Source organism: Embiotoca jacksoni, unplaced genomic scaffold (assembly GCF_022577435.1).
Source record: "Embiotoca jacksoni isolate LCO1_2020_lvr unplaced genomic scaffold, fEmbJac1.0.p SCAF_14, whole genome shotgun sequence".
Classification (NCBI taxonomy): domain Eukaryota; kingdom Metazoa; phylum Chordata; class Actinopteri; family Embiotocidae; genus Embiotoca; species Embiotoca jacksoni.
This window is the reverse complement of record NW_027185274.1, coordinates 13,603,739-13,727,122: the sequence shown is the minus strand read 5'-3', so window position 1 is coordinate 13,727,122 and position 123,384 is coordinate 13,603,739. Positions and strand designations below refer to the sequence as shown.

The window sequence follows — 123,384 nt, the reverse complement described above, 5'->3', positions numbered from 1 at the left end:
CAGCAAAAATATCGAGGAAGAAAACTGAAAAAGGCCATTTTACAGGATTTCTTTTCTGTTCTGATTTTGAAGGAGATGATTGTTTATATAAGATAGCATGGATTTATGTCTTTTAAACCTAAACGGCTACAATTGGGATAGAAAAGTTAACTCAACACAGGGAAACACTTGGATTGATGGGCTTCTGAAATCTAAGCATGCTAAAAAATATGGTCCTGTCTCATTAATACATGTTTGATAAAGGCAGAGGTCAGGGGTGAAACCACTGCAGGCAGTCTTGGGGATGGGGGTGGGATGTCGAGGGTGGTCTATGAATAGATTGCACCTGCAGCTTAGCTGGCCTGACTCCAACATAAAGTGCCTGCATACTTTAAAATTATATAAAATAAAATGTAAAATGCTGCCGGGAATAGCCATTGGCTGCCAAGTGAGTTTCAGACATTGTACCTCCGGGCTAACTCGGTTTTGTCGTCTGTGACTTGGAGTGAATGGTGCTGGCTCAGAGCAACCTGACCCTACTGGAGTCTAGGCCACTCGGAGGTAGACGGGCAGAGGAGAGAAACCCAATCAGCCCCCTCCTTTCTGCTTCACAAAGTAGGCTACAGAGACGGAGGGAAGTGAGAGAGATGAGAGTGAAGAGGAGAGAAATACTGATTGGCTGGAAGGAAAAGAGTTTGTGAAGAGGACATAATGTATATAGGAGTTCAATGCAACTCAATCTGCTGCACCTCAGGTGTGCATCAGAGGGAGAGTGAAGCGGCAGAGATGTAAATGTGTCAGCTGTCAGGCAGACATAAACAGACAAGTGCTGTCTTTTACCACCAGCTGTATGTTCAGGGCCACTTAACCTCTTTTTACATGCAGTGTCCCAACCACAGGCTTAGCATCAATAAGTAAACAACCACTCTGCTGCTCACTCTGCATGTTCAGTAATTATACCCAACAATTGGAAGAAGAAAAAAAACTGACACCAGATCCAATGGAAACTGTTCCTTGTCAGACTGCATGCTAAATTTTAATGCCATTTCACTTTCAGTGAAACCTCAAACGCAAGTTTTGTTTTCTTCTGTGCGCTGAAGTCAGTGCAATACACTCTTCTCACAAATATCGGAGTTTCTGTCTACATTTCTTCATCTGCCACTGGCTGTATATGCATTCCTTTTAAGTTTCCTATTGAATCCAACCTTTTGATTAATGATGACATGTGTAAATCCATACTTCTCTGTAGCTTCTTTATGCGGAACCACTGTACAGCTAAGTATAGTGACAGACATCCCAAAACTAACTTTACCCTGGACATACGGATGTTACTGTTTGCACTTACAGAAAAAGATCATTAACTACTGCAGGCAAAACTCCATGGTACAAAATACCAAGGGTCACTTTTGATATGGCTTGGTAGTAAAATTATGTAAAAAAAAAAAAAAAAAGAGTTTCTAAAATTGCTTTAGTTTACCCACACACCATCTGACTATAATGTAGCATAAAACATTATATTGTTCAGCCCTACTTCTAAAGTCAGAGGGATATATAACTAAATGAAAAAAACTCTTCCATTTACCTTGTGGTTATTCATATAAACAAAATCAGTCTTTCCAGACTTAGGTGCCAACAGCTTGGTAAAATACTCTGGATGGGGGGATCGATTATGGACATACAAAATACAGAGTCGTCAATAAAGACTCAAAGCACAGAGGAGAACAGTGCTTCAGGGTAAACACAGTGGAGACGGTCTGAAACAGAAAGACCAAACAGACCCGTGGCAGTGATGATGAGAGCATCGAGGCTCCATCAGATGTAAACAAACCACTCACATTTAGATTCATTTTGCAACTTCGTTCTGACCCCTCTGACACGAAAAGAAGAAAAAAAAAAAAATCAATAATCCCCAAAAATGCTGCTTTTGGAGTCTGTCCTTTGATTTCAGCCTTTCCGAGTTAAAAAATATATTTAAACTCCTACTCCATGAAGCCTTTGCATGTACACTATGTGTTTCTCTTACTATAACTGACATACAAAGAAAAAAAAATACCACAACTGTAAATACCTCATTTATACAGTAAGAAATGTATCTAAGAAGGAAATATTTTCAAATAACCAAGCTGTAAACATTAACAGCACTGGCCTTGTGTCTCTGATGGTGGAGGGAGATGACAGATTGACCTGAAGCCAATTTTTGACAACGTAGTGTCACAAATTGTACACAGCTGTTGCGCTTGACGGAAATGATGACCGCAAACTTACCATACATCACCTGGCAATCTTAGTTTGGTCATTTTACTCAAATATGAATGTGTTTTTGCACTCCCTGTAGAGGACACACAACCGTAGCAACACTAACATCAGGACAGAAGATGAAGAAAAGTATAATCATGAATTTTGGACATTAACAAAATTTTATTTAAATGTTATACATAAAACTTTAGTTTTTGTTTGTTTTTTTAATTCAGCTAAACAAATATTTATATATTGTATATTTTATAAAAAAAAAAAAAAAGAAGAAACATTTCAAACATTTTTAAATATTAATATTTCTTATTTACAATTCAAAACAGTACAGGAAATAATAACAGTAACAATGCAATTTCAATTATAAAAATGTTACAAAACATACTTTTTTTTTTTTGTTTGTTCCCATTTGAAAATTGGCAAGCTGATTTTTCCAGAATGTTAGCAAGGATACAAAGTAGCAATGTGGAGCTGCTCTACATTCAAACAAGAACTGGAGGTGCGTTCAACTCCTCAGATTCTTGGCTAATTAAGACCTGTATCCAAATATTTTTCTTTTTCACATTAAGCTGTCTTGAAAGACATCTTTAGATAGTTTGGAGTACAATGATATTCCACAGGAAATTTTTTTTTTTTTTAAAAACTGTATCTAAAATGCACCAGAAAGCTTTATATTACATACCTGTATATAGCTGAACGCACCTCGAGCTCAGTAAGGTCACTGTTCTCTAAAGGGTCAGGGTTGTGGAGAGAAGGCGCATGTTGTTGTGTGTTTGCGTGCCCGTGCACTGTATGTATTTAATAGTGAGTGTCTGTGTCAGTATGTAAGCTGCTGAATCAGTGGGCAGGGAAAGGGGATTTTTTTTTTTTTTTTTTTTTACGACAACCAAAACAAACAGTAGCTAACAGTCCAGCAGCCTGGCCTCTACTGTAGACGGTCAAAGTTCCACGACAGGACTACAGACTACCACAACCACAGTCTACACACTTCTTCCCTTGTTTTCTCTACACTCTTCATCAGTCACAGTTCCACTAGCCCGCTGCTCCCTGCAGCAAGAAAATATAAACTACAGTCAGAAACAAGCAAATGAGCCCCTTTGAGGCTCTCGCTGACACTTAGGATTTCTGGCGAGTCTATTGGCCGTTCAGTAGGTGCTGTGCCGTTCCGTTCCTGGTTGTCTTGTGTGAGGAATCTGCACAAGAGTAAGAATAAAAAGCTGGCATTGGAACAGGAAAATGCAAATGAAAGGAAGTATCAAGACTGGCACTTTGTCTCCTGAGAAGGCAGGGATATCAGGGGAAGTGAGGTGAGTAGCAAGGTGGCAAGATGTCTTTTGTAAAGGAATTTGATGGCATGACATACCAGTCTTAGAGAGAGTGGACAGAGAGCTGTTAGACAAAGAGGAGGTACTGATGGCAAGAACACGTTTTTGAAGCTGCAATGAGAGAAAAGGTTGGAAAAGAAGTAGAGAAAAGTATGCAGTTGTAACAGAAACCCATGAAAATGCAAAATGCCTCATTAAATAATGCGTAGGAAAAGATGATGCTCAGTACGCCATGCATCTGAACTGGAAAAAAAACAAAAGCCACAGTATGGTAAAAGGGTCTGGACACTCAGTGGTCATTGCATAGAGAGACCTGTTCATTCATGATGGCAGACAGCTCGGTCAGCATGTCCCGGTAGTGAGCTCTCATCTCCTCCTGGTACTCCAGCTGGTCCTCCTTAATCAGTCGCTCATTCACATCCAAAGCCTGACCACAGGCTTCTGCAAACTGCCTGCAGAGGGCAAATAAAGTTTGGCTTATTGTAGTGTGCTGATTATTACCTCCCCCGGGTAGGTTATGTCTTCAGCTTGGTTTGTGTAATCTTTTGTCAGCAGGATTACGGAATAACTACCGGCCCTATTTTCATGAAACTTGGTGTAACGGTGTAGCACTGGCCGAGGAAGAAACAATTGCATTTTGGAGCAGATCGAAAGGACGGTGCAGATCCAAGTTATTTTTCATCGCGTGATAGGGCATTTGGCCTACTTAATGCCATGCATGTTAAAATCCAGCAGATGGCAGTAAAGTTCGATAGAACAAAACACAGGTCGTTATGGAAATACCACGACCCTGTATCACAATCCACATTCACCGGTACCAGTGATCCTCTGAGATACACCTGTAGTTGCTCAAACTGAATACAGCAAGCAGGGGTTCATAAGGAGTCAGTATTGCTAAAATAGTGACATCGCCGCAACTGTAAATATGTCCAGACATGTATAGTGGATTAAAGTCGGATATCATAGAAATGTGAATCATATCTTTATAACCGCCCATTAATGATCTGGGTAAGGAACACTATCACATCTTTTATGTTCCAACAATGCTTTGCCATTGATTTAACATAAAGATATATAATATAAACAGTATCATAATATTGTTTTGTACACTTTGTCACTTCAGTACATTTTAATTATTAAGTATGCTTTAGCCTGCTGTAAGTGACTTCTATTGTCCCCAGAGCACTAATTCAATGCAAAATACAGAGCTAATATCTAGTGCAAGGAGAAAAATCCACAACACTTTGCACTGACTTGTGCAGTAAAGTCCTACCTGAAGATCTCCTTCAGAAGTTTGACCTGGTTGTCTGGGTATTTCTTCGCATTCTTCTCCTCCAGAAATGCCCTGGCATAAGCCATAGGCCCTGCATTCACCTGGGTGGGGATGATCGGGTGAGACAAAACCAAGCAAAGCACCTAAATTCACACGTGCACCTGTATTGAGGAGGAATTCCCCCACCTTGACGCTGACACTGCCCTGCAGTTTCAGCTGCAGCCGGATCATGTCCACCTCCTCCATGTTGCAGAGCTGGTTGAGCTCAGACACTTTACGTGACATCTCATCAATGGCTACTTCAATCGGATTCATTTCTGTGCTCTGCTGCTCCACCACCTGGATGCGCTTTTTCAAATAAGGGAAGCTGGAGGTCGCTGAAGACAGACAAATAAAAACCCGCTGGTCAGAATCTCTTACAGTTTCCCCCCAGTCTGTTCACTGAGAACAAAACTATCAAAGCACAGAAACATGCTCACTGGTCAGTATGGTGCGTCTCTTGCATTGTTCCTCCACATCTCCGTGTTTCTTTCCAGACAGAGTGAACGGCGTCTCAAACACAAAGCGGTTGATGTTGTGATGTCTCTCAAAATCGGTCCTTTTGTCCTGCTGTTCCTTCTCGTCAAAGTAGGGCACCACGTATGTCACCTGAATGTAGGCAAACTTGGGGTCCAGGTCTTTAGGGTTGACCTGTTTTTAAATAAGTGTTAAGAGAATATTTTTTTTATACGCCCACAAAGCACTGACTCACCAACATCTGAAATAATAACAAGCAAGTCATTTGACCTTATTGGAGTCCTGGATCATCTTGACGTTATCAGCTCCAAACTTGTCTGAGTAGAGTTTGAGTAATCTCTGGGAGATTTCTGACAGCCCCGTCAGCTTCGGCTCTTTGTAGATGAACTCTTTGCTCTCCTCCTCCTCAAAGAAACCCTATCAGGACACACACACATGCACACACTAATTAGCAAAGCCTGTTATACGTATAGGTTGGTGTTTGTGTCTATATGGAAGTTCAATGTTTAGGTTGTGTTGCTTTTGCTGTCACTCTGATTTTATGTTGTGGTTTCTTGAATCACTGGTGGTGCGTATACAGACGATAAAACACATCATGTCATTGTGTTAGAACACCTCGGCACTAACAGGGTGTCAGTGTTAAGTTTTGGATGGGAGAGGTCATTTTCACAACAGCACAGGAGTCAAATGTCAAAGGTGAATGAGGTTTATTAAAGTGTATCTTCCTGTCCACAGTGGATCTTTGACATCAGCACTCCTGAATGCTTAGGGAGGGAACAACTTCACCTTTGGGCATTATGGGAAGTAAAAATGGACCACAGCAAGCTTGAGAAAAACCCTACAACGGGTAAGATCGGCAGATGTTAATAGTGGTAGAAGGAGAAGAGAGGTAAAAGTGGTTAGCACTGAGGAAAATGTAAAATCAAAAACATACAAAACTTACCGCAATCTTGATTTAGAATATAACAAAAAGGAAGAAAAGAGCAGACAGAGAAATTAAAGAGACTGACTCGGTCAAAAAAAATCTGGCCTCCTTATCTTTCCATCTCTACGTATCACTGACAAGACGCTGTAGTTTTCTTGATTTGATATTCTCATTATCATCTTTTTGAAACCCGTTCTTCACCTCAGCGTCCTGAAATGTCTGCGCTGAAATATTATCTGCTCATTAACGAATGAGAAACTGTGACAAGAATCCAGGTTCTTAAAAACCAAGGCCGAAGTGCACAGATAAAGCCAGAGATTTAAAGATACACCAGGACAAAAACTCATTTCTTGTTAAATATTACGCTTTTGCCATTTCTAAGGAGCTAATTATCCCAAATTACCAAATAAATCTGACTATGCAGACAGATTTATTTGCTAAAGTTCAGATTTTCTCACAATGAGACTTGGTAGTATGTTTAACCAAAGTAACCACAGTATCATTTGCCAAAAGGGAAACGAGTTTCTTTGGCTTTGTTTTGAAAAAAAGCATAAAAATCCCACATATAAGTTGATATTTTGAACTTGGTCCTTAATTTTGACCAATACAGTTGCATTTATTGTGTAATATCATACAGGCTAGTGGAGTTTCAAATCCATCTGTCAGCTGCGTAGTTACAGTGACTGTTTTTTTCTATATCTTGGGGTGTGTGTGTGTGTGGGTGTGTGGGTGTGTGCGCGCGCGCGCGTGTGTGTGTGTGTGTGTGTGGGTGTTTAGGTGAGTCCATTTAACCGTGTAGTGTGCGCTAATTGTCCCTCACCTGTCCATAGAAAGCTACGCGGTAGTAGCGACCGAACAGCCGCTTTTCCGAGTTCACCACCTCAGTCACCTTCAGATAGGAGCGGTGGATGTCGTAGTACAGCTCTGACAGCCTCTGTGCGTGAACACGAGCACACAAGTTCAAACTCATTCAAGCTCATAATGTGCACGCCTTCACACAGAAAGAGCAGCAGGGCATCAGTTACCTTAAAATCTCTCCGCTTTTCAAAGACGACAATCACAGGTTTGTTGATGTCCGCAATGAGCTCGTATCGCTCCGATTTCCACAGATAGTCCACACACAGCACCAGCTGTTCCACCAGGGTGTCCTACACAGCACAGTGGGATCACAAAACCTTCACACTCGGCATGACACGATCACATCCCACCATCTTCTCCAACCGGCAACAATGGTCACAATCATAAAATGCTACTAAGTTTATGGTTTAGTTCAGCATGAAAATCTAACACTGACCTCAGTATATGGCGTATCTTGTGTTCCAGCGTCTTCCTTCATGGCGCCCTCCTCCTTCACATTTGGGCTGATGCACATAAAGGCTGCCCAGCCCATGGAGAAGGAGGCTAGGGTTTCAAACAAGTGGAAGTGATATCAGCGTGTGTAATTCAAAAGATAAACCTGCACATGTTCTTGTTCTGTTCAGCTTGTAACATACAGATGCGTGAAATGCATCTAACACAGATAGTCTTGTATGAAAATACAAGACGTTTTTACAGTCAAACATTCCATTTTTGCAGACTCGAGAAGAAAAAAAAAAACATCAAATGTGAGTGTGCTTTATATCAAACCTCAGGGACGCTGAGCATCTTATCCAGTGAAACTTGTGTGAACAAAAAAAGTAACCGGACACAAACTCATCATCGAGGCAAGAACGGATGTCCTCAAAACATGAAACTGCACAATACACGGTGTAGAAAAGTGGTTAAAGTCTGAACCAGACCTCGACAACCTGACGTTCCTTCGATCCAAATCATATCCGCCTCTAAAGATCATCACCTTCCACCCAATTCCAAAAAATTCAAAGAAATATCACTGCACACCCATTATCGCCCGCACTCCCTTGTCTCTCCATCCGCATACGTACTGAACTCCCAACCCCACCACCCAGTAGGCCCCAGGCGCACACACTCACTGTCTTGATCTCGGGAGGTAGTTAGTAAGGAGCTACATTTAAAGACAGGGCTTTCTTCAGGGGACACACTGGACATCCTGGCCTTGTCAGCTCTCCAGTAGCCTGTTTGGTAAGGAGGGGAGGAGGAGCAGGTTTTACAAAGTTCACGTCCACTTGCCTGCTATGCTCAAGGACAAGGCTCACAAATCAGCGGAGCTACTGGCACGCTTTACTAGCTATCGGCCCACAGGTTCAGTGGCTAAAGCGCATGCGAAAGGACGCCAGACACATACAGTGAAAGATAGACACGTGCAGCAGTTTAGATGAGGAAACATGCGCACAAACAAACAAATAGGAAAACATGCAGCACAGAAAAAGGTGTGGACACCAGTCTCGTGGGAATCCATCTTCATTCCCCATGAGTTCCTCATCAATCTCAAACCAGACAAAGTCACACTCAGGTCACCAACATTTTTACTTTTAGGCATAAACATCCACCAATCATGATTGTATGAAGGAATAATGCTTGTATGTTACAATGACTGTGTTAGCAGAGAGAGAAGGGTTTTCTGATTGACAGAGAGCTCTGATTGGACCAAAAGAAGTTACGATGTCTGCAGAGATGCACGAACTAACAGCAGTTTCATAGCACTGCATTTGCACAGGTGTTTGCGCATATACATACACGCACGAACCATGCTGCAAAAAGCCTGTGAAGTGAAAGCAGCAGAAAGCGTGCACGAACCTCTCCTCTTCAGTGATTCAGCAATCAGGGCTGAGATGTGGATGTAGCACATAGCAGCCTATAGGAAACACACAGACAAACAACCATTCATTTTAAATCTTAAAGACATTTGTGAAAGTTGTGACGTAAGAGCACCAAAAAAAAAAAAAAAGTACAAAACATTTTTATAACCTCCGAGAGATCGCCGTTGCGGACGTGAACCTTGGCCATGCTCTCCAGCCAGGTGCGTCGAAGCTCAGGCGTGCTGGCGTACGAGTTGGCCAAACTGTACTGCAGATCCACCAGCATCTCCGCATCCTTCTCGTGCTCCTTCATTTGGGCTGTGGCCATCAGAACCGTCCTGATCCGTTTGGTCAGGTCCTTCACTTCAGCAGGAAATGGAGTGTTCTGTAGAAAATTCATTCAAGAAATTATGAAAGAGAAATAAAACACCACTACGCAGTATACTACACATCATAATCATTGACCTTGAGTGGTGCATCTCCGTTGGCAAAGTTATTGATGATTGCCAGAGACTGTTGAAACCTCGAGCCTCCAATTCCAGCATCTGCTATTAACTGACTCACTGCTTTAATAACCTGCAGAGAGAAGCGAAAGGGTCAGTGCAGTTGGACAAAGCACACGAAACAGGCATTTACTTGCACCCCTAAAGATTGGGTCTCACTGACCTGCAGATGTGAGCGGACTATAGACTTGCCCTTTGTAAACTCAAAGTTTTTTCTCATGACAAAGTACAGCAGGGCAGCTGCCTCCATCTGGGTGGAGCTGGATCGGTGGTTACAGCACTTGAGGATCTCGTAGCACAGACAGCCACACAGGTCTGCCTTACCCTGGAAGAACGCATTGGGAAACTACAGAAAGAGAGGAAGATGAAAACCGACATAAGAAAAACAATCGGAGTCCTCACTCAGATGGTATATGTTTAAATGAACTTTGCAGGACCTTTTGTACAAAAAGTCTGAGGGCGGCAAAGATGTGTCGTAGAGTAGCAGTTGATTGGTTGATCTGAAAGAAGAGCAAGTAGGTGTCCAGCACCTTCTTCATCAATGTGTTCTGTCCATCATCCAGCAGCATCTGCTTCTGCATGTAGGAAGAAAAATAAAGCAGAAAACATATTTTACTGTGACATTCTCAACAGGCAACTTTCTTTAAACGGTTTCAGGCAAACAGTACTTTATACATCAAAGTAGAAACAGATTATTCCAGCCACCAGGTGGCAGTAAATGATAACTGGCTTGACTGATGTGCCTTAAATGTGTGCATGATTAATGCTGCGATTTTTCCTGGAGCTGAAACAAATGTGTCAGTTGGACAAAAAAGTGTGAGGATTTGTTTTGTGTATTAACATGATGGTGGCAGATATGAGAATGCTGCTATTTTTTTTTTTGTGTGTGTTTATTATCAAGAAGCAGAAACAAAAATATGATTTCAAAACTCCCTGTTTATTCTTACAGTCAAATATACAACTTTATAATTTGATTTTGATTAAAAAAAAACAACTTTTGGTGTGCTACATATCTTCCAAAATAAAGGTACAAAAGTCATAACTGATTTGTTTGCAATTATATGTCAACGTGAAATCTGAGAACTGAGCTCAGGTCACAGATTTGGCAAAATAAAATGATTATTGATATAACATTCTACAATATTTAAAGGTTTCACATGTTAAGTGTCGAAGCTACAATATATGTAATTCTGTGCATAACAACGTAAAATGGATTCTCATTCACAAAAAAGTAGATGGAAAATAGCGTAGCTATATAACATTAAATGGAGTTTAGAACTTTACTTAATACAGGTAAACAAGGAAATAATCACTGACCTTGTGATGGTGAATAAAGAGCTCTAGTACATCCAGCACAGTGAGTGCCACTTCTGTGGACAAGTTTGCCTCGATGTCTGTAGGACTCAGTGTGTCCCCATCCTGAATACTTCCATCTAGAAACAGAACCAGATGTGAATTCATGCAATCCAAATAAGACACCTCACTGTCTCCTCGGTCAGTGTGTGTGTGTGTTACCTGTGTCCATCATCTGCAGCAGCTTGGGGTTGGTGAGGGCATTCTTGCCCCGGATGATGGGCATGGTCTGGGAGCGAGCATGTCGGTGACCTTCACCTCCAGATGCCATCCTGGAGGCAACAGCAAGGGTCAGCAGTATATATCGATCCCAGAGCTCACGCGTTTGATTTGTCACTTGTTTAAATTACAGCAAATGTGGTACTAAACCTTTGGACAATTCCATTGAATTTGTAATACAAAACTGGGTAGGCCAACAATCTCTACAGATTGTGCACACTTTAGTAGGCAGGTAAATATAAAGAGTATCCATGTCCCAATGCCTTGCTGCTATCAGGAGACTATTAAGTAATGAGATTACGGAGACAAAGACTGGCAAATCACACAGAACACTGCAGGTATGAGGAGGGGCATGCTGAGAACACAGTTGCAGTTCACATGGAAACGAAGTGGTCACATAAATGATGAATATACACAGGACAAAAATGTGTTTATCTTCTCTGATCTAACTCCAAGTGTTCTCATTGTTATTTATAGTGACGCCTGTGTTTAAAAAATGTGGCAGTTACTGCCGTTAAAAAAAAGAAGCTTTGAGCCAATCACCAGACTTCATTGGCTTAAGAACACTTTGTGACCAAAGACTCCGTGTCTTCAGATTAACTGTGTCATCATGGCTGAGGTGTTTCCTGGTGGAGGGTGATTACCATTGTGGGAAGAGGCTTGAGGGTTGAGAGGGGTGGTTAGAGCCCTTCAGGGTGCCATTGGCATGGGTTGACTGGGCCAGCTTTACTGCCGCGGCTAGCTTCCTGTTCACAAGCCAACCACATCAGAGCTAACATTAGTTAGTTTAGTTAAGACCATCATTGTTTTAGTGTTCATCATTATTAGGAAGTTATCCAAACTGAGAGCAGTTTGAGCATGGCAGCAATCGATACAAAATTAACTTCTAGCTTGAATGTAAACACTTTGCAAAGCAGTACTATTTTTGCACTTTTGTGACCTGGTTACAAATTTATAGCAGCTGGGTCACATTGTATGCTGGAAAGGCCGAATGAAATGCTGAGAGCATACAAGATCTCCAATTTGACCTTGGTGTGATGAGAGCGGCAGAAAAAAGATCAAACGGCTCGCAGAGAGAGGAAAGTCAGCCAGATGGAAAGGTTAGAGGCACAGCAGAGTCGATGGTTTTAGTTTGCCATTAGTGAATATTGTGTAAATGTTATATCAACTCTAGGTAGAGTGCTAATGGGGAGCAGAGGCTGGGACTTGGCATTAATGTAAAACAGTGGACAGCATGGGAATTAAAATGTATTGATGTGATGAAGCTGCATGTCAGTTAAGCTGCAGCACAAATCAGCTTAGTAACTGGATCCCAAAAAACAGATGTTCGACATATCATATTCTTTTGAAGCTTAAATGAAGTGCGATTGGAAGCCAAGTCAAGTAAAGCAAATGGTGCCTTGGCCAGACAAAAGAAAGAAGACACAACTACCGTGTAAGCCAATCAACACAACAGCATCAGATCCTTTTAAGGAAACTCAAAGAAGCCAAGCAGCAGGTGGAGACCAGCCAATCGCCATGGGGACGGAAGGTTACAAGGTCGACATGCAACATCAGTGAGGAAAATATGGTAAAAGATGTAAAAAGCAAGCAAAACATGCATCTATTTTCATTTGTGTCAACACAGAAAGGGTTACTTGATGCAACAGAACATCAATAAATGTGCAGTCACAGTGACAATCCATTAACAGGAGCGGCACGTAGAGGGAGGGTGGGGGGGGGCATGCATTGTGATGGAGCCGACAACAGCAAGGTCGAACATGGAGAAAACGTTACAACTAATTGTTAACTTGTTTGTATGATGTACTTGTGTATATTGCCCACGTGTATATGTGTCTCCTCACTACAGCCCACAATATGGCAAGTTAAGGAAGTGAGGCTCCCTGAACTAACTGGGACAGCAACAAAGGAATGTCTAGAATTAAACTGCAGAATCGCTGGTTAAATCAAAGTCCCTAAAAAAACTCAATCAGCTTCTTACTAGCAGCAATGGCATAAACAGAAAAACTGATTTGGTTATTTTACAAAAGACATTTCTGTATTTTTGCTTTTCTCTTCTCACTGATCTAAAAAAAAATAAATGGGCAGGGCTCAATTAGAAACCTGCAATGTCATGTACATCCATACACCAATCACAATTTAGCAACATTTGAACCCAACTGATGACAACTTATGTTGCCGGTTCAAACACACACATTCACACACTCCCGATGAGCCCTATTAGTAGTTTTTTTTTTAAAACTCTTTTATTATTGCTTTAATAAAGAATATTCAATATTACGAAGAAATATTGAGCATGTTTTCAGGGGATTCAATGACTGATTTGTTGTCTGACACACTGGCTGACTATCTCCCTAACTTGCTGGATGAATACTCACTGCTGGTGTATTTCATCGCTCCTGAATTTCAGTGGGTGCCCGCACTGCCTCAGCCAGGCATCAAAGAGCTAACAGACAGAGACGCTGAGACAGACACAGGCGTAAGACTGTGAATCCCCCCAGGCCCGGTATTACAGACGAATGTTAAGTAGCTAGCAGCCCCAGACAGGCTCAACTACGTCTGAGAGCCCTGGCTACAGTAGGCTTCCAGCTATCTTTATTCAGTTAATGCCTCCATACACAGTAAAGCAGTGTGTTCTCCCAGCCTTTTGTTGGCTTACATCTCAGCATCCTATTGCTGAAAGGAAAAAAAGGGCTAATTTAATTAGCTGGGAGGAACCAGAAGATGGAAGACTCTAGCAGTGCCAATGGCTCAGCTCCAGTAAGAGCACGCACACGCACACACACACACACACACACACACACACACACACGATAACAACCCCCATCCTGTGCTTGCCAACTACTACAGTACAATATCCAGCAGTGATTCTCTCTTAACAACAAGATCCAGGAGTTTCACCTCCCCCCTCTCTTCCTTTTCTGCCCTCCTTTACCTCCATCCCTCTTGAAGCTCATCCCCGAGTGTGCACACGCATGCAGAACACATATTAGTATTTCTGCCTGACTGTGTTTGATTCATCTGTTTGTGTGGTTGTTTTTTTTTTACATGCCTGTGTGTGGCTGCATTTACACATGTGTGCATCCATGTGTGAGCATGATTATATGAATTATGTATCAGTGGGTGGGGGTGGGGGTGCAGCAACCTTTGGCTGTATGTTGAGTTAATAAGCTGTTTCCATATCCGCAGCGTTATAACAAATGCATCTGAATAACACCTGGTCCTTCTCTTTGACGGGGAAAGCAGTGAGGGGCACGGACTCACCTGGCTATGTGGCGCTTTCCAAGGAACCTGAAGTGCTGAAGACACAGCCTGAGGTAACAGACAATTTAAAAATATCATAAGCATCAGTTAGACTGTTTTTATGTATTTTGTAAGATTAAAACACAGGGTACATGAAGTGCATGTGATCAAACGGAGTTGCACCAGAACAGTCTAGATGCTGACACAAACTGGAAACTAACTGGAAAGTTACTGCACTCCTCGGTGGACAGGGAGCTCTCATTGGAACGACAGTCTGTTTTTCTTCTCTCTCTCTTGCTGTGTCATTACTTTTCTCTGTTCCCTTCTGGCCATCTTCCATTTTCCTGTCCTCTCATTTGCCTGTCCTCATCCTTGACTGTTGAAGTTTTTTTTTGTCTCTCTAAGTAACACTAATCAACTTAATAGGACCTGTGGTAATACTGTGCAGTGAAGAAAATAGGGGTCTTACTCCAGAATGTTAAAGAAGTCGGAGATCTCCTGGTGGATGGCCCGGTGCCAGTAGGACACCAGCACATCTGGAAATAGACAGCAAAGAATATCATGTCACACACCAGAGCAGACATCTGCCCAGAGGGGCTTTGATAGAGTCAGTTTTACACTGAGATGCTAAAGGAGTGATTCAAATAGACCATGCTTGAGCCTGAAAGAAAGTGCACATATCTGTATCAAAATAGTTAAACAAAAAAAGAAAAGAAAAGTAGGCTTCTATGCATCTTGGGAAACCCTCATAAACACTGATATAATAGTAAATAGAATAAATCCTAAATAGCATTTCCACCACAGTTTAACTGGACTGGACTGTGTAGATCCTGTGTATGAATATCAGTAAAATGTAATTTCTCACCTTCAGATATGGTTTTCATGATGTGTAAAAAACACATGAGGAGACTGCGGGTCTCTGCCTGGTCCAACTTGTCACAGCGAGAACCGAAGCCAATCAGGGACTGGGGCCGGGCAAACTAAGGACAAACATCCAGACAGATAAAGAAATACAAATTATAGTTATCAGGGTTATGGCTTCTGCTGTGGACATTGAGGTTTTCTCTATATGTATTAATGTGAATTTGTGGGTCTCGGGGAAAGTTAGATTTAACGGGTATTTTATAAGATCATATGGTATCTTCAGATGAAATTTTACAACCTTTAGGCCAGCAAATCAGGTTTTTGGAATTCCAAGCGCAAATTGTATTTCAGACCAAGTGGAAAAGGTTTGGAAACATCATGTATACCTCTATGTTGGGAAACTCCATTTCCAGAAAATATGGCCAGACGGCTAACTCTATTAATGAAATATGAGAAATCTAAATAATTTAAGATTAGGTAAAATTATCTAGTGGTGGTGTTGGTGATGGGGGTTGTTGGAGGTACTGATGGCTGACAAACTTCATAGCCATTTTATTGCTTGTCTTGCCTTGTTTAAATATATCAGTGATGGCATTCCTAAACTGGTAAAAGAGCAGTGTGTAAAGTTAATTTGTCCACCATATTTTTTTCTGCCCTCTTCTTTCAGAAATAAATATATATTATCAAATCTATTATTAATGCCTCACACTCCTCCTTTGCCACTGACCATGTGCAGTGTGTCAAACACAAGGTACACAGTTGTGTTTTCTAATTCCTTTCCTTCTCTCACCTTCTCACATCCATCCATCTTCTCACTGTTCCTGTCACTGTTGCTAGGGTTGGAGTCCACGCTGATCAGAGAACCTCGAGAGTCAGCCTGGTTACCCGTAGCAACTGCAAAGGATGAGAAGGCTGGTGGTGGGGGAGGAAGGGTGTCAGCATCAACGTCCTTATTCACACGTTTTTACTTTATATATAGACTAACCAAAACAAAAATATGAACACACACATCACACAGAGCTACCTGTAATGGAGTTGAGTACTTCTTTGGAAAAGGAGGCATCCACAGAGTTGCCATGGCGAATGACAGGAATCCCCCCTCCAGCCACTCCTCCCCCAACACTGAGGTCATCTCGAGAGCCCTGGTGGGGGTGCAAACAGGGGTGCACATGGAAGGAAAGGGAAATGCTTTTTGTTTAGCCTGAGTCTTTTATACTTCTGTCTGTCACATCTATTGGTTATAAGATTTTATTAAGAAGCTTGCAAAAAGATTGCAACAATATTTTCAGCATTCAAAATGACAGGGTTAAGTTCTAAATTGAGTTTAGCAGAATACCCATGCAGAAAACCAATTATTGCAATTGCAAATAATATTAAAATCCCTCATCTTGATTCTTACTTGGTCACTAGAAGTGAAGTAGATGGGGAAGAAGTCCCGGAGGAAGAATCGAGGCATGTTGTCCAGGATCAGGCCGTACAGAGGCAGGTAGAGCGACGCAATTCTTGCTTGCTTCTCCTGGAAAAGTTAATTACACGGACATCACGATTAGTCTCATTACAACGTTTGTGCAGATTCTTTTATCAGACAGTAGCGTGTAAATCAACACCTCCTTTGATAAATAAAGCAAGTACATATTTTTTATGTTTGCAAAGTTTGAATGTTGTTGTTCTTAAAATGAAAAGTGCCTCTGGTGATCACCCCAGTGTAAAAACATGAGACTGAAGTAATTCATTATTAAATGGTCTGTACTTGTATAGCGCTTTATCACCTTTTGGTCTCAAAGTGCTTTAACATGGTTTTCCCATTCACACACTAATGAGACAGATCACCATGCAAGGTGCTGCCATCAGGAGCACATTCACACACTGATGGTACACCATTGGGAGCAACTTAGGGTTCAGTGTCTTGCTCAAGGACGCTTAGGCATGTGGGCAGAAGGAGCTGGGGATTGAGCCACCAACCTTCTGATTAGTGTGCAACCCACTCTACCGTCTGAGCCACAGCCTCCCTATGAAACAGAACTTAAATTTCCTGACTTCGGCAAAACTTTCAAATAAAGTTGTGCTTACAATGTGTTGCTGGAGAGGTTATCAATATATCTAAGAAGCTTTATTTGATCATCTATATTTGTGTTTTTTACTGTCTTTGAACACTTCATAACAGAAAAAACATAATGTAGATACATAATAATAACAATAAACTTTACCATAATAACAAAGATTCAGGGACTTAACCTGGGAATTTCACAGCAGATCTTCTCGGACAGAAAAGGCTTGGTCACTTTTTACATATTGTAATAACTCATATATCCTTCTAAGAACATTTTCACATCATCATTTCCCTGTTTTCCATTTTATTTCCAGATTGCACACATTTGGAGTTTTGACTCAGATTTGAACAGACCTAGTTTTGGCTGAGACTTCAGTCCTGCTGTTTGTTGTGGTTGGCAGTATTTGGTGCTGTTTAACAGAGGGCAGATTATTAACTTGATCTGTTCCAGAAACTTCCCAGCATTTATTAAGAAATCCTCACTGTTGCTTGCAGCTGCTATGAACAGTCACATGTCAGTCCTTATGTGCTTGCATGAGTCACAATGGAAGAATTTCTACTGTGCGCTGATGACTCATTGTTCACGGCTTTTAGTTTTCTCCCATATAAACATATGTTCTGTCTACCTTGGTGGCATAGCGCGCATCCAGAGAGTGCTTGGCCATCAGGGTCTTCAGGGTGGCCAAGGCCAGGTGTCTCAGGTCCTGCTCATCCTGGAGGGCCAGCCCCAGTTCCCGTAGCAACAGGCCAGTCAGAAAGTGTTTTCTGCAGAACTCTCCGGTCAGGTTGTACTCAGGCACTGACACTGAGGAGAGACACCATAAAGGATTCACACTTTAAATTAACTGAGCTGTGCAAAATTTTAATAACGCTAAGGCCAATATTTGCTTTCTGCCAGGGAGATAATTCATCCATTTCTAAACAGAAATATGGTTACAGTGAACAAATAATGTGAAAAGCCAAACATTCAATGAGTTTCATCATCGTCATACCACTGCAGCACATTGAACACCACAGAGAAATGAGTGAACATATTTACCATGAGTACTTTGTGGCTCTGGGGATGCATGGTCTGACATGGACAAATAAAGTAAGAAAAAATGACAGAACGAGTAAGATAGAGTGACAGACTGTTAATACACAAATGAGAGTGAGAGCTACTTGATGTATGACAGTTACCACATTAACACTGGTGTCACTGAACCACAGGGAAGGACTTGGACTCTTACCTGTGATGCGAGCGGAGGGTAGAGGCAGGCTGAGAGGGATGTAGTGTTCGTGGTTACACACTTCTCTCAAGAATTCAAATTTCAGCTCACACAAGATCTATCAGTCACACACAAAAATAAATAAAAAAATCCATATTATTACATTGTATATAGGTATGTAGTTGTAAACTTCAAATATGGTAAAGGGCTTTTCAATTATATTTGTCTTTACGATGAATCTTTACTATGTTTTTACCTTGCTGTCAGTAGCAGTGATCATGTTAATGTAGTTGCTGATCAGTTTGAACGTGAAGCCTCGATCCGTCAGAGTAAAGCAGCGCTGCAACCAGACAGACAGACGCCGTACAATTACAGACAAGACTCAGCATCAGTTAAAAAAAAGTGAGGGAGACAGACCATTGAAGAAAGACTTAGGAATCAATGGGGAACGGTTTGTGTTTGCAGAATATTGATACAGTTTGTATTGACCTCTCCTTGAGCAACATGCAGTCAGCTTAATAGCACATTAATGTGGGTTCCCTACTGTCTGCTGAAATGTCACTGGGGTCCAGAGCATCATTTCTTTTTTTAGAAATGCTTGTTTATTACTATAGATGGATGGATCCAATAGGTCCAAGACTGTCCCCATTGCGTGCATATGAAGCGCAGCACAGTGATGTGAATGGAGCAGGGGGAAGCAATAGCTTCTGTGAGGAAGTATTCCAAGTTTCCTTGCTTGATCTTCATCAGCACTTGAGTTACATGTGTTTTTGTGACCACTGCTACATGCGTATAAGCGATTACACCATGAACTTGAGCAGAGAGAGCACTTCCAATTTCGTGTCAAACTTGGGAAAAGGGGAAAAAGGGAGCCTTGAAATGCTTTAGGAAATCCACAGCAATGAAGCAATGAGCCTGGAGAAGTGTTTTCAGTGACGTTTTCATTTCAACAAAACATCACTGCCCAAGATTGAAGAGGGTGTGTCAGGTCATTATTGCAATCGTGTGGGGTTTCTTTAACATTCACGGCGTTGTGCACAAATCCGTCGCCCAGGGTTAGACTGTCAACACAGACTTTAACTACGACATTCTGAAGCGTGAGGGATCGCCCTCGTAATCTAAATCCATAAGACAAGAAATATTTTGCTCCCACCTTGACGAAAGCTGCCACAGCTAAGTTGGCACTGCGTGTTTCTTCCCCCAGGTCTTTGTTCTTCCAGAAGATGTGTTCGGACACTGTCTCCACCAGGGTCTCCAAACGGCTCAGGTAGGATGAGGGGAAACGCTGGGGCCTCGGAAGCTGTATGAACAACAGTATAACACAGTTGTGCACCAAATCCCAGGAACATTAAAGAGTGCAAAGGAAGTGTACTTAACCAAGAACACGAGGTTACAAAATAATAACACCTTACCTTCACTTTGTCAGAGTCAACCAAATGTTGGGCCATGGATTTGACAATGAGCTCAAAGAAGAACCAGGAGAACTGAAACAGGGAGAGGTCAAAGCAAGGTCATTCTTGTTTCAATATTTTGTTTGTAATTAAGACTTTTTTACTCTTTTCTCTTCAACCTTTGAGATGTGAACAAGCTCCATATCATTCATTTGGAAAAAAAGAAAGATTTCCCATTTTAGAATAAATCAATTTAGGAGAGAGACAAACCTTCAGGACATTCCTCACTGCGGCCTGCTCATTGCTCTTCAGGTCGAAGGTCATTCCCTTAGCCAGCTCCTCGTGAACCGTCCTGAAGCCATGGGCTTCTGACTTGAACACGTACTAAGGACAGAGAAGGAACAAGGATGCAGAAGTAGTCATTCAAAGGTGCACTTATATATAGGGCTAAACCTCAGTTTTTTTTTCAATATTGATTTATCTTTTTTTAATGATTTTATTTTTAGGAATTATCTGACTTTGACTGGAGAGCAACAAAATTAAGATGAGTGGAAAGGAGGGGGGGGAGAAAAGATAAGGAACTGCAGGCAACATAGCTGCAACAATTAGTTAATAAGAAAAATGTTATTTTGATAATTAATTAATTAATTGAAATTGTTTTCAAGAGAAAATGCCAAAACAATGTGCAAAACAAGGTTCTCAAATATGTGAATTTTTCTTGTGTTATTTGTCTTACATTATAATAAATTGAATATTTTTGGTTTATGGACAGTTTGACAAACAAAACAACATTTTAATGCTTTTTTATGTTTTGTTGACAAAACAATTCTTTGATTAGTTGATAAAATATCTCAGATTAAAAGATAATGAAAATAATCAGTATTATTTTTTCTTGATTAGTTGACTATTTACCTTGTTTACAAAAATCTTAAAATGTCTTGTTCTTTCTAACCACAAGATGAATTTATTACATTTAAACACAGAAAAGCAGAAAATCCTCACAACTAGGATAGTGGAACAAGTTTTTCTAGAAAAAGAACTTAAAAAACATAGAGATCAAAATCAATTTTCTTCAATTAATCGATTAATTGTCTCACTGCCAATGTGTGCTAATACACACATTCACAAATACAGTAGGAGCCTGTGAACCAAAAACACAAACCGCAACCTGATATAAGGCAAATACAATATTTTTCCACTTGGCTAATCAAGTAATAAAAAACTACAACATTAATCAATCATAGGATTGTACTCAATTCATGCTCCAGTAAATGAATACACACATGCTCACACACACACACACACTCAGCAGTTTAAATTGGACACCACTCGTACTGAACATCATGCCAATCTGTTGCTATGGCAACCGTGGTTCCTTTTACTGTGCTAGTCCTCTTACCTCCCACCCTTCCTCTCTGCCACTACCTCTTCAAACTCGGCAGTTTTCCTTCGCTGTGGCCAACATGAAACAGGTCTCGTGGTTCCTCAAGCTCTCTTCTCTAATTCTCTCACTGATTTTCCTAAACAAACATGCCTTGTGTTTCTGATGGAGCGAGCTGAATGTCCTAGTTTGCCTCCTACTCAATCAACCTTTCTTCTTCTTCTCTCCCTCTTTTTATGTGTGTTAGCACAGCGTTCTGGGCACATGGACCTAGACACGCTTCTGTTGGTCCAAACACACAAATATACACACAGGCAAACACATACAGCCCCCTTTTTCTGTTTTCTTTCTCTCTACAAATGATACTGCTTGTGCATGGAGGATTCCACTCCTTTGTGGAAAACAACAACCTTCAAAATTATTATATGATATTTCTCAGTACACACACAAAATCCAAGGATTACTGCACACAACACACACCACCCTCGATTTTACCTTGATAAAGGATTGCAGGTAGTGATCCAGATTTTCCTCATGACACTTGGCAACAATGTGGACTAGCACTCTGCAGACACAGAACAAAGAAAGTATCGATCAAAAACTGTCAGACACCTTTTCTCTCTTTGTTTCTCTTCAATAGCTGGAAGAACTTGTTTTTAGATAAGCCTGGCTTATTCATACAAGAACCAAAACGTCAAATACCAGCAATTAAAACTGTCATTTTCAAACACTACGTGCTTTTTCTTGCTGTGTGTTTTACCACATGTATTGATCCAGAATACTGATGTACATTTGTTGAGGACCCCTGTAGTACCACTGCCTACCTGGTGGTGGCAGTAGTGACCTCATCGTTGTCATTCTGAGTGAGAACCTTGAACAGCTGGTTGAAGAGCACTGGCAGGAATCTGACCATCACTGGGATTTTCTCCATACTGAGGAGACCCTGGAAAAGAGTGTAAAAGAAGCAGAGGAGGAGAAGGAGGAGGATGAGGAGGTGGAGAAGACTGAGATTGAAAAGGGTAAATAAAAACCCATGTAGAGGCTGAAAAAAGCCTGAAACAGTGTTGCATTGACATGTGTTTAGTAGTCAATGTCCTGGTTTTTGTCTCAGTCACAATTAGTGAGATTTGAAGAGATGTAGTGGCTTTTCTCTGACCTTCAGGCAGTTGAGGAAGTTGGAGGTAGGAGGCTGAGAGAGGTCCAGCTCTCTCTTCTGGCACTGCTGGAAGAATCGGTTCAGGTGGAGGTCCTGGCAAAGAGAGAAGGATCTATGAAAAACTGCTTGAATCTGCAAGATCACTTAGTGGACTGGCTCCTTTTTAAGTGACAGTTAATGCTGGAATGTGAACTTCAATACTTCACAACTATGTTATTGAGTGGTTCAGTCTCAGCCTTATCTCAAACACTTGAAAGGGTTTAAACTTCAAAAACAACAACAACACAAAATAACCACAGAGTTCATACTTTTTTTGTTTAAAGTTTTTTTTAGGAGGACAATTGTGCAAATGAGGCTGAATGAAGCAATTCTTCCTTGCTAGTGTACAAAAACACCTGCACAGGTGAGCAGTGCACACTTGAATTTTTCATTCATGGTTGTAGAAAGTTTGTTGGAACACAAAACCCACCTGTGATACCAAGAGAAGATATTAATATCTATTGATATGTTTTGAGCATCTTTTGTTTGAACATTATTGTGTGTACATGATACAAAATCATATTCTTATAATTCTACATTTTCTGTGCTAAACGGTTACTGTATTTCAACATGCATCTAAAATAATTTAATGTTATTTTCAAATGACATATCTGACTGTGTGGCGGCGCAGTGGTTAGCATTGTCGCCTCACAGCAAAAAGGCTCCAGGTTCAAATCCGGACCTGGGCCTCTCTATGGGGAGTTTGCATGTTCTCTCTGTGCCTGCGTGGGTTCTCTCCAGGTGCTCTGGCTTCCTCCCACCATCCAAAGACATGTGTCTCAGGTTAATTGGTGGTTCTACAAATTACCCTTAGGTGTGAATGGTCTTTGTTTCCATCTGTCTCTATTATTATTATAGATAATAATATATATAGATTATAATTATAGATAATGTCATGGATATCTGACTGTACATGTAACTTTTCTGTAAAGACATTTGATATTTTCACATTTCCTCTATAAATGTGTTTGACTTGATTTGTCTTTATTTAATTAATTTAGTAGCAATTGAAACTAAAACCTAGCCACTGATCTGATTTAGACCCACCAGCCAATCAAGAGATTGCTGTGCAGGACTCCAAACATCCTCTGCTGGCAAACTGTAAACAGACACAGTCCATTTCCTTTATTTCATGTATACACAAGAAGACGCTACTACACTATCCACTAATGCTGTGCATCTTGGGCTCACATTGCATTGGTTTGCAAGCTGCATAATTCGTTTAGTGATATCTAATGGTTATTTTATGTCCATTTTAGAATTACACACAGGCAGGCCCCATTCAATATTATTCTGTAGGCAAAAGCTGAGATCAGACAGCTGAGAAAAGGAAAATGGCTGGCAATTTCACTTTGAGTTGAAGTGTTCCTTTGAGGCCGAGACCGTGACAGGGCGTGTTATCGTTCTGGCTCATTTTACAATAATTTAGTGGGTGAAACTGTAGGTAGAAACCCATTCATTAATTTTCTACTTCACTCATATTGTTCAGGGTCATGTGGGGCTATCACAGAATTCACAAGTCAAAAGATGAGGCATACTTTGAACACAGAAAACAGTTCATCACAGTATCAGTAAGCCAGTAAAAAAATGAAACCTCAGAAACCCAAATGATGGTCTGACCTGAGTGTACACTGTGGAGACGACATTGGTGGAAACTTTGAAGATAGCTTTTCCTCCATCGACCCATTTCACATCTGCTCCATTCTGTAAGAAGGGAAGACAGCATGAGCATGTTTTCACACCAACTCATTTAATCACATGCTGTAATGAGTAATTTCCTTCATCTCTCAAAAATTCCTGTTTTTATTGTTCAGTAGGATTTGGGATAGTTTCACGCTCCTCTCCCACTCTCCTCCTCAACCTCACCTTGCTGTTGCTGGCTTCCTTGATGGCCAGGTATCCAGGCGGCAGGTTACAAGAGACAGAGATGCTGAACTCCTGAGATGTCACACGGCCTTCTTTGAGGAGAGGCAGCCAAGAATACCCCACTAAAGAAAAACACCCATGTAAAATACAAAAATACTGAATATTGGAAAATGGCAAACACAAAATAACCTGGCTTGAGATCTGTTATTGTCAAGTGGGGGTAAAGTCAAGAACATTTACTCGGGTACTGTACTTAGGTGCAATTTAGAGGTACTTGTACTGTATTTGAGCATTTCCATTTGATGCTACTTTATATTTCAGCACACTTCAGCTACTTTATATATCAGTTAGAGAAACCAAACTAGGACTTTTACTTTAATCTTTTAACTACATTTTGCTGCTAATACGTCTGTACTTTTAACAAAGTAGGATTTTTCATTCAGCACTACTTGAAATTACTGTATTGGTACTTTTAATAAAATATAGGATCTAAATACTTCTTCCACTATTGCCACCATCTCACCTGGGGTCTCCAGGGTCTCTTTCCTCTTGGCATTTGTCTTTGCATTGATGTCACAGGTGACATGGTAAAAGGAGAAAAGAAGATGGTGCTTTTCATGGAGTTGGGTAGGAAGCTCAATCTTCACCTGAGGACACAAAAGCATTTCATGGGTTATATGTGTTGTAGTTTGTTGTAATTTGGCATGAACACATATTCTTGCTAAAGGCAGGGAAAGCTAAAGGTGAGCCACTTCCAGATTCTACTTATTTCTATGTGATGACTCTTCAAATTCTTTTCCAACCCCGGTCCTCACCTCATCATAGAAGTCGGGATTCTGAGAGTGATGAAGGACTGTGGAGCAGGCTGCTGCGGTGAATACTGGTCCTCCTGGCTTGCCATAGATGCACTGCAAAAACATCAGTTTCCCATGATATAGAAAGCTTAGCCGGAGAAAGACTGACTCATATAAAAGCCAATAAATGTCCCATCAGCATGTTTTTGGATAACTTTCTACCTTTAAGGGTTTGGCAACCTCTTCATCTGAGCTGCGGAACTCCACATACACTGCAAGGTTACGAGCCTGTGAACAAGAGGGCCATTGTAATATTAAATGACTCGACATGCACAAAAAAACTGTACAATAAAAATATATGAAGTGCATAAAAATCAAGGGGAATGCTGTAAATCATCTTACAATTGATTTTTTTTTTTTCTCAGTTCAGTTTTACTGATGCACATGGCACATTTAAATTCAACAATAGTTGACCAAACTGCTGAACAACTTTACATATCAAAACAATCAGATGAATTTGAAACATTTAAGCAAATCAAAGACAAAATAAGGGATTACAAAAATTTTTTGAATGAACTTTAAGTTAGGTTTCTATTAAATTATACTAAATCTTTAGTGTCATACCTTGGCAAAGCTCTTCTGACTGTCATACTTCAGGTGTTTAGGGTAGACATAGATGTGGTTTCTGTAGACGCGGTGTGGCTGAGTGAACTTGGTGGTGTCCTGGACAAACTCCTCCACCTCCACCGTGGGCTGTTGTTTGCTCAGCTCCTCAAAGGGCTTCACCGGCACATAGGAGGACGTCATGCAGTCTGACAGAGAGTTTCAAACACGTGTCACAGTAGCGAAGGTAAAGCAGAAAGACAGCGGATTGGGAACATGGATGAACAGCGACAGAGAAGACGTATTGGCTGAACAGCGGACATACTAGGATGCTCCAATGGAACATAGTCCATTGCGACGTCCACTGTCCCAGGAATGGTTTGCAGTTTGCTGGTCTTCTCAGCCCTGCAAAAGTTTGAATAAAATGTTTTAAGAAATGAGCATCTTATCTGAGAGAAGTGTACACGACCGACTTTGCAGGTAAAACCATCTTACCTCCTGTACTCAGACACCAGCTTAATCAGGTCATCTGTGGAAATCTTGTTGCTCTCCTGTTTGAAAAGAGGTGAGAAACGAGACTCTCGGTCCAGTGCCCCATGGTTGTCCTTAAACACTGGCCTGTAATAAAAAAGAGACAATAGAAAAAGAGACATAGAAACCACCAATGTTGGATAAGATTAAATCCCAGGAGGATAACCCTGTGGAGACATTTTTAAGTGTTGTGGAAGCAGAGCCTTTAAGCACGGTCACTGACCTGACGGACCAAGCAAACGGCATGCGGTACTTTCCCAATTTACTGCAAAACTGTTTGTTGGATTTCAAAATCTTCTGAACAATCTGTTTAGGACACAAGTAGAGAAAGGTGGACGGAGAGAAACATTAACAAGAAGCCACAGCTGACATGCTTGAATCAAGTGGGATGTCATCAGCCCTAAATTCCAGCTGATGTAGGAGTGTCAAGAGTGACAAACTAAACAGAGGTTGTTTAATACAACTCTGACAGCAGGTCTCATGTCTGGTGATTCACTTAGCCTTTTAAACAAAGACCACATGGAGCCCTGCCAGTGGGGGAAGCCAGGAAATGTCTTGGATTGCATCTTGGAAAAACCTCATTTCTGAACTATCTGACCTGACTGGCATTCATTGATGAAGATAAACTCTGAGCTTACAGGAAAACCATTTTGCAAATGTCACACTAAACTATTTTATTAGATTAAGCCATTTTTCTTACAATAAATGCCTTAACAGCCAGTTTAATGGGCCATTTCCCCTGCCTGCTCTGAGATAGGACACTTTAAAGGCTTTAGCTCTATTTTGTTGATCAATGATGAATAAAAAACAAGAATAGATGTAAATACTGAGGAAAAGCAGTCACAGCAGTAAGAAGGATTTTAGAAGATGACTTTCTGACCTTGCTGGAGTCTGTATTCTTGATATAAGGCTCGGTGCCACAAGTAATATTTCCCATCAGCACCTTTTCCACTCTTGCCACCATCACTATGTCTGTATGAGGGTTGGTCACTGAGAAAATTGCCTGCATGGACACCATTGGAGAGGCATAGAAGAGTGAGTCCACATGTTAAAATAGGGATGGAATGAGAGCATACATCACTTGACTGCATCTATGAAACATCCTGTACCTGTTTGGGAAAGCAGAGCCAGTGCTCCAGGTCCAGGCTGAGATAACAGTCACCTGGCTTCCTCTCAGCAGGGGAGCACAAGCCATTCTCCTGACCTCCAACCCCCAGACCAGGAGCCCCCGTTCCATTACTGCAGCCTCCGAGCATCTGATGCACCACCTCATGGTTGAGGTCCACGTGGAAGTCTGCGGACACTTTTCTCCCTTCTCGTACATCCAGCAGAGCCAGCGACACAAAGAAGGGTTCAATCTAGTGGAGCATAATCAGCATGGTCATTGTCAGCAAATGTACAGATACATACAGTAAAAATTATTTCCTTTAGATGTAAAAGTTACATAGCTTCACTTCACAAATATCAAAGGAATAATGCAAACGTCGGTGATGAGGCATGTTAAATGTCTAAATAATTGTCTAAGAGAGTAAGAGGTAAATGTTTCTTATCCTCACATTAGTGAGCGGTCCAGTTTCACTCTCGTTGACACAGCCCTGGAGCATGAGGTTGAGGGATCGACAAGTTACCATAAACCTTCTGCCCAGCTTCTCCTCGAACGGACGTACTGGTGTGTTTTCAGTGGATGAATGTTCAGTCCGAGGGCTCCTCAGAACCTGTGATTGGTGAAACACAGTTTGCGTGGACGCATGCTTTATTTTATTTTTATTTCAAGGAGAAATATTTAACAATGAAGGAGATCTGGTTAAAAGTGCAGCATAAACTGCACACAAACACCATAAAGTACAGCTTTACATGAAGTCAAAATTGGATTTAAATAGGTCAAATGTAAAACAAAGTACAAAATTGAAAAAAGAAAATCTATCATCACACATACTGTATATACCTGGAGGTGTGTGGCTAAACTTTTTATACTTACAGGAGTGTCAGGATCAAGGGAGAACAGATTCAACCGCTCCTCTCTTCTAGCTGAGCGAATTCCCTCATCTGTCTCTGAGATATACTACAGGAAACAGGAAAAATGGCAGGAAAACAGAAAGACACCGGCAGTCAAAGACTCAGTACAAATAATAAATAGCTTAATGTCTATTAAGTCGAGTGATATCAGTGAAAATAGAGAGGTTTTTCCGGACAACTGACATTTGTGTATGTGCATGTGTTAAATAGAAATGTGCATGTTCTGACTTTCACGTTTCTAGTGTGTTCTGCTGACTTGAACTTTAAGATAGCCTGTGGAGTTTTCATGTAAACAAAGACAGTTACATTTATTTTCAGTGTTTCTCACAAAAAAATGCCTCGTGGGCTTTTTTGAGGCCTGAAAAAACATGACAAATGAATTTTTTGCTCATAAAATATTTGCAAAGCTGAACTTTTGAATATCTTGAAACCAGCATTGTCAAATCCATGTTTACACTGACTAACAGACCTATTCTTTCTGTTCTGTTTCTGAAGTTTTTCTATGCTTCGGTATAAATTACCATCATCAGTTGTTGATTGGTGGGAACACAAAATCATTGAGCGGCATGCTCAGTGTACGTGGAAACGTACATGTACATGTATGCTTGTGACAGTGCAGCATGAAATACAAATAACTTTGGACCTAATAAGGAAAACATTGCTTCATATGTTTGAAAAACATGGTAGCAAACCTTTGCGAGCTCCGGATTGATGCCGTTCTCTGTAGTCTCTTCATTTTCCTGCAAACAGCAGTCACTCAGCGACAGGTCAAACACATCTGGAGAGAGAACACACATAATCAGGACTCCTGGGAGCGGCTTCTATTTATGAGTGATTGTCATCGTTAGGTGGATGGGGAGGTTTATCTAAGCAGTCCAGTTTATGTTAAAGGCCAAATAACATTTTCTAAAGCGGAACATTAAATACACACTAAGCAGAGTCTGCAGACATATATCCATCTCAGAATAAAAATATGGCTCCATTTGTGGTGTTCATGGATAATAAAGCAGACAGACTTCTGTAGAAATATATCCTTCATGTTGCCTGGAGCAATTCTTCCCAAAGGCCATGCTGAACCAAATGGCTCATTAATGGTAGGTCACCACACACCCGCAGCCTGATTTAGAGGCATGCTAACAGACCACAGAGGCATGAAGGCTGAGGCTATTACATCATTCCTTCACGTTTGACTGGGTCCATTTTCAATGCTCTATCAGTGTGTTATGTTATGTTACAGGCTGTGGACGCATGCCAAACCTCTCACAGAGCTGGCACACAAGGTTTTTTAATAACTACTTTTGATGCTCTAAGGTGGAGTCACTGTTTGGTGTCAAGTCTCATTTCCTGAAAGGGATGTTATGGACTGAGCCCCAACTCTGCAGAAATTCCCTGTTAAGGCCATGGCAAAATGACAAATATTATTTATAGTTCGAGTTAGTCAGACAGAGAAGTAACAGCTACATTTTTGCTGACAGTGGGTGTATACCTCTCTTAAGGGCACCATGATTTAACCATACGCTGGAAAATATATGCAAAAATCTCTTTTTGTCTCTTTTAAATACCTCTTTCTCCTCTAAATTACCATTTGTGTTTCCATCCCCTTTTCCGTTTCCAACTGTTTTTCAGCTCCCTCACTCTACATCCATCGTAGGTAGACTTTGTGTAAGTACAAAAACAGATCTCACTCTCACCCTGCCGATGCTCTGTGAGGTCCAGGCTCTTGCGGTCTGGAGCGGGCCCGTCGTGGGGACTGATCTGTAAGATGCGTGTCAATGTGCTAATCCAGTCCTCCATGTCCTGCTCACTCTCCGCGGCCAGCACAAAGTACGTAACCTCGTTCATCTTCAGCTCAAAGGCATGTTTCCTCAGGCGGTTATTCTTTAGGGGACGAATGGATGGATAGGATAACATGATAACAGTCAGATTTTGTATTCTTTGTGATCATGCCTAGAGCTACATTTTCCAGTAGAGCAACTATACAAAAAAAACCTGTGTCTCAGTAAAACGATAAAAGAGCAGGTTTTATTTTCTGACTATTGATTAAAAAGGCTCTGATGCAGGTCTTTGGACATAAAAGCATAGATTAGACTACTTTATTACAATGGATTAAAGTGTGCAGATGTGTTTTATCTATATTCTTGCAGCCTTTTCATATCTTGCATACATAGACACATACACAGTATATATAGCTACATCTGAAAAAAAATGTACATTACACTGTATGGTCTACAACAAGTATGGTGTTGTATTGCGTCCTTTCTTATATGAATGCTTTAAAACCCACCTGTACCACACCTGTGCACGAATCAAGGAAGATGCACCCTTTGGGTTCCTTTGATATTTTTTCATCTTTGTAGAAGTTCATGATGTAGGAGTTATCTGTCAGCTGCGTGAGCTGGAAATACCTCCTTTTGAATGACTGCACAGATAGAAATACAGTTCAAATACATTAACCTGGCTTAATGAACAAGCTATGGGTAACTAATCATTTAACTAATCACAAAAAGACAATTATTCTACAACTATTTTGGGTTTATTGGAAAGTTTAGAATGAACTATGAACAATAATGCAAGCACTCTTTTAGCTTAATTTAGCTTAAGATTTCTGGTTAAAAATATGTCACAAGTTCAAACAGAGTTTAACAGGTCAGAGAGCAAAGTGAGAACATGGGAAGACCTGCGGACAAGGTTTAAAACCAAGACAGAAGAACTGTGTGCGTGTTCGTGCGTGTGCGTGCGTGCGTAAAGGGAAAGCATCAGACATTTCCTCACCCGAACAGTGATACTATTGTTGACGGTGCTGTTAAAATTCCCTTTGTAAAGCCAGCCCGACCGAAACACACCAATCCCCGCCCCTCCTCCTCCTCCTCCACCACCGCCTCCTCCCCCTCCCCCTTTGGACGAGGACAGAGAGGTGGTATCCTGTAAAACAAATATGGCCGGTTATAGATGCATTAGCTTCCCATTCATCCCTCTGACACACAGGGGCAGATGACTTTGTCGACTCAAATGTAATTTATGAACAATGTCCCGCTGACCTGTAATGAACTAACTGATCCTGCAAAGTATATTTTAACAGCTTTAAGGCTGCAGTAAACCAATTGAAACACGAGGCCCAAGATGTATCCAGTATGTAATGCATTCACTCTGAAAGGCATTTGACAGAAGATGGTCATTACTGACCTCATCCTTGTCCATATCTTCATGGTCAATCTCAAAAGAATGGGATGGCAGCTTCTCTGCCTTGTACAGCTTCCTGTAAAGGAATGGAGCAAGACGTTGAGAAGATGTGGATATCTGAAAATTAAATACACTGATGGAAAGAGAAAATGATTTCTGGAATTCAATTAATGCATTTAATTAATCAATTAATCCATTTGGGTAGAGCAAACGACTGTGGGTGGCTGACTCTGCTGCATCGCTCTCTGTCAGGAGTCAACAATAGGTAGTCCTTGCTCGCTCCCGCTCCACTGATTTCAAAGGCTGTCCCATCTTTGTGTGTGAGCCACGTGATGAAATGCCTTTGTGTGTGTGTGCTGTGAGCTGCAGACGGCAAGGCTGCAGTCTGTGGAGGATAACACTGGAACCGCCCTCTGCTAAAAGTCACAGTCATAAAAGCTGTCTGAGAAAATCCCTTGTTGGACTATGTTTAGCAAAATTCTGGTGACTGTGATGGCTACTGGCTACTGATACAGGAATGCCAATACTGGCCTCCACCAATTAAGGTCGCTCCACTCAAATCACAGCGGTGACAACCACACGTATACATCAACTGTATATTCTGATTGCATCATGATTTCATGAATGCATTTTACTTAAGCTTGTACTGTAAATCTTTGAGCATAGAGTTAATGTTTGGTTAGCTTGTTAGCTCTGTAAACACGCCATACAATAGCCGTGTTTCCCACATCCAAGATGAGAGGACAAGTGAACTTTATGGGATGATATTTTAGCAGTATTGTGCTCTAACTTGTGTTCAAGCAGCGTCTTACTTTATAGTTCATCCTGGATGTCATTTCAGAGGTCATGTGAACTGACAGAAAGAATACAGTGGCAACCCAGGGGACAGCAGAGGGACATTCCTGCGGCTGAGAACGGTAACTGCAGGGCTGCTCCGGGTCAGTCTCACTGGGACTGACAAAAACTACGCTTGACTGACTGACAGCTTTGAATAAATGACTCACTGATTGAATTGATGTCTGACTGGATGACGGATATTCAAAGAAAAGATAGAGGGAGCACTGAAAGTCAATATTTCTGAGTGGGACTCCCTCCCTCTCCAGCTCCAGCTTCTCCTTCACTCAACACCGGCCACCTTCTGGCTCTTGTCAATGACCTTGGTGTAATAAATTGCGGTCATTCTTGATGTTAACAGCTACTTATGAGTCTGAGTGTTCATGAGGAAAAATACAGCACATCATTAGTCAAGTCACCAAGTCAAACAAACCTGAGTCCACGTTTTGAATTTCTACAACATAAAATATAAAGTAATGCAGAGAATAATGACGCTATAGATTAATAGAACTTTGCTTCATTGTAGTTAATTAAGAATCCATGAACAGAAAAGTAAAGACATATATATAAGATCCTACAGGGCTGGGTATCCCTTTTCATTTTCCACACTAGTAGGGCCAACATTACAACGGTACGGTGTTTCCAATACTTAACTTTGATTGACTTTAATTTTTTATTTCACAAATAGAAGCCAGGTTCTTAAATGTTATCCAAACAAAGGAAGCCCTTACAGAAAAACCACATGAATTCCACATGTGCAAAAATTCATTTGACTACATGTGATCCTGCAAGTGTGAAACATGTATTTTTGCCCATGGGAAACATGTGGTTTTGGAACATTTTCAGGGTGTAATGTATGAAGTCCGTGTAGATTCCTTTGCCACATATTTTCCTCATGTTATCATATGTTGCAACATGTGCTAAACATGTGTCATACATGTGATCACATGTGTCCCATGTGGAAAACATAGGAAACGTGTGTTTTCTTTTTCTGTAAGGGAGTTCTACAAAGTCTTTGCCTGAATTTGCACAAACACATTTCAGCTGGTGCCCTCACAAAGGTTTGATATAGCCATATAAAATCTATGAGAAGGTTCAGGTTAATACAGTGAACAGTGTTTTACCTGGGCAGCAGACGGTAGTCTCCAGCGTAGTCATCATACTTGAACTGGACCACATTTAGCTCAGAGTTGTAATACTTGCAGGCCTGGAAGAGAGGATGAGGATTAAGTTTAAAATATTAACTGTCCAAAATGATGGTCCCTCTGGGAAACGCAGACCTGGAGCAGCTGAAATATTTACAGATCATGAAGATCGCTACACTACTCTGTACAGTCAGAGACCTAGTTATTGATGTGCAGGCTGGGAGTCACCATTAAATTATTTAAATTATAAAAGGAACTGAATTAAGACTCTGTCCCCGGGGAATCTGCAAATAAAGATATCTTTACATCTCTAGAGGTGACTTGTCAGGTTGAAATAGGAGCCTCACAGGCCGTGTACAGTGCACTGGAAGTCACAGTAGGGCACTTTCACATCCTGTCTGCTCCTTCAATGGCGTGTTACTATTCTCATTAATTCATATGTCTGGAAAGATCTTGAGCTCTTTTCAGCAATGTCACAACTTATAAGCAGACCACTGTTATCAGACACAGCATCAACCCTTAGACAGGACAGCAGGCACAAATAAACGCAGACGGAGTCAGACAGCCATACTAGTCTCCAGTGAGCTGTGACGGTATACTGTCTGGGGAGTTTCCGTCTACTCGGATATTACTCTTGGCTGATGGCTGGTCGGTCTGAAATGAGCCCTGATATGCACACACATCTGCTTTATTTTAGAAGCACAGTGAAACCGCTCCACTGCTATCAGCATGTCCTTAATTAAGAACAGCTTAAACTGACAGAACCAACCACCACCAACCGAAGCCTTGGTGATTCCAAAGCACACAGGCTTCAGTTAAATCCTGCACAACCGAGCACACGAGTGTGTCAAATACACTCGCACACACTCACACCTTACCTGTCTGACCAGCAGACATTCAGCCTGTAGTTCTGCCCCCTCAGGAACAGTTGACTTGAGAGTCCGTCTCTCCTGAGGCACCGTGGATACCTGGAGGGATGAAGGGATAGACGAGGGGTTGTTACCATGACAACAAGTCAATAGAAAGTGTTTTAGAGCTGAGGTGACCCAGCTTGCCTGAAATAAAGAAAACCTCACAAACATACTATAAAATTACTACATGCAATCAAAAGGTGCTATATCATGTAGGGAATCCTGTATGTAAGGAGTGTTGGGCTTCCTACCGCTGCTAAACCTTATGTGCTGTGGGAAACACTGATAACTGTTAATATGAAATCCTCTATCCATCCCTCAATTGACTATCTAAGCCAATTACTCTGTTCAGGGCAACATAATAAAAAAATCCTGGCAGATGGAAATTAAACAAAAAAAAGAATAAACCACAAAAGAAACATTATGTGGTATGATTTGATGACTATCTAAACAATGTGAATCATGTGGTATAGCCTTCAGACACACTGGACATCAATCCAACTGTCAAGTCAAGTAAATATTATTGTGACAGCCAATTCTCAAATCTGCCTCAAGTTTACAGGACACAGACTTTTAATCTCCAGACTCTCAATTCAGATGAGGCAAAACTCCCCTTCCAAAAAACACCCAAAATAACACCTCAAAGAGAAAAAGAGGCAGGATTCCCCCTTTAGGATGCAAAACTGAACAGATTTTGGTCTGACGTGTTAGGCAGCACACTCCACCTTCATCAGCATTAAAACACCAAATATCTTGTGGATGAATTTTGTTCATCTCTAAACTTGGTGAATACAAAGCATTACCTCTGTTCTCAGGGGGGCTAATGAGGCACTAAGTCCTTATTTATTCTTTTAATTTGCCACCTATCTGTGCAGTATATGAAGCAACACACACACAGCAACAGATCTATTTGTCACTGTGAGCATATTATCCCGCTGATGTTAGCATTTAGCTTGAAGCACCAGTGTGCTGACAGTATAGCAGTCTTTGTGGGACTCCCTGTACTAATATATTGCTTACATATTACCTCTTCCTGAGCCATGGATGATATAAAAGGATATGCAAAAAGCTCTCCAGTATATTAATGTAATATGCAGTCATTCCCTCTTCTTGAATTTGTTTCTGGCCAGTTTTATTGCCATGAATATGAATAATTCAAGTCAGATCTCTTCACATATATTCCCTTTTTCAGTGCTGATTGGAACCACAACTAATAACCTAACCTATGAATCATGCAGCTTTAATTATAAAAATTATATTTTATGATCCATAAAACAGAAAATCTACATTCAATCTTTCGGATGGACATCCATCCTGAGAAGGAAATACAGGAAATCCCTCCAATATGATTGTGCAGCACGGGAATGAAAAACCAGTCAGCACTAAAGGCATGAACAGAGACAGACTTTGATTTACAACTCGCCCAATCAGCTGACCACAGCACTGAGTTCACTAACCAACTGGCAAAGAAGCGGCTCTAGTATATGCCTTTAATGCATTAATGATACTCTGCCAAGCCACTTTCACTTACAAGTATGGCTACAGACTATCGGCTGCAGACAAAGAAAATCAGAGGAGATTGTCTTGTGGGCAGACGGAGGTGAGCACCAGCAGTCATGCATTAAAGCTGCAGCTCTGGGGTCCACCAGCATATGAATCCCTTTACCACAAGCAGCCAGTTAGGCCATTTTAATGTGCAGTGGATCTGCGTCGGCAGTAACGCATTAGCACAGTAATGACGGTACTAATGAACAAAGAGCTAAAGGGAGCCGGAGAGAATAAATCATTGACCGTAATGAAAATACTGTAATGCTCAACATGCATTATTAGTGTGAATAAATGTGCCATGCTGGGGTAAAAGGTGGTACATATCACAGTATGTTATTATCACATTAACAGCTGACACTTTGGCATCACTATAGTAAACAAAGATCGATTGTGGATGAGTTTTGAAGTCTTGCCGGAGCTCTAGTTCAAGTCATAACTGACACAGAAATCCAATTGCTGCTTTAAACCTAAAATGTTATGACTGTTGTGGAGGGACTGCACAGAAAGTCAGGGAAATGTCATTTAAAGGTCAAGTCAGTTAAAACTGAAATGACAGTTTGGTTCATCATCATCATCATCTGGGTAATTGACAGTCAATTAAACATTAAGCTATTTATTAAGTATGACACTGAATATTTGCTTGTAAGAATTACTCCTTTTGTCTCATCACTTTAAATTAAATGTCTTTTTTTTTTATTTTTATTGATGGTTAAACAAAATAAAATATTTTTAGACATCATATGAAGACGTCTCCTGGTTTCAACGCTGATAATTATTAGGGCCCGAGCGCCGATGGTGCGAAGTCCTATTGTTTTTCGTAAAACTGTTCCTCTTCTTCTTCTTACGAAAAGTGATTTGCCTTTTTGGAGGTTTTATCATATTCAAAAACTCATGAAAGTGGATACACATATGTCTCCCGGCGAAAAATTTCGTATTCTAGTGGAGTCGCAAGTGGGCGCGGCCAAATGGCTCGAGAGCGCCCCCTAAAGAGATGCCCCGGCGGCCACATTTACCTAAATTCACAAAATCCGGCGGACACGTGTATCACACCTAGACTCACAAAAAAGTTACATTGCACCATTACGTCAACTCGACAGGAAGTCCACCATTTTGAATTTAGTTCCCATTTTGGGCGATTCTGACACGTACTTTGTCGAACTCCTCCTAGGGATTTTGTTGCACCGACTTGAATTTAGTTTCTATGGATAGATAACATGTTTGGGATTAAATCTTATCAAAATAATTCGTTTTCGTCGATGCCTGTGCCCGTAAAGAGGCGGCCATTTTGAGCGTCTCGCCATGAAACTACGAGTTGCTTTAAATCTTATGTACATGGACCGACCTTCTCCAAACATCACGGGTATGATAACAGCCCCGCCCTGAAGACACCTGTGGGGTAATATTCGCTCATAGCGCCCCCTGTTGGCCACTGGAAATGACAAAAATAGCAACTTTAAGCGGGGATACGCGGTCCCTCACGCGCTGCACGTCGGGGAGACGGCTTCGGGGAGGCGGCAGGAGTGCGAGGGCCCATATATCACTGCTTGCAGTTTTAATCTTGCAGTCTTTAGACTGTCGCTGGTTTAGCACCGGGGACCTTTGATGCATGTCATTTTCCTCTTTCTGTGCTCTCATTGTCTATCATCTCTACGCTAACAAAGACCTAAAAAAAATCTTTAAAAAAGATATAATCAAGCACTGGTGATTTAAGCTCAAAAGCTACGGGAATTGGTATCTGGTGTACTTAGTCAATCAATCAAAATAAATTGATACATAACTCCATAATGAGAATTCTATAGAATGAATTTGTGCGACAAAACTTTATGAAAAAGATCACTCCAGACAACCAAAAACCAGGGTTCAGATTTGAAAGTTTTTGTTCTGACTGCATTGACCACTAAAGTATCACATCACCACACACAGACGCACATGCACACACATACTTACTGCAAAATCATTGTCAGGGAATAGGAGCAGGTCTCGGAGAGGGTCTTCCTTCAACTCATCGCCCAGTTCAGAGATGACAGCCTCATAGTCAAGAGGATCGATTAGCTTAGGCTTCTCCTGCTGCAAATGGAAACACAAATATTTGATCAGTGAGGTGGGCACCACATCACAATATGGCACGAAAGGTACTTAAAGCTGGCCTGGTGCAAATGATTTTTAGATTGGGATATTTAGATTCACCAAACTAAAGTTTAAAAAAATTAATGTGCTGTAATTTAGGCATCAAACAGGCATCAGTATTAAACATCTTCACATCCCAAACAAATGCCTACTTCAAACTATTTTTATTTCATACCTCATTTATAATCAGACAGGGTTAAAGCAGAGAAAGGTGCCCTTTACTATTTTGTCCCCCTGGTGTTTGAGAACCACTCCCTGTGATGGCATCAAGACTTTACTAACAGAAGTCTGAATGAAAGAGAATCCTACAAAATATATGCTGCATTAAAGCAGCAACTATCACAGTAAGTTCATCCTAACCAACACTTAATGACATGTGGTAACAGAAAATGTAAAATAGTCATGATCATGACATTTCCTGTGGGTCACCATGACATCATGGGAACCTAAAAAAGTTGTACAGGAAGCTGAGGTGAGAAACTGACACACCCCACCGAGCAATACATATGTGACATTACAGGAAAAAGAGTGAAGACTCTTAGATGCTTACAATAGGACAGTTTCATTTCATCTGACACACAAACAAACAAATTCTCATTCAGTACACATGTACATCAACAAGCCCAAAATATACTGACATTTTTTTTATAAGCAAATATGAAAATGTTACATAATTGACTCGCCACTTGACAGTCTTTTCTATATATGACAGCTTGCTTGCACACACTCTTCTCAGTACCTTTTTTTAAATGCGTACATATAAACCACAAAACGAGAACCTGTAAAGTAAAACTGCACATCAGACAAAACAATCCATTCCCGTCTAACTTTTTCTTTCCTTGAGGAGATTAAAAACTTTGTTGAAGGATTATGTAAGAGGTCGGTTAGTCACACAAAAGTCAACATTTTAAACATGTTCACGATAGGTGACAAATTACTTCTATCACTCAGGAGAGAAACAGAGCAGCAACAGCAGAAAAATGAGAGCTGGATGAGGCTGTAGTCAGAAGGTGGAGGAAGTAATGATCTCTGGTTTGGTTCCCCCACATCGTGCAACCCAGGGCTTTTACCCACCACAGTTACCAAAACAGTCACAACAGGCCTCTTACTGGCACACAACCAAGAGAGAGCGCGGGGAGAAAACGGCCAGAATCAAACTCAACAAAACGTGACACACGCCTTATGACAACCCTCTGCCTCAGTATTGAGCTTACTAGTTGTATTGTACACGTTTAACATTCACTCTCGTGCAGAATTAAAAGTTAGCACACTTTATATTCCTTCCACACAGACTGTATTTCCATAGTGATCATCTAGAGCTGAGGTTTCTCGCTTTTTGTTCCTCGTTTCTGTTCAGTCAAACTTGTAAAGCAGTTTTAAAAACCATCTTTTTCAATAATAGGTAATGCGGAAACAGTTAGTCGATTAATTGATTAAATGTCAACTATTATAATACTTAACCTTTTGAATCAATAAAACTCTAATTTTGTCACATTGAATTGACAAAAAAAATTCAATAAATTTGAAAAAAAACCTCTTGATTAGCAACAAGGCAGGTAGATTAGGCCTGAGGTTTTCATATGTACAACATTGTGACTACTTTGACCTGTATGATATCAGAGTAATTGTGAGAAAATAAGAAGTCTGCCCCCTCCCCCCACATAACCATCATAAACACTGTATAAAGATGTAAGTCACTGATAGTAAACTACAGCCATGTAATAGTCATTATATACTAAATGAGAGAGAAGCACAAATTCAACGTTTTACCAGACAACAGACAATAGCATACAAATACATACAATACTCAGCCGGGTGAAAGCCGATCGCACTCGTTTGCTCTTTACTTTCTTCCTGAAGGTGATTTTGCTCCTGAAGCTCATTGCCAGCAGAATAAGGTGCCCACGTTACAGCTAAACTAAATTAAACGAGAACTATACCAAACACACAAAGCAGACATGTGCTCTTTCAGAAGCAGAACTAACACTAAGTCGGTTTATGAGTGCGTTTCAGCACACGTGGATGTAGAGGAAGTTGATGTTTGCTGTCCCACACACACAAAACCAACCACACACACACACACACACACACACACACACACACACACACACACACACACACACACACAGCAAAAAAAAAAAAAAAAAAAAATCCCCGGCAATGATATCCACCATCCAGTTTCTACACATCACATTCAAACGTTTTATATTGGTGATATCTCAAAGATAACGTGAGCTTCCAGAAGAACACCTTTTTAAAACCTCGATATTACTAATAGTACAAACAGAAAGCCCTTTTTACAGTTAAGCACTATCATTCACTTACACACAACACACAACCAAAGTCCAACTCTCTTCATATTACCTTCTTCTTTCCAAAATCAAGAGCTTAAAATCAGACCACTCATGCGCAAAAACATGCAAACAGATTTGAACACTCACGCAAACTAACAACTTCCTGTTCCGCAGCCAGTCTGTATCCTGACATGGGACTGTCTGCAAACCAATGAACAAATAAAACATGTATGTGAATATAAATATTTAAAAAATACAGGATAAAACCATACAAAGATGCTAAGTGATACATGTTCCCATTGAAATACATTAAAAAAAAACATGATTAATAATACAGAGGCAATTACATGTTTTTCTGCAAACACAGACAGACGCTCACTTCCCTAGATTAACCCTCAGAGCAGAACAGAGATCTGAACAAGAGGAAACAACTTCTGATGATACAACAAACTTATATTCCTATTATTTTAAGTTCCTCCACAAAACACACTCCTGTTGATTTTGCAAATGTCATTTTTCAGTGCTGTCCGTGCCACAAATTGTAGGGACAGAGGGAGAAATCTCAGGTATGTATCTGGAAACTTGGGCACATAAATACAAAACTCCTGCATGGAAAGGTACCGCTGATCATACGCGTTGATTTAGTCAGCACTTCTCTAACGCTGTATCACCTCTGCAGTTTCAAAACACTTCACAGTTTGCCTCCCACTCAACTACTCACAGACACACATTCACACACCAATGGTGACAGTTACTTGGGGTTCACTGTCTTTCACTTCGGCATGTGGACAGAAGGATCCGGGGATTGAACCAACAACCTTATGATTAGTGGGCAACACACTCATCTGGGCCACAGATACGGAAAAGTAGAATTGTACAATGATAATCTTTTTAACGTTTGGCTGTAATTCATATAGCAGAATAAAACCAATGGCAGTTGATGTTGGTCAAGCGACATGAAGTAACAGCCACGTTTGAAGTTACAGAGCAAAGACACGTCAGATGCAAATGTGCGAAAATCAAAGGTGTCAAATGCAAAAATGGGTTATTCGTTTGACTTTGAGCTTGCATCTTGTTAGGCAACCTTGTGTGGTGAATTTAAAAAATAAGTGGAGATACCAAGTCTTATGAATGTAACTGTGATGTTCACAAGAGAGTGAAACAACATGGCCCTGTAATCCTACCAGGACAGGAGGCTTTCAAACGAAGCATTCATCTGCTGTATGTTTTCCTAATTCAATAACCGTTAATACGTCTTTGATGTTTGTTTTTTTATCCGAAACAGTGAATCATAATTATGCTCTTAACAATGCACTCTTGAAAGTCTATTTACCGTCTGCAGCAATAAGCAGCAGCAGTTGAACCGCCTGCCTCTTCTTTCACTCTTTCCTTCCCTCCATCCTTCCTCTGTTCTCCACCAGCTGCCTCAGCTGGCTCCGTCCCTCTCTTCCTCTCCGCTATAGCTTCCTCGTCTCATCAAACATCCTCAGCAGCCTTTATTTCTTTTTCCCTTTGATTCTCTCTCCGTCTCCCTTGTTCGGCTCACCCTATGAAACATCCCTTTTAACATCTCTCTTTAGGTCTCCTGCTCCCGTTGTTTCTCTCTCCCTCCCTCTTAGCAGGGGTGAGGTAGAGTGGGTGTTGATGTTGGTAAACTACAGCTGTATGAAGGGCACAAGTAGAGCGCTAGACTGGCGGCTCACAGCATGGCTTACCTCCGGTATAACTGTGAGAGAAGGCGTAGGACAAGGGGAGTGCTGGAAATTAGTCAGAAGAAGAAAGAAGAGAAGAATCTATGTTGGGAAATGATCAAGGTAGGCTAAAAAGACAGAGTCACAGAGGCCTCATAGGTTTCATCACTGTGCATATTATGTACACAAGCTGGTCTGTGTCATTCTCAGGCAGAGATTTGAGGGCTCATCATCCTGTTAAGGGAAAGATGAGAGGAATGTGTGTCAAAAACAGAGAGGTGGGAGTGAGGAAGAAAAGAAGCAGTGTATTTGATTGATAGGGAGTAAGAGAGGGAGACAGAGAGGGACAGAGACAGCTGCTGAGACAGCAGAGAGGAGCAGAACCCAGACAGAAGCCATCTGCTTTAGATCATTAGAGCAATACAGGGTCTGGTAGGAGACACGGTGGGACTAATGGGGACTCACACTTCTGAGAGAAGTCACTCTGATGAAAAACAGTGTTTGCCGTTTCTTTCGAGGCAATTTGATGTGTTGAGTTGGTGGGCCAGTGAACCTTTTTTTCCCAAGTCTGGCCTTCTTCCGAAACTCACACTACACTTTTTTTTTTCGGCCTGTCCATTCAGCTGTGTGAAGAGCAGTCTGCAAACCATAAGCAGAGCTGCTTGCACAGAGTGACATTTCACAAATTCTCACACCTTGTCAGCGGCTAATTATCCCCTCAGGAGGACTGGACTGTTGAATATCAAAGTACTGACAGTGGCTCAGGAGAGAGTGGAGGAATTGCAGGCTTTCCTGACCACAGTGTGAGAGGCAGGCTGACAGAGAGTGGCGAGCATGGAGGAAGAGATGAAGGGAGGTGAGTGGAAGGAGGTACACTTTTTACTTATATGAGGTGTGAACAAAAAGGTTTGAGACGGTTTCTGTTGCACACAAACAGAACACAGCACAGTAATGCACATGGAGCTGGGGGAGGCAATAACTTTTGCGAGTTATCTATGTCCCTTGATCAACATTATCACCTGAGTTACACATGTTTTTGTAACCACTGATCCGTGCGCATTTGTGATTTCACAATGGACCTGAAATTTTAGCAGAGAGCAGACGTGAAAATTTGTCCCAAACTCAGGAAATGGGCAACTGACACCCTTGTAATGCTTCAAAAAGACCTATGGCAGTGAAGCAGTGAGCGGGCATGGTGTTTTGAGAGGCATTCCAGTTTTAAGAGAAGAAGAACGTCACTGTGAAAGACTGAAGAAGGTACCCCTCACAGGTAGCACAACCAAGAGCATGCTTCTAGTTTTCTTTTAACATTTGTGCAGTTGGGCACTGTAAACTCATCCCCCATAGTTGGACTGTCAACACAGAGTTCTACTTTGACATCTGAGGCATTTGAGTTGGACTTGGACGTCCTAATATCAAATAATCTGACTCCTCTAATGGGTGTCTAATGTAACTGTATGTAATAAAACCTTTTGAAAAGTAAGACCCCGACATCTGTGTAAATCACCATGAGGGAATCACACATTGGTTTGCCGTCTTATAATTGAGCAGCAGAAACCTGCTGTTGTTACTAATTTAAAGGAAGAAAAACTTTGCCTACATTACATTTTTATTACAGTGGTACGCTGTAGTCTTTCAACTGTAAAAGTTTCAGAAAGATTTATGCTTTAGCAAAGGTGTAGGCAGTGATGAATCTCTTACTGTGACTTGGAAACATCGCATGCTAAAATAGTTTCAAGCAGTACCTGGCCTGAATAGATCAGCTGATGCATTTATACCTACAGTACAAGAATCTGCAGGCTAACAAGATTTTGGATGTGTAAAACTATCATGACTGTTTACAACAGAGACCAAAAAAATGGGCACCAGAAGAGAAAGGATTTATGGAGGGAAAGAAAGAAAGGGGAAACAGAAGGGGCGACTGTAAAGATCCCCCCACTGCCAAAACTCCAACATTTTTTCCACAGGGTTTACAGAAACCAGGACCTTTCTGGGAATAAAATAATCTGGCCAAGACGAGTTGATTTAGATACCAAACAGATGGCTGACATGCAGCCCTGAACTGAAAAGAAGTCAGTAAGTAGAAACACACATGTACTTTCATGTAATTCATTCATCAATTCCCCAAACCAGTCATTCTTTCATGCATTCATTCACCATCTCATCCCCCATCTCTATAATGGTTCTGTTTAAATGGCTATTTTTATCATCTCCTCTGTAGGCCATATGCAGAGAAAGCAGATTTTTTTTTCCCACAGAAACTAGATTCCTCATGTCTGACCCCACCATCCCCCTCTACTCTCCTCCTTCCATTTCCGTCCTTCTGCCTCTCAGCTGTGAGGGGGAACAAGCAGGCCTCAATCAATGATCATACATCCACCTCAGCAGCAAAGAGACAGTAGAGAAAGGCGGCAGCAAAGAAGTTGGACAAGGAAAGTCAAAAATGTAGCAAAAACACAAAAAGGCAGAATTGAGTTCACATCAAAATGTAATGCCGCTGTGCACAACACCAACAGACTTTAGTCTCCACTACCTGCTCAAACATGCATTCAGCAGTTAATGGAAAGTTTGGAGGTGCAGTTGTGCTGGTTACCATTACAATGATGGTCAGAGGTGAGGTGGTAGTGGTGTAACCCTCTAGGGTGGGCGTGGCAGCATCCAGTGACATCTGGTCCTGTCGCGAACACATGTGACCGCAGTCGGCTCCGCCCACTGAGCGTAGGAGCAGGACCACGCTGGCCGAGCAACCCATAATCCAACCCCGCAGTAGACGCCCGGTCCGGCCCGATCAAGTCCAGCAGTATAGGCTTCACCAACTGAGGTTCCTTTTTACGTCTGAGCTCAGCAGTCTGCTCTGATGACACAGTTGAGTTCAGCCCCTGGTCCAGCCAGTGGTGCTGTGCTCTGTTCAAGCCCAAAGCAATAACTAAAGGTCCATCCTACCCTCTGTGTCCTGCCTCACCTTCCCCTCCACTTCTACCCGTCCTGATCTGCAAGCTTTATCTGTTCTTGCTGAACTGCTCTGCTCCAGTCTGCAGATCCTAATGTTGCTGTTGCTGAGCTTACACACTGGCAGCCTTACATGTCTCTCTCTCTTTCCCTCTTCCTCCAATACACACACACACGCGCACACACACATTGACTGCAGCTGCATGGTTCAGCCCAGCCCAGCTCATCCAACAAATCACAGTCTGTAAGAGCTGTCAGCTGACCAGAACCAGCTGCTGCACACACAAACCTACATAATATTTCTGACTTTCATTCTGGTGCTCTATCTCTCTCCTTTTTTCTCCCAATTACAGCAATCCTTTCAAGTCCAAGAGATCTGCTGGCTGAGTTTGTGCTATTGCGGTTTATGCACTGAAGACAGGACCTAAAGTGCAGACATACCACACTGCGGCTGATTGTGCAAAGTAAACTGTTGCTCTTTTAAAGAAAGGGCGATTGTGGTCTGTGTTTATGGATATGCATGGGATTGCAGCAGTAAATTCTGCGTAATGTTCCCGAGTGGAGGCTGGCAGAGAGTGAGGCTCGAGGGAGAGTGTTGGGGAGTGGTGAGAAACTATTGAACCGAAAGTGGATGGAAAGTGGGGAGTGGGTGGCTTTGCAAATGAAGCATGCATGTGGAGTTTAGGGACTGCAGAACTAACATGTGAAATTCCCCTTCCTTCAGATGAGCTCATAGACAGCCAGTGATAGGACTGAAGTATTACAGGTCTAAAATTCCATTATATCACTTTTGATGTCAGCGACAATCACTTGTACCACTCAAATGTTTTACTCATGTTACCATAACATCTGGTCTTGCTTTATTCTTCACGTTCCATTTTCACTAAGTGTGTGGCTGAACTGAAAGAAATGTGTATTCTCTGAAGAAAATAGTTTTCATATGTTTTACAGCAATTTGAAATTCTTCTTATTATAACATCCCCTTTGTTTTCCCTGCCAGTTGTCCTTGCTGAACCAGAAGTAGACCAAAAAAACTGCAAAATATATATATATATATATATATATATATATATATATATATATATTTTCGGTTACTGGGGCCAAACATTTATATTATGAAGAAAAGGTGGAGCTGAGATGGGGTTAACAAGAGCAACAAGCCGACTGTGACAGACAGAGACACCCGTTAGACAAACACTGCCCGAAAAATGCTTCCGTTAGCTACATTTTCTCAGTGCAACAATGATTCTCAAAATAATCATGGACACACACATTAGAGGAAGTGAAAATGACTTCAGACACTGTAGAAATATGAATAATAATTTAATAATTCACTGATTGTGTTAAGATACAGAAGCTAAATGATTTTACATTGACTTCCACTGGTGTTCATGGACCATCCACTGTCTTAAACCATCCTGTCTCTGCTCTTTTGGGTACATATGACAAAATAAGACATAAGAGTAGGTTACAACCACAAAAGGAGCAGAAGGAGTGGACACTAGTACAAAGAGTTATGGTGAAGGCAATATGTATATGAAGTCATAAAGTGCTGGATAAATGTAGGGGTGTATGTATTTGTGAAATAACTTTGCAAGTTACTGTATTTTTATGTTTTATTCAGAAGACTCCCCGAGTTGGACAAAGGATTTGAAACAACTGAATTTAGCTATAAATGGTAATACGATATATTTCCAAATGTTTATTTAGAGAAGAAAAAAAAACAGTTTAAAAAAATGAATATTTCATGACACTATAATATCAACTAAATTAAAAATGTTGCATATGTAGAACATCCCTGGATTAAAAAGAGATAGTTACCCACACTATGGGTCTTATGGGAGCTTTTTTTTTTTTTTTTACACATTTTACTGATAATACATTAAAATGTCATTGTGTATCTATTCAGAGACACATAATGTATAGGTCCAGACATGTGCACACTCTTAGTTCCCTGCAGAGAGTAGGAGGTAACCATGGTGATGTTGTTAGGTCATGATTAAGGTCATTAGTGTCCATGTCAGTAGCAGAAAATCACACCCACATAGATGATCATTATTAAAATGCTTTACAAAGCTAAATATAAACAGCACAACACACACAAACACAGAGGAAGACATACAAAAGCGTGCACATGTGGAATTACAAGTCCTCTCCCACACAGTGTCCAAATATTAACGTGCCCCACTCAGTAGTAGATGACAGTGCATACGTCTTGTGCAACGCACAAAGTGGAGAGAAAGGGAAACATTAACCGCACCCACCAACACTTCCAAATCCACCGCCTCTCTCCGAGGGCTCCTCAGTGCAACATGCCTTATAGCAGCAGCTATTACACACAGAAACCACAGAGATGGGCTTTGTTTGTATGCCAGGCCTCCACAATGGTCTTGTCATGCAAATATGCCCACACAAACATGCCCTCTGGTTGCCAGCAAAGTCCCCATGTCATAAAGCTGCCTTCATGTTGTACTCTCATTCACTCCACCTGCCTTCACACCGTTTGCAAACACAGGTATCATTTATACCGGTTGCTCCAGGTAAGTTTTCATTCATTAACTCGTGCTGTGCAATTATCCTTAACAGAGGCTAAGAAGATGGTATACTTTATAAAAATGCAATTTGATTGATGATGTTATTTCCTGAATTTTCTTTTTATCGATATGCCAACATTTACATCTCGGCCAAGTGAAAAACCTTTTGGCAAGATTTGTTGTGTTTTTCACACGATTTTCATGCATGTAGCACGTTACATATTATGTCATCATGCTCGGATGAAGTCTGAACACACCACATTCATGCTTTCTCACATGATGTTCTGCCATTTAAAATGAAAAAAAGCCCAAACAACTTTCTTAACGAAAACTTCCAATTAAAAAAATAATTACATATCAATTCATGTTTAGGATAGTAGTAAGACATGAATGCACCTATACAATAAAGCATTAGGGTGTGTGTGTGTGTGTGTGTGTGTGTGTGTGTGTGTGTGTGTGTGTGTGCGCGTGCGAGTGTGCACCTTTGGTATTGTTTGTCCAGTACGCCTGAGAACATGTGTGCTTGTCCTGCTTGTGCTTGTGTGTGACCGGGGTTAAGCTGAACCTCTTCAAAGGATGACATCATTGGGGTGTATAGGGCATTGTGCTGCCATCATTTGCGGAGTTAATGTTTTCCAGCTGTAGAGCCTCAGTCTCTACTATTCCTCTGTTCCTTGGAAGAACTGCTGCTCTGCTAAACAATACTAAAGGCGACAAATTAGCAGTTTTGTACAGTAGACATGCAGGAGGTTTGATGCAAATGAGTATGTTGAATATGCATGAGGGTTAACTATTTAGGCAAAAGACAAACATAAGCTATTTTACTGACTTCAAATACTTCAGCCAACTAGGCCAAGTTGGAAACCACGGTCCATTAAAAGTGCTGCACACTGCTTTGTAAGCAGTTAGCTCTGCTATAGTTAGGCTCCCTGTAGAGCTGGAGGCTGACTCATGGCAGCGGCGTTTGATGTGGTGCAGAGCTCCACTGAGTTTACTTGGGAAAACACTCCCCTGTTGCCATGGTGACCACAACAGGAAGGATGCTGACACTCAATGGTGCTGGGGCTCTCAGCAGACTACGTTTTGGCCCCTGGCACTCACAGAGCAGCAAGAGGAACACGGGGTCAACCTCTTTCTGGCTGCACTACCCCCTTATTCTCACACAGCACGCACACATAGTGTTTCTCTCTGACGTGCTGCAAATATGGAGAAAATTCATAGACTGCACTAAAGAAACGGTTGCAAAGACCTGTCTATTTTTTCTAACACTATCACATCAAGTTTGATGCTGATAGTGTGTCGACATCTTCCTGATCTGCTGTTCTCAGTAAAACCTCAGTGTGCGGATGCTTCACCACAACACCGCTCGCAAACAGGAAGGAATAGGTCTGAACTGTGCATGTTTGTTACCTGATGTATTTCTCGATGATGTTTAAGGTGGCTGTATGAATGTATTGCGTCACCCTGCTGCATCTCATGTGTTACGTTTGATTTTGTCTCTGCCCTTTCTGCCTCTTCTACCTACAGGGTAAAATCAGAAGTCTCCTTGCGGAGTTGCAAAACTACTGAACAATTCACACGAGAATCCAAATCACGATTTTGAATACAAGTAATCAGTCATGAGATGATGTGATGGATCAGACTGTAAACAAGAGAGGAAGACGGTGTGTAATGTCTGACCGAGTTTATTTGGCTATTTGAAGGAGGAGGTAATAGGAGGAAGTGAGTTCAGAGCTACAGCACACTGCCAATGCCATCTAGTGCTGAGAAGTCAACACAGCAGCCTGTGTGGACGGTGAGGGAGTGTCTTACAACGTGCCAGTCTCCCCTCATCTCTGTGTCGCTATTGCTCCCACTGCCACGTCTTTAATGAATGACCTCCAGGAGGCGCTCTGTGCCAGAGATACTATCTGGTCCACTGGCAGCTGGTTTGTTTAGAAAAGGAAGCTATTAAAATGTCTTTAACTGAGAACTAAGGTCCCGAGGCAGGAGGGATGTTGGGGGAGGGGGCAAGAGAGAGGAGATGAGAGTACGGTAGAGGGGCAGTTGATGAGGGGTAACTGCTGGGAAGGTGGAGCATTGTTAAAAATTTCCATTCATACTCTCCAAAGAACTTTTCTTTAGTATTTTCACTTTTCTACCTATCTTTGTGACAAACACAAATCTTAGTTTGTATAATGTGGACAGACCACTTTCATGATAACAGGAAATCTGCATTTAAGGGTTACTTCAGTTTTGACGAAGGAGAGCCTTTAAAATGTATGAATCAGTGGGAGAGTAATTGGAAGCAGACACTACAACATTACTAAATGACTAAATCTTCACCGAAACCGTACGTAAAGAGGGGAGTGCTTTTGATTCTTTTTTTGTAGTTCATAGCAGTTTTAGTGCATAATTTATGAAATGTAACTGGTGTGCCGTACATCACAGAGGCGTTTTAACATGAGAGGATGCTCAGAGAAACAGTTTCCCCGAGGTGGTAAGACACCCTCATCTTGTCTAGCAAGTAGAGATTATTAGCCAAACTCATTAAATGTATGGTATTTGCTGTGCAGCACCTTCAAGAGTTCTACATTGTGGTGTTGCGGGTGTTTTATTGTTCCTTTACGAGTGAACCACACCTTTGAGATGGGGCTTAATAGCGGTACCAGTAACAGCAATAAAACAGCAGAGCAGCTACCACCTGTCCACCTGACTCCCACATTCATCAACCTGCATCATAACAGAAAAATCTGGCCTGTGAGACATGAAAAGCAGAGTACTATTGTGCAGCCATGCAGTAAAAGCAGCAGAAACACACACAGCTACTGTCACAGAGCGGCTGCCTCATTAATTCACTCTCCCACGTGGCATCTCTCCACGTCTCCCTGCTGTTCTCCCCCCCGCGCACACACACACACACACACACACACACACACACACACACACACACACACACACACACACACACACACGCACGCACCACTCCTCCTGTGCCATCTCAGGCCTCAGCGATCGAACACAGACCGCCGAGGTCACCGACTTCCTATACGCTCTGCAATAAATATTTACGATAATACCCATCTTTCCGCAAATACCTGCGGCTACAAAGATTTGTGAGCTAACAGGGGCATACTTTTAAAATGGGATTAGGTGCTGTTATGTTGTTACTCATGATAAAGTAGCAGGTCAAACGAAGAAGGTTTCAGGTAACAGAAGCGAGTAAAACAAAAGAGCTGCTCCTTTAATTGTATTTTCCATGAAAGAGTGAGAACATTAATTAGAAACAGAGAAAGGCCCTCACTGCTGAGAGAGGAGGTTTTGCCGTTATAAATCTGTTCATCAAAACTTGATATAACTGGAAAAAGTACTCCAGCCGCATAAGAAATACCAGTCAGGTAGAAAAGTCATGACTCCTCTCTCAGAAGTGCCATGCATCCTTTGTTTCTTTGTGATCTTGTCTACAGCATTTACACAGCTGTTAAGCCACTTTTGCTTCCAGCTAAGAAAATCTCCAACCAATAAGAGCATTCACTGACTTCTTCAGGCTAGCCAAATCAAACTCTGAAATACCCAAACCTTATTTCTACTTCCACTGCACACCTGGGCCACTGACACAAGGAAACCGTAACTATTCTTCGAGCAATTATCCCAAATAGTTTCTGTTTCCTGTAACTCTGTTAGCTTGAAAAATGTGTCCTCACTCTGAACCTGCCATATTCATCCTAAAATCAGGCCTAAGCCAATATTGTCTTTTATGCAGTCATGCCAGAAACACATAGCAGCCCAATGGATCCTGTGGTAATAAGCTACTACAGTTATGAACAATAATATCAGCCTCATTCCAGGCTGATCAGTAAAAAATAAATCATAAGATTTTATGCCAACCCCCATAATACACCATCACTGAAATTAAAAAAAAGCCCACTTGAATGCTGGGTTTGCAATAAATCATTCAGTCATAGCGCCTACATATGACACCGACACAAAGCCTACATGTAACCTCTATGTAACCTCTTCACCAGCGCTAACAATCTACCAGACGCCCACTCAGCAAGGCTCCCTCTCCCCGAGGTCCCAGTTTAGACTGAGGACGCAGCTGTTCTGAACACTTTTCCTCGTGTTTTCATGTGTATTATCCTCTCTTACCTTTCCGTCTTGTCCCCCTCCATCCCTCCCTTCTCCTCCACACCCCTTACAGACTCAAAATCCCTCCTCGGTCTCCCCCTCTGCCCCATGCTTTTTTCCTATTTCTTTTGCAGATCCCCTTCCAGCTCTTTGGCTGACATTTAAGGCATACAAAATTGATGCACGCACACAGAGAATGCAGAGTGAGACAGCGCAGACCCATGGATAGCCTGTAAGTGCAAAACAGAAAAGAAAAAAAACTCTATAATACAGATTTCTGCCCTCTAACATGAGCATCCACAACCATGATAGACAAAGATGGAACACTGCATTGCTTCCTCCCCTTCACCACCTGCAGTTATTAAGTGATTTGGCATTGGGCCATGTTTCCTGTGGGATGCATGTCAGGGTGACACCTCTTTGTGTCAGTCAGCAAGAATAGCAATGAGTGGAACTCGCATATTTAAGTACAATCTGCCTCTACGGATGTCAGAAAATCACCATACATTGACCACACATCATCCAGACTCAAAGTAACTCCGAAAGAGTTACTTAAAGAGGTACTAAGGCTGGACCTACAGTTTTGTTTGTTTTTCAGGGTATGTTTTACAAATGTAATTACAGTATGGCCAGTTCTGAAGTCAAATACCACTCTCATGTTTCTATGCTAAACATCAAGCAACAGCCACCAGCCCTTAAAATAAGCAAAGATAAGATAAGAAGGGGGGGGTTATCTTTATGTTAATGTGTGAATCTAAGTGGGAACCTGGAGAAAGTGCTGGTGGTGAATTAATAATGGCTGCTTGTTTCTGTCTTTTTCTGTTAAATGCTTTCTGACACAAGAGCCAAGTGGACTTAAATGGTAAGACAGGATTATTGGTGGGCCAGCTGGGTTGATCAAAGCTAACAGAGCACAGTTAGACAAGCAGAACAGATAGGGGGGGGGGAAAGCTCTGAGAGGATTTGACTGTTAAACAAAACCATGGCTCTGTTTTATGATTTAGAGACTTTAAAGATGGTTCGAGGAAATGGAAGCATCTGGCACATTTTCTTTACATCTCGCCAATTTGTTGCTTAATTAGATTTCTCCCGTGCTCTCTGTCTCACCCTGTCCAGCCAGTTAATAAGGGAAAGTCCACATCACGTATCACTGCCACACAGTGTCTATGTGTGTGTGTGTGTGTGTGTGTGTGTGTGTGTGTGTGGACAGAACAGGGCGAGGGCAGCAGGGCATGGGGGTCGGACGGTAATGGCAGTAGCATATTCAGGCCTCCTACTCTGGAATGCAGAATGAGGGAGAGAGACAAAACTGCAATTCACTCGCAGAGAGTCACTGAACTATTCTTAGTCCAGTATGTGAAGTGGACCCCCATCACCACCACCACCATAAGGGGACTGTGAAAGGAGTCTGGATGGACGAGTGGATGGTGGTGTCTATTAAGGTACAGGGCAGGGTGGTGGGGCTGCATGAAGAAGAGCTTTAAAGAAAGAAGAGGATAAAAGTTAAGCTCCAGTGAGGCAAAGCCTGCTCAGCTAAGTCTAAATGGAGCAGTTCACTGGCTGTGAAGCCTCTCCAAAGAGCCTATTGTACACGTACAGTGGCACAATGCACCGAGCCCCGGGGACCTCTCTCACTCTCTGTCACTCCTCCTCTCATGTGACCACTCACAAACACTGACATACACACAGACACATACTTTCTCGCTAACCAGTTTTCCTACCTAGACTAAACAGACTTTCCTCTTCTAATACAATTCAAGAACTGGCAGTTCGACACGACAAGGCTTCATGTATTTCACAACAACAACAAAAAAAGAATTTCCTGTGCTCATACCCAGCACAGACTGCTGAGATCACTGTGCATCACATCATGCAGAGTTCAAACAGTGGGGGGATTCAGCAGGAGACAGTGCCAGTAGTGACAGTGACAGGCTCAAATTTGTTTTTCTGTGTTCTCTTTGCTTTTATTTCTCTGTCCTTTCTGAATGAGACATTGAGGATATCGGGAGGCCTGGCAGTGCACGTTCCTACTGCTATTGGTCAAACACGGCCGAGTTGTCTGCAGCTCAGTCATAACAAATGTCAAAGGGCTATTCATCTCTTCTAATCCCCTTCTCTATTCTCTTGTCTCTATTCTTTAGGAGTGAGAACTGAGGGGCAGAGCGAATGTAATCCAGTTGATTTTGGGAACAAATGAGGGAGTCAAAAGGAAGTGCAGGTAGTTCGGGAATTTATGTAGAAAAAGAAAAAAAAAAAGGCAATGCAAAGAAAAAAAGGCTGAGATGGAGGCAGATGAAAATATAAGAGGGAGAGGTAAGCAACAAAGTGAAAGGTAGAATAGAGAGGGAGAAGGGGTGAGTGGGAGGTTCGATAGAGGGAAAAGAATAAGTATGGGTCACCCTCCTGATAAAACCTTTGAAATGATATGAACACACAGATTTAGGTTGCTGAGCTGCATTACGGGTTGCTTCAGAGAGACAGAGCGAGCAGGACATCCTGTTTCACATTGTCAAAGTATGCACAAACACATAGGAGGATAAACTTTCACAGCTTGGTTTGACACATATACCAAACTGAGGTGTAGGGGTGCACGCCATGTGAGGTGCCGCTCGGACGGGACTCATCACATACAGTACATCAGCGACAGTGCTGGAGGTGATGTCAAAGAATCATTCAAAGCAGTGTATTTTAAGATATCTCTTAACATGTCTGAAGAAAACCTTGAGAATGGAAAAGTCTGAATATACCTGCACTACCCCGACAGGATTATTATTAGTTAATTATTCTTTTCATGGAGTGTCTCTCTTGAGCATGGCCTATTTTATATGCTGCTTTTAGCTGTAATCCGGTTTTACTTTAGGAAATTGTTCAGCAAAGATGTTGCCCTGTCCTGATACATCTTGTTTTGTTATCAGCTTAGGTCATGGCCTATATAAGCAAAACAACATTTGGCATGTTCTTTGTGAAATGCAGAGGAGAAGATAAGAGTTGTTTTCATTATTGATTTTACTGAATGGCATCTGTTTTTTTTCCTGAAAGTTATGATAACTCCTGATAATCACTTTGCAAAGTCCTCCTTTAATGGTTTAATTGCAAAATCAAAGGCCAAAAGCGCCTCTCTTGATGGTCCTTGCTGGAAGAGTGTCTTTTTTCTAAATCTTGTTTGTATGGTTATACAATCCAACTGCAGTATGATTTCCAAAACCCCAACTTATGTAAGAGAATAACTGTATTGGCAGGCGAGGAAATGTTGCCTCTGTTGATTTGTAAAGCAGCTTTATGTCAGACTCTACGGGAATTAAGACAACGGCAACAACAGCGTTGTGAAACCAACTTTCCTCAAGAACTGGAACATTTGCATTAATATCCACAGGGGCCTAAAAAGTTGGTAGTGTGCATACTTATGCATGCGGAAGACAAATGCACAAAGTTCATACACACTCCGAGAGCCTGCCAATACTAAGGCACCATTACAATACGGCAAGTAAAAAATGATAAACATATTATTACACACAAGCATTGCAGATGCAAACTCATGCACACACAGGAATTTATGAGGCAGCATAAGAGTTCCACTGCAAACTCCTCTGGGAGGGATGACAGAGATTCAGAATCGCTCTTCCCCTTTTCACAAATCCTCCCACATTCTCTCTCCAGTTTTCCCCTCTTCATGGTTTAGCTCTCTAAAATGATAAAGACTGATCCTCTCCTACCTTTCCCTGTCCACATGTAATAAGTGGAAAAATACAAAGATCCGTATAGGTCTCCTAGATCGTGTAAGCAATAACTTCAGAATTAAAAAAATAAAATAAAAAAACAAAAAAACAAGGAGATAATGAAAGCCAGCAACAAAGCGGATAAAAGATGGAGTAGGTGTTCTGAAAGCCATTGAAGGAGGTGTATTACAGGTACAATTAAAATAATTCTCGTCTCATGCGTAGCGAGCAGCAACATAAATTAATTAATATGATATCTTGGAAGACGTAGATGGGAGAGCGTGGGAACAGAGGAGTGAGATGAGATGAAGTAAGATACTAGAAAGGAAAAAGACGAGATAAGCGCGGAGTGATAGTGCTTCCTGTTAGAATTCCATCCTAATTGACCTTATCTGTTACCGTGGTAACAGAAGCATGGCAGTAGGAGAGCCTTTACTGGTAATCTGACTGGTTTCTTTCCTCTGGGACAATTGATTTTCAGCATTCTCAGTTTGACCAACAGATGGGCATATTAGCTGGTGCTACATGCTGCCAGCGACTTATCAATGTAACACAGACGGTTCTCTTTTTGCACACTGTGGTCAAATCGAGGTAAAACCACACTGACACAGATCTAAAGCAGTTGCACGCACAAAGTTCGTGCACACTCCCGAGAGCCTGCCAATACTAAGGCACCGTTACAATACGGCAAGTAATTGTGATGCATGTAGGACTTAAACATTTCCTAAATGGATGGCTGGTTATTCAGGAATGCATGCAAGTACCACACAGACACAAACACAGAGACATGCAAGGCTATGTATGCCACACAAATAGGCAAACCAGCAGTCAAACACAATGTACCCCAGGCAGTCGACACGAGGACAAAGCAGAATCAGACTGACAGCATGTCCCCCAGTGAACACACACCCCCACTACATATCACTGGGATGCGTCTACCCAGAATGCCCGCCACCAATAAATGAGTGCTCCACACTGTCCGACACACATTTTTTTTGCTCCAGACAAACCGACATGCCCGGTAGTGGCATTTTATTGGAAGGGCTGGCACACACAAACAGAACATGACTGTTGTAAGCCCAAAGGCCAGAGAAGTAAAGGCTGGTGTTCATACAGATTAAGAGAGAGCAGAGAAATTTAAACTAATGTAATGAGACAAGCTAGGAGCATTTAAAGTTCCAAGGAGAGGAAATTATATTCCGAGAAAGTGTAAAATGAAATGAGTTGGATCACGGATGAGGCAAAGCCAGTGAGTCAGTGAAAAAGAAGATGAGCAAGAAGGAGATCAATGACATATAAACCCGTATTTGAATATTTCAGAACATACAGTGCAAGCTTTGGGTCAGCTATAAAAAGTGTACACCTACAGGACAGAAAAACATTTGGAAGCATCACATGCTTTTCATAACAGGAACATGCTAATGAGCATGGAGGTTAGCCACACGGGTAAAGGAGCACCACACCAATCTGTTTAAGCCTTATAACTGTTAGAAACATAGACATAATCTCTGTCAGTTACTTTTTAAAGCAGTCTACAAGTTTTTAGGGTGACTAATACCTTCCAGCGAGCCACACTAAGAAAGAAATCTGTGAAAAAAGACGTCCCGAGATGTCTCGAAAGGAAATAACCACAACGCTTTCTATTAAGTTTACAGACATTTCCTTCAACCAGAACACAGACAATTCTGTAGATTTAACAGAATATCCTCTGTGCCATAGCTGGTTAAATGTTATCTTAAAAATGTTCCTGAGTAGACATAGGTTAAAGTCCTTAATTAAAATTACTTCCATTTCAAAAATGTAGTCCTATTCACTATAATAGTTTGAGAGAGGTTTCTCCAACTCTGAGATCGGAATGAAACTTTGACAAAGTGACTGACATGTATGATGGCTGCCCTCCCTGTTGTACTTTTCACGCTTGACAGGGGTTCTTGCTCCCACAATGCAATGCCTATTAATAAAATATGGAAAAAACATCAATACAGAAAGTTCTTTCATTAATACGGTACGTTGAGCTGCATTTTTACTGACTTTTCTCGCAGAGCAGTAAAGAAGCAGTTTCTGTTGTGTAGGTAAAACCATAAAAAAAATCTTATTGGTCTTATTGTCTGTTTTCTCAGCTTAACCTCCAAGACAGCCAGTGGTTCCTGTATATTGTTGAAATGATCAGTTGAGTTGTTAATTCTGTAAATGTACTGCATTAATTACAACCATTGTCCCGACCATTGTGTTGTTTTTTTCCAATTAAATCAAAAGTGCCAGATTGTTTTGGGATGCGACTTTTGTCTGTTGTATCTTTGTAAATGATGTTCTGTATCTTTGTGGGTTTAATACTTTTGGGTCTTGGACTGTTGTTCATGCAGAACAAGCCATATTAAGATGTCATCTTGAGGTTAGACTATTAAATATTAAAATTATAGTAAGCATAGTTAGTTGCAGCCAATATGACAATCAATGACAGAAATTATAAACTATAAATAGTCACTCACTGTTGGTCAACCATATCAATGGGAAACAGCCAGAAGCAGCAATGGAAGTTTATACAAGGATTTGCAGTTAATCTATATTTAGAGAAAAAAAAACCTGCTCTCATGATTTCACACATTAGTTCCCTTCACATTAGGATTACAGGGCCATCTCTATGGTTGGACAACCGACACTGGTTAGCATTGAGAATTTTCGGAAAATGCCCAGAGACTGGAAGTGGGCACCAAAAATAGTCAATGTGTGATCAGGCTTGCGGTACCATAAGGCCACCACAGATGCCAAGGGCCAATAGTGCCATTATGTGCCAAAGGGAAGACAGGACCATGATGACATAACACCAAAAACTGGATACCATGTTGATAGGCACGAGCACACATATGGCCTAAAGAGTGAGGGTGATTGCATACAAGCAACCTTGTGCTACTGGCCAAATACACTCGGAGCTGCAGTGAGATGTCAGGGTGGGCATGTTGTCCCAATCACTGGCTGTGTGGTGAGTGAGGTTGGCATCCTGGAGGCATGGTTTGACATGTGGTTCCTCCCAGCAGGCAGCTAGAGTCACAACAAGAATAACACTTGTGTCTGCACTAGTCTGCTGCTCACTTTTGCTTAGAGCCATAAGAAACACTCTCGAATGGCCGACCAAATATGAGTAGGTTGTTTGGTTGGAATATTTTGCTGTAAACGTGTTAAAATGCTGTACTTCAGGAAGGATTAATACAAAATATGCTTCATTGAGTATTTATCAAGAATGTCAATCCAATTTTTTATTTGACTTTACTGTTATTTGCTCAGTGTCAGACAGAGCCCAGAACAGATGTAATCAGAGATCCCGTGATCACTGAAGCAACAAACCAAAACTCAACCTTCAATTCTGTATCTAGCCACCCTTCCATGCTGCCTGCATATTTGAGGATGGGTGGGCTGACCACTCTGAGAAACAGTGAAGTAGTCAGAGAGCAGTGATGGCTTTCACAGAGCAGTTCATCAAAGGAAAATGCAGCATGCACCAGGGGATTTACCAAGTATCATGTATGCCCCCCCCCCCACCACCACCACCACCACCACTACCACCACCACACACACACACACACGTCAGAAACTGATCTAACCTGAACCCATGTGGATCAGTGCGACAGCAAGCAACACAGGAAACCTGTGTCAGAAGTCACACAAATACAGAAGAAACAGTGAAGGCATGGGGAGATGGGGGGGTAAAGTCAGATAGGGGGGAGGGGAGAGGGTGTGACGTTAGTAGGATGAATAAAACTGGCTACTATGAAAAGAGAGACGGGGTCAGAGAGAGAGAAAGGGGCTTTCGCTTCATTGAATGTTATGCCATAGGGCCCGATTCTGCTGACCTGGTTTCTTTCACGAACAAAGGCCATGCATTAACACACTCACAAAAACGTCCACACGCATGCACAGACATTTACACACCCACTTTACCCAAGCTGGTGCCCACAAGTGCTACTATTTACCTGCACAATCACACACACGCTTACTGTTCTACCCTGCAGCCTCCCACCCTCGCTGTCTCGCCACATTTCTGCATCCTACATCTGTACATAAAACTACTAATAGTACTAATTTGTGGCATTTTATATCGTCATCATTTTTTCTAGCTAGTGGAAAGACATTGAGACAAACAAGTCATTATGGCTGGTGGATGACTCAGGAAACAAAAAGAGCAGGTGTTTTTGCACACGTACTGATGCTGCTCGAATTTTTCTCCGTTTCCATTTCACTTCTCACTTTCAGTAAATAAAACCTGGTTGGGTGTTCTGGTAAATTCCACATAAGGTATGGGCAATACTGAGAGTCATGTCAATATATCTGAACGTATTCAGACATAGTGTGTTTGCAGAATAATGGGCAGGACTAGTTTTACAACAGTATTATAGTTTTACATAAATTTTGCACAATTTTGTTCTATCTGGTTACAAAATCCATTAAATATTTCTCCACCGATTTACTAGAAAATGTGTAATAATATGTATTGATATCACGGCAAAAGGTTTTTAATCCAGCATGTTTTTAATCCACTGAATAGCTTTCGTTCTTAAATGAACTCTAACATATACTAAAGAGCATTAATGATCATAAGTAGGCTATTTAAGACACTTTTGAGTCAAAGCACTTAAGCACTTGGGCAATAGGACTAGTATCGGCCGCTATACATCAGAAAGTCTTTGTAAAAAATTGGAGTTGTCTGCTTTCTTTTATATGCATAGACAAATTAACATGACCACATTAACACATTGCTTTTTTCCATATCAGGCAAAGCCCAGTGTTATGAATAATGTTTCTCTATTCTGCTTGAGTGTCTCGCCGAGCCTTAATGAGAAAAAAAAAAGTTACAAAGGTGGCGTGTGCTCTATTACATGTTGGGCAGAAAGACTGATACAGGGCTGCAGAAAAATGATTATTTTTATCGATTTCAATTAATCTGTTGATGATTTTCACAATTAATCAATTAGCCGTTTAGTGTTAATATGGCAAAACATATCTTCCTGTGTTTCTCAAAGCCCCATGGCACAACCTCAAATGTATTGTTTTAGTCCACAACCAAAGGATTTTCAGTTTATCATCATGGACTAAAGAAACCAGAAAATATTCACATTTAAGGAGCTAGGGTCAGAGGATTTGAGCGTTGTCTGATAATAAATTATGAATCGAATGTCAAAATAGTTGGTGGTTAATTTTCTGTTGATCAATCTATCAAATATTTAGCTAATAGTTGCAGCTTCACACTGTTGCACACCACAAATGGATGAAAGCTTTCATGAAGAATAAAAAATATGCTGGCGGTTAACAACTTGACATGCTTGCTCATATTTAATACTGTAAACAATGGTGATAAAGTAGCTCTTGTTTCCTGCAGATACTCTCAACGCTCTCAATCAGTCGCTCTCCCTCTCCAATAACAGACTATATCGCTCAACATTTGTGGTGTCTTTGCTAGAAACTCCCACACTGAAGCTGCTCTCAGAAAATGTCCATTCTCCAGCGAGAACTACACTGAATAAACCCATCTTTCATTCACCGCGAGTCGGTTCAAATATCGTAATCCTGTCTTCTGCCATGCAATATTACATTTTCCCTCTTTATCCCAATCAATTCTCACTGTGCGCTCTGTTCTGCATGTGTCCCACTGACACACTAAACCCAGAGTGAAGAGAATGTGGAGTAGAAGCGTAAAAAAAAAAAAAACAAGACTCGAGTGGAGTGACCTTTCTCTCTATGCTAGTCTCTACAGAATGGAGACACACACACACACACACACACACACACTCACACACACACACGCGCTTGCGCGAATACAGTGGCAAAACGTAAGGTGGAGGATTTGTCCTCTGCCAGATGAATCAAAAGGACATCATCAAAACACAAATCCTTCTTCCTTGTGTTTGTGCCTGTACTTGTGTGCAATGGCTGCTTTTTTTTTTTTTTTTCTTCCTCTCTGGATTACCCCTCCTCCCACGATGTTATCAGTCAATCACAGATTCTCATTATAAAGGCGTGACACACCCACTGGAGCATCTTTCAAATTTCACAAAATCAAAATAGCCTGATGATATAATTAGCCATAAATCAAGCCTATAGCTCGGATTAATCTACCTCTTCCCGTTTTTCCCTCCATAATTCCCAGTGTTTCTGAGCACGACCGGGCAGATGCAAACCGCTGCCTGGGTCATGCCGCATCCCACTATCCTACTATTTACTGCGTTTCATTCACTTATCCGGCCACACTGAAATAAACTCCAACCCACAGGGAATGCGAGACGCTCTACGACTTTATGGCCACATTACCAAGGGGAATAAGCGGGTTTACCGGTGTTTGATGTAATTAAATGCGGCGATTCCTGCACCTACAGAGATGTATCCTTTAAAATGTATTGAATTGTGCAGGATCGATAGACAGAAGCTGCACAGCGCTGCGCTGCGTCTGCTCATCCACTGCAAAGAAAGATGCAACATGAATGTCAATGCCAGGTCTGCTCCAGCTACGGTGCAGTGGTGCGGTGTGTCTGACAGAGGCTGATACCAAAGCTAATCCAGTTACAAGGCTTTGGTTTCATTTAAAAGCCCACAGCGGTTAAAAAAAAAAAAAAAAAAAAAAAAAAAAAAAAAAGCTTTGGGCCGACAGGTGGTGATGCGTTTTTCCTCTACCACCATATATATATATATATATATATATATATATAATTTTTTTTTTTTAACAATCCACGGGGGTCTACTCACCGTCACTGCGGAGTGTCTGACTGCGTTGCACGCCGTCTGCCGTATCTCCGCCGCACTCCCCGGTTTCAGCAGGTTCTTGGTGAATCTCCGGGTCGATTCGGCTGCCATCTCCTCATCTGACCGGCCACCGCGCGCAATTCAGCCTAGTAATCTCTGCTGCAGTCAGTTCGTGGCCCTAGCGCCTAACATTAGCTATCGAGCTGTGTTTACACACGTATACACACACACACACACACACACACACACACACATATATATATATATATATATATATACACACACACACGCTTCACACACGCAGCCTGTGGATCAAACACGCGCAGAACGCGGAGTGCCGCCTGTGCGCGCGCTCAGATTTGACGTCAAGGTAGTGGGGGAACGACTTTCAAATTAAAATCCCATTTACGAAGTACCGTGAAATCGAGCAGTCGGCAGGAGAGGTGCTTTTATTTTGAAGTCGAGCATCAAATTTCCAGTGTAATTCGTGTATCACGGCTTCGTTCAACTTGACGTGGGGGAAAAAAAGAACATTTTTCAGCAAACGAATTTCACTTTCATGAAGCCTAATTGAACACACATTTTCAAGGTAAATTCCAAACCCTGTTGCAACCGAACTAATGTATGAGCGGTCTCGACATTCATTCAACAGCTTTTGCTGAAATTGATTTGAACAGGGTGTTTCCGTATATTACTGTGCAGCCTACATCGCGCATCTCAAGGGGAGCTCTGAAATGTCAACTACTCACTCATCAGCAGTCCAGTCACGACCAAGGAGGAGCAGCATTTACAGTAGAGGTTACTCGATGTGGGAGACACACGGGCCAGCAGCGACACCTGGTGGGAGGACACGACATCTGAAATGCTCCGCCATCGTCATATATACTTTTTAAGCGTGATAAAAAAAGGAACCTTTTAAAAGAGAGGCGTGCTTTTCCTATCGGAGAGGACAGTACGATGGTGCAACACAACAGCTTGTATTTTACAGGCTTGCAAGAGACACAGTTCTGTTACAATTGCTGATATTGAGTCTCACTGTGAGAAATTACAATTAATAATCTCATTAATACTATGATAATTTGTCTTAAATTAGACATTCTTCCGTGAAGCCTGTGACCAAACAGTAGACACCAGTCTTTATTAAAAAAAAAAAAAAAAAAAAAAAAAAAAAAAAGACCCCTTTTAATATTGTTTTGCCTCCCTCTTGCGTTCATTAGCAGCACTGCAGCATGGAACCGTCAGGAGCAATGTGAAACTTTAGCTGTCAGTTGACCAATATCACCCAAAGTTACCGATTTAGATATCACGTTTTTAATTTCGTTCGCACAATCGTAGAGGGAGTAGGACTTTGTTTGTGTTGTCTGATGCATCATGAAAAATGAAAAACTCCCAAAGATAAAATATGCTGGATTTTCTCTGGAGAAGGCAAAGCACTGCTCTAAAGAGCTATAAATGTTATCAGTAAAAAAAAAAAAATACGTAGGTTAATATTCTTTTTTTGTTGCACAACAAAACCTGTATTTCACCTCCATTTTTGGCTGGACGGCAACAGCCAAACACAATAAGCCCAAAGCAATACAGACAGAAATTTAAATCCACTTAGTCGCAAAAAGCTTACATTTCCTAAGACGAAAAACTACTTAAACTACTTACCATTCTGCTGCTGCTATTCCATTAACAGCAAGTGATAGTCAGCTGTCAGTCTACTTCTGTCATACCAGTCATAAAGAAAAATGAAATCGTTGGGATTTCTTAGACGCCCAGTCACCATCGGATGGCTTCCTGCTGATCTTAATTTTAAAAGTCCTTCACTTAAATATATTAATAAACATTAAGATGTGATTATTCCTACCAAACAAGTTTGAGAACATACAAAAAAAAAAAGAATTAAATGAAATAATGAAATAGCAGCAACTCGCGTTTTAACCAAACAGGCAAATAGGACTGAATTTTAGCCTACTTTTTTTAAAACACGTATTGATGTATCTACATACACATGTCCCAGTGTCATACAAGTAACCTGTTGTAAATACACGCATTTAAAAACTAGCTTACTTATTACCAAACATTTCAGTTCCGTCTTTTACACTTTCAAATTTCCCGCGAAGAACTTTCCGGAAGTATCTGACGTCTACCTGAGTGACGTGGCGCCCGAGTTGGGCTGGGCCAGCCTATCAACACGAAGATCTGTCCGGAACTGAGAGATAGGGTTACATCATTGGTTGGCTGAATGTCATGTGACTGCTGAATGCCGCGATTTTCTGTACGAAATTTTACATACGAAAAGCACTCGTTTTCAAATGATAAAAGCGGTGGCTTTCAAAGAGGCCCGGATAAACAGTAGGTCTTAACCTTTTTCACAAGTTTCCTTAAACGAGTGAAACACAGGTCCTCTGGCTTATTACTACACACGGTACATGTCAGCCAGTCTGTTTGGTCAAAGTTGATATTGGTCTGCTGGAGGGAACACAGGTGAAGCTCATTTTTGTAGTAGTTCAAAGTTTTCGAAAGCCCAAAAGGAAACGAGCCTTTGAAGTGAACTGTGAAGTTTTTTATTTATTTATTTAAACTCCTTGCTGTTGGTTATGGTGGTTGCAGCATGTACTCTATACCTGGACACTGAAGCACACGAAGTGCCTGCAGGCCCTGTAATGATTTGGATTTGCTCCAGCTTTGCCTTTATAGGTCTTTGGAAAAGGTCTGCATGTTGCTTATGAGAATTTAATCATTCTGGTTTTAAGTAACATTGCGCATCAAAAATAATGTAGATCTAAGTTTTAAGTGTTCGCTCTTCCAGTATTCATTATATAGTATGCTTTGTATGCTGGGATGATAAACTTGTGTAAGTTGTGCATCTTTTGATATTTTGCAGTATTTCTTTTTAATATCACTACAAATCGGTTGTCTCGATATCTTTATGAAGTTTACGAGTTTAATTTCTGTGGTTTGCTTGCTGAATTAATTAGCTTGGTTGGTGAAGTGACACACTGCCGCAATTTACAGCAGGTTTCATGTGATGACATGTCTGACTTGACCTCTAAACAGCTGCACTGCTGAAATGAGGGCTTCATTTCCAATTTAATATACCTGGGTCTTTATGAATAAAAGTTGCCCGCTATGGTTTTCATTACCTCCACTGGATAGGCCCTTGGGCGCAGCGGCGGTTTTGTGGCTCCTAACCACCCGTGCAAACTGGGGTAGTATAAAAATGATGGCTACTTTTGTTTTAAAAATCCTTGAAGTGAGTTACTTGTAGTTCCTGCACACCGACCCCGTCGGGCCACATATTTATGCTATTGATACTTAGATACATATCGGTGTTGAGTGGTTAGATGTGTTTGATAACCTGAAAGTGACCAAATCCGATTGGTCGCAAAATAACAATGAATATGTACTGGTGTTGAACTGATAATAAAGTATTTTATGGCCTGAGAGTCCACTCGGAGTCATTGAGATGCAAATATGTTGTACCAAATGTGATCCCTGGGTGGCAGTATCACATCATGAATTGTGTAACCATCTGAGCTGAGCCAACCTTCATTTAACTATCTGCACAAATGTTAAACCACTGGCCTATAATATGTGAGACCTGATATTCTAAATATCACAATCCACCCCTCCAGTGAGGTCACAGTGACGGTCAGTAAATCCACCTGCTATAGATTAGGATATATTCTGTATCCTAATGAGTGACATGCATGTACCTACACTAACTGGCCACTTTCAGTACACCTCTGTTTTACATTTATTTGAATGACCTTTAACATCTCAGCTCCTGGAGCTCATAAATATAGTTTTACACACTGCCTTCACTACTAAATCACATTTCTGTTTAGTTCTGACTGCTGCCGACCACATCATAAATGTATTTCTGTGGTCCTCCATCTGCACAGTTGTATTTAAAGATGCTGTAAAGCAAATTCCAAGATTTGCTTCTCAATACATTATATACGTGTGAAATGAGTTGCTGAAAGCATGTTCAAAGCTTTTAAACTTTGTCGCACTGAAATGTGGAGTTAGACCGTTAAACAGTTTCTCACCCGTCTTCAGCTCAGATTTTTTTTAAGCGGGGCTAAAACCCAACCTATCTACGTCATATCACAGGACGAATAAATTCTAATTCTCTTGTGTTTTCACAAAGCAGGCTGCTCCATCCACCAGAGAGACAGAGTGTCAGTGGGACATCATGCATAAAGTCACCGAGAGGTTGGATGTCAGACGGACCGCTTAGTGGGGAAAAGAACTGCAGCCACTCGACTGTCCTACAGAACACTGAACACCTTCCGGCGAGTAGGCGGAGCTTCGGCTCCTTCAGGCGACACGCCCCCCCAGTCTCAGAGCAGAGAAGACTGATGATTTTCTCACAATTTCAAAGCCTAATTTAACAAACTCGTCTGTTTTTTTTCATTCAAATTTGGATGGGTAGTTAACAACCCATACTTCTGTGGTGTGATGAACTTAAAACTCATTTTCATTTCTACTTTACAGCATCTTTAAATTAAATCAAACTTCTATGTCATTGTCATTTCGCAAAAGACCCGAAACACCTTGTTGACAAAGTGGTTCTGTAGACCTCCATACCCAACAAGAACTATATTTATGTGCCTGAATAAATTGTTCCCTCCTCTGATTAATAACAGTACTGGCTGCTGGTCATGTAATGGTACACCACCTTCACCTATGTAGGCTCCACAATAGCCTCTTTGGTAGTGCACCAGTTGAGCGATGTTTGACTAATACAGCCAGGACCCTTAATGGCCTCCGTCTATCTATGCAAGGCAGCACATAGAACCAAGATAGCTCCTGTAACATAATGACTGCAGCTTAATCCTATCGCCTGCACATTCTCATGGTTCAGCAAAAATCCTGTGCTGAACCCTTGCTTCAGAGAATACAATGTCTCCCACTGTTGGATAGTGATGCATTACTCAGTTTTCAGACATGCATATCTACTGAAATAGAATAAAGAAAAAAAAAAGAAGTGTAATACAATTTCAAATTCGCTTCATTTTAAGACATGAACACAACCTTAGCCCCAAAACAATCTGTCATATCAGCAATGCCAAGCCATTACCTAAGCATGAAAAACAAGTGGAACCAGATTTTGGCAAATTACATCTTGTAATTGTTATCAAGTAGCAGAACCTGATGGGTCAAATCAGATTTTCCTGAAGAGACAAAAAAAAGGTGGAGTCAGTATGTTTTGGGGTAGTCCACCCGTCCATCCCATTCTTGTGAGCACAATATTTCAAGAACAAATTTCGACAAGAAATTGGCTCAAATGTTTGCTTGGATGAACTGATAAGATTTTGGTAATCAGACGTCCATTTAACCTCACGTCTGTCCCATTATTGTGAAGTCGTAATCTCAGGAATGCCTTGAAAGAAATCATTTCAAATGTGGCCCAAATGTTCTGTTGGACTCATGCATGCACTTGATGTTGGTGGGCAAAGGTAAAGGTCTCTATTAGCTCACGTCCGGCCCATTCTTGTGAATGCGATTCTATTATTAGAGATTGTGCATCCATGTTTTTTTTAATTTTTAGTTTCCTTTCAGTGACATTCCTATTTGGAGCTTTGTCTATGGGAAAACGGAGTTCGATCAGAATCAGCTTTATTGGACGAATTCTTTTAAAGTCCTCACGTCATATATTTTATGAGTCTGGACGAACATGGATGTAAACTGCTGCCTGATGGGCTGTTGGAGGCAAAAAAAAAAGAAGCTAATTTTTGATTCCTACACTGTGTAAAACCAAAGGAATGCAATAGATATGAGGATTTGGAGTTAACCCTCATGCTGTCCTTGGGTTAAAATGACCCGCAGCTGTGTTCAACCAATTTCTATTTTATTTTCATATTTTTTGGGATCATGGGTGACAAGGAGGCTGTGAGGGTTTCTTTAAAGAATGATGACCAATGATCCCAAAAAATATAAAAAATATAGAAATAAAATAGAACTTGGTTGAACACAGCTGCAGGTCATTTTGACCCAAGGACAACACAAGGGTTAATAGAAGGCCTCCAATTGCACTCATTTGAGAATGTAAGGAAGAACTAGTAAATTAATGAGAATTTTCTTCAATTTTGATTACATCAGGAACATGTCCAATGCCGTTGCTCAGAAGGTAAATCTGTCCTCCGTAGTGAGTATGTGCAACTAATAAAGTGGCGGCAGAATCTAAAATGCTATTTGGACCCATGACAAAATCTTGTGCGGTCTGACAGACATCCAGTTTCACCTCCAGAGATGCAAGTAGAAGCAGCCAGATGGGGAGGGGATGGATACAGGAGAGGGGATAGTGGTAATGCTGCATAAATTAGCTGAAATGAAGAAGACAAGCAAAGTAGTCAAGAAATAAGTGCTTTTGTACTCATAAATGATAAATTAATCTCATAATGCATCAGCCAGACAGTCATAAATGCAGTGTGAGTTCTACCCAAATCCCCTGCCCTGTATGGCTGACAGTAAAGGTTAGCGGAGAGGTGAAAGTGAAATGCAGGATATGGAAAAGAGAAAATGGAGCAGCTAAAGACAGAAAAAATAGCGAGTGAAGAGGGTCGGTGAAATGCTGGATCTCTTCAGGCAGGGGTTGGACATAGTGCAGCTTCAGGCAGCCTATATTTCTTGTCAAGTCCTCAGATTCAATAACAAGATAGCACTCTCTAGCATCCACAGGTTGCTCAATTCTCAAGGACAGAGGAGAGAAAGAAACCATTCAAAGCCTTTGGAGAGAGAAGGGGGATCACATTTCTTCAGGCCCAAGTGTCTAATTCTAATTTCCTCTTTCACAAGGTAACACAAAAGGGGTGTACGTCCATCTGCAAGTTGCATACCCCTGTGGGAGAGATAGAGAGGAATGGTGTGTGTCGGGATCTGATGCTCACATGATGTGTGCTGCTGCTGAGTGTGTGAGAGATTCTTTAAAGGCTGGTGTGTAGAGGAGTAAGTGACTGGACTTGTGTGAGATTGAGAGAGCACGAGAGCTTTTGCCAGGAGAGGACAAGCTGATGGTGGATATACAACCACAGAGAGAGGCTCTCATGGAGGCAGAGTTGGGGTGATATTAAGAAGTACGGATGGAAATGAAAAGGAAAATAACATATGGAGAGTGTACAACATATGGGTCTCCAACTGTGGAGGACAAGTGAATGTCAAGGGGAAAATCCACTGTATTGCTGAAATTACTTTTTTTTTTTTCTCTCATTCTAAGCATGTCAAGCAGTTAAGTCAATAGATGCGAACCTGAGCAACCTCTATCCAAGGGCAAAGGACAGGGGGAAATATTGTAGTGTGTAATGAGTTCAAGAGACAAAGTCTGGAGCTGCTATGACTACAGACTTAAATGTTTTTGTCAACGTTTTCCATCCAAATAAACGTTATTTCATTGTACTGCTCGCATATGCAACATTATTTGTTCCTATCTGTCAAGCCGCTCTTGAGTATCACATTGGACCTCCAACTCGGATACATGCCTCTTCACCATGGAGACAATCTCTCCTCTTGAGGTTTGAAAGAGTCTGACTCATGTACACAAGCTGAGTAAATATGTTTATTACTGTGTTTTTTCATAATCTGAGCTTTGTATCAAGTGCAAATGCGGTAAACAGTAAGTTGATACGGTTGATGTGTTTGTCAGAGATGAAGCAGCTCATAAGGAGCTGCTATAAAGCCACGCGGTAATAAATGGACAGTGTAGAATTCACTCCAGATCGCGGTCGTTTCATAAATTATATCAAACAAAAGCAATCTGCAAGTCTACTCAGTACACTCACAGACACACAGGCAGGAGAGTGAATTAAATACAGAACTGGTGCTGTGAATTTGGTGTTATTCCAATACCTTTTTTTTGTGTGTGTGTCTGACCAAAACGTCCATTTCACTGACTTTTAGGGATAGTGTTTGCACAACTGCTTGTGCTTGGACAACATTTTATTTTTGAGAATATTTGCTCCACAATGTCCTAAAATCAGAAGATTTGTCATCAACTTGCCTTTTTAGTCCAACCGACCAAGATTGCAAAACAAATTTACCATCACATAAGACAAAGGGAAGCAGCACATTTTCCCATTAGAGTAGCGCTGGATATCACTTCAAGATGTTTGATTCTTCTACCAATACCACTTCCTGAACAATACTTTTTGCGATACCAATTTTATAAAATCCATTTGTACAAAAAAAAACTCAACAAAATGACATGAACCTTTACAAATCAATAGTTTTTATGTAGTTTAGAGGTGGAGATCGTAATTCAGCCCAACACATGAAAGCTGCTGCAAGAAGCTACAATTCTCTAATGTTCCTAAAAAAAAATCTCATGCTATCAGTAGATGCTAGCTAAGAGAAGCTTCCAGTTCCTGCAGCACACGCGCCACAGACAGATTTGTGGCCAAAATCTAGTGCGACAAGAGGGAAGTAAGGTGTTTTAAATGTCAGATTTACTCACCGCAGTTAAAAACAAGGGAGTTTATCTGTCGGCGGCAAGCGGAGGTTACGTATCGTAAATGCCGCGGCCCACTGACGCCAATAAGATTTACTTCTGAGTAAACTAATCGAAACTTAGCGTTTTAAAATAAAAAATAAAAAACATATCAAAGTGGATGTAGTGGATCTAGGTATTGACATTTAGTAGTGAATGACAATACATTTTTTTCTAAACTAGATCGTGACAAATCAATTAGGTCGGTGCCATAAAAGTGTGAAAGTTCAATCTCTCTCGCCCAACATGTGAGGAGCTGAAACTGGTGATTAGGGTTTGGCAGTTTTTTATTGAAACAATAATCCGTTCTCTCATCATTCAAGTAATTGATCAACGGAGGTGTTGCTTCACTTCTTCTGTAATGTTAAACATCAAATCGGACGTAGGTGAGTCCTGACAGTTGACACCAGATGGAAGCCGTGTATATGACTTTATTGATTTTAAGGTGTGTGCACTACACACTTTGGTAAATATGTGCATCTCATCACACTCTCCTCAACATCTGCCACAGAACTTTATCAAGCTCTCATCCCTGTTCCACCTCTGGTTTTTGTTTGACTTTTTACAAAGTCGAGCACGTACGTGATGCGTCACTCTGAGTCCAACACAGACTCCCAGATATTGGATGACAGGCCCTTTCTTTTTTGCGTTGTACATTTACTTTCTAGCTTCTCTTTGTGTTCTTTAATAAATGAATAGTGTTGATCCTGTATGTGTGTGGGGGCGTGTATGTGAGTGTGTGTTAGAGAAGAGTGTCTGGTGCCTGGGGTGAAATCAGGCAGATAAAAGGCAGTGATGAGGTCTGGATCTTCAGCATCCTGACAGCTGTAGATTAAATTAAAGAACTTCTGACAAATCAAACAGATTTCTCTCTCTCTCGCTCTCTCTCTCTCTCTCTCTCTCTCTCTCTCTCTGTCTCTCTCTCTCTCTCTTCACCCCTTGAGCCCTCATCAGGCAAGCTGGGTGCGGAACTTGAAACAAAATGGATTTCATCTTTAAGGGCTTGGGCAGGCTTTGAAACAGCACCAGCTGCCGGGCCTGCTTGTCTCTCTTTCTTTCTCTTTTGGTTTTGGGCTCGTTGGTTTGCCTTTTTTTCCCCCCACATACTTCAACAAACTTGAGCCATATTGTGACAGATAAAGGTAGAACATCAGTACTTCAAACCCTGACAGTAATTGAGAGATGAAACAGACACATTTTCCAGGTTCTGAGAGGCCCACTCCGATCGGCACATCAAACGCTCCCACTCGGGATTCTAGGGAATGGCAGAGAGCAGCGCTCTGCTCCCACTGGATCTAAATGCTGCTGTAATAAGATGTTAGTACTTTCTAATGTGGTCTATTGGCAGTTAAACCCACTCTGATATGAAAATATATGTCAAATAGACTCACTGCCGATCTGGGGGAACCACACATACGGTATGGGTTTTCAAAAAGGGCTGCTGTCATCATGAAAATGTACATGTCATTAGTTTCTGACGCGCGGCCCTGATGAGCACGGCAGTGAAAAATTATATAATTGAGACTAACTCTCTACAGTGGTAGTGGACCAATTACAATTAAGGCAGATGCATTTTTTATGTGGATTTCTCTTTGCTGGTTGTTTGATGATGAGTAGAGAAAAGGGGCCGTAATTACTAACAGTGGGCTGCTGTTTTCTTGTCTAGCCATTTTGTTTATAAAATGTCGGCACATCACAACTTCCTACAGCCCACCCAAGGTGTCATCTTCAGATTCGTCCAACTCCCCGGATGCAGAATGTGGCAATACACCACTAAGCGACTATTTCTACTCACATTTTGCTCCCCTTCCACTATCTGTGCGTTTCCTTTTTTTAAATCCCCGCCACAATGGTAAACAACAGCAACCTCAGCGCTAACAACATACACAGTTTTGATGAAGATTTGAATCTTGCAATAAGGCCGACCTGCTTTGTTGTTTTTAGTCTTTTTCAGGGATTTAGACATTTTCTTTATGCCGGGGTTCGCCTCCCCTGGTGCAAATGAGTCCCTTCCGTTTTGCTGGTTTAATCAGCTATCAAAACAGTTTCTGATTGTCAGTCACCTCATCAATGAACTATTAGTTGGTTTAAAATTATAAAACCTTGAAATTCATTGTTTTCTTCTAATTTTTCTCTAATTTCTTCTGATGAGTGTGTGGTTTTTTTTTTTAAGGGATTAGCGTACACTCTAAAACATGTATTAAACAAACTCTCACACAAGAACCTTACCAGTCACTAGAGAGCAGTATTGGGCAGAGATGAGAGGGGAGATGCCAATTGTGTGTGTGTGTATGTGTATGTGTGTATGTGTGTGGGAGAGATAGATAGAGAATGTAAAGGAGTGTGTGGCCTCAAAAAGCTTCAGCAGCTGGCCAAACAGACTGAGCAGGGGTTCAAGCAGGAGCTCTGTGTGTGTGTGTGTGTGTGTGTGTGTGTGTGTGTGTGTGTGTGTGTGTGTGTGTGTGTGTGTGTGTGTGTGTGTGTGTGTGTGTGTGCAGGAGAGAGAGAGAGCAGAGTGGTGCAGACTGCTGAAGAGGGGCCTTCTTCTCACCCGACTCCTGAGCCCTGCTGCTCAAACCAACAGAATTAATAGGCTCTTTTGCCAAGAAAAACACTCTAATCAGTGGGTTTCCTCTCATTAAAAGTTAATTAGTTTGACACGAGTTTCCTGCAGAAGAAAGTATTGGCCACTTAGAACTCATTAGAGCCAAAGGAAAACATCACACTGAGGAAAGCTGGAGGAGAAGGGAGAAAGGAGGAATGGGGCAGATACATACACACACACACACACACACACACACACACACACACACACACGCGCGCGCGCACACACACACACACGCACACGCTCGCGCACACACTCTCACACACATTCAAACACTGTGACATGCAGTACACACTGAAAGACTCACGCTAGCTGGCACATCTACAGACGTGTGCATTACTTTGTTTTTCCAAAATGTTTGTGACATATATAAACATGCATGCCAGCACACATATACACATAGACTCACACAAGAAGTTACACACACGAGTGTGCACACATAGATGCAGTACGGTATCCCCGTTTGAAAGCCAGGTTAATGGTCATAGAATTTTCATTCTTCAACATTTACACACAAACTATGTCTGTAATCCTTCTCTTGGTTCAATATCTAATTGTATGAAACATCAATGTCTCACTGAGACAGTGATATAATGTAAAACATGATAAAGTTTTTTTTTTTTTTTTTTATTTTACTAACACAATTGATAAGTAACAAGCCAGCTGCTGATATGAATGATGGTGAGCTGTTACTGTCTACCGACAGTGAAGTTGGGCATTGAATCATAAGAAGGGCACTTCAGGACAAACATGAACTAAAGTTTAAATTTCGGTTTGTTTGCAATTTAGAAGAAATATTTTGGATGGTTCGGACTTTCGGACCACTTACAGCAAGTTGACACGCATACCAGTCTACACGCTAATCAATGTTAAGTAGAAGCAGATGCAGCCCTCGTAGGTGGTGACAAAAAGATGGAGGTATGTTCTTTAGTGTGCTCCCAAAATTGCAACGTGAACCCAAAACTAATCTTGCTCCAGACTTTTAGGTGTGAAAACTCCCTTTCAATTGACAGTGGTGGTAGATCAAGTCATCACTATTTGTACAAGTGACACAGTGACTTCTTCTGTTGCTGTCCTCTACATTTTTTGTGCCACTGTTATTTTGAAATGTATTTTGGGGAATTTGTTGTAGCACTCAATCAAAGTGGCAAAGAAATAATGGACATTTTACAAATTTAGATGAAAGTCTAGAAGACCTTTTCTTCATAAAATACATCGTCATAAGATGCTTTACCACTCATCCAAGTGTACCCCTGTGGATTCTGATAGAGAGTCCTGAACCATGAAAATATCATCACATAGATCGTGTTTGTTAAAAGCAATAAAAGAATTCAGTCGTACTTTAATGATTATCACGTTTATTAAGTTTAATGTACAAAACATTGGTTATGAAATGACGAGAGAGCATGTATGTGTGGCAGAAGCCTGAATAGACAGAACAATAGAGTAGATGCGTTTTGAAAGGCAGTTCTCCTAAGTACAATCTTACTTTTCTATACTGTTTCTGTTCTGTAACGCCAAAACAGGTGTGGATAGATTCTCAACACTCACCTCAATATTTCAGTCCACACTTTGCTAAAGGAAATTATAAAACTCAGAGGACTGAAGGCGTAATAGACCTCCAAGAGTTTTAGTAAAGAAGGAAGAATATACAACAGCGTCTGCCATCAGACAGTCAGAAAAGCCAATGGCCGGGCAATATTAAAATAAACCGTATCTACCACTTAAGTGCCGGAAATTATTATTAAAATTGCATTTGGCGAATCCCAGCTTCTTTGCCTGAATTGGGGTTCTGCCACCCGACCCTGTTAAATACAGTTCCTCACACACATACAGTACACTCCCACACCCTCCCCCATTTCCTCCTTCGCTCCATCTCTCCACTGCTCTCCAGCCTCACTGATCTGTCCAGTCTGCTCAGACTTCCTTTTGTTAATGAATCATGAAGTTTGACTTTTACTCCTTAATAAACAGTGTTTTGCAGAGAGCGGGTGGAGAGCGCTGAGTTTGTTTTCGTTTAATTAGCTGGGCAGGTTCGCTGGGCACGGGGCTCAGTGAGTGAGAAGGCCCCTGGCCCACGGAGCAGCATCCGACGAGGAAATGCTGAGAGGCAAACCGCGCTGCCAGGTGGCCATAAGACGAATGGGCGCAGGCACAGACTGAGACGGGGCAGGAAACATAGAGGCATGGTGCTGCGAAGTGAAGAACAATGATAGGAAATGTCCTGGAGAAAAAAACAGCAGCCAGTGGTGAAAGAGGACTGGAAAGAAGGAGGGAAAGAAAGACGAGGATTAAGGAAAGGAGAGTAATTGCGAACAAAGACGAAAGAAAGGCGTTAAAGAGGAAAGAATGTTGAGGTGAAGACAGTTTGGAGAACGGTTGAATAGAAAGGTAGTACAGTATGAATGGAGGGCGAAGGTCCGACGTTAGCAGTCAAAGTACTGTAAGTATATTTACTTGAGTTACTTGTACTTTTTTTTAGTATTTACACTCCATTTACTTCTGCTGCACCGCTTCATCTGACAGCCAAAAGTTACTTTTTAGATTAAAAGAAATGTAATGTCTAAATCGAGTCATTTCAGTGCAATCATTGCAAACAGTACATTAGCTGTTCAAGTGGATGGAATATATAATAATGTGATTTTTTTTTTTTTTTTTTTTTTTTGTGATGAGTTCAACTTTGGTGAACATTGAGTCAGAGTCAAAAATGGAGCAGGCTATCACAACTTACGTGTTGCAGCGTTCACCTGTATTTTACATCATCTGAGAATAAAGTGCATCACAAAAGAGAAATGGGTTGCAGACAGTGATTAGACAGAAGTACAAAAACATACTTTTGTTTTTAATAAACTGTGTGAACTTCTTGTCCCTTTAGCATCTGTATAATTGAAATAGGACCAAAGGAGGAATTAAGGTGACTTAGCATGAAGAGGGAAAAGGTCTGCGTAGGACGGGACGATGTCCCAGGAGAACGCTGTTCCTGTCCATTGTGAAACCAAACGTCACCGTTGCCTTATTTTAACTTGTGTACTTGAGGTAATGTATTCTGCCACTTGTAATTAACAAGTTACTTAACAAACATACATATTTAAACCCGAACTATGATCCTTTTCTAAACCTGGCAAAGGGATTTTGGTGCCAATATCTTTTCCACAATTTAATATTAATATTTGAAGATCAACAGAAGTTAGACAATAATCCCAAATGTTGTGCTTCTACACAAAGATGTCAAAAGCCAGAGTAAAATGATAAGTGTGACAAAAATCTGTATTTCTGGTGGCACATTAATGCATGAAATAATTTAACACACCACAGGAAAATAATCAGTTGTTTATTTCAGCCTCTGAGGCAATTTCTTGTCCTCAGGTTTTTGCTGTAATCAATTTAAAGTTAGATCATTATTATTGTTTTATTCTATAACATTTGATGATGTTTTTGTGACGTTAGGATGTTTTGGCTGGTCCTCACTTTGGGACAGACTCGCAGAGGGCTGGTTGAGAATTAAGACTTGGTTTTAAGGTTAGAATTAGGTTAGTTTAAGATAAGGGTTCCGGATCAGGCATTTAGTTGTAGTGATGGAGTTTGGGGTAAGGCGCTTGAGAATGCATTGTGTTTGTGAGGGTCCTCACAATATAAGAATTGCGAAAGTGTGTGTGTGTGTGTGTGTGGGTGTGTGTGTGTGTGTGTGTGTGTGTGTGTGTGTGTGTGTGTGTGTGTGCGTGTGTGTGTGTGTGTGTGCGTGTGCGTGCGTGTGTATGTGTGTGTGTGTTTACACCATCCACCTGTGGGACCACAGGTATCAGACACTCATCAGAGTGAACCTTTGTAGAGTCAATATCAGAGGCTTCACCTCAGAGGCTGACCTTTCTGGGTTGTCCCCCTCTCTAAAAACCCTCCACCCCCCACAAACACAAACACATATACACACACACACACACACACACACACACACACACACACACACACACACACACACACACACACACACACCCTACACTCCCACGATCAATCTTCCCCCGGTCACTACGACAGCAAAGCACAAAGCCAATCACATCAACATGGCTGGGATGCCACACTCACCCTTTGACGAAATGTCACTGGAGAGGCTATGTCAGGAGACCTCGCACCTGTTAAGCGCTGAGTGTGTGCGTGAACATCTGAGTGTGTGTGAACATCTGAGTGTGTGTGAACATCTGAGTGTGTGAGAGAGCAGGAAATCTAAAAGTTTCTGGTTGCAGGTGGATAGAAGAGTACACATGGATTGTGTATTTGATCTTGTATGTTTTTTTGGTCTTTGTGTGAGTAGCAATAGAGAAAGAATGGGAAGATGTGTGATTCACTTACACTCTAGCCCTTTAACTAATTTAGAAACAGATGATGAACTAACCTTATTAGCAGCTGGTATTTCAGAAACATTTGTATTACGAAGCAGCACAGTTGAGCTTTGTCTATTGAGATCACCCTGGAGGTCATGATGATAATGGCATCATGTCATTCTTCCATAAACGGGCAACAGTTGATTGGTTGTTTAGGAAACAGAACAGTAACACAAGACAATAAAGCTATAATATACTTTCATTAAATCATCAGGAAATCAATTTACATTCTGCACACTTGGGTCTTACCCTGAGTGATTATGCTTCATATGCACTAATTAAACAATGAGCAATCATCCTTTTTCACTGTATATTACACACACACAAAAAAAAAGGACTGCAGCCAATAAAATAGAAGATGGAGCCTGGCCAATGCTGTGTACTGTATATTATCGCCTTACCTGGTTACATTGTGTTTCGTGTGAAGTGGGATGCCAAGATGAGCCTTCAGAGCCTCACGTCCTAAAGACAGCCGGCTGCGTTCTCCTGCCAAGCTCACCTGTGCTGCTTCACCTGTGCTGGTGACCCAGTGGTGCAGAGCAGCTCCAGAGCTGTTGGCTGAATCAAAGAAAAGTGGAGTGTAACACTGCAATGTAAGAGAAAGGTTAGCAAGGTGCAGGACATACACTCACAGAATGAGAGAAGCTCAACAGTGCCAAATGTTGGTTGCTTGGCGAGCTTTTGGTGCAACGCTGATCCTCTTTCTTGTTGAGACATATAGCATAATCAGCACTACAGAGCACTGTCGTACAGCAAACACAGGACCCTCTTTTCTTATGAGGAACCTCATCACAAAATAGATATAGATGTAGTCGGATATAATAGTTGTCAACAAACTGTGATCTTGTGTGAAGGAATATATATCAGTAGACATAAGGCAGCTTCCAGGTGTCACCAAGCTCTGTAAAACGCGAGCCCAAAACCTCCTTTGTACACAAAGACACGGTAAGAGGACCAACTACACATGCAAAGTCATTCTATTGTAAATTCAAGTTCAATTTGTGAGCTTGTGTTTTCTTTTTGTATTTAAAGAATAAAACGACAAAAGTCATGCAGTTAAAATACACAATAAACCACAAAGCCACTGCAGTATAGTGCAGCGCACACAGCGTGCCTGCAGCAGCCATTCGTTACCCGTGTTATGCTATTAATAACCAAAATGCTGTTGCACTTTGTTTTTGTCGAACGGTGTGCCCGCGGCATGGCGGCCATTTGGAGCGTCTCGCCATGAAATTACACGTTGATGTAATTTTGTTGTACGTTGTCCAATCTTGCTCAGAAGTAAAACAGTCCACAAAAGCATTGTGTATTAGCTTTATTTTGTCAAATGTAATTTTGTGAAAACATGTGGGTGGCCGCTTAATGACTAAGAACAAACCTGGGTCCAAAGGCTACACCAGTTGTGAACCACTGGTGTAGTGTAATAGTTGAATAGTTTAACAATATGCCAGAGGACTTTTTCCACAGCTGGCATTTGACTTGTCGTATTAGCTAAAGCAAAAGTGTTATAATATATAATAATAGTTCTATTTTAATGTCATCGTAAATCAATGTTGCAGTAAACCAGCAAGCTCAACATCAGGCCCCTGAAACTGAAACAGCTAGATGGAATTCAGCGCTTATCAATTTAACCATTTCAACCTGCGCTTTTCCTTCACAACATGATTTTTTTTTTTTGTTTCAACGTGTGGAGCACTGATGATATATTGAAATGAAAAAGGAGGATGATGCTACTCATTTGGAGTCAACAGCTTTTTAAAAGTACAGATTAATAAATTCTAATGAAAGGATCACTTCCACACAAATCTCATACAGCTCACACCACAGGATTCTCCTGTCACTCACAAATGTTTACATCTTCATTACTTCGTTCAAATGATGAATTACGTTTTCTGATATCATTATTTCACCGTTTATTTTTAGAGCAGTTGTTATGGGGGGCATATTATCACTAAAACCCGTATCAGTAATAATATAGACTGTAAATTAGTTATTATCACTATTGTTTTCAAAGTCTTATTTAAAAAAAAACAATACTCAGAAACATTGTTATTATTACATGAGTTTCAGTACTAAAGAATTGCTCTTCCTCATTGACATCACAGTGAAGAAAGTTGAATATGTGGTGGGGAAAATATAGTTAAACTAATCTGTATAAAGAGAGCTGCACTCACAATTGGTTTGGTTGAGAATAGTTGCGAGTGCTGTGGATCAATGGTGGCTGGAAGCATCTACATTTCAGACATCACAAACATTTGCATTGTTTGATTGTGGATAAACCAAGTTTTGACATAAGAGTATTAGCCCAAAGGTTCACTCTGTACTTTGTGTTTTTTAAATATATATATTTTTAAATATATATATATATATAATATATATATTGTTCAGGGCAAAATGGAGAGATTGATATTCTCTATTTACGGAATGAATTCTATTAACCAAACAAGAGGTCACTGTCTCTGGCTAGCATGTTGGGGCTAAGGGAGTGTCTGGAGTTGAACAAAATCAGTGTAACCTCTGCTTTAACCCCACATATGAGCACTATTGATTCATTCACTTTGAAGAGGTCCTTGAAATTGTTTCGATGAGGAACTATAGTGGCAGTCTATTGGGGCATCCAAGGCACCAGTCCAAATGAGAATGTCTCCAAGCTGGAGACAGACAGACAGACGAAATCACAAAGGCCGTGAAGACAGACAGACAGACACAGACAAAAAAAATGAAAAAAGGGAGAAAAAGAGTAAAAGAGCTATAAAAAAAAAAAAAAAAAAAAAAAAAAAAAAAAACAGAGAGCTCCTAGTTGCAGAAACAATGACTTTCCTGCCGATAGAAAGTGATGGCTGAGCTGTTGCAATATCCATGTCTCTGACAGAACTCAGAGCGTATCAGGCTTATTGCATTACCTGAAAAAAGGGAAAGGGTAGAAATAATCAAAAATGCATCAGAAATAATGCACTTTTCAGACTCTATCCATCATTGTTTCGGCACCCTCGATCCTTTACGAGAAGTGAGTGAGCGGAGGGAGGGGCCGAGGCGCTTGCTCCCGCTCCCACAGCCAAAGAGGAGGATGGGTAATTAAATTGTGTGTCGCTCTCTAAGAACTAAAATGAATGAAATAGATGAATGCTATTGCATTACGCCACAATCGTGACCTGCAGAAAACTAATGGCAGAATAATAGTTTTAGGTACTCGCTCTGTTTCTCTGATGCAGACAGCTGCTTGAGTGAATATGCAGCTGCAATCAAAATGGTTTGTCCTACACCTTGACTCTGTAATGGTCCGGCTGTCTTTCTGTCTGCGGTGTGTGCCGTCTCCCAGTCTGTTTGTCTGTATGCTGTCTCTCCATACATTCATCTCCTAACCTTCCTCTCCCAAGCTGTCACTTTCACATCAACCTTTTCACCAGACTGATGTGGAGCCCAAAGTGGCTGAACCGATGTAGTTTTTTGTTTTTGAAGCGAGCAGCCAAACCGTCGGTCTTTTTCTCTATTCAACTTGCCTCCCAGAGACGGGGGCCTAGCTTTGTAGTTTGTTGACTGTAAAGAGCTGGGAAAATTGTCCTGAAATCCTGAGCAAAAAGGAGTGTAAATAAAAGATCAAACCAGGCCTGTGAGCAGAACCAGCAGTCTGGTACTCAGTGCAATAACTCACCACGCGTCGCCACGTATTAGCTTGACGCGTTCAGCCGGGGCGGAGAGAGGTAGCCAGGAGCTTTTCCCAGCCGCTCTGTATACTGTACAATCACCTGAGGACATTCAGCATATTCTGGTGTAAAGAAATAGTTTAGTCAAGCTTTGAAGTTTCACAAGTTGCTCATCGCAGATCACTTTTTACGGCAAGATTAAAGAATTAGTCTGCCCACAGACTGAAGGTGTTTTCTGTTTGAAACGGGAAGGGACAGAAGTCTCCAAATGAGTTTTTAAGCTGCAACACCTGCAGTACGAGATTTGATGAAAGATGTTACATGGCTGAAGCCTCTACACATCGCCGGTATTGATCTATGGGAGTTTAGTAGGAAAACCGGGATGGTAGTTTAATGTTTAAAGCACATACAGTGATACTCTCTCCAAGAGGAACTTGCTCTCCTCGTGTGGCGCCCGGCCAGAAGATGGCAGCACCCAGCTATGCTTTGGCCTCCACTGATCTCTATTGTGTCCGCCGGTCTTCACATGGGTGCGCTGTGTCCAATGACTGAGAGAGATGTTTCGCGGCTCTGCTCGCTGCGCAGCGTGTAGGTCACTGGGCTGATTGGGGGCCTGGTCCTCCATGCTGCTCTCTCCATTTAGACATGCTGAACCAGTTAACTGCGGCTTTCCTGGATCGGCTCACAGATCAACAGCTGATCAACAGAATCACTCATGACACATCCTGGCAGTGAATACTAAACATAACTTAACAAATAGCTGTCTGGGGAAATGAACGAGAAGATGCTAAGCCATCTCTGAATACACAAGTAGACAAATATACACGAACCTTTTGAATAACTGCTCAAACTTCGCAATAGCCTTGAAGTAAAAGTTGTTGTCCTATTGTTAGATATAGACAGCCTAGGTCTATTTCTGTTTGTATATGCTGGAGGGGATTGCAGCTCCGCTCCTGTTGGCCCTGTTATTTGATTTCCTCTTTTACAAAGGCCACAGTCAGAGCTCATGTCAAAAGAATGCATGCAATAACAAAACAAGCTTGACTGGTAAATACCCGCTTTTCACTCTATGTGTGTGTTTAAGTATGTGTGTGTGTGTGTGTGTGTGTGTGTGTGTGCGTGTGTGTGTCTGTCTGTGTGTATCTTCAGGGCTGTGCTGTTAGTGATCTTCCTCGAGTGCGTCTGACAGAAACAGTCTCACACACAGAACCAAAGCAGCTTGAAACTCTTCCAACCCTCTAATGATGTTTAATGATACCTATCAGTGATGAAATACACACACACACACACACGCACACCCACACCTTTCAAACCCCTCCAGGAGTAGCAGCACCTTGCCGACTGTGGAATTACAGACAGGCGATAATCAGGTCAGCCCGCAGGTCCTCGGGGATCGGAGGTGTTCATAAACATCCCTGCTACTCTTTTGTGTTACTTCCTGGGGTGAAACAGTGAGGCGCTCCAGTCGAGCCGACACAGGCTGGCTAGTGCGTTGGCTCGCCCCTGGGTGCACAATCCCCGTCTCTATGTGGAGGGAGGCACACACACACACCTTCTCTGGGATATTAAAACACACTCAGGCTTCATGTAGACATATCATCAGAATATTAACCACCTCATTAGCATAAACAACCCTCCCAGTCATCTAGATCTGATTTGACATTTGGCATTGAAATCAGTACCTCGACTTAAAATAATATCTAACAGCATTATACATTTCTTTTAAAGACTGAACAAATGTGCATGCGTGTGTGTGTGTGTGCATGTGCGTGCATGTGTGTGTGATGTTACTTGAGGTTGATACTCGGAGCCAACTACCTCCTCCTCCACGTACGAACCTTCTACAAACAAAGACCAAAAGAATACAAAGGCGTGGGTTCAGTGCATGCCTTGTTTTTTTTGTTTTTTTTTCAAGGATGTCAGCCTCTGCTTTTCAAAGATTTGACTCTTGCTCCGCAGTCAAATAACAACCTTTTGGTAAATTGATTAGGCTCTCCAAACTTTTTCAGGTTTTTGATGCAACTCAATATTCCACTCGCACTGGAAAGTTCACCAAACGCGTCTTTTTGTCTCTCTTTTCTCACGTCACTGACCTGGGGGCCTTCTGCTACAGCAGGTGCAGAGGGGGGGGGGGGGCTGATGACTTTTTCTACCAGGGTCTTTTACTGTTGAGGAAAAAGTGCTTGTGTGACAGCTCCAGCTGTATGTTCCATTGCAGGGATTTAACTTTTGTGAAACTTGTTGCGGTAGTACATTTAGCATCGTTTCACTTTCTTGAGGGTGAAGACGCTTTTGCCGAAATAAATCCTGCGAGTAAAATCAAGGGAAGTTACTGTTGCTTGGTTTTGCAGTGTTCTGCAGTCCTCTGCAGCCTATTTCAGTCCAGTGCTTCTTGCTCCATATTTTACTTCCCTTGCATCAACTCTCACTGTCGTGTTTACCGGTATTTAACCCACCTTCAGTCAGTGGTGTTCTTCAATCTAAAAAAAACAACAGGCTTGGTAACAACTTGTGAGGAGAGATGAGGGTAGACGGAGCCAAAGTAATGGAAATCTTGGCAAGTGGGCTGATTTTTTTGGTAGACAAAAAATTTGCAATGGGAAGCGTTCTGACCTTCTGGGGGTATTGTCAGTGAAACTTTGATCTCCCTGCCTCTTTCTGATGACATCTTCCCCTCATGATTGCTGTTGATGCCAAAATCTGATGATTAATGTTGATATTTAAATATGATTTAACTTGATTCTGTTATCAATCTCTACCTTCTTACTGTTGGGAAAAGCAACAAGGCGCCACCACACCACAAAATGGGCCAAGAAATACAAAGCTCTCTCACTCAGCTGCTATTAACTATGTCACATTTTTTTTAGGGTGGATTCTTTTTCACACAATATAATATTCCACTTCACTCTGATTTCCTCGTTCTTCCGGGCCTTTGTCCTACATGTTATGATCCTCATTCTTTGCCCTGATTGACCCGTCCTTCCCCACAACAGGCCAACTCAGATCCATATACTGTCCAGACCTTGAGAGCCGCTCGGCTGTTCGTCTCAGCCCTCGTCAGTGTCAACATGTCTCCAGCAGAGCTATGTAAACAGCTCAGCCACAGTACAGGGCCCACTGTCAGAGCCTGATTACCCCTAAACAGCCCCAAATCAAATGGAAGTATGAAATAAATCAGAAGTGATTAGCTCTGCTTCGAGGGTTGGCATTCGGCTGTTGTGGCTCAATCTGAGGGTCAGGTTTAATGCATCAAAATAAACAAGTCAGACCAGCTTTGTTTGTTGTATGCAGCAGACTATACAATCACTTTTTTTTTGTATTGTGCTGTTTTGATGATGAATCAGACAGAGGAGATATGCCAAGTCTGGATGATGAAGAGGCAGTGGTGGAAGAAGTATTCATTGCTTAACTAACTCAAAAGTCACAATACCGCAATGTACAAATACAAATTCTCCATTACAAGTAAAAGCCCTGCACTGCACAGAACTATTATCACCATGTATTTATGTTGCGCTATTGTAATATTATTAATGATTTATCACATAAGCGAAAGCATCATTTTAATGTTTAATTACATACATTGTTGAGCATGTAAATGTACTGTACACTGAGACTTTTGACTGTAAAATTACAGTAACTGGCAGCTTTGTCTGCAAAGAACTGTTTTTATATTTTCTTACTGTGTTTGAAATTTACGGTATATTACTAGAAATAAATATCCAGTTCTTCACTATATTCTTGTATATTTAAAACACAATATGGTCACAGTTGTGTCAGTAAATTACTGTATATTTACAGCATGTAAACTGTATTTAAATCAATATTTTTTTAGTTTATAATATTAATTCACAAAAACTGCCAAATAGGTGCAATGGAATACAAGAGGAAACTAGTTTTGCCTTTTCAACAGAGTGGAATAGAGGTATAAAGAAGCAAAATATATAAATTTTAAATAGAGGTACTACCATATAACTGTATTCACTGTACGTACCACACTTGAGCAAATGTTATTAAGTTATTTCGAGTCACTGCAGAAGAAAATCAAAAGGCAGAAAGAAAGGAAGACTGAAAAAAAAATAACAAAAGTCCGTGTGAAGTACAAAAGCAATGGGCTGAATGAGTAAGATTGGGGCCTAAATCTGATACAGCCTACTGTCTGTGTGGGACTGAGGCAGCGGTTATGGTGTTAACATGATGCTGTAAGTGTGATAGCCGTGTAATAGCATGCCATTAAACTGTTATGGTTACACAGCTCAGTGGAACAGAACAGTGGGTGTAGAACCTTGAACAAGGCAAGGTTCTTCAAGCTGCAGCCAGAGCAACAATCTATAGGGCAGAGGGGAATGCGCGCGTGTGTGTGTGTGTGCACGTGTGTGTGTGTGTGTGTGTGTGTGTGGGTGTGTGTGTGTGTGTGTGTGTGTGTGTGTGTGTGTGTGTGTGTGTGTGTGTGCGCGCGCGCTCGCCCCATTTTTTCACGTGTCATCTCATCACAGCACCCGCTCTGATTTGTGTATTCAACATTACAGTTTAAATAAGCACAGAGTCCTTGTGCCACTTCTCAAGTATTTGATCAAAATCCAATATATCTAAGTGAAGCTGAGTTATGGCCCACTACCCAAAGAAAATACACTGATAAACCTTGTTTCAGCTTCGAGCCTGAGCGCAGACGTTAAAGCACGAGGCAGAGGGAGAGAGACATGGCAACTGCAAAGAGGGGAATTTCAGATGTGCCTCTGCACATTTGTTTTTGTGACTTATTTTCCTGCTGTAGCTGAATGTTTATGGTCATGACTCAAATGGCTTTTATTATTTTACCTCAAATGACCACTGAAAACACGAAGACATGCACAAATTGTTGCCTGAACCTAGTATGTATAACAAAAGCTGAGCATCCTGATTTGAAGAGGGTTTATAGAGCATGACCTTGCAGGCCCTGTTCTCATCTCAGTCCAAATGTGGTTACACCTCGATCCTCCGTGCCAGAATCTGTCTCTTTCTGACTACTTCTCCCCTCGACCCAGCTGGCTTACAAAACCTTAAAAAAAAAACATCTAAATTAAAAATCCCTGTCCTGACCAATGTTATTACAATCTTTAACATGCCAGTAAACACTGATGAAGGCGAGCAGTAATGTGACCTGCATGTGGATTTATACATCCCTGTGAAGGCTGGCTAGCTGCTGGGTGGGTGGGTGGGTTGATGGTGCAGGGAAACCAGTCTGTTGTTAGCCTCAACACTGGGCCTCTGATCGCTATCCTTCTCTCCCTCTCCTCTGCTAACAAACCCTTTCATTTCCTTTCTGGAAAATCTGTTCTTCATAATATCACACACACAGAGCTGGAGTGGGAAAGTGGGAAGACGCCAAGCAGAGACTGAAGGGAGTGAAATTTAGGACAATGTCCAGACAAAAAGACTCGATTCCGACCATATTTCTATTCCATGTGGATGTGGCTGGCTTCCAATAAGGAGGACTGGCTGTGTGTGTTGGTCAAAGATGTAATTGAAAGTTCATTCTGGTTGTTGATGGAGAAATGCTTAACAGTGGAGGCAGAGATGGGATTATACATACAGAAGCTGCAGGGTATGGATGAGCTTTGTGCTGCACAACCAAAATCACAAGACACAGACCAAAGAATATTGAAAGCTTGAAACATCATGTTCTTACATTTATTCGGGTCATGTTTGCCAAGCTAAAAACACCATCGTTTCATCACAGTAGTGAGGTATCTTATGTAAAGTTGAGTCCTAAAATCCTGCCAAGTGCGGTTATGAAAACACAATACTGATTTGGATTTCTTTCATTGCAGTTGCCATATGTCAATGACTCTTTTTCATCCATAAGGCCAACTAAAACTACGTGGTAAAGACGAGAGGAAGATTATGGTCAAGTTTAAAAAAAAAAAAACCATGCTTCCAGTCGGTAGGAGACAGGACACAAATTGAGGCCTTGAATGTTAGTGTCACATTCATTGTTGAGACAACTATTCATCCAGAACCCCCAACCCCTATTTTATGGCTCCATATCCATGCTAGCTTCAACCTTGATGGAGGACAATTGTTATCTGTGTTACCACAACAGGTCAGGAAAAAACCTAAACATAGATAGCAGTAAAACAGCAGTATTTTATTTTAGGCCACTTGGGGCAATAGAACAAGCAACTCAGCACATTCTGTCACCTTATAAAGTTATTGAAGAAACATGTTCACAAAAGGTTGCCTATTTAAACATCCGCCAGACACTGAGCATCATTAGCAGTCATTATGAGTCATGTTTATGTCCAATATGTAGGTCCAATTTTCCCTTTCCTTTTATCTCTGTTTTGGTCTCCTCCAACCCCTGAACCTTGTGTTCACCAGCTCGCTGTTACCTTTGTGTGACTGCTGTTGTCTTCTGGGTCTGTAGTGTACTGGAGGTTTATTCAAACTTTTGCATTATAACAGCTGCCTGCTCCTCACTGGGCAGCCAGGATCATAACATTCGAGTCTTGCTGATTAATTGTCATACAAATAATTGAGATTAACAATGTGATTGTCTTTTTGTGTTTATTTGATGTCATTATTATCATGTAATCCTAATTATAGTTAAATAATACACTTTCAACTCTCATGAAGAAAAGCCATTTATTTGGCCGTTGTGCTAGGGGGTGATTTATTTGTCAATAAATGTTTATCAAAATGTTGTCAATCAAATATTAGAAGATAAGCACCTCAAGATAAATAGTTGATGGTGCTAATTTTCAGTTTATGCGCCATTAAACCACAGCAGAAGAATGTGGCGCAATGAGATGACATCATTAAAAGAGTGCCACACTCAACTGATTAAAAATGACACGTAAATGGTGATGGAAATATTTCTGTTCCGCTTCATCCAGCTGTTGAATGGAAGTGATTGTAACGATGACGCAAAATGATTGCAATCAGGCGGTCTTGTAATGATTGTACTCGGCCTACCTGGTCGCTCCTGCTGAAAGTAGTTGCAGGTCGTCAAATGAGCTGAAAAATGCTCGAAGGCCACTTAGAGGTGAACCGAGCGTTGCGTTAATTATATGGGGTCTTCATCACTACGAACAACTCCTTTCACATTACATTTAGTCATTTGATTCATTATTGATGTCGAAATATTGCTTAGTACACCTTTAAACATTGGTTAAGCAACTTGGGCTCATAGACTGCAGGTCTGGTTGGCTTGGTTGGTCCTCAAAACTCATGAGGAAAATGTATCCACTGAAAGAAGAAGGCAGGATTAACGATAACTTGAATGACAAGTTTTGTAATGGCAGGAGGCAGCAGCAACTCGGTATAGAGACCAGCATTCAGCTTGACCCTCACTGATCTCTGCTGTCTATAGCACTCAGAGCCAAAGAAAGCTGATTCACTTTCAAAAAACACATCACTTGTCAAAAGGAGCTGTCAGACACTAAGGCAGGAAGGCACTTCAATTAGAAGATACAAAAGTAAGCCCCGGATCCTGGATGTGACGTTTTTGTTGATCTGGCATTTTTCTCCAAAAAGGGCACACAGACGAAAGAGGTTAAAAGAGAAAACAGTGAAGGCTGAAAGAGAAACAGATCAGGACTAAAAGAACATACTCGGTAGTTTTTTTGGGGGGCATTTTGAACCCATCACCCACAACTTTGTTGTCTACAAACCATTCCAGCTTTAACTTTTTGGATTGATTTACTACATTTCAGACAGACATTCCCTTGGGTTCATGCCAGCTGAGTATAAATATCAACTTTCTAAGACTTAAAGACTATGTTCAGAATGTCAGTCATATGTAGCAAGTTTTAACAGGCAAAATTCTCATTAGATCAAACAAAGTTTCAGTTTTGTACTGGCGCATTTTCAAGATGTACTTCAATACCAATAGTTTAAGCAAAAAGGCCGAATGTTCATTTTAATGGTTTCAAATCTGGAAGTTAATTTTTATTCTATAGCAAAACAAATGGTAAAAATAAATGGTATATTTTAATAAATGCTCATTAGTCAATGTACATGATTTGTAGTTATTTGTTATTTGTAGTCTTTTACCAGTCGAACCAATGAAACGTCATCCTCTTCTCTTCCTTTCACCTTCTTACATTTCTCCTTCATTTTTACTTCATTCCCACTTTAGCTTTTTCCTTTCTTTGTCTTTTTTCACGTCCTTTATCCCTATGTCTCCTCTCCTCTCCTCTCCTCTCCTCTCCTCTCCTCTCCTCTCCTCTCCTCTCCTCTCCTCTCCTCTCCTCTCCTCTCCCTCTGTGTTGAGAGCACAACAGTAGAATTTGTTTTGCTGCCTCTCATCAGATTAGTGTTGATTTTTTTCTGCCGCAGTTCAGCAGAGTGGATGAACTTCTTTAACTGTTTATCAGAGGTACATTTACACTGCAGCGACCAGCGGCCCTGCGGTTTGTTACCTGCCATTTACTATGAAATAAAAATCGATGGATGCTGAAATGTGTTTTTATGGCCTGCTGTTATTGAGACCAATGATGATTTCCTGCTTAACAGGATGTGGAATGTCAGTCCCAGTGGTGTGCTGTGGAAAGCAGTCTTATGAAGTACCGGTGTAGCAGCAGTAGTTTTCAGATTTGTCGGGATAACCGTGCTTGACGTTGGAAACCCAGAACATCTTTCAATATTGCGAACGTCTTTTTGTCTCATGGTAGTTTTCTGGATCGATGGGCAGCAAATAAAAATTCAATATCAGATCATTTTATGTGCTGCTGTTTGAATCAAACATCATGTTGTGACTGTGCTGCACTCCTAACTCCCATCACACTCTGTCATTTACCAAACTACAAGGGATTCTGGGCAGCCCGCAATGAAAACAGTAGTTAACTTGAACCCTCTTCACTCGAGTGGAGTTGTGCGCCAGACAATGATGACACAGTGTCCTGTCAGAGAAGTAATGACTGAGATTTACTCTCTATTATTAGAGCTGGGCCCCTGTGAGCTGCCACCGGAGACCCCTTCCTCTCTCATCCAGAACCAGCAGGAGCGCGGACAGAGACAGAGCACAGATCACAGCTAATGTACTGAATCACCGACCACAAGATAACATGCCGATAAGAGGTCAGATTATAGTGTTTGCTGTGTCTACATGTTTTTCTCCCTCCTGTACTTTTAAGAGGCACAAAATACAAGATGTAATTTCATTTATTACTGCTTCTCATAAGAAATGTGTGAGTGTGCAGAAACAGTAGGAGACACGGTAACTCAGTCTGCATGTTAACCCAATAAACTGAACCACTCATAATAACGCTACCAGGAGCTTGGACAGGAGGAAGAGAGAGAGGAAGCAGGAATTAGTCAGCACAGCGTGCTGTATGGCCCGGCACTGTCATCTGTAGCGTTGCTTTTCATGACCTATCTGTGTCAGTGCTCCACATGAAAACACCCGCCAGGTTAGCATCTGATATCCATTATTCCTGTCTGTGGTATCTCTTTTGTTCAAAGCATACCTGTATCCACTGTTTCTTTTTACTTCTGTCACAAAGTTGTCTTCCAAGTCTGTAGTTCAGACTGGCATGGCTGTGGGGCTGTGGGTTATGCTCATACAGTGGTAATACTCCTTTGTCCAACATCCACGAGGCACAGTCTTTGCATTCCTGCTCAGATGCACTTCACTTTGGGTTTTTTTCATCTCATCTGTATGATTGCAGAATATTTTTTTCCACGAGTGAAAGCGTAAATACAGTCAGATGTCAACCTGAAACACAGATATGTATATAACACAAAAAACACAGATATTGATTTCCTCAACAGACAACACACTACACATACAACTTAGCAAATAGACACCAAGGCAGGGAAATACACTGCTGAATTTCCCATCTGTTGTGCATAAATGTGCATTGTTGTGCGCGCACACACACACACACACACACACACACACACACACACACACACACACACACACACACACACACACACACACACACACACGCACACGCACACGCACATTCATGCACACAGCCTCAAAGACTTGGAGGCTCAAGTGAGGGGGGCTGCTGCCAAAGGAGGAGCAAAAGGATGGGCAGAGAGGAAGACAGAGGGAAGAGCAGGGTGAAGGGAGGAGAGGAAAAGGGTCCACTGTCTCAGCAGGCGGTTCAGAGCTGCCTGGCAATGTCACCATGTCATCGCCATGGGAACACAGAGCCCGCAGACTCTTTTGGACTAATAGGCAGTTGTCAAGGCAATGATAAGATAAATGCTGTGTTTGATGGAAACATAGAGCGATGGGCCTGATAGGCACCAAGAAGCACCCAAACAATCAGCAGAGAGCTGCCGAGAGGGAAGAATCGGGCGGGTGTGTGTGTGTGTGTGTGTGTGTGTGTGTGTGTGTGTGTGTGTGTGTGTGTGTGTGTGTGTGTGTGCGCGCGCGCGCGCGCGTGTGTGTGTGTGTGTGTGTGGGAGGGGGAGGAGGAGGGGGGGCAGTGGGTAGGGAGTCAGGGAGAGGAAGGGTTAGGGGAGAAACAGGGGATGGACTCCCACAGGACAAGCAACGTCAAGCCTCGCTCTCCCTCCCTCTGTCTCTGCCAGGGTGTCTCTTTGTCTGCTGGGCCTGTTGGCTTTTTTTTTTCTCTTTTTCTCTTGATTTCTGCGTCGTTCCCCCTCCTGCTATGTGACCTGCACACTAACACTTGACTGTAGAAACAATCTAAACCTGCTTCCATGTGTGTGATATGCTCATACAAACACACACACACACACGCGCACACACACATGCGCGTACACACACACACACACACACACACACACACACACACACACACACACACACACACACACACACACACACACGCCCGTGCAGAGGGGAGGGGGTGTGTGCTTATCTAATGTTGAGGATTGAATTCAGTTAGCCCCAGTGGGATTGGGTTAGAAGATGTCAGAAAGATAGATGGGCATCATGCTACGACACCCCAGCCCCCCTAAACCCCTCATTGTTTTGCATGTGTGTGTTTATCATATGCATCACATCCGCCCACGTGTGAATCGAAAACATTTTATTTAGATTTGCTTTAAATACTGCATGAAAAAGGAAGTTCATCCAAAAGTTAGGTTTAATGTGATTGTCTCGTGCACATTATATCGCATTGGAATTAGTATCTAAAACATGCATCATACACACTGCATAATTCAGGATGAGTACATGTCATCCTACGGATCAGGCAATACCGAAGATAGGGACTTTTTCTCTCAAGGGCAGCTTGGATGATTGAGGCATCCTGAGACTCCAGTAGCTGTCAAAACATCCCACTGGTCTTTGTCCTGGAGGACGGTCTGTCTATGTACCCGAAGCATCTCCTCTCCTGGAGAAAGCTGAAGCCACTTCTGGATGAGGAGAGAGGAGAGAGGAGAGGAGGAGGAGATGAGAGGAGGAGGAGGAGAGGAAGAGGAGAGGAGGAGGAGAGGAGAGGAGGAGAGGAGACAACAACAGCAGTAGTTTCCTGTCTGTCCCAGTATGTGCATGTGTTGCAGCCGTACCCCGGCCTTTGGCCTCCGATTGGGATCTCCTGGCAGTGTTGTGGTCATGTATTGATTTGCAGACAGTTGTACAACACAGTCTGACTTCTCTTTCTCAGTTTTCTTTCTGCTTCTATTTCTCATGCTTGCGTAGCCACATAGCGCCCCCCCCCCCCCTCCATGCGCACACACACAGACACATACATACACATACATGTACAGCAGTTTCTTCTGATCAGAATCAAACAAGTTATTTTAATAAGATCACAATCCAAGTTCAAATGCTATGAAAGCTTTATGATGTATACTTAGTGTGACACAGTGTTTTTCTTGTGCCTGTGTTTGTCACACAAATGCATACACACACACACACACACACACACACACACACACACACACACACACACACACACACACACACACCTACATACATAGACACACACACTACCTATATGGATGTGTATGGCCCGTGTGATCTTTTCTCCAGAGAGTCTGATCGAGTCTGATGCCCTGCAGTAATGGCTGGCCATACCTGGCCGTAGCTGCCTTCTCATGGCCTCAGGCAACTGCTTAGCAATTCCACACTGAATACAATGGGCTTCAGGCTTACACACACACACACACACACACATGCACAGAAAGCCATACACATCCAACAGACCTCTTTCAAAGCTCCTGTCCAGTAATGAATTTCCAGACCTTGGAAAGCTCCTTCTGATACACTTCAAACAGGTACTAACAAAAAAAGACGGACTGTTCCTTCATCTTGCTCTACCTCCACTGTCTGCGTCTCTATTGCCTCATGAAACCCAAACAAAGTGCATTTATGGATCAAGACCACCACAAGAAGCAGCGTGTACTTAAAAGTATAATATCAATTTTAAGCGCATGAAAACCTGAATTTTCCTTTGCAGTATGACGTCAACCTGTAAGACCAAGTATCTGCATATTTTGCCTCTTCCGTGTGGCTCCCTCTCTCTTTGTCCCCGGGTTTGGGATGGATTTGTTGTTTGACACTGGCTAGTTGTACAAAGGAGCGACTCGCAGGAAGAACAGGATCCGCATATGAAGACATGCCAATCACAGGCTTAGAGAAGGCAGAGAATAGAGAGGACAAGAGAGGTGCTACGGCAGGCTCTCCAAGCAGCTTTTGAAAGGAGAATACATTTCTGTCACACTCACTTCCCATCTGCCGGATCTGCCTGTTTGAGTCTGGGAAAGCAGACACGCATAGACACTAACTGTCCAATACACATACGAGACATTTCATGAGGGCGGTAGGCTTACAGCAAACCAACATATACTGTCAAACAATACTAGATATGTACTCTCGTACTGTGAATATGAAGGCAAGTATCCTCATGGATTTTGTCCAGATTGGATGGATTTTGCAACTCACGATTTACATTTAATGCCAACATTAAGTATCATTTCTGGAAGTAGCGTGTCTGACTTATGCGTTGGTCAAAAGGGGGTCGTATTTACCGTGTACACGAGAGGAGTCCATATGGATGTTGCCTTTTTGTGGTATTCACGACGTCAAAACCCCACATTTTCTATAAGCCCAGAGTTCACGATTTGGGTCATGTTTGGGGACGTTTGCGCATATTGGCAGAGGTCATGGACATTTTTCTTTGGTTGTTAAACTAATGTAGCGTAATTTTCGTCACGTACGGTTTTTCTTCAGAAGTTACGTCTGAGGAAAATGGCGGCTTCATCTTTTCCCTCTGTACTTTTGCACTTCCCGCATCACGTTACCTGCCTGATGGCCTGCTAAACTGTTAGCCCCTGTGACTTCGGGAAGTCGTTCGCGTTGCCGTTGCCTAGCAACAGTCTTCTTGTGACGTAACCACTTGAACGCCATGCACACCGCGCACACGACTTCTATTTGAAGGCATATAAGCTATGATTTTTTTTTCCACTTAAGCCAGTCTTTAGCTGACATTTTAAACCATATTTTATTTGCTGGAATCACTATTCCAACTGTCCTCCAAAAAAACAACCCAATAAGTCTTCCTAGTTTATTATGTTCCACGGCTACATTTTCTAGCGATTATATCGATAACATCAATCAGGTGTTCTGGAGAAGTGACGCAGTTCCCATGATGTTTATATCATGTGTTTTTTTTGTTGTTGTTTTGTTTCGAATAGGAGGGTTGCGCTGGGACAGTTAAAAAAAAAAAAAAAAAAAAAAGCTTGTTTACTGTTGTCATGAAATGCAGAATGCAGCTTAAGTCATCATTTTAACCCACACCAATATTTAGGTTTGGAATATGTCAGTGAAATTCATTTGTTTTGGGGGATTTCTTACCCTGCACTCGGACACGATGCTGTGATAGAGAGGCGAATGTTGGTGACAAGGGTGTGTTTGCCAGTTTCTGTGTATTTGAGGGCAGGGTGATGTAGAGTAGTGTAAATATAAAACCCTGACTTCCTGCTGTCTCCTCCATTATGGCGGTGGCGGAAACATGATCTGCCTGAGCACTACAGCTGCCTGCCAGCCTCCCTCACTCCTCTACTCCCCGATGCTTCCTCGTCCACCTGCTTCCCCTCTCTCTCAGCATCTTCCTTCATTTTTTTTTTTCTCTCCCTCATTCCTCAACACTTCTTATTGTTATATCATTAGTCTTCACACACGTGCTCACCAACTGAATGTTGCTTCTTATAGTGTTCACCTGACCTGCTTAAATTTCCTGTTGGACTCTCTCACATTCCCTGTTGGGAGAAAATAACGGGACAGCAGGAAGCGGTGAGACAGACAGAACGAGGGAGAGAGGAGGAGACAGGAGGCAGGATCAGGGGATAAGATGGAGAGGGTAACACATTAGCAGTGTGTGGTGCAGTAGGCATCTTCCATATTTATTTTCTATTGTAGGTGTGATGGCCCCAATGTGATTACCTAAGTTCCTCTTTTTTCTTTTTCTTTTTTTTTTTTTACCTTGACCTTGCGCATGGCGGGTATTTTCCAGTCAGCAGAACGCTTTATCTCTGAGAGCAACAATCAATAAGGATAATTAATGATGCCCGCTGCAATGATAGCCTCAGCAGTCATTACCAGGCATTAATCCATGCAGTCAGAGGAGGGTCAAGGCCGGCCGCATCGCTCACCTAGAGGCGTGGCACAAATTAAAATAATCTACACACTGGCCGCTCTGTCAGGCCTTTTCTGATGCATTCACCTCCGTTGGACCATAATTAAAGATGGCCCATTGCTAGGTGGTGGGGCGCCTGGGTGACAATCCACTGCGTTGTCTCTTTAATATACAACACTTAGCCCGGAGGATGACACTAACAGCAATCTGTAGGAACTCATCTCACCTGCAAGCGTGGGAGGGAGGATGTTTTTTCTTTTTTCTCTAGATATGCTGGGACATAAATCAAACGCACAACATGCAATTTTCTAATAATGTGGCGCCATCAGAAATGTGATTTAGCAGTAAATATAATTTGGTCTGGGTGTGAGACATATCAAGTGAATGTATTATCTTTGCAGTAATGCTATGCTTAAAGAATGAAATATCGCAAAGACTTGTTTTAACAGGTGATCTAAGGATAACTCTGCACACTGGCATAATGTCTTAATATATAATATAAGATTGGATACTGTGATAAATTATGTCGAACAGATGATGTCTTTGTCAGAGATTCAACAGTTTGCCCTGAAAATATATGGCAAGCCATAAGTTACAATAAAAGATTCTCCCCATCGCAAGGAAAACACAAATTAGATGAAAAACTGTAGCTGATAGTGATCACTGCCTCTCACTTCCATGTGATCCGCTTTCATTTTTCAAGCAGAGAAACAACCCAGCAAAATGCTATTATCCTCTGTACCTGCTTCTGATTGGCTGTCGCTCCACATCAGAGGAAGGGAGCGGCAGAGTCTCTGAGTGCCCACCTTGTTGTCAAGGACATTTACATTTACAGTTTAAAGTTTGGAGGAGAAATTCAGCTTGATTCCATAATTCATGTGTGACATTTTCATTGTACTTAAACTTTAGGGTAAAAATTGGAAATGTGAGATTTAATTTCCTGTAATGTTTAAATTACTTTTTGCTTGGCCGGCATCCAAACGTGGGGAAGCGCCGAGGGGCAGAGCAGAGATGTTTAAACCGAGGTTACTCTCACTGCCGGCGGAGAAGTGGAGAGAATCTATAATAATGAAAAATGCATTTATCTTCAGCTGCCATCCCTCCTTTTCTCCACTCTGAAAAACATTGCAGTGAAAATGCAAGTGTGTTTGTGAGACAAAATCAGGTATGTCACATTCAACATGCACAAACAAAGTGAAAAATAACCACATCAAAATAAGAAAAAACCTGAAGAGAGTGGAGTTGGAACTTCTCCTGAATGATGAGGAAAGTCAAACTGCGAGCATCAACAAGGGCGCTTGATGATGATTGACAAGCATTGGTTGTATCTCACTCCCACGCATGATTACGCCGTCTTCATCTATCCTCCAGTAGCTCTCTCACCTTCAGCTCTGTTTGGTTAAAGTGAGGAGGCGTGCAGACGCAGCACAAGACGCTCATGTGATTTCTATAAAGTCATTCCCACCAACTTAACTTCTCTTTTTCCCGCTTTAAATTTATCTTATTAGAACTTATTACTGGTCAGGAAACAAAAGGGCCTACCGGTTAAGGTGTGGACTCCCATGGCAGCAAGTCAAAAATACTCCCACACGCATGCTCCAATATCAGGAGAATATCAAACACATATGTGCAATAACGATGTCGAAATATTCTCTTTCTCCTGATTCATTTCAGTGAAAGCAGGAGTAGATAAAAATGTTTTATTTGCCTATGGTGAGTAAATACTGCCAGCAAACTTCAGGAATATGGCAGACATGTTGAACATTTTCCAGCAGGCACTCTTGTTACTGTCACATTTTTTATTTTTTTTTAACTTACTTTCACATTACATCACTGGTGATTTAGACCAGAAAATTAAACACAAGAAGAGACATAAATCTCTTTGTTGCTGCCCTATATAGACCTTTTCCGGTCGTTATAGTTTTTATTCACTGGATTGCTAGATATTGCAGTATGCCTCTTGAACGTACTTTTTAAAATTTTTCTAATTCATCAGCGAGTTCTACATATTTTTTCAAAGTTTTCCCATGTTCTCTCCCCATTTCCATCCAATAAGGTAATGGAGAATTACAGAGATTAGTGATATGCATATAAAATACTGTCAATCATTTAAAATTAATCCTGTAAAGCGTGTGTTGATGTGATTGTTAGATTGCTGATTTGCAGACATGAGCCGTCATTAGGCGGTTTATAGAAAACTGCCTCTTCTGCTGCCTGCGTATGAGAACAAATTTTTGTTGTTGTTGTTGTTGTCTGCTCATTTACCATCTTCTTTGTGAACTGTATTGGAAAGCCACGAGGAAGAATGTAACACTGTTAATTCAGCAACAAAATATATTAGTGCGGTGAATGTACAGTATATTATTATGAGGAAGAAAGTATCATTTATGTCTGTTAGCGTGCGTGCGTGTGTGTGTGTGTGTGTGTGTGTGTGTGTGTGTGTGTGTGTGTGTGTGTTTGCGTGTGCGTGTGCGTGCACGTGTGTATTATCCTGCATATTTCCGGACGTGTGCCTGTTTGTACCCCTGTGTGCGCCCTGGTCTTGTCATCAGGTTGGCCAGTAGGATGCCTGCTATCGCTGAAAGCTGCCAGCCGGTTAATTAGAGCAGGCATCCAGCCGCCCTGGCTTCATTTGACTATCAGCCACCAAGCCACTTACTCCATAATTTCCTGCCTGAATTGGAGGGCTTTACTATCGCTCACCCAGGCAGATCGGAAGTTTCCCTTTATCTCCCACATAAAGCCAGCTAGCTGCACCCGAACCGAGCGGGCCCGGCACCAGAACATATGCACATTATGATTACAAGCTGACGGTGTGAGGTTGAGACACAGGAGAGCTTCAAACCCACAGCAAACAAAAGATAGGAGGGTTTTGCTGTCTCTGTGTGTCATGGTAAAAAAAAAAATAGAAAATACAAGCTATGAGAGCTTCCAAGTCTGACGGGGGTTTTTTTTCGTTTTTTTTTTTCTCAAGCTACAACTGTGTGTGTTTGTGCCTGCATGTGTGCATATTTCACATTGGTGATTACAAATTTTGCGCGTGTGTGCCCTTGTCGGAGTGTGTGCACTTGCTGTCGTCCACTTTGTCACACCGGCTTTTAACTTTTTATGGTTTTCTCTTCATTAATTGAAAACATGACGGGGTGCTCTCGGGGCCTGATGGATGGAGCAGGAGAATTGAGAAAGCCATTAGCTTTACTGGAATCACAGCCTGTCAAGCAGTCAATACACCCTGCTTTATGTGTCTGCAAGCAAAGATGGAACAATTATCCCTTTTATTAGGCAGACACGGCGCGCACAGACACACGCGCACAGGTGCGCGCACACACACACACACACACACACACACACAGTGCATCGCAGGCAAGAGGAGGGCAGCAATAACGATCAGCTGAAATCAGTCATTCATTACTGTCAAGTACACCTGACTCTCAGCTTATTAAAAAACGGCTTAATAGGAGGCAGGAGATCGAAAAACTTAATTAGTAAACAATTGTGATTAGTAACCTTTGGAATAAATAGACATTTTCTGCCTTTGACTTGTAGAACTGTGTTATCCTTATGTACACGCACTTAGTGATACACACTGGTTGCATTTCATTTGCATATGGTCATCGTACAAAACTGTTCATGAGTCTATACCTGTACAAACCACTCCACATCAGCTTCTCATTGTTATGCCGACCTCTGGAATGGAGCTTTGTCTGGGTCTGCCGCGCAAAGCTTCTCTCAGTCTTTATCGTGTTTTTAATGAGTGTTAATGGATGATAAACGCATGCAAACACATGATGACCGGGGAGCTGTGAATAACACGAATAGCTTCCCATAGTGTCCCTGGCCTCCCAGCCCCTTGTGGGGGTCACGCTTCCCCCCCCCCCCCCCACCCCACCCCCCTCCACCCCCCCTCCCTCACTGAGTGGTGCTGAGCAGAAGGAGGTCACAAGTTCACAACCCAGGGGCTGCTTTAGTAATAGCAGGACACTGCAGGCTGTCTGTGAGGGGCTGGCTGGGCCGTGATCGATACAACAGGTACAGGAGCAGCAGAGAAAAGACGTCTCTGGGGAGATCAGCGTTATCAGAATCTACACACTGTGAAAAACAAGTACACGTAGTGTATTCAAAGAAACACGCGACCACTTTGTTGAGATCTCGCATACGTACACAATGAAATCATCAAAATCATTGCCAATAAAGATAATAGCTCCGTTTTTGGAGATATGACTGCGACCTCCTGTTGGAAAAGACCTCATGTTTCAATGTGTAATAGCTCCATTAGTCCACAACGCAAAACACATTAGTTCCACAATAACGGCTCTAAGAATGTGAGATTCACGTCTGAGACTGGGTTGTAGAAGGCAGAAGTCACGTGAAAGAGTGGAAAGAGTGACAGTGGACGTATACGGAGGTCTGAGGTGGTTGGATTGAGCAAACACAGGCCCTTCATCCAGGAGAGCTTGAGTCTATTACAATACAAAAATTAACATAGATTTATTGAAAGTGATGTAAATTAGTAGACATGTGTAAAGTGCAAGAAACATTTTTTTATTTGATTTATTTTGATATTTTATTTGAACTCAAACCGTGACCTTTTCCTAAACCTAACTACGTACTTTTGGTGCCTAAACGTAATCCCCTTGTGTGTCTGTCTCACTCCAGCAGGCTTTGTTGGACCGTCATGTGATGTGGGAGCAGGCTAATACAAAAGAATAGGCCAAGAAAAACTTAGGCAAACAAGGCAACTGACAATTTGTGAGCCGTTAATGTCAAATGTTTATGTTTCGCGCTACGGACCAGAGTAACGAATACACATTTGGATTTGAGACTGGGTTGCATGTTTTCCGAGGAGAGACTGAGCCAAAAGAACAGCGAGGACAGAAAAAATAAGAAAAGAGACATTGAAGGAGAGTAAAAAAAGGATGCGTGTTTTTTCGAGCACCTCTCTGCCATTTCTATATACGCAGTGGAGCACTTTACATAAGATTTATTACATCCAAGCAGAAATATTATCTTCTGCGGGTGCCATTCATCACCCGAGCCATGAGACGCTGTGAATGATACCACCAAATTATGTAGATCAGCCATGTCTGAGGGGACGATTCAATTTGGTAACCTTGGTAACCCCAGGTACTCTGAACAACCACACTCCCCATCACGTACCCATTTTGGGCACATCACTTAGCAAGTGCAATAAGAAAACACACATGCTCGCAAACAAAACTACCGTACGTGACATTAACGCACACAGACACGCATATTCAAACATACGTGGAACGCACGAGTCAACAACATGCAGCTAAAGACAGTTGGTTGAAGATTAAATGTATAAACAGATGGATGGATATGGGGAGAATATGTCAGTGGGATTGACGTTATTGACCCCTCGGCCAGAGATCAGTTTTCAGATGGTCTTGTTAGATTTTGTTTTGTTGCTTGGTCGAGGCCAGGTCTGTGATGGTTGGTGACCACTAACAGAACATTTCCTATCAAAGGCATCGCCCGGGGAAGTTTGACAACAGTCTCCTTTGAGATGTTATTCGTCAACCTCGGTCCTAACCTGAAGTCTTTGTTTCTCACTGATTGTTCAACCTTAACTCTGGTTCAGAGAATATTATTGTCAGGGAGGAGGTTGTTTTTGTTGTTGTTGTTGTAGTTAATGACCCCTGGGTAGCTCTTTAGATTTTTTTTTTTTTATTGTCTCCAACTCGCATTAAAGGACCGAAATCAACAATGAATGGATCCTGCTAAATCAAACTGTGCTGCTAAAGCCTGATGTAGTTTATGTCTGTTCGAGAGTGCCACTGTGCTCTGAAAACTACCAAAAACATATCAGTGTGCCACACTGTTGTACTGGGTGACATGCATTTCGATACCATGAACATTCATTCGTACACTATCCTGCTGCTAGAAGTAATGCACTGAACGTGTATTAAACCACAGCTGAAAATAGTCCCTGATGAATTCACTGTTTTCCTCCTGTTTGGCTAATTTTTCCAAAAAACTACACTTTTCAACCTGTTTTGTAGGATTTGAATTATTTCTATGGCTGAATTGTCCACGCACAATATAGACAATTGAGAAACTACTTAAAGATGAACTAACACCTTGTTGGCTTTGCTCCTTGCATGGAATTTGCTGAAAAATGTAACAATATACAACAATGCCAGTCCTGTTTAAGATCCAGATGGCCCACATATGTTGAGTGGTGCGCACATTAAGAACAACTTTTCCCTATCTAGTTGTTATACTTTATTAATTATGAACCTTGAGTCTGAAAGATGTCAAAAAGGAGAAGGGGGTATGTAAATGATTTTGTTTCATGGAAATGTTTTTTTTTTACATTTATTATCCAACAAGAACATATAAATATAATATTTCTGTTACCCTAAAATAATTGAATATTTCTAAATCTCTAAGAAAATCACCAGATTTCAGAGAGCAGTGTGTCCTCTGTGATAGAGATAATGTCTTTTCTTAAACATCTTTTCATATAATGTATTTAATTGTTCAGCCAATAGTTTCGTATTTTACTTGGCCAATATTTTAAAGAATACGGGATCAAGTCCTTGGAGAAACTGTGTCCTTCATCTCATATTTTATTATCCATTTATTTGCAAAAACCTGGGTGTTTACTGTATTCATTCCATTTTTTTTCTACATTAACTTTAAGCCTGTTGTCTCCACTGGTTGTTTGGACCTCTTTGTGGGAGCAGTTGTCCTCCATGTGAAGAAGTTATGAAAACAAGTGTATATGCAGAAGACACTTCCTTTCGCATCACTGATCAGCACTGCCCACATATTAAAACACCAGCAAGCCAACAGGTCACAACCCCGCTGGATGTGACGCATATACAGCGTTTAGTCATACATTTAATTGTCGTGACCCAGATATTATGGGGCAGTTTCTTCTGCTGTTTGTTCAAAGCGTGCATAAATGTTTGGTGTAGAAAATAATGCGACTTGCTCTGAGCTCAGGTAGGTGGATCATAATTACCAATCGTCTCTGAGCGTGTTCAGAAACAGGCATCTTTTCCCCCACTCACCGCCGTTTATCCAGCACAGAGCTGACTCAATTATGATGCAAAAGGGTGTTTTTGAAAAGCCTGGCTCATTTCTAATTAAGCCACACACTCGTACCTATTTGTAGCTCATGTCCTGACATAATGCAAATGCTATGTAAATTAACTGCACTGATCTTCCTCTCGCTCCGCACTCAGAGCTCCTCGGAGACTAGCAGAGCATTTAGTCATACTTTATACCAGTTTAGTTTCTCATTGGCTGAAACACACACAGAGACAGATATACTGATGGTTCAGCTCGGAAACAGACAGCACTGTAGCCCGAAAGTAATTTGTGTAATTGTTTTCAATCTTAAGCTCCCTCCTCCCTTTCTTTCTGCTCGTCAACATATCGATCAGTAATGACTAGCGCTGCTTGAGTCGTCCCCTCGGTTCCATCGTTCTGTGGATGCCTTCACAGGCTACAACCTGCCACCTCCTGCCTGCAGCCTGCAGAGCAGCCAGAGGGCTGTCTGTGTCCTCCCCTCTCTTTACTGCCGGCCCCCAGCTGAGGCTGTTTAGACGCGCCATTAACACGCTCACTCTGCCGTCACTAAACAACCACACAATGGCTGGTTAGGCAGCTGACTGACCGCATCGGAGAGGTTATGGCCCTAACCGTGGCTCTTCTATTGGCAGTGACATTCTACTCTAACACTTGATATACCACCCAGAGCGGGTGCAGACTAATTTCTCAGGCTTGGGCGATGCTGTGTGGAAAGGCCTACAAAACTATATTCAATACCGTAGCTTGTGCACTGCAGAAAGTTTGCAAAAATAGATACGATATTGTTTTTGTTTTTTTTTATGTATAATTCTGTATATATTACTTACAGCATCTTTCCTGGATGGATTATGCCATATAGATTTTAAATGCCCTTTGGGCAAATTCATGATTTGAGTCTATATAATGCCATAATATATATATATATAAGCCCACCATATAGGGAATATACTTGACTTTGAGGTCATGCTAGTCTGATTAAATATTAGCCAATATTTTAGTTAAAGAGTGTCATAAAGTTCTGCAAACAGCAAAGAACAAAACTAGGATGGTGTATGTTCTGGTGCTTTTCTTGAATTAACCAAATGAAATAAGTTAAATTAAATAGAGAATCAACTTGCAATGCATGTTTTCAAATATTACATGAATTAATAACTATTAGTAAAAAAAAAAAAAATTGTAGAATTGACTGATAACTTATCAACTACATCTTCTGATGATGATCATTTGATATCATCAAAACCTCTTAAAATAGCTTCAAAATAGACTTTATGGTGAGATTTTATTTATTTCAACTAAAACACAACTGTGTTTCACAAACTAATAAGGATCTGAATTCTACAAATAAAATAGGAATTAATCAGTTTGTGTAGTTACTGCAATTTTATGACAGAAATTATAGCACCAATGGTCATTAACAGATATCAACAGTAAGATGAAGTTGCAAAAAATAGTTTAATGCATTAAGGGCCAAAAGGCTGTGTGAATTTTTTTTTTTTACCAAACGAGAGGAACATGACTTTTTTTTCCAGGCAAACCATTTTTTACTCAGTATGAATTAGTTGTGATTGTAGTAATCCTGATTGTGAGCCACACAGTATTTCTGTGTGCCAGACTTTAAACAAACATCTACAGTATTTGAGATCATTTTAAATATTTGAACAGCCAGCTCTTGCGTTCCCAATTTAAATTTAGCCAGATGGAAAAAAAGGAGATAAAAATACGATAATGGAAATCATTACAGTTAATCTGTCCAGGTCTAGACTTTGCTCTCACTTGACTCATCTGTGCCACCAGTCATTTCTTTGTATCTTTGTCTCCTTTTTTGTTCTCTCTCTCCATGTCCCTGTGTCTATGCTCAGCCCATTAATTGTGCCCGAACAGTGGCACATGCCTCAATGAAAATAAATTGCTTTTAATTTAGGCTTTCCTTTTTGCCACGGCCGGCATCACTTAATTTCATTAGCTCTGAACCTGTAGAGCGCTTTTTCAAAAGCATCATCTCATGGACGCACTTGAAAATGAAACGAAGCCCCTCTTTTTTTTCCCCCTCTCTCTCTCCTCGCTCCCTCTCTCCTCTCTCTGCGCTCCTCAATTAACAGAATCGTTTCCTTTCAACTAAAATGAATGTTATTGAAACCAATTAGCATGGACTGGAAAATCTCTCGTTAATGAGGGGAGTGTGGGTGAGTAAACAGGAATGAAAAGATGAAATTAGAGAAGAGGCTCTTCTTGTTGGCCTGGAATAATGACATGCTTAGTCGCCTAATTGTCTGGTGAAAAGCACCGCTGCGATAGTAACAGATTGCGGTGTTCATTAGGCAGCAATGGGCCACCTGCTGCTGGGGCGGCGAGCCCGCAGTCCCCGTACACGTGTTTATCCCAGGGGGCACTTTTTTTTTGGACACAACGCTCACTATGAAAAGCAAATGAGCTTGCCAATATGCTGCAATGTTGTGTCCTTATTGCCAAGGCACAGAAGCATGATATGTCAAATCAAATTAAATGAATGAAACCCAATAGTGTGAAGCTGGAGGGTTTCCTCTCTTTCTTTTTTTTTTTTTTGAAGATGTTTAGTGGGAAATGACCTATAATAACACGCGGGTTAGCGCAACTATGTCATTTCATTATAAAACCTAAAGATAAGTGTTCTATTCATCATTTCTGTTGTCATATCTCATCACAGAGCTCTTTATTGCTGCTTTTGAGGCCCAGTTTGTAAAGAGTGTGAGGGTTGAGAGAGGGATAATGGGCCTCTAATTGCAGTGTGGATCAGGTTGGGAGGGGGTGGCATTCTCCCAGCATTTATCCCCCTCCATGAAATATTTAATGGCTCGCCGGGAGAAACAAACTCTGCACACATTCCCTAATTCATAACCTGGAGATAGTCTTAGACATAAGAACACAATACATCCATATCTTGATTGCTCCTCTTTGTCTCTCCACAGCTCTCTCTCCTGTTATTCCACACTAAAAGAGAAGGGAGAAAATAGGCAGGGAGAGATTTAAAGGTAGCAGCTCGTACGTATCATGTTAATTAATTCATAATTAATTCTCACATTAGGACTAAAATGGAGAGCACATATTCTTAAGCTCAGTGGGGTCTTCTGTTGCTTTGAGGCAGAATGGAAAGTGTGGAAAGAGCTGTGACCCGACGACATTACAAACTAACAAAAATCAGCAGCTGCCGCGTCTTCTTCACCATTTCTGGCTCATTTCAAAGCAGCATGAAGCTGTTGTGTGTCAGTACAGTTCATTCTTGAGTGTAACGTCTTTGGTGGATTGATATTTCCGTTGTGTGTAAATGTGCACATCGTATTTGTGTGCGCATACTACATATCAACATTGTGTAAGTGTCATTCATCTGGCCTGGCACTGCCTGACAGACCTCCGCCAGAATGTTAATAAGTCCCATTGTTGCATGTTGCACCGTCTACAGCTGTTGGCTATAATTATCTTGCAGATAACTTAAAGGGTGTCAATTAAAACGCTGCTCTTTTTCACTGCCCTCATCTATCGCCCATGTCGTTGTCCCCCCCGCCCCCCCTGTCCCTCCACCCCCCCCTCAACCCCTCCTCCCCACCCCCCCACCCCTCTCTCTCTGCCTCTCAGGGAGCTACGGTGAAGGTTCAGGGTGAGGATGGAGGTGGGAGAGCGGTGGCGGGGGTGAAGGTTGGACTCCTCCAGGATGTTTTAGTAAAGCTCATGTGTTGTGAGTAATTTGTGTTAGATATAAACATCCACTGGTTTATTTTCATGTGTTTACTCTGGTGTCACAGGTTGAACACAGAAGCTTTAAGATCCATTCATGAATTTCGGGTACGAAGGGGTTAGTTTGTCCCTGTGGATCTCCATGTAACTCCCCAACCCCTTTTCGGGGGAGGCTAAGCGTACCCTAGATGGTTGCTCCACCCCGTTGACACTACCATGCACCCGCCCTAACCCCTTCCCACTCCCCTCGGGGACAGTTCAACCTTTGAGCTCCAGAGTTTAGCTTCACAACCTCTGTGCAACATCCACAGCGGTGCTCATTATCGCTGGAATATTTGTCTTGGTTTGCGGTTGATTACAATAATTGGTGATGTACATAAATAAACCAGAAGACAACAGGAGCTGTGGTTTTCATGCCCCAGATCTTCAGCATCAGATGAAAACTCAGGAAACCTAGATATTTCTGATCCAAATACCTGAGTTACTTGGAGACTGGATAATATTTCGTGGTTCATCATAATTTAATCAGATTTAAGATGTAGCTGATTAAGCATCATTATTCATTGATGCTCAAGTTTAAGCTGCAGCAGGACAAATCAAATCAAATTTCTTATTGTGGGTTCAGCAGCTGCGACCGTGAAGACGAGACATGTGGCTACACGGTGTGGTTATGGACTTTGTAATGGCAACACAGATTACTTTTTAAATTGTATGTGTATTTTAAGGCTCTCTGGGGAGCGGAGGACAGGAAACAGCACCTCACTCGCTCCCTCGGGATCCCCTCTGCTTAATTGATTTACATTGTGCACAATGACTTGGCCATTCACACGTCCATCAGATCACGTGTCAGTGGCACGTGCTGGGATTTCTGTCCTCTCTGACGCCACAGGCACAGATGGTTCATCAGCTGCGACATGGCAGGACCTGTAGGGCGATACCACTACCATCGCATCTCCTATGACCAGTGATGAAGATGATAAAACAACAACATATGAAAGCACGCATTTTCATATTTGTATCTAAAAGTCTAGCCTTACCAGCAGTGCTGAGGCTGTACTTTGAGCTAACACAGTGACATTGCGTACGTTCAGATATTTACCAGGTATGGTGTTCACCGTGTTCAGTGGCACTGGAGGGAAAATCAGAGGGTCAAAGCTTCTACAGTTCGCCCATAAATGTCTGAAACACATTTTACGGCAATCATTTCAGTAATTTAAATATTTTAATACAACAATTTCAGCCTCATGGTGGCACTGAAGGAAAAATCAGGGGATCATCAAAGTAGCTGGGCTTCATCCTTTGTGGGTCCTGAATGACTCCACAACATGTCCATTCACTAGTAGCCACAGTAGTGGACTGACTGACACTGCTTTCCCTTGAGCCAAAACAATAACGTGGATAAATTAAAAAATGGAGACAGAGGGGTGTCACTTAGGAAACAGGGATGAGCATGTCACAGGGGGCTCAGGACTGGCCATTAGGTATTGATGAATGAATGAATAAGGAGTTATTGAGGAGCTCATCGATTGTAAGCCAATTCAGGATTAATAGATGCCAATAGGTTGTCCTGGCTCTTGAATAGTGGATTAGGGTCGGAGGAGACCGTTCCACTGAAGCAGTCCTCCATTCTTTCACCGCTTCCTTCTCATTGGCCGCCTCATGCAAATGCTTTTGTCTATTTATAGGTGCTGCCTGGCTAAAAGCAGGTCGAATGTTGACACGCTCCATTGTGCATCGGCACCGAAAAAAGTCCCTTTTTGTCTCCTTCTTCATTTGTTTGTGCAAGTGCATGTTGTTTGTTGGGTTGCGCTGCCTGCAGAGTTCAACAACAGTCAGACAGACAGAAATAAGTTTTTTCAATTGTCAGGCAGAAAGGTGGTGAAAGAGGAGTTAGCATTAACGGACTGGTGGACAGATGGGTATGTGGAGGGATAGCCTTTGCTGGTTTATAGAAAACTAAGATCTCCAACCACGACTTTGGGTGTGCTGGACTAACATTTCAGAATATCTCATGGTTTTTAAACTTTCTCTTCCTCTGTGATTTGATAATCTAACTCTCACTTCCTGGATTTATAATCGGACATTTCCTGTTTCGCTGAGTATTTCCTCTTTATGGAGCATACAGAGTGGAGAGGAGGAAACTGGAGCCTGTTGTACTGGATTTGATTAGAAGGAAGTTTGTCTTTATACACTCTCTCTTTGACCTCAGGAAAACAATTATTGTCTCCCTCCAGCTCTCGGCCCCCGTCACTTTCCTCTGCGTGGTCATAATAATCGTTGTTACAGTATATAGTTATCATTACCTTTAGGGTAGTGGGTTTAAGGACCAGAATACACTGTGACCATGTCAGAGCTGAAAAAAGTATGTTGACTAAATAATTACTCCATTACCAGAAAAAAATGGCAACTATTTTGTTATCAAACTAATCATTTCAATCATTTTTCAGGCAAAAAGAGGAAAAACTGCCAACTATTCTCCGTCCTTAGTTTTTATATATGAAGATCATTTACAATTTATTTGACATTTTACAGACTAAATGATGAATTGATCTATTATGAAAATCCTTCCTGTTTCTCTTGTTACTGAGCATCTTGTAAATTTGCACACCCAAAACAATTGTGTGAGTTTAGTTGAAGTTGTTTAGATACTCTTTATTCTGTCCCAATGTACTTTGTCTTGTCTGGTCTTTGCTTTTGTGATTCCATATTCAAACTCACTAAATACAATATTATTAAATTAGGCTGTTCCAGGAATGTGTTTTTTCTGATCTGGTAACATGCAGCCTTAATGTATTAGACTCCATTGCTGTTTATCTGAGATCTTTTACATCCAGTAGATGAGCCATAATCCACTCCAAATACACTTTGACTCTGTTTTAACCACAAATAGGATTTGGAAAAATAACATTGTGATTAATGCATGCTAACTACATAATAGAACTTAGAAATGTAATTAACAGTAACTTCCTGCACCTAATTGGAATAGCTCTGTTATTCATTAGATTCCACTGAGGACAAAATCTGGGATATTAGATGCATATTAGAGCCATTACTTTTTGATGTTAGGAACACAGCTTAAAGAGAACCATTTATTATTTATTGTCTCTTTTGTTTTCACTCGGGAATACAGCAATGAATACGGCAGTTGGCGTTCGCTCTACCGCGAGCCTTCACAACTGCAATGCTTTAAGTGAGGGTTTTACTCTTGTTGAAAAAAGATAAATTGATTGATTTGCTGGCAAAACATTTTTTTTTTTTTATCTGTCTCTTTTTCAGCATTTTTCACATACACAACACACACAGAACAGATGTAAAAGCTTCGTGATCAACTGGAGAAACAGGTTTTGTTTAAAATGTGTGTTCAGCAGGTGATGAAGCTCTGCTGTTTACTTCAGTGGTAACTTAAAGTCCCTTTCAACCAAATAATTCAGAAACTATCGATGAAAGAAGCAAAATTCAGGATCTACAATAAACTAAGATCTCAAAATATCCCCCAACAGTCCTGGCCGAATACATATGACAGTAAATAATTTGAGCATAAACTTGGAACCGTGCAAATTCAAAATGAACTCCGAACACCTGTTTTTGTTGACCCTATACATTTTGATATTGTGTATTTTAAATGTTCTTTTATTTGAGCATAAGGATTGCATTTGTTCTTATTTAGTAAATATATGTTGTTTTTCTCTCAGACATTCTCATTTATATTGCATCAGTTTTGGATCACAGCTCTTTCTTTGTAAACTATTTGACATCTGAGTGTCTCAGTTACCTCACAGGCTTAGCAGAGGAGGCGATACAACTTGCAATATTGTACAGCAAAGCAAGTGTGTGTGTGTGTGTGTGTGTGTGTGTGTTAGGGTTGTGAAGACAGATTGACCACACACTTGGGAAAGAAACAAGAAAAACAACAAGAACAACCTAAACACAGGTGACAGAAGGACTCCAGCTTTCAGGTCACGACGGTCAGCACTAAACCCTGCCCACTGCACCGTTCTTCTATTGTTTACTTCAGTCACCACTTACTAATATTACTATACAAATTCTCTATAAGGTTGCCCTATACTGTGTGGAAACTATCCGACCACCTGTTCTTAAGATTGTCGGACTAAAGAGGTTAGCAGGATGCTATGTAATATACGGGAGAGTGAAAACTTTTGAGGGCATTTTCTTCTTGGGGAAACTTGCCTTGTAGTTTTTAGTAAAACAAGTCGGCTTCACAAAACTGCCTTGAACAGGTTTTTTTCTGTCTTTACACACACAAAAAAAAAAAAAATACATTGAAGGGTCTAGAATTTTAGCCCAGTAAAAAAATGCCAAAAAGAGTTAAGTTATCTATTTTTCTTTTTTTTTCTTTTTAAACAACTTGCAGGCTTCGCCCTAACGATGAGGGCCCAGGGTCATAACACACATGACACACACACACACACACACACACACACACACACACACGCGCGCTGTCTCACTTCCTACAATCTTTTGTCACCTGTTGCAGCAAATACCCACTGCAGGATGAAGGCAGGACAGTGGCCTGATGGAAAAATGGGAAATGGGTTATTATCAGGCTAACTGGGAACCGCAGTCCACTAATCAGATCAGGAAGCAGGGTGTGTGTGTCTTAGCAGCATGTGTGTGTTTCATGTAAACTCAGCGGAGCACTAATGGCAGTCATGTTTTAGGATGGGGTGGGCTGCAGGGCTTTAGCCATCACTCTGACCTGGCCTTTCCGGGTCCGTGTGTGCTGTCGTCTGAGCGTGAGTCAGCTGGCTGTAGAGGACGGTAAATATTTAGGTCTAGGAAAGGAAACATGTATTTCCCCTCCCTAGCTGCAGAACAATAATTCCCTCCTTCTCCTGCTCTCTGTGTCTGCTTCTCAGAATAGCAGTAATTATCACACTTCCCTGCATTCATCTGAGGCCCTCATTGTCCCGGACAACGAGCCGGCAGGCCCGCCGCTAAAGAAAAGATTGGGGACGTACTCTTGTCAGTTTAGTCATTTAGTTGTGTATATCTTGCTTTTACATGCAAATACTTGACTGGTAATATCAAAGAGGATTCATCATACCACACTTGACACATCTGAAAGGCTTTCTTCAACTGCTTTTCATACTCCACCCAAAGCCCATGTATATTTTTTACTTTTTAAATCCTCAGAGATTAGAAAGATTTGATGTTGGTTTGTTCTCCTTAGAAACAGCAGCAGAACTGGTGTTACAATAGCTTCTATATCTGATCTTAACGGGACTGAATAGTGAATCATGTTTCTGTAATGCAACACTGACTGACTGACTCTAGTTAATAATGTGCGACATAACCTACAAACCTGTATAACTATGTAACCCTTAAAATAATACAAAAGTAAAAAAAATAAAATAATCATCATTTAATCAGCTGAGATTCAGATTGGTTACAGTGGATTCCTACACTCATTTTAGCCCATGTTTTTTTAAAAGTTGAATACTCACTGTTAGCTTTTGTCAGATCTGTCCTTCACAGAAACAGCAACATCTCTTGGCTGAAACATATGTTGGTTAAGATGGATTCCAATGTTGACAAACATTTAGAAGAGAAAAAAGAAAAAAAAAATCATCATGTATGTAAAAAATACTCACACTACAGCAATGTGTTTTTGAGAAATTGTAATTAGCAGTGGGACCTTTTGAAGTTTTCTGTGGGCCGCAAAGGGCTGCCCATAAATCAGGCATGATACGATAAATAAAACTAAGGTAAACATCTCTGAATACTTTGAGACATCTGAATCATAGACATATACAGGAAGACCATGTCTGTGTGTGTGTGTGTGTGTGTGTGTGTGTGTGTGTGTGTGTGTGTGTGTGTGTGTGTGTGTGTGTGTGTGAGCATGCTGTGATTGACTGCAATGCCTCACAATGCGGTCTGGGTCGAGAAACTCCTGTTTGGAAATGTCTCTTTCGAGGCTGAAGAGACGTAAAGTTAAACGTGAAAACCACCAAATTTCAGACCAAATGGACTGACACGTATTTATTTACTTTGCCAGCCGCAACAACCTAAAACTGGTCCTGACAAAGTTGTTCAAGTGCGCACGCAAACACACATTGGTTCCAATGACAACCACCGGTCCTGACAAGGTTTGATGTGTATACCGAAGAATGTCCTAAAGAGGTAATGAAAATATCTACACGCAAAAACGCACAAATCATCTCTGACTCTTGTTTTCTTCATATCTTGTCCAACGGTTGAGTCACATAATAATGTTGGAATTGTAAAGACAGAAAAGCACACGGTGGCTCCCAAACCGTGAGAGAAATCACAGTCCGAGAATCGAGACCTCAATCCAGCAGATATGATCATTTTTACTGATTGTTTGTGAAAGAGGAAACTTAAGAGATACTTGTGAGGAATACAAAATCAATATCACGTGCTATCAAAGGAAGCTGTAAAGACAGAAAAAGCAGGCAGTTTTGAATAAATCCCCCCCCCCCCTCACTCTCCCCCATAACAATCAACGCATTGATTGGAAAGCCAATACCACTCAACTGGCCAGCGAGCTGGAGAGCTTAGAGAGTGGCCAATAAATGAACAGAATTATGGCTGGTTTGATGTGACTGAACCAATCAACACAAGCTGATAGGAAGCCAGGACAGACTGTGGGACTGTGACAGAATCAAAGCAAGTGCACAAGGCCTGAGTATGAGGTGCTGTCACTCAAACACCCAAGCGCACACACACACACACACACACACAAATATGCACATACGCATTAGTGTCTAAAGGATACTTGATTCTGACAAGCTGATAAATCAACATTATAAAGCTGTACTGTCTCCTTGTGAAAACACACACACACACACACACACATACACATACATACACACATACACATGCACACGCTCTGGGAAAATATCATCTTATTTACAATAACCTGACACTCCACTGTGGTGAAAATGGTATTAGATTCTTGATGACAAATAAAGAAAGTGAGGACGAGAGGTAGAGAATGACAGGAATGTCAGGATGGGGGTTTTCTTGGGAAGCTGCATTTTTTAGTATGCATGTTGATCCTGTTAGGCTGAAATGCAATAACAGATACGTAGGTCCGCTCCACGGGAGGAAAGACCCTTGCAACTCTCTCTGACTACCTTCTATTTATCATCCGTGCATAGACTGTCGCTGGAAAGAATATATTGCTTTAAAAAGTGGCTGCCATAATAGCATTGATCTAATTTCCATAAATTTTCATCGGGAATTTGATATTTTCTTCATCAGTGAACAACATAAACTATTTAAAGAGGATGCTGGTGTGGCAAACTTTTCCTCCCGTTCCTAAATCTGCTTTTGGATATTCCTTCATGATGGATACCGCAGCAGTCAGCGCATAGGGATACAGATATTGGGCAGTTAGACTAGCACACACTGGGACACACACACACACACACATACACACGGCTTCATCACATCATCCATGACCCTGGATGTTCCATTCATAAATCATTTACATCAACTGTCAGGTCTAACTGTTGTCAAAGACTAACCTACTTATTTATTAAATTGTACTGATGAATCCCTGTTGTCCCTCTACTGCTAAAGTCATCTGTTTGACCTACTTACATGTTGTTCTGTCAAAATTTCATATTCATGATATGAAACGCATACACACACATTGCTGTGAATGGCCATAAGTCGAGAATCTAATTGACCAGTTCGATGTTCACCGTACGTGGTCTTATCTCCTTTACAAGTCCCCTCATCTCTATAATCTACTCTCTGCATATGAATGGAGAGTCTGTGGACAATGGAACAGGATTTTGGTACCAGAAATGTTCTGGTTTCTGTTTGCAGTCCGTTTGCATATTTGACCAGGCTTTGGTTTTCCTTTAAGGCCCGCCCCTGCTCTTGTGATTGGCTATTACCCATTGCCTTCGTTGGCTGCGTTGCTTAGGTTTAGGTAACTGGGTAAGAAAATCATGGCTAGTGCCAATCACGGGCAGATTAGGGCTGGAAATGGAAAATGTCTGAACGATAGCAGAGTTATTAACTGTTGAGCTTGTGATCTTATAAAATGTATCTACTATATCAATGCTTTTTAAACTACTTGGTTAAAGTTGGAAAGATTGTGGTCAAAGTAAAAAGAAAAAGAACAAAAAATAGCATGATTTCTTGCTGGGAGACAGGAAAAATATTAGCATTTTTCTTGTGTCAAAGTCACATGCTTTGATTCAACCTGATGTTTTGTTGCAACGTAACAAATACACTGCGTTTACCTTTCCTTCTGAGTGAGGGCAGTCTTTATTCATGCGACTGCAAGTGGTCACTCGTGCATAAATATGTAGGTTTGCTTAAGAATTGGAACAAACAAGCTGATTATTTCTGGTGAGGACGGTATCTTCTCTAATGTTGAATCTTCACAGTGCTCATAATTGCTCCTGGTTGTGTCTGATACAGAAGATTGATGATAATAAGCATGGATCGAGCGACGCGAATTAGCTCTATAGTAGATTGATCTTCTTCAAAGATAGTTGCATTACTATCAACTGTTTAGATGTTGATAGTAAAAGCCAACAGCACAGTATGAAGAAGGCAGAAAACAGTTCAGCAGGACTGTATTTTATCTCCATCAAAGAGCTCGGTCCTGCAGAACGTCATTATCTCTCTACAAGCATTGCTGTCCAGATGGACCCAAACCTGCTGCCGCCACCACCAAGATCTGTTTGTGTGTGCGTCTGCTTACACTGTACGGGCTGGTGTATGCATCGTAGTTAAGCAAATATTATATATATATATGTGTGTGTGTGTGTGTGTGTGAGAAGGTGAACGGACCATGTTGCATCCAGTTTGGCATCTTCACACTTTTTATTTTTCTTGGTTAAAATAGATTTTTAGGATTCAAATGCAAACTTTCAAAGGTCATCAGGTGCCTGCTCTTAGGTTGCCCCCTCTGTCATTTGAACCCCTTATGAGTGAGAGGTCAGCTATACATCCTCCGGCAGGGCTCTTTTGGCTACTCTCCACTTTTTGTCCTTGGTACGGTTTATGAGCTATAACAGGACAGTTTGGGAAAAACTGAATGTTGACAAAAGTTCCTTGGTCATTTAGCCATGCAGGTCAAACATGTGTATTTCTAATAAACAAGAGAAATAGGAGTGAGATAAGCAGGCAAGAAAAGATGCAGAACTTTAGATTTGAGACTTGTAAGAGCCACAGAATACGGACTAAATACTTGACATAGACTTAACTTGACTAAGACTGTATTTCATTGGCACTTTTCTTAATTTAATCCATGAAAGCAGAAACTAGTGACAATCTGGTCAAATCCCAAATAAATTAAAAACAAACCAGATATCAACAGGCAATGTTTCATCCCTACAGACCTTGAAGACCTGATCTCGGCTTAAAAAAAAAAAAAAAAAAGGTTGCTCATAACTGTCCCTGAAGGACATAAGATCAGAATAGACTTTTTCTTTCAGTGGACTTGAGATTCATCATGAACTTCAACCAAATGATTTAGGGACGTGATACGTGATCGAAATAAGGGGCAGCACACTGGAGGCAGTAGATGATGTATGAGACGCAGTGTGCGCAACTTCGCTGGACTTTTTGTGGGTGAAGTGAAGGCGAGACATTGGAGGGAGTGAGGGTGAGGAAGCAGGCGTACCGAGGCATGAGGTGTCTGACTGAGAAGAGGGTGGGAGGGGAGATTCAGGCAGCAGGTGAGCATGTGCCACCAGGGGGATTCATCTGTCCTGGGTTCAGACAGGGCCTCATTAGTGAGCAGTGAATTACACTCCAGACACGTCTTTATGTAGACTAATCATATTACAGCTAGCGCGCTCAGCTTCACCTCAGGTGGGGGTGTGGGAGGGAGGGCGGGAGGGGAGGGTGTGGCGTTGGCGAACTTTACAATCTGATTTGTCCGGGAGAACTCAATGTAATCTAGCACCTCCGACTGACACCGTTTTATCTATCTGTCCATCTATCTGGCTGCGCGTGTCACATGACTCCTCCCCTGCTCACCGGCCCGCTCTGTCTCCCTCTCTACCTCTTCAGCACACATCCACCCTGCAAACTCGTTCCCATCCCTCTTGCCTGCCCCCCACCCCTCCCACAGGCACACACACCTATATCTTTCTCCCACCTCTCTCACCCACCCACACTCTCCCTCCAAGCCAGTGCAGCCCTGCCCCCACGTTGTCAGTTCTGACAAGCTGCTTTAATGGGCGATGTGGCGCGTGCCTCTGACCACTGAGCACAGTCATTAACCTTCACTGGCATAATTGAATTCAAGGTTGATTGCTCGTGACCCTCCCCCCTGCCGAGGTCCCTCTCAATGTACATATTCATTACAGGGCCCCGTCTCTAAATGGATTGCACAGGGAAAGCTGTAGCAATCATCCAGGCCGCTCAGAGGGGGCAGCGGCACGCGGCTCGGGGGGGGCCGCGAGGGGACCGAGGACGGAGCGATGGGAGGAGGGAAAGAAAGGGGAGGGGCACTAATTGCATGCTAGACGAAGAGGATCAGATTATGAAAAGAGTGAGAGAATGAAGATGGATCCCTGTGACACTGTCAAATTAAGGGCAAGCCTTGTAACACGGCGAGACACTGAAATGTACAGTGGAAGAGGAGAGATTGGGGGGAGTAGACGGAAGGGGAGGAAATAAAGAGAGGGAGAAATGGGGAGGTGCGAGGGGAGGAGGGGGGGTGAGAGAGAGGCCATTGAGGCCAAGAGAGAATTGAATGTAGAAGAATGAAGTAATATAGACGCGCACACATACTGAGTGTGGACGCGCGCGCGCACACACTCTCGGGCTGGTTTCAGTGTGAAGGAGAGCATATATCACATCACCCCAACACCACCATTACCCCCCCCCCCCCCCACGCACACACACACACACACACACACACACACACACACACACACACACACACACACACACCCAAACACCACCACGACCACCCGCCACCCCAAGCCAGCAGGTCCCTAACTCTCCCCTCTCTAATAGCTGTCAGATTACTATCAGCCAAACAAGACATCCAGCCCACCGCCCCTCTTCCCCTCTTCCCCTCTTCCCCCTTTCTCCCTCCCTCCCTCCCTCCCTCAGACCCACTCCACTGCCATCTTCCACATTACCCTGCGGTCCGCCTCTTCCTCCCCTTCTCTCTTCCCATCCACTAACATAACCTCTTTCTCCTCCTCCTGTGTTCCTCCACCCTGTGGTAGCTACCCATCACCTCCTCCCGCTGAGCTACACCTCCACTCTCTTCCCCCGAAGCAGATCTTCCTCAGCTGTGAGAGGGCAAAGACGGCCTGAAAGAGCTGAAAGATGAATAGTGAGCAATGTAAATCGATGAGCAGACCTAATGTGATCATTCCATCTGATGTTCCTACATTGACTCCTCTTGCAACGAGATGCAACTTCAGGGTTCTCTCTTATGTTGTTTCATCTTCTAAATTGCGCCGCAAACACATTTTTGAGCTCTTTGAAACACGAGTTTAGGATTTCACGTCGAATCACTTCTTCTAAATAGGTAGCCTTTAGAAGACTGTGTGAGTAGATTCCCCTTCTGATGCTTTATCAGTTATAAGTGATTAATAAGAACCAAAGTTTGGTTTGCCAGGTTGTGAAAAACTTCTCTGGCTTGTGTTTGTTCTCCTTCACAATGCTTTATCTTTTGCCTCCACCATCAGATCTTTATATTTGACATGAAGCCTCATTAAAAAATGATAACCAGTTTTGGGTTAATTGGACTTTGTAAGTCAACAATAAAGCTTCATAAAGGTACATGTTTAGTCCCTGCGGTGGCTCTGTTGGTCAGTCTGTTACTTCAGCCCTTTTCCAGAACAGCCCGTCCTCACACGGAAAACGGCTGTTAAAACGACCTGTACTCATGTTTACTGTGACCTATGGCTGTCATAGCAATAGGGGAAGTCAGGTGGTGGAGTATAAAGAGTGGAAAAGGTTCACCCCGGAGACGCATCCAGTGGGAAACCATAAGTTAATGTTGACTTATTTTAACTTGCGTAACATAACGTTCATAACCTAATATATGAACTTATGTAACAAACATAGTTATTTCAACCTAAACCTAATGAAGTGGTTTTGCTGCTTAAACCAAACCAAACTGCAATTTATTTTAACCATGTGTTTATATTGTTACCATGACGACTATGGTCCAGCATGCCTTACGTGGGTACTCAAATTTCCTTTCCTCTTGTTCAGGTTTGAGGACGTGTTGGTCCCATTTAGGGCTTTTTTTTTTTTTTTTTTTTTTTAAAACGCTGATTTATGTTGTTTTGGACTTTCGTCGTTTCAGTAATAGGAATGTGGTCCAGAAGTTAAACGATCAGACTGTCCATTCCCTGGTTTTACACGTACTAACGAGCTGAAAAGACAAAACTACTGAGGAGGAAAAACACTAATCCAAGAGATTTTCTACAAACTGGTAAACCAATAGTTGATCTTAATAATGACTTGCAACAAATATCGTGAATGAAAAATTCTTTAGCCATCAATAAATCATATTACTTATAAACACCGTGTAAAGGGTGTCTCGTGAGAAAGTGGTGCCGTCCTTTATGCAAACAGTAAGTTCCTGATTTGCCCTTTTGCTGGCCTTGTGCACTGCTACTGTCGTCTGGCCGGAAACCTCTCCGCCCTTACAGACAGCCAGCGGTCCACAGAGAGTCATCCAACTGTCAGTGCTCTGTACTGTTCCAGCCTTGTGCCGTGTGTGTGTGTGTGTGTGTGTGTGTGTGTGTGTGTGTGTGTGTGTGTGTGTGTGTGTGTGTGTGTGTGTGTGTGATCATCTTTTATCCCCCCTCATCATCACTAACAGGGTTTCCCAGGCTCTGGCCAGGAGAGTGTGGGTCACAGGGCAGGAATCAAACAGCAGAACAATGGAGAGCTTCCTCCACTTAACCTCCTAATGGGCTCCCAATGGCTCCCCTGGCTCCCTCAAAACTATCAGCCACTGGATTCACTTACCTCGCCACACCAACCGAGGGTGTGTGTGTGTGTGTGTGTGTGGGGTCTGAGTGGCGCGGACGTGGCATGCTGCAAAGAAAGTGTTGGTTTGTGTGAATGACTGAGTGTAGGTGTGAGACGGAGGAGGTCCAACTGTTTCTGATGAGCTGGGTGTTTTCGGTGTAATGGCATGCAGGCGGTGGATGGGCGCGCTGGAAACCTCGTACTCCCACAGCCACCTTCCAGTCAAGCTCACAGAAAAGTAGGCGACCCCTGTTAGCCGGCCGAACAAGCGTATTCAGGTGTGCGCTTGTGCTGACGCGCGGCTCCGCTGACCGATGTAGATGTCAGCATATGCGAGTGCAATAGACTTTGCGTCGAGGCTCACGGCTCCGCTAGTTACACTTCAATAATTACTTTCAGCGCCGCTCCGTCCCTGAGCACCTCGCAGCCCCCAAATCTGCAAAGACAAGTGGCCTCATTTATTTCCATGGAGGAAAATAATTTAGCAGTGTCGGGCACTAACGAGCTACAGCGCAGGGATTCCTAATTAGATTCACTTTGTTTGTGTCATTTTAATTACGTTACGGTCCCCAGCAGTGGAGGCACCAGTGAACCCTCAGTCTCTTAGCTTTGCTGCCATGTACACTAGCGCGCACCGCGTCCCAGCAGAGCTTTACAAAAACCAACAAGCTAAACACTGCTTCCTGTCAACCAAAGCTGTGACAGGCCGGGATTTCTGTTAATTTGTTGATTCCGAGCATGTTCGGCTGCTGTGTCACTTTAATCTTCCAACAACAACCACAAAGGTCACCGTCTTCTGATGCAAACAAATACACCCTCTCTAAACTTTTTTGGTGATGAATCATTATTTATTGCTGTAAATGAAAGGCACGGGGGACAGCTTTTCCTGCCTGTGTAGTCTTAAGCGGTGTGTGTATGTTGTGCTTTTGAAGGGAAAGCTTCACTAAACCGAACCACTTTGAGGTTCCCTTTGAAGTACTCCCCTAAGACACGGCTGCTAATTATTTGGTGTTTCATGATGAATTCAGCTCAGTTCATTAGACTGTTTTAACTGATGTTGCCGTCTCAGATCCTGTTTGCGTCAACACACACGCTGAACCATTTAGATAATTGAGTGATTAATTGATACCTAATGATCAGCGCAGACCTTATGTTCGACTTTCATTTCAAACTTGACAATTTATTATCATTATCAACAGCAACTTGCATGTGTTTGCAGCAGAAAGTGATGTGAGGTGCTCGAGTTGTTTTTCAGCAGTGACTTGTTGTTTTGCCATCGAGGGCCAGTGTGTAGAGGCCGTGGATGTATGACGTGAAGGGCTGCGAGAGAAAATCTGATTAAAAAGAAGACAAAGCGGAAGTTATTGAGTAAGACGGAGGATTAAAGACAACGAAGGAAAAAGAAAATCTGAGAAAAGAGCCAGTCGATACGAGGAAGAGGAAACCTTGAGGTGTTGCGGTGTCCTTTCGGCGGTGTTGTTAGTGATGGTTTCATCCCATCTGTCCCGCGTCGTGTGATAGTGATCAGTCTTCAGGGACCCACCTCCACAGATGAGGTCAGCCTTACCTGTCAATCACACTGCTCCGGGCCAAGGCCTGGTCCGCGGGTCACCTCGAACAGGGAATCCCATATCCCCAGACGTCCAAATTGGAAGAAGACGCTCAACACTGCATTGTGTTAAAAAGTTTCAAATTATTAAAAGAAACTATTAATTTATCTCGGTTGAAACGTATTCCTCAGAGCCCTGTGATGGAAGGACACAGCGGTTAGTTTGTTGGCAGCCTCTATGTGAAATCTGATCATCTAATGAAAACAATATTAACACAATATAGTCTTTTATCACTGAAATGGGAAAGGTTGCCATTTCAGAGTGTGTACAGCTGTTTGGTAAAAGGCTGCTCTATGAAATGTATTGAAGGTATAAATGATTCTATTCTTGTAAAAAAATATATATATATGTAGTAAATGACATGATGGGTTACTAGTATTGTGGTGCTGAATCTGTAGTGGACTGAAGAAAAACAGTTCTACATTGAGAAACTTTCTAATTTGCTTGTTGGCAGAGTTAGACGAGACAATATCTGAAACCATATCTGTCCTTTAAAAATGAAGCAAGCAGAAAATTAACTCGGCTTAAACGAAGACTGAGAACTTGGTCAAATTTCTAGCTATGTTTAAATGTAACCAAACCATCTCACAATAATATTTAGCACCTCTAAAGCTCACTATTACTTGTTCAATTGATATAAAAATAGTTTGCCATTTTTATAGTATTTATGCGTGGGACTGTTTTTTTGGCTTCCTGGTCTCTCTACTGGTTGCCTGGCAACTGCTCAGAGCCTTTAAACAGGCGTTAAACACGAGCCCACCCTAAAACAGCAAGTTGTCCATTTTACACTTTGGTTTTCGTACATATTTGATGATTGACATATGGTGTGATCAATAGTGAGCTTCACAGGTGCTGGTATGTCGGTTGTGTTTTATCTTTAGATAAAGTCAGGCCGGCCCTGATTTTCTGCTAAACTAGGCTGGCTGTTGATGCTGGCTGTTGCAGTATGACATTTTAGAGACCCTCGTATCGGTCGGAAACAAGTGCATCTCGCTAAATGTCGAACTGTTACTTTAAAACTTCAGCCGCTCGGCTGTCAGTCTTTTTGGACATGGCCCACTGTTATATGCGCGCGTGTGCGCGCGCCTATATGTCCATGTGTGTCCACTTAAACCAACACAGCTGATGAGCTGTGTAAACATCTGCGCTGATCGCAGATATCTTTTTGTCCAGGAAGAACATTTGAGCCTGTAGGACAATGCCTGCACAGAGGCTACACAGCTGTGTGTACACACACACGGCGAGGTCCACTGCTACAGGGTCATCATCCTCCAAACACAGCTTACAGTGGACAGAAACGCTTTACAACAGGAAGACAGTAGCTCCGCAGCAGGGAAACGGTGCCGTTCCCACTGTGTTTTGAGTTGACTTCTCTTCTCATCTTGTCAACATTCTGTACAGTGAAGGAAAAGTCAAACTCAGCATGTTCAGTGAATGAGTGCAGCTGCCTTGTTCTTCTCTCAATGAGACTGTACGAGCAGTCTGCTGTAATGTGTTTATGTCAGCACTGATTGCCAGGCTGCATAATGCAAAAATGTAAAGCAGCCCGTCTGCGACTGTGAGTTCTGAGTCAAGAATAAAGATGGAAACCAAGAGTTAGATGTACAAAGCTGTATGTTTACACACAAACACATACTGCTGTGATGGGCTGGCTGTTTTACAATGTTGGCCATTTGGATTCACCAGAGGGAATTCTCTTTTCACTCACTGAAGCCCATGCTCTCTCTGTCCCTGAACACATCATCCCCCAGTGCTAACCTAATGGAAATAACTTAAACATACCGAACACACGCCGTCAAGTGAAGTGGAAATCTTTTACCACCTTTTTGTATTTCAAAAATGACACAAGAGACATTCCTCTTTAGCTTGATGCAATTTTACAAAGATGCAAAGAGTCCAAATGCTTTCATACAATCCGGCAGATTTCACCAAAACCATAGAATCCATAACAATTAAGTTAAGAAAACGTTTTGATTTACACAGTAGTGGAAAATAACTAAATACATTTACTCAATGATGTACTTAAGTACGATTCTAAGCTACTTGTACTTTATTTCAATATCTCCATTTGATGTGACTCAATACTTCTATTCCTCCACATAGCAGAGGGAAATATTGTACTTTCTACTCCACTACATTTATTTTACAGCTGTAGTTACTTTTAAGATACCTATACAAGCAATTATATATCAGGCTTTTTATATACAGCTAAAGATTAAACCAGCGGTTTCCAAACTCTTTGTACTTCTGATGCCTTCCAAAAAGCAGTGCGTAGCCGTGGTCACATTTCAGATGTCTGAGTTGTTAACAGCTCCATCAAATACAGATTTTTTTTTTCCCCTCTAAACTTCTCACATAGTTTTATTTCAACAAATGTTCAAAAGCTCCAATATCTCACCAAAAATCAAAGATTAGAGAAAAAGTCAAAAACTTTGAAAACAGATTTGTGGA

General features: G+C 41.7%; 1 protein-coding gene across 7 annotated transcripts; it reads right to left on the bottom strand.

Annotated features, from left to right (window-relative positions):
- Positions 1–2,377: 2,377 nt before the first annotated feature.
- dock10 (dedicator of cytokinesis 10) lies at positions 2,378–62,356 on the bottom strand. 7 transcript variants are annotated; one of them, XM_069148088.1, is made up of 57 exons: positions 61,950–62,356; positions 37,747–37,866; positions 34,219–34,308; positions 33,320–33,402; positions 31,365–31,437; positions 30,954–31,103; positions 30,466–30,600; positions 29,873–30,059; positions 28,874–28,959; positions 28,144–28,227; positions 27,722–27,880; positions 27,275–27,523; positions 27,046–27,168; positions 26,389–26,471; positions 26,130–26,252; positions 25,960–26,039; positions 25,656–25,843; positions 25,254–25,319; positions 25,053–25,145; positions 24,761–24,884; positions 24,238–24,359; positions 23,992–24,075; positions 22,333–22,425; positions 22,001–22,119; positions 21,672–21,741; positions 20,066–20,179; positions 19,817–19,888; positions 19,558–19,704; positions 18,661–18,744; positions 18,426–18,522; positions 18,236–18,268; positions 17,823–18,001; positions 16,546–16,662; positions 16,171–16,288; positions 15,937–16,058; positions 15,148–15,262; positions 14,752–14,818; positions 14,304–14,351; positions 11,684–11,785; positions 10,983–11,092; positions 10,785–10,900; positions 9,905–10,042; positions 9,631–9,813; positions 9,430–9,540; positions 9,134–9,349; positions 8,963–9,020; positions 8,239–8,340; positions 7,563–7,669; positions 7,294–7,416; positions 7,089–7,202; positions 5,614–5,760; positions 5,307–5,517; positions 5,014–5,204; positions 4,828–4,928; positions 3,868–4,006; positions 3,593–3,665; positions 2,378–3,422 (listed from the first exon to the last, which is right to left on the bottom strand). In XM_069148088.1, exons 1-57 carry the CDS (start codon positions 62,055–62,057, stop codon positions 3,364–3,366), a joined length of 6,606 nt encoding a protein of 2,201 aa, XP_069004189.1. In that variant the 5' UTR covers positions 62,058–62,356; the 3' UTR covers positions 2,378–3,363. The 7 variants fall into 7 exon arrangements, with proteins under 7 accessions (XP_069004189.1, XP_069004186.1, XP_069004190.1 ...); XM_069148085.1 differs by lacking the exon at positions 61,950–62,356 and adding an exon at positions 44,505–44,993; XM_069148089.1 differs by lacking the exon at positions 61,950–62,356 and adding an exon at positions 39,729–39,829.
- Between the last annotated feature and the right edge of the window lie 61,028 nt (positions 62,357–123,384).

Excerpts from the sequence above, each read along its gene's own strand:
- dock10 (XM_069148085.1), bottom strand. The coding sequence starts at position 44,663 with ATGGGTTGCTCGGCCAGCGTGGTCCTGCTCCTACGCTCAGTGGGCGGA. Across the intron at positions 25,844-25,959 it reads TGTTCCATTGGAGCATCCTA|ACTGCATGACGTCCTCCTAT; the intron begins GTATGTCCGCTG and ends ACTCTCTGTCAG. Across the intron at positions 7,417-7,562 it reads AAGATACGCCATATACTGAG|GACACCCTGGTGGAACAGCT; the intron begins GTCAGTGTTAGA and ends TGTGCTGTGTAG.